The sequence below is a fragment of the Protopterus annectens genome, chromosome 2.part1, assembly GCF_019279795.1.
Source record: "Protopterus annectens isolate FY-2018-M chromosome 2.part1, PAN1.0, whole genome shotgun sequence".
Classification (NCBI taxonomy): Eukaryota; Metazoa; Chordata; order Ceratodontiformes; family Protopteridae; genus Protopterus; species Protopterus annectens.
This window is the reverse complement of record NC_056729.1, coordinates 60,638,191-60,782,369: the sequence shown is the minus strand read 5'-3', so window position 1 is coordinate 60,782,369 and position 144,179 is coordinate 60,638,191.

Genomic DNA, 144,179 nt, shown 5'->3' with positions numbered 1-144,179 from the left:
AAGACAGGAAGAAGTGGCTCCTTGTGGTTATTCACCATTAGGACTGTCAACATTTCTAGTTTGTTATTCCCCTAAACTGTAGGTTTCACTATAAGGACTCAAATCCCAAATGCTTGAAACCACTAACCCAAAACCAGGGACTCAAGTACCTTGTCATTTAGCTATGCTGCTGCTCATTGTCATACTCAAACATGACCTAGAACAAGCAGCTGCAGGGAGGGAGGGAGGTTTTGGGATTAGGAAACAATATGGGAATTTAAGTCAAGGGAGGGGTTAATAATTTAGGTTTAGGGAGCTGGAAGAGAGTTTTAGGCTTAGGCAACAACTGGAGAATTTAGGTTTAGGGACGGGGAGTTGGAGTTTTAGGTTTAGGTTTAGGGAGCTATCTGGGAATTTAGAGTTAGGGAGGGGGAATGCGGGTTTAGAGTCAGGGACTGAGGAGTTGGGTTGTAAACATTTAGGGTTTAGGCTCTGCTAGGGCTATGTAGTTTATAGGATCAGATTTTGGGTTATGTAAAAACAGGAGATTGTGCTTGTGGGAGTTAGAGCACTTGCTTTTTCAATCAAGTGGTAGCTAGGACCTGCACTGCGTGCTACTAACCCATGAGCACCTTCACTAGACCCCACAAGAGTACATAGGTTCATAGGTTAGTACTAGGCTAACTGCCCTTGCGAGCCATTTTAAGCCTAGCCAATTATCCCTTGTGAGACTCAAATCCTGCACCTTATGTTTGTAAGGCAAACACCTTAACCATTAGGCCACCCTCCCAACCCCAAGCTGGTTCCTTCTTTTCCAGAGTCTGGCTTTAAGTGGAACAAAATGGAAAATTCTTCTAACAAAGCTTCAGTTCATGTAGTACAGTCTGACTCTGCATTTTTACCTATTCATTTGTCTAACATTTGCAGTTTGTCTAATTAGAGAACTATTACAGCTGTTTGAAAGCTTTCTAAAATTATGCCCTGTAAGCCTTCTACACCCAGGACTACCCACCCACCCCACCCCAGTCTGCCATCTCTGGGTGAGATATGGCAGGCTAGTAGCAGCTCTGTTGAGAGCTAAGGAAACATTCTCTACAGCTGTCCCCCATAACTATTCAGTTGGATATAGAGACCCCTTTCCTGTCTTATCATCTCAACTTCACATTGTAAAATTTATTCAGCAGTGCCAGTTGTAAGGATGTTGGTATTGATCATGTCTGTGGTAATGTCAGTGCTGGATCCTGTGTGAATGCCCAGGGCATTATATCAACTCCTGTGTTGTGTGCCTTAGTGTCTGTGGCTCCACCATTGAGTGTTCTGTTTGTGTTGATGTTCTTGACACTGCCACAAAAGGTTCTTATGATACCCACAGCCTGATGACACGGCCCGAGATTATGGTGCTAATGCTGCTGTCGGAACCTTTGGTATTAGTTTTGGTCCCACTGTACTTGGCTCTGCAGTACTCAGCTTTGGGGGTTTCTTGCATGGCATTTGATTCCAAATCTGCAGTCATTTTGCAGTGTTATCCCATACACCCAGTTCAACTCTGACACCTATATCACTTCCACGAGGCAGTCTTTTTATCAAATCTCAGTACTGCCACCAGCCATGTAGGAGGGGAGAGAGAGAGAGAGAGAGAGAGAGAGAGAGAGAGAGAGATGCTCAAGGCCTTTTGCATCCACCCCCATGACTTCAACATCCAAGTGTGTGTCTTTCTTGTCCTTGGACTCTCTCCCTCCAAACTGGTGAGAAGTGTGTTGCACAAGACAAAATACTTGGAATCCTCTATGGAGTCTTCCATTCCCAATACAGGATAAAGAGTTCCCTGAATCTCCCCTGAAGGTCCATAATTTAGGCAGTACCTTGAGATAATTAAACAAAGAAGAGGATGACTTACTGATTTCATATCCTTCCTGCAGAGGACACTGCAAAAAATCTTTTAGTCTATCCAGTGGTCCTCCTCAGTAATCCTTCCACTGGTGGATTTTCTCAACATTGGTTGGGAAAACTGTCACAGTCACTGTAGTACCTCAGAATGCTGTTCATACACTCTATTCTCCTAGAAGTGGATTTTCTGATTGGAGAATGCCAAGCCATTCACTCTAGCTCTCACAGCTGCCCTTAAAATTGCTCCAAGTCCCCAGGGCTCTGCATTCTACCCCAGACAAGTACAGAGTAATGTACCAGCTATAGAATCAGATTTATGCAGCCTCTGTATTTTCTCTGAGGGTATTAAATTACATTGTACACATGGAGGATTTTCAATGGGATTTGTGCACCAATCACTAGATAAATTGCTGATGGACCTATTAAGAAAAAATATATTTTTATGATTCTGCCTTCTGCTTTTTTTGACCATCAAGCTGCTGATCTTCCACCGAAAAGCCTCCCCCAATGGATGTGAGCCCAGTTGTTCCCTAATGGTGATCCATTAGGGTGAGAGCCATGTATCAGGTTTGTCATTTAGGCAGACATTGGAGAGTGCTTTCAATGACAACCAGGATGTGAAAGCATTTTTATATTTAGGGCCTAAGTTCATCCCAGTGTGTTGTGATGGTATACCCTGTCACTTTGGGGACTAATGCTGCCCTTCCCCCATGAATACATGCTCCCATGAACTTGCTAATGAGGATTACCACCAGCAGGTGGCTTGGTGAGTTGTAAGTACACCCTCAGCAAACCTAATGTATCACCATCTCTCCTCCAAGGGATTGTGGCTAATATGCATTTTACTCTGCTCTACTGTCCTCCATCGGACAGACTCACCTATCCTATCTACCAGTGCTGTGAAATGCCTGAGCCACTGATTGGAGTTATATTGCCTGGTCTGTGGTCTGGAATTTATCCCTGTACTCCACCATTGCTGACTTACTACAGAAAAGCAATTGTCCTAATTCTGAAATGTATCCAGCATGATGAAACTCATGATGTAAATCATATATAATGCCATTGAAGTTCTGCTAGAGCTGTATGATCTGATATTGGTGTGAGCTGCTAGCATATGTGGCTTAGGCTGATAGATTTTTGTTGAGGGCACTAAAATAGCATTTATAAATTCTCCCTTCTAGCACCCATGCGTGTTTGTCTTGAAGAATGTGCCTGACGTACAAGGCCATGTCCAATCCGGAATTAATGGACATGCTCCACCTCAGAAAATCCAAATCCATCAGAGCCACGAGAGCAAGAGATGTAAACCTCAACACAGAAATAAATAGGATGTGCTGGAGGGACAGATTCATAACCCAGAGGCTCCCTACACTCTGGAACAGAATCCCAATCCATGTTAGGCAGAGCCCCTCACTAACTCTATTCAAGAGAAATCTTGACGAGTGGATGGGAGATCATAGGTTTACCCCGGGGGTCATCTCTGTGTCACTACTAGACAGAGGCACAGTAAACTAAACCCTAAAAGGGCGTAGTATTCTCATCCTAAGGGGTGGTGAAAGCCACACACACTCTGGCTAGGCTTATAAATGCCCTAGGGCAGATAGCCTAGTACGAATCTATGAACCTATGAACCTATAATATGGAAAAGGGGGACAGGACCATCACTGCAGTTTATTTCATGTCAGTGCTCCCTTTCTGAGATGCAGAACAGCAAATGCAAGCTTTGGTTTGGGTGTAGTGCGTAGCTGGAAAATAAAATTGAAAGAAACTAACAATCTGAGTAACATGGAGAAAGACTGGGTAGCTGTGGCCCACCTATGGGTAGTCAGCAGAAACCTTGTATAACTGATCCTCTTTGAAGGTAGTCTGGAGTCATCATTCCCTCCACCTGCTGACATAAAAATCCATCACTATGGACAAGTGGATATAGACAATAATACCCAAAGGACATAAAATTCCCTTCCACACATGGCCTCTACTTCAGTCACTACCTTTTCCTAGTTTACACTCCATCAGAAACAAGCTTCAGGATCCCTGAGGATCAAGGGTTGCAACAGAAATAGTGTTCCATAAACTGCTGGCACCATGACTGGCATTCATAGTCAGTTACATGTATGCAGCAATACTTGCCCAAGTTGCAGAAACACTTAGTGTGATACAGAGTACATTGTTGTGCATGTGTGCAAGCCTCCAAAAGTCGCAGGAAATGTATATATAAATGGGTGTATAATGACATTTAAATTTGGAATGTATGCAAATGATGCAATTATGATATGCTAACTGAGTGCCTCTCCTGCCTTTTGTGATTCAGAGTGGCCGAATGCTACACAAGTATGTTATAAAAAGGCAAGCACCACCATTTCTAGTTACGTTGCAGTCAGTGAAGATGCCCTGGATAGCCACTAGATTTGCAATTTCTCACTCTAAAACTCTTATTGTTGTGATACTGCAACCTGGTGTGCTTGGTGGCATTCAGCACCCAAAGCATGGCAATTATTTATTTTATATTTGTTAACTGGGAAATTCCGATTGGACCAGGTCCATTTTCAGCTGAGTCCCGGGGAGAAAAACTCTGGCATCAAGTTATACAAATACAGTACATCCAGCATAATACACAAAACAGGTCACATCATGTATGCTGAGCATAGTAATATAACAAGGAATTAATAAAACACTCCAGGTAAAAGAAGATATAGAACATAAGTAAAACACAATGTCAGTTACAGTACATCCAGCATCGTACACAAAACCAGTTTCATCAAGCATGCTGAGCATAGTAGTATAACAAGAAATTAATAAAACACTCCAGGTAAAAGAAGATATAGAACATAGGTAAAAAGACAATGTCAGTTATACATTGGCAAGAGAAGAAAATATATCACACAAGATTCTACAGTTAAAAGTACCCTTTCAGATGACCAAGCCTACAGGGGATCAGAGATCCAGCATGTGATCAGAGAGGAGTTTGGGGAGTTAATAGTTTCAGACATTTTTAATTTCTCCAAGTCTTTTGGGTTTCTAATACCACTATGGGAATGGACCCCATTCCTAAGTCAAAGTACGATTAAAGTTCATGAAAGTAGTATTGTTTCATTCTTTGATGTTAGCCAAAAGTGGTCTTCGCAGCCCCAGCAATGTGCCCAGTAATGACTCCTGCAATTCATATGGTGTTATGCGAATTGGTAACATATTTAAAAAGATTGTAAATTCTTTTTTATAAGACCAGTTGCTCCTACTACTATTAGAACTGTCTGGGTATCTTTCTGGCTCTCGTTTCTGCCTGCAGATCGAGGTATTTTATGACTTTGTGTCTCTCTGTTCACAAAACACTGTAGTCACTAGGTTTGGCGATTTCAATGATTAATGCTACTTTTGTCTTATTTTCTTGGACCACTATATCCAGTTTTCTAGCATCTATGTTTTGGACTGTTGGTATTGGATGATCCCATGTGATATAAACTTTATCATTTTCTATGATTCTCTGTGGCTCATGTTTCCAGTGTTTTTCAGCCACTTCCGATACCATAATGTTTGCATAATCTCCAGTGTAACAATCTCGCCACATTATTATGCCTTTCAGTATACAGTCCCTCTGCCATTAGAGAGTCGCAATCAGCAATAAGGTGTGTAACTGTTTCCAATTCGGTTCCACAAAACCTACATATGTCTATTTCTCCCACATGTTCAATGGACTTAGTAAACCAGTGTGTACATAGCCCACTATCTTGGGCTGGCAATATTAACCTTTCATTTCTTGATGTAAATTCACCTCTCCTTAACCATTCCTATGTTCATTCTTGATCAACATGAGGCTCTTCCAGAAGTTTTCTATACTTGCAACTATATTTATGTTTTTTCCACATTTCTTGCCTTCTCATCTGGTCCTTCACCTTATATTCCTTCTTTTATTTTTTAACACATTCAGTTGCTACCTGGTTTTTATCCACTTCTGGTTTGATTTCCATTCCTGCTTGATGTCGATATGCTTCTGCTAAATTAAGCAGAGATGTCATCTTAGATTTATTCTCCTCATCTTTCAAAACTTTCACCACATTTGGATCTTATGAGGTCAGTAGATATGTGTGGAGTCCCACAATTGCAGATCTATGCATGTAATCAATTTCAAGGAAGCCCATCCCTCCTTCAGAATGGGGGATATATCATCTTGGTATACACTGATTTTTATAAATCATTTGGTGAGCATGAAGCATACTCCTTGTTTTAATATCCAATCTATCCAACACTTTTTGGAGTCAGTCAGTCACTCCAAAACTATATGTTAGGACAGGAAGAGCAAACTGATTTATAGCTTGGATCTTGTCCCTAGGTGTCAATGCTGTTTTCAGGATTAATTTAAGTCTTCTAAAGTACTCCTTGCTAAGCTTTATTTGTATTTGTTCATGTTTTATTGCTGATCCTTCATCAATTCCCAAGTATTTATACACCCCCCTCTTGCTCAAGTTCTTTTATATCACATTCTTGTCCCAAACTGATGTTTTTGTTTTGGTGCTGCAATTTTCCTTTTTTAAAGGTTGCTTTTGCACATTTATCAAGACTGAATGACATTCCAATATCATCTGAAAAAGTTTTGACAACCTGCAACTGTGCTTTCAGTTCCTCATCTGATGAGCTATACAATTTTAAATCATCGACAAACAGAAGATGAGAATTCATTAGTCTTTGTTGTTTTTTGAAAGCCAAATTGTAGCCATGACCTAAGCTGTTAAGTAAACAGCTTAATGGTTTAATGGCAAGACAAAATAACAACCGTGACAGGGAATCACCCTGGAATATCCCCCTTTGGATTTTTATCCCTGGGATAATAATCTGTCCTTTATCATGGCTTAATTGCAAAGTGGTCTGTCACTGTTTCATGGTTACTGTAATGTAATCAATCAGTGTAGGATGTACCTTATACATTTTTAAGCACTCTTTTATCCATGAATGTGGGATACTATCAAATGCTTTTTTATAGTTAATCCATGCCATACTTAGATTCTTCCCTTTCTTACAGTTCTCCACTATAACTTTATTTAACAACAAATGATCCTTTGTTCCATATGACTTTTTATTGCCTTTTGTTCTACTGACATAATTGAGTTTTCTTCTAAATGACTATAAACTCTGTCAGAGTCAATGCCCGTGTATAGTTTATATGTCGTCAGAAGACAAGTTATTGGTTTATAATTTTTAGGGTAGTTTGCAGGTTCACTCTTAAATAAGAGCATTGTTTTTCCTGTTGTTAACCAGTGAGGGTTAATAGCAGTGTGGGTAGGGTTATGTGATACAAGGGCATAACTAGGTACTAAGAAGATGTGATATGAGGGAGATTTTGAATATGGATGTGGAGGGGGCAGTGAACACAGATAGGGGAAGAGAGAGTTCCAATTTCTGGCAATGGTGTGGGAGTAGAGTGCTTTCCCTGCATTATTGTTAGCCTTGGTGATGGAGAGGAGAGATTTTTCACTAGATCTTAAGTACCGGTTTCCAGTATAGACAGTAAGTAGGTTGGATAATGAAGGGTTTTTTTCAGGATATTTGAGAATATTGTAGGCTGTGCCCAGTGGTGATAGTTAAGTAGCTGTGGTATCTCAAGCCATTTTAGTTCTTTTAGTGCAGTACAGTGATGGGTTCTATAGGCTGAATTAGTAGTAAACTTGGCTATTTTATTGTAGCATGATTCTAGTTTGTCTAGGTCACATTGTCTGATTTGGGTAAAGATTGGTGCTGCGTATAATAAAGCTGAGAAGAGGTGGGTTTGTGCAAGAGTGACTCTTGCTTTTTGTGAGAGAAAGGACTTATGCCTGTATAGGGAGCCTAGTTTTTTGTGTACTAGTTTTATGATATGTGAGATATGAACATCAAAGTGGAGATTATTGCCTATTTCGATGCCCAGAAGTTTGGTGTGGTTAGAAGGGGAGATGGTGGTGCCGTCCTGAGTTGTTATGGTAAAGGAGAGGGGGGGGGGTTGATCTATTAGGGGCAAATAGTAGCAATTTTGTCTTTTTGGGATTTAGAATTAGTTGGATACCTGATATCCATTTTTCTACTGAGTTAAAGGTATCTTGAGTAAGTGTATGTAGGGTGGTGGGAGATGAGGCGGAGCAGATCAAGGTTGAATCATCCACATATTGTATGAGTGTGGCATTTTGTGTAGAGCATTTGAGGTTATTTGTGAAAATAGAGAACAACAGTGGGCCCAGTATAGAGTCCTGTGGGACACCTATGGTGGTTGGAAGTTGTGTAGACAGAGTTCCTTTCCACTGGACTGATTGTTGCCTGTCAGACAAGTAGCTTCTGAACCAGGCTATAGTAGAGGAGGTGAAGGATAATGATGTTAGTGAGTCTAGTAGAATGGAGTGGGAGACCATATCAAATGCTTTTGAGAGGTCTAGGAAAATGGCTGATACATATTTGTTATCATTCCAGTGAAGGTTTATATGATTAGTGAAGTATAGAAGGGCGGTGGTAGTGTTGTGATGTAGACGGAAACTGTGTTGTGTGGTAGCTAGGAGATTGTGTGTGTTAAGAAATGTCATCACTTGCAAGTGGATGCATTTCTCAAGTATTTTGGCTAGGGGGCAAAGGATGGCAATGAGTTGGTAGTTGGAGAATTCATAGGAGTTACCTCCTTTATTGAGATGAATGATGTGAGATACTTTCCAGAGTTTGGGTATGTAGGATTCTAGTATGGAGTGGTTGATTGGGATGGAGACAGGATATGATGGGGAATCACTAGCCATTTTGGGGTATGCAGCAGGTATGTTATCAGCTGCCAATGTGGTTGGCTTTAGTTTTAGGAGGAGTTTTCTGATAGTTGAGGTGGGCACTGGTGCTAGGCTGAAAGAGGGGGTGATGTGGGATAGGTTGGGTTGTGATTGAGGTGGACTGTTTTTGGTTATTTGACTGGAAAGGGCTAAGATGGATTTAGTAAAATGGTTATTAAATTGAGAAGCTACGCCTAGGGTATTGTTAATAGAGCTGGGTGCTGGAGTAGTGGTTTTGCCTGGCTTTAGTAGGAAGTTAATGGCATGCCATAATTTTTGTGGATTATTTGAATATTTGTTTTGGGCGCTAAGAAAATAATTTTGGTTGTTTATTTTGGATTCAGCCTTGGCCTTGTTTCTAAGCTAGCCAGGGTGCATAGTTGGCTTTAACTCTGATCTTTCTGCTGGGAGCTAGACTGTTAAGGATGTTAGAGAAGGTAGTATTGGTTAACTTATGTCAGCAGAAGGTTATATAATGCTTTTATATGTACAGGGATGTAATACAGACTTTGGTGAACTTGTATGGCCCAGAAACTGGCACTTAGGGAATGCACACCCTGTCCATCCCTGTGGATACAAGGTATGTATAAAGATCTCAATATACTTGCTATGACAGACCTTCCAGAGACAGACTGGGTGAGTTTGGGTTCATAGATTCATAGGTTCATACTGTAGGTTCATAGGTGTTTATTAGACTAATGACCACAAGGGCCTTTTTAAGCATAGCCATGCATCCCAAATCTCTGACAAGTTCTGGTACCCTTGAAAAGTGTAAGCAAGGGCTTGGGAGATGAAACATTTATAAGCAGAGGCCTGGGAGATGAACCATTTACAGGCTGCCTGTGTCCATTAGAGACATAAGCGACAAACCAGGGATGACTTTCCTGTTCCTCATCCAATTGTCCAAGTTGCACTTGAATTGGGTTAGGGATGAACTCTGCTTCACATGGATGGGGAGCCTGTTCCAGAGAAGGAGTAGTCTCTGGGATATATCACAGGCAAGGCTTAAGTCTTTAGAATGTGTAATTCTGGTGCTGTTTTCTTGTGGATATGCAGGAGGTCCATCAACGTAAGGTCTGACAATGCCTTGTATGCCAGGCATAGATCTCTCCTCAACAACCTGTAAGAGACAGACTACAGAGATAGGGCCTTGAGGTGGTCTATATAGAACATGTTACTTACACCCTGTATTCTTTTAGTGAAGAACCTCAGCAGGAATTCCATTTGTTGGATATGCCTGGTTGGGTACATACCAAAAGGGGCATTGTACTCAGTGATAGGTCTGATGAATGCTGAATACAGTGGAACAAATGATTACTTGGACCTAGATGCCATACCTTTGTTTACAAGTTGCACAACATAGAAGGATTTCCTCACTACTGAAGACACATAAGGCATGTGATGGTCAAAGGCTAGATTACTGTCTATGTGTCCCCCCACTTCCTTGACTACTGGGTCAACTGTTAGTTGTGTGTTACAATATGACTGTTACCAAGGGTGGATAACTTCCTGAAGGATACTATTATGCATTATTGGCTTTTAGTTTTAGTCCATGGCTTTGACACCAGTTGTTTGTCTGTGTCAGCTCTTCCTGGAGATCATTTGTGTTAGTGTGGGATTCAATGGCAGCTCCTAATTTGCAATCATCTACAGATTTAGTCAGCCAGAGACCACTGACATTGGCCTTGACTTCAGAAACATCAGTGCCAAAAAGGAATGGTCTGAGGACTGATCTCTGAGGGACTCCGCTTGTTACTGGCCTCTTTGTAGAGGTAGACTCCCCAATTCTAACATCCTGGGTCCTGTCTGTGAGCCAGCTGGCAATCAACCGGGTGACATAAGGGTTTGCATCTAACTTCTAAAGTTTGTCAACAATGCTCAAGTGGGGTATTGTGCCAAATGCCTTGGCCAGGTCAAGGTAGGCAGTGTGAACCATTTTGTCCTCATTTATTGCTTTGGTGAACTTCTCAAATATGTTCACCAGGTTGAGTAGGCATTACCTGCCCTCGATGAAACCAAATTGGGTTGGATCTAGTGTCTGGAGGTTTCCTATGTCATCATTAACCATGCCCATAATAACTCTTTCCATGACTTTGTATATGAAACTAGTGGGACTTATGGGTCTGCAGTTTCCAGGGTCTGTATCTCACAGGCTTCTACTTTGAGGATACTGTAACAGTTCCTCAGTATTATTGTAGTCCATGTGGAAGGGAATATCTGTTTCTTACAGACACCACAAGAGAGAACTGCCACTATGCATGTTTTTTGGGATCTGCTACATACTGAAGTGCTTTATGTGATGGGCTGTTCTTATGTAGCCATCAAGGCCCTATTTGGTTCATGGGAGAAGGCCCTGCTGCAAGAATGGCTGCCATTCCTTCAACTGTAAGGTAGTATATGATACACATGGCTGTATCACCAACTTTTTGGCCCAGCATCTTGGTATTGCCCATGATTCCCACATTTGGAACACAAGTTCACTCTACAGAGACTTCCTGCATGAACAGATACCACATGGTCGCCTACTAGTTAAATACAACATAACTCACCCCCCATAGAGAGTTGTATAAGAATGAGAAAGGTGCAATGCATAAGCACCCTGTTTCTATGTGCCCACCCCTCCTTCTTATGTTCTTCATTAACTGTAGGCTATGTACATGAACCCTGATTTTTGACACCAGTTCAGAAGCCTCAAGGTTCTGGTGATAAGCTTTACAAACTGCCATGCCACAGTGCAGGCAATGGAAACAGGCTTAAAGCTTATTTCCATTGCTTGGATGTGTCTGGAGGGTCACTTCAGTGTGACCCTTCTTCTGTGTGCAGAATATTTAATGCTTTTGTGTTCTACAACAATAAGACTCTTCTTTACACTGCTCTACCAGTGTCACCAAACCACCAGCAGGACACTCAGCCCATCATGCAGCTCCCTCCCATGTGGCACCTGGAACTTGCTGCAGCAAGGACAGGGATGACAGCCAACCAATGGCAGCAGCAGTGCAGCTCTCCCTTAGACAGGCTCATACATTGTATACAGCAGTACTGGTGAAGTGGCAGCAACTAGTCTACTGCTGTGGGCCTCGACAAACACTGTGTGACAGTATTAAGTCACACAGATAAATCCTGGTATAGCAGGCAGTGTAAACCACAGGCTGTGCTGATCAGTGCATGGTTGACTTACAATGAGCCTCAAGCATTCCTCTACACAGCTTACACAAACGTATAGTTAATATGGTCACAGGTGTCATCATTTGCACAGTGGTCCCTGGACAAAGACACAAATGTTGGGCATACCAGTAGAGGGACATGAACTGTAGATGTCTCTGTGAACCACGACATGTTTGGTGATATTTAATTAACCTTACATTCAGAAGCACCAACTTCAAACAAGTGCATATGTGCTGCTTTGTTTATTTTGTGGTCCTACCTTGCACCTGAATGGATTGTACATTTCAGTCTGATTTTACTCTTGCTTACTGGAATATACATGCTGTAATGACATACAGTATGTAAGTATATTTTCTATTATTTTTTTTTGTTTTTATTGTCTACTTCATTGAGAAGTGGATTTTCTTTTGTCTTTTATTGTCTTCAGCATGATTTTGTTGATCTTTCATGTTTTTCTTTCATACCCTGTACAAATGCTCTGCTTCACTGCTGGCACTACTGATATGGGGTAGGGGATGTAGCATGTAGGATGTGAGGTATACAGCTTACATCTGGACTGTGGCATACACAATGTTCCCTAATGAGAAGGGTGGGGAGGGTCTGTGGGAAGGGGTGCTGCTGTCACAGGAGCTTGACATTGAATTGCTATGGTGGCATCTCCTCTGTGATGTTGATGAGACCCTTTATAGTGACCAGACTGTGAGGGGCTTCCATGTGATGTGGAAGTCCAATGATGTCTGACACTCTGATTCAAGGAAGTTTCCAGATCCATAGATTGTGCATCTGACTGGGTCACCTGTACTGCACATCTAACACAGGTTTCACATATGAGGACCTTACCTCTGCCTTTCTCAGCTATGTCTACTATGTATGTCTGGTAAGTCATCACAATTATGCAGTCAGAGGCTGACACAGATGCTGGGTGAGCAACCATGCTCCTCAGTAGAATCATCATTGCACTGGCCTTGGCCTTCACCATTTATATAAACTGATGAAGATCCTAACTTATACCTTGCAGCACTCACGCCATATCTCATCTCAACTAATAGCTTATTCTTGGACTATGTTCCATCAGATTTGCTACTGTGCAAACAATGCCTTATGTGTACCAGAAGGCAGCTGAGGTAATTCAAAATCACCATCAAAATCATTACCATAAAGGGAAATCCTCATTAGGGGCCAGGTCTTGTCTTCTGGAAATACTCCCACCAGTGGCATTATGAGCAATGGCATTGTGCCAGGCTTTACTCCTGGTAAAGGGCACCATGTCATTTGATCTATTTCTAAACTGAGTCAATGTTTGATTCTGTCCTCCAGTGACATTTACATCTGCCCAAGCTTGTTTTCATACTTTAGCATGCTCTGCCTGATTAGTGTCAAATCTTCTAAATAGATGTTTGCTGTAGGTCCTTGGTGCCTCCATGAGGATTCAGCTTTCTTCACGTTTAAAGTTATCAGGCCTGTGCCTTGTCAATAAGTGGGTGGTACTAGTTGTGGGAGTGCCCTATACCAGCTGGAACATGATCTGTATTCCTCTCTGCTTTTCTGTGCCTACTATGCCCATCAGTACTATGTGACTGTGTCCAGCTTTTCCTACTGACAGTAGTGTGCGTTTGTGTGTGTCTTTCTGTGTGTGAGCAATGCAGTGTGCCTTATCTACTCAAAGTGCAGTACAGACAGTACAGTACCTTAGAACTGCATGGCATGTGTCAGTTGACATTATGTTTGGTAGTACTGGTGGGGTTTTGTGGCCTGCAAGGTGTCAGCTGGTGTGGGCCATTATAAGCCATCATGTCAGTACACAATGCTCCAGTGCATTTCTATTTCTAGGTGCTGAAGACATTGGCAGACATAAAAATATGACACTGATGTCAAGTATTCCCCTGGTACTTCCTTCTCCAGTTAAATCTGATCACCAACTGGTAACATTTTCCATTCAAAATCTCCAAATAATTAGATGCAGATATCACAAAGTTCAGAAACATCAAACATACAAACCTACAATTCTGTAATGAAGTCTCAAAATTCAAATTTAACTGAATCACCCGAGATACTCACACAGCAAGTAATTATGTAGACAAACTCTATGTGCACCTAGATAAATGCTTTAACTGGATTCAAACAAAATGGGGAAGTTTAAAAGTAAACCAGCCTGGTGGTCAACCTAATTAAATCAAAAATACAATGAAAGAAAAAAAAAATGATTCTTAAACTTTATAGTAAAACAAAAAAAAACCCTCAACCTAAAGTTAACATTAAAAATCTATTGCAGGAACTGAAAAACACCATCGGGAACCTGAGGGCATCCCATGAACTGAGATTAACATTCAGAGCTAAAAACAATTACACATCCTTCTTTACTTACATTACAAAACTAAGGAATAATACGCTACACTGCTCAGAACTTATCCAAAATGGCACTACCTACTCAGACCCAATAGCTAACATGCTAGCAAACAAATTAATTGAAATTTTACTCCCAAAAACAATTATACAAAGCCCACATCTCCACAGAATCTCAACCCTCCAATCATAACTAAAGAACACCTGGTAAAAATACTCTCTAAAATAAAAAAAATGCATCATCCATGGCTCTTCATAATGTACTCGGCTGCTTGATAAATAGTATGAAACATGCCTTTGTGGACATGGTCCTACAGCTATTCAGCCTGAGCTTAGCCACTGGTTATGTCTCTGAAGTATGGTGCACAGATGTTGTGAATCCACTTCACAAAGTTGGACCTGCCACTGACCCCAGAAACTACAGACCCATTAGCCTTACTAGTCTCATTTGCAAAGCCAGGGAGCATATTATAACTGACCTTATTAATGATAATCTCAGAAATGCTAAAAGGCCTGATCCCCCAGCAGTTCAGTTTTGTTAAGGGTAGATCTAATGAATCTGGTCAACTTCTTTGAGAGAAACACAAGCCTTGGACAGTATACATGCTGTCCATACAGTGTACCTCAACCTGGCTAAGGCTTTTGACACCATAATACATGCTGACATAATAAGCAAGCTTAATGAGCTTGAAATTGGCCCCTAAATAGTTAAGGTTGTAGCAAATTGGTTGAGAGATAGAACCATTGTAGTGAGGGTGGCAAATGTGTCTTCTGTAAACATGAAGGTGACCAGAGGTGTTTCTCAAGTCCTCATGCTAGGATTCTTACTACTAAGCATCTAATTTGTAGATTACAAGTTACAAATGGGATCTGTAACTAACAAAGTTTGTGGATGACTACAAACTTGGTGTCATCCTCAGGTCTTCCTCTGATACATAGAAGCGTCACCTGAAACTTATTATTTATTTATTTATTTATTTATTTTACATTTGTTTACCGGGCTAATCCAACTGGATATAAATCCATTTTCAGCAGAGGCCCGGGGAGAAAAGCTCCACAATGATCAAACAGACATTGAGTTTCATAATAAAATACAATTTTGTAGGAGGACAAAAACATGTAAGGCAAAAGTATACATACAATTAAATTGGCTAATTAGAAGGAATGCAAATAATAGAAAAGATAGTAAATTATGAGAGGTATAAAAGGTAGGATCTGGATATATAGGAAAAAGGAATAGGTTAGTGGGCCAACCAAGAAGGAAGGCAGTGATCAAAGATTTAGTCTGGTTTAGCGCAAGGACATAACCAATGAGAGCTAAGGAATAGTTTAAGGTTAGTTTTGAATTGGTTGAGAGAGGTAGCTAGTCTTAGGTTATTTGGTAGGGAATTCCATTGTTTACCTATGGAATAGGCATAGAAACATCGCCCCTGAGTTATTAGATTTAGTTGTTTGTACCATGAGACTATGAGAGGAACGAAGACTAGTTAGATTGGAATAGGGGTTAAAAGTTTTGACAATGAGGGGGTTTTTTCTGGTTCTTTGATCATTTTAAATGCTTCATTAAGTTGGTTAAACTTAAGAAGATTGGGGAGTTCTAACCAGCCTAGTTTTCTTAGGTTAAGGCAATGGTGAGTACGATACGGTTCACCAGTTACGAATCTGGCAATGTGGTTGTAAGCTACAGAGAGTTTGTTGAGCTCAGTTTTTTTGAGAAAGGAAAGTACTGGAGAGGCATAAAGTAGGGTGGAGAGAAGGTGAGTACGTGCGATAGTTAGTTTAGTATGGGGCGTAAGAAAGTTCTTAATTCTATACAAGGAACCAAGTTTCTTGTTAACTGTTTTTATAGTTTGGCTGATGTGGGTATCAAATTTGAGCTTATGGTCAATTGTGACACCTAGTAATTTGGTGTTGGTGACAGGCTCAATGATGGTCCCATTAGTGGACTGAACATGGAAGGTCATATTGTTAGGGAGTGGAGGGTATAGCCCTAAAGAAGAGGCTAAGGTGGGGAGAATTAGTAGTAGGTTAGTTTTTTAAGGGTTTAGGATAAGTTTCCGTTCAGTAAACCATTTTTCAACTTCAGTAAAGCAGCGTTGGGTGGTTTTCTGGAGGTTACTGAGAGAGAGATCTGAGCAAATCAACGTAGAGTCGTCTGCGTATTGAATGCAGGTGGCTTTAGGGATGACTGAATGGAGGTCGTTTATGAATACAGAGAAAAGAAGGGGGCCAAGTATGGAACCTTGGGGAACTCCTATTGTGTTAGGTAGTAAGTGAGATAGTTTACTTTGCCACTGGACAGCCTGTTGTCTACCAGAGAGGTAAGCATTAAACCAGTTTAGGGCTGGTTTATCAAGGTGAAGGTTTTCAAGGGTTTGTAGTAAGAGGTGATGATTGACCATGTCAAAGGCTTTTGACAGATCAAGAAATAGAGCAGAAGTAATTAGTTTGTTGTTACGGTTGCTGTTGATTGTGTCAACAAAGGATAGGAGAGCAGTGGTAGTACTATGATGGGGGCGGAAACCATGTTGGGTTTTGGACAAAAGATTATTTAGTGTGAGATAATGTAGAAGTTGTTTGTGAGCACATCTTTCCATTAATTTTGCAATAGGTGACAGTATTGCTATCGGTCAATAGTTAGAGGTTTCTGTGGAGGAACCCCCCTTGTGAAGAGGGATGACATAGGAAATTTTCCAAAGAGAGGGGATTATGCCTTCCGTAATAGTCCTGTTAATTAAGATAGAAATGGGGTAAGCTATAACATCTGATGCTATTTGTAGGTATTCAGCTGGGAGACGATCAGCCGATAGAGTGGATGGTTTGAGTTTTTTCAATAGGGTTCTGATATAGGAGGTGGGTATTGGTTGGAGGTTAAAGGAAGGTGGGTCTTTGGCAGTAGTAGTAGTAATGGAGGGGGAAGAAGTAGGTAGCTGACTGGCTAGTGACTGGACGGTCTCAGTGAAAAAAGTGTTGAAAGTGTTGGCTATTCAACTTACGTGTGAACAACTTGTGCTCAAAAAATGGGTTCAGACTAAATGCTAAAACTTGCAATATTTTTGCTTTTGGTAAACAGCCCCTTCATCCGTCTTGTTGTTTAAGCAACACCACTTCAGAATGAAAGTGTGTTAAAAGACCTTGCAACATTGGTATGTAATTCTCATGCCTTTGACCACTATTTTGCAACAGTGGTTAGGAAGTCATTTTACATGGTGCATATGATTGCAAAAGGTATTTCATCTAGATCTAAGGAAGTTCTAACCCCAGAGGTTCCTAACTGAAAAGATCACAAGCTTGAAAGACAAGAGCTATCATGAGAGGCTGGAAGCATGTATTCAGTGTTCTATAGATGCCTTAGGGGTGATCCATGTCTTGCCTTTTGGGCCATTACAGATCCAGTAGTCCAAGACCTATATGTCCATAAATCAAACAGACACACTAATACTAGAATCAGATATCTAAATCTGTTCCAGCAAATAAGCTAACCATGGTGGAAAGACAGATTTGTCACATAATGCTTACCCCTTCTATGGAACAAATTTTCAATCCAAACTAAGCAACGTGACACACTATCTTCTTTCATGAAGAAGCTGGACAGCTGGATGGTTATCCATAAATTCACCCATGGTATGACTGGCCTGTTCCTTCCCTGAAAAAGGAAGTAAGGGCTAAAGGAGCAACCGGCAGTGCATAAATGGGAAAGTCCCCAATTGCCTTGCCTTTTCTTGCTTATGCTTTTGGAAAATATTATAGAAAATCCTTACGTGTATAGGTTCACAATGCTGAATGAATGACAGATCATAGCAGTCTTAACAACCAGTGCTGTACATGCACTTTAACATATTGTCTGTGCCATAACTGTTCTGAATATGTTCATCCTTAAACTGCTGTAACTGCACTTTCAAAACATTTGTTGCTTTTACTTTGGCTTTCCTATGATCTCTGCAGAAACATAGTAAACAGGTGTACAAAAATGGTGATGTGTCTGACATTTCAGCTGATTTAGGTAATCTTACAAAGTTTGTGTTCAAATATTGCTTTCTGGTATAAACCTCTTTGAATTGCTGTATTGCCCAAATGTGCACAACTCTTCATCATTGCAGACTACTTTGCACATGCATGAATGAGCATAATCAACTTTGAACACATGCTTCTTTCTGACTTATGTGCATATCTGTCCTTTGCACAACAATGTGCAGCGTTATCACATTGCAGTAGTTGTGGATCACACCCGATCAGTCTCACTTTCAGAAAAATGTCACTATTTTGATTCTTGACTGTGGACTAAGAGGATGGCTTTTGTTAAAGCCCAAGGCAGAGCTCTAAGCTGGCGCAGTAAGGAATTTAAAAATGTTCCTGTTTCTCGACACTACCAGGTACAGAGAGAGGTCCCATTCCAGAAAATAGATACGTGGACTGAACTGGAAGATGACCCAAGCCACGTAACAGGCATCCCTATTTCAAGGTAGTAGTGCAGTCATAGAGCTGACATTCTAGAGATAAAGCAGCTGTATCAGCTTGTCCATTGGGAGGCAGAAGTACAAAAGGAACATCCCTAATTCTTCAATAAGTATCTTTTCCTTATTAGTTGGTGCTGCACTTTCATGCTTATAATATGGCAATCTCTGCTGCAGTTATCTTCTCAACTTTATACTATGTAACTCAGTAGTCTATATTATTGCTACAGTTTCATACACTTGCTGTTTATATAGATTATACTGAAGTTATATTTAAACCTGATTTTTTTTCTTTTTTACTTTATTTTTTTAAACCTGGCCATTACTATATTCAGCATATTTCTGTACTGTACCTATCTGCATGGTAATGCATACACCAGGATACACTTTATTCCATGCTCCACTTTATGCCCACTTGACAAGTCAATGATGAACCATAAAATACATTTGCTGGGGAAGATGCACACACACCTGCAGATATACAGTGGCACAGCCATTGCTGTTCAGCAGATTTTAATCTTGTCTGTCAGGTTTTCATGAGTGGCAACGGTAGAGGTACAAGGTGTTTATGGACAAACAGTCAACGTTTATACTGCAGAAGGTGGTCATTACCATTACTTCCTTTGACAAACCTGTGGTTGTCACAGGACATTCATTTACAAGGTCAGCCTATTGTTCTTTTAATGTACTGACAATGCTTGTACTGTGCTAACAATGCCTTTTTTCTTTTCATTTTCTTTTTAATCATAAGATGAGACCAAACTGAACAGGCATATATACCACAGGAGGCTGGAGCTCATTGTTCCTTGACCTGGTAAGTGTTTGTCCTTTCATTCCTGAGATATCAGTTCACTTTTTATTATTTTTTTCATTTGCATTATATTCATGTTTACTGTCTTCCAATTTTGCACCCCTCTGCAAGTCCAGAGCACTCTGGCACACTTTAGCTGTAGCTGTCTACTACTGTAAGAGACAGATCATCACCTGCTGTGCACCCAGGGACTGTCTTGTTGAGGAGAGGCAGTGACTCCTCTCCAGTGGGCAGCCTGGCATGTGTACAGTTGCCTGATCAGTCCTAGCTACAGGTAGTAACAGAGGCTGCAGAACAGAGAAGCAATGGGGCCCGTATCAACATCTCCTCCCATGAGTGCAAAACTCACTGAACCAGCAGGCCTCATATACCAAGCAACTAGAGACTATATCCCTCTCATCATCAAGTGCTGTCTGCCTCACACCCCAAGCAGGGTTAAGATTAGTCTTTCGGCCAGTTTGGCAATGTGCCTGTCCCATGTCTCCATCTTATCCCCCATTATGTGTGCATTCATCCTAATGTGCCTTAAGCACCTGCTGTGCATTGCCTACATCCTCACCCATCACCAGTTGTCCATCCTCTGTCTCTCTGACTTTCCCTCCCTTTGTGAGCCTCCCTATTGCATGGTCACTCACTCCTTCCTATCTTGTCTGGTTATATGTTGTATCATAACCTTTAAGTCATCCCTAACTGACATCCCTAGCTTTGCTCCTCTATACCTTTACTCATGTTCCTGAGCAGACACATTCATATTAAGGCTGCTGGTTCAATGAGTTTATCTGCATGCCAGTACCACTGTGTCAAGATGAGTGTAACACCTCACAGTGAAGTCTTGCAGTATTAGAGAAATGCCTCTTTTCTTTTGTTTTTTTTTTCAGACACCTTTGTTGAATTATCACTTGTGACATAGGCAAATTTACATTTGTTTAAAAGTCATCAAACTATATTATCATAACAAACATTATACTTCCCATATATTTAGTAATCTTACAAAGTTACAGCTGATGTTCACGTGTGCACATTTTATGTATCTGTGTAGGACCTCACATGCACACTTTCTTTACCTTGCATAGATATAGTGTTTCACAGTTTGGTTTGTGGTTCTTCATAATATGCCCACTCTCAAGAATGAGCACCACTTTGTTAGAACACACCATATCTGCACTCTGTGTAGTGTTGACGTTCACTTATTTTACTTGCAAATGTATTTAGCCCATGGCTATGAATATTACCTCAATCCTGACCTTTGAGCACAAATTTTATGTGCTTAACTATAGATATATGTAATTTATAAAGCCAGATTCAAACTAAAGTATCATAACCAATATTCTGTCTTCAAAGGTCAGTAGAGCAACATTTGTTTATACAAGCATAACCATTTATATATATATATATATATATATATATATATATATATCCTTTCTTACACCCAGTGATGTATTATAACTCATTGTCCAGGGCCCACAGCTCCAAGTGGCCCATTACCAGCTAACAAAATAATTTTATTTTAAATAGTGTTTTATGCAAAGCAGTCCTAACTCATTTTAGTTAGCTTATGTACTGAGCATAACAATAGTTAAGAAAACATATTTATTTTTAGTTTTAATAAAAAAGATGTAATGATAGACACCATGAGTATTTACCTCTCTGTACTCACAAAGCCTATTATTTACAGATGCACAACACTGACTAGTGGTACTCTTCACCTCAGGGTGCTTTATTTATTTAATAAAAAAAATTATTTACTTAAGTAAGTAAATAAATAAATAATTGGCTCTTGTTGATCTCATGTAAAACACTACAGCTTTCTGTATTTTGCCTTCCCATGATTCACTGGGATGGCAACAAAGAGAAAGCCCATTTCTATAATAATAATAATAATAGTATAATGGAGAGTTGTGGACTACTGGTTTGAGAGTGCAGCAGTGGGTCACAGTAATGTGAGGCAAGTAAGTTTTTTGTTTAATCCTAGCAGGCAATCTGATTTGCCATTTTGGACTGCAATCACTATGTTAGGAAGAGGGATGACTGTGGATGCAAGTATTTGTTCAGTTTAAAGTCTGACTTTAAGAACTAGCATGCATTTGTGTGAAATAATTTGGAATATTTACTGTCTAACTACTGATTGTGTGAAAGTTGGAAAATTATTATTCTAGCAACTTTCTGAGTATATAACAGCAGTATTTTAAATCTGTCCCTGATTTTGGGCCTTTATCCCTCATTCTCTTTGGATGTGTTCTTGATTATTGGGCAAGGAGGTAAAGAGATAATATTTTTATTATAGTCAGATGAGGTGCACATGGCAAAGTGGCTATAATTGCTGGGGACAGGTGAGTGGGGGCATTTTAATCTCATCTGTGAATGAAATTAAGTTATCTTCTAGTCATTTGCTCAATTACCCATCTGGCTTTGCATGCCTAATGGTCATTTGCGTGAAATAAGTTGAAACACTTAGGACAACTGTTTATGTGAAGCAAAGTTGAAATTACATAGCTGTCAACAGTCCATGGTTTCACATAATGCCACTGATGTTGCCTCCTACTTTTTGTATATTACTCATAAAAGGTATGTTTTTCTAATTGCAAATCATTGAAGATTGCAGTTACTAAATAAATGGTAGACATTTGAGCTTCAGACTTAATATTTTTTTTGAAAATTAGTGCTAATGCAACAAATGTTATTCTAGCAACTTTCTAAGTACATAACAGCAATATTTAAAAACTGCCTCAGTTCTGGGTCTTTGTACCTTATTATGTTTTAGCTTTGTCCCTGACTCTTGTGTTAAGAGATTGAGAGGTACTATTTTAACACAATTAGTTGAAGTGTAGACAGCAAAGTAGCTATAAGTGCTGGATGTGGGAGGGGGTTGCCAGTGGATGAAAGTCACTTATGCTCTTATTAGTTTAAACAGCCTGGATTTGTGGACTAGTTTCCCTTTGTGAAATAAATTGAAATACTAGTAGTTACAATTACTTATTTATTTTTACCATGCTCAGACAGTTGCCTTCTGATTATTTACTCAAGTAACCATCTGGCTTTGCATGTCTAATGTTCATTTGTATGAAACAAATGTACGCAGTCAACAATGGAATTTAATTTTTGGGTATGGGGCTATCTGTAAATGAGAATGGCTGACATCTAATTAAGCAGTCGATAGTTTAGCTTTGTAGGATTATTGTGCATTTGTATAAAGCAAGTTGGAATACTTTATGGAGTTCATTTTTAATTAACAATATTGGATATTTGGTGTGTACAGTTAAGTGGCTGTAACTGATGAGTATGAACATTGGTGGATTATAATGACAGCAGTCTGAATCATCTCAAATCTGGAAGGTGAATTCAAAAGAACACGGACATTTATGTGTGGTCCAAAAATAAAAATAAAAGTGTTTACGAGTGGGGGAGGGGCAAGAAGCCCATGGTTTGACCTGGCAAGAGATCAAGTCAAATTCATTCAAATGTTATCCATGTCAGTGCGAGCTTTAAATGTCTTCATTCTAGAGTATGCTGCCTCAGTATGTACCCCGCAGTTTCTGTACATTGCATGCCATCTCCTGATATATATATATATATATATATATATATATATATATATATAGACACACACATACACACACACACAGACACACACACAGTTTTTTTCCATATAGTTCACTGCAAAAAGCATTTATTTTTCAAATCATTGTTTAAAACAATATTTTATAGCTAATTCTCTACGTTTTACATTTCTTAACTTTAACTTACCAGCTGCCATTCCATCTGCCGTCATTCTGAAGTATTTCAGGCTTAAGCAGGGTACCTTAAAGGTGCTTAGGAGCATTCGCAGCTTCTCGTTTACCATAAATATCAATTTTCTTCCCACTTTTCCAAGTCTAATAAGACTTCCATGACAGCAGCCATGACATGAATTCCTCTCTAATTGAGAGTGTCAGCTGCTAAAATAAGGTAATTATAAACTGGCTTCTTAAACCAGCAATAGACACTCATTCTTAGTTCATCTAAAAGCATCACCTTAACTTTATGTAGTTGTTAATGTTGTAAATGACCATGAAGGCAAAGAATTACAATTTTTAAAACATAGCTGCTGCACTATAGTCAATTTACAATGCAGAGACAATCCAGTTACACTCTAAACTTTTTGTGTATGAACAAAATCATTTCCTATAGTCAGAGCTTTAGCTAACTATTTTGATGCCCTGTGCCATCCCCTGATCTGCAGTAGCCCTGTCTACAAAAACAACATCTTTCAAAGCTTACTGACAACTTAGATAAGGCATCTTTTGCTGAAAGGAAGGTGACCAGATCTCCTTGGACAGCATAAGGCATTAGATGATAAAAGGATGGTGGACTTGTCCTGTATAGACTTTGACAAGGTATTTGACACCTTTTCACATAAAGCAATAGTGAAAAAAATTAGACAGATTCAGAATGAGACATTGTAAGGTGGCAAAATGATGACAAATAGGTAGATAAGAAAACTCAGAGGGATACAGTAATTTAGGTTCATGTTTTGATGAATGAATAATAACTATTTTGGTAGCATAAGTATTATTAATGAGACAGTCACTCAAAATATATTTCAAAGTAACTATGCAATAGGTGGAGAAATGAAGGTTTGCATTTTTCTCTGAAAATGCGAAGTTATGAAGCAGGAATGAACATAAGAGATGTAGAATAAGTAAAGAGACAGCAAAGCTAGAGTATTGGTATAAAATATGGAACTCAAATTAATTAAAAAAATGCAAACTAATGCTGCTCAGAATCAGAAATGCAGGAAAGGAGCATATAACTGAGTGTAAGCAGAAACAACAACGTAAGGTGAAGGGACCTAGGCAGTGATTTCAAATGATTTATATATAGGAACGTAGTTTGAGAAAGAGGCAAGAAAGGCTGGTGGAATACTACAAAACACAAGAAGCATCATAACTGAAAAATCAGAAATTGACACTATTCTAATTTATTAGTAGTTGTGAATAGCGCATCTTGCAAAGAATGCATGTTTCTGCAGACCTCAGCAGTATAATGACATAAGCAGGGCAGTGACGGTTCAGGGGGGAACAATAAAATAGTCATGAACTGTTTTTAGAAGCAATAAAAAGACAGAGGAAATGAGATTAACGTGTATATCCTTAAGGATAGAATATGTGTGTGCGCGTTGGGGGGGGGTTGACAGAATCTTTTAAATAACTGAAGGGAATCCACAGAGTCAAAGTGAGCATCATTATAAAAACAGAAGCATGGGAACAGCAGGATTCTTCTTTATTACAAGGCAGCCATCTTACTCTACCTCCCAATAAGAACTATTCAGCAAAATGGGTGCTGCATGACTACAGATACTGAAGACCAATGAGAGTTAAAAATAGTGCTAAATTCCAACAGTGCGGAAGGCAGGCATTATGTTCAGCCTTAAAAAATTCTGGGGAGATAAGAATTTTGATAAGTTAGATTATCATCTGATACAATAAATGATGGACAAAACTGAGGAAATGTGATGGCATTGTCAGCTATTACTGCTTCTGTTTCTGACAGGTGTTTTCACTGTGATTATACAAACCAGCTCTGCTGTAGATCTTGAGGTGTGTCAGGGAAAGAGCTTGTTTACAGTGGAATAGAAGTTAGTTTTACAAGTTAAATGTACCTACTTATGACTTTCACATTTGTTAATTGTTTACTTGCCTTTTTCAGTACTGTATTCACAGGGTCTACTTCATGAGTACACCAATGTCTTTTATGCAGTTTTATGCTCAATGATTAGTTGTCATTGTCTGAAATCCCCTCTTGAACTTAAACTGTAAAAAGACTCTCGTATTTATTTATTTAGGTTATCGGCAGGTAAGTGGATTGGACCACAGGGACTCTTTTTTTCAACTACAGCTTACTCACATTAACACATGCATTTTACTTCCATGTAAACATCATCCATGTAAACATAATGTTATAGTCATAAACTGTAATAACCAAATAAATATATTGAATTGGGAAAGTTCTCACCTCCACTTATAGCTATCTGTTTCAGGAGTGAAAATATAATTAATGGTAAACAAAATGGTATTGCAATATTGAAAAAAACAAAATAGGTGTGAGGATCATGTCCCATGTGAAATGTTTCAAGTGGATGGAGAACATGGATAACTATGTTTTTCTTTCATGATTATGTTCAGGTCAGTCACTAGTAGGCTACATACATACATACATACCAATGCCCCAATGTGAGTATTCACAAAGAAGGATTCAATATGCCATGTTTCAGAGGCAAACAAAAATATATACAATAAAACTGAGTGAGCCGTGATGGATTTTTATAATCTCAGGATACAAAAGGTCTTTTTTAGATGGAGCTGGGGTACTTGTGTGGGCTTTAATGTTCCAATAATCATCAGTTTCTCTATACCTATATATGTACAGCAGTAGGTATAACTTTATTTCTTGCTTGTGCTCTCTCTCTCTATATCTATATGTGATTTTTTGTGTGTGTGTGTGTGTGTGTGTGTGTGTGTGTGTGTGTGTGTGTGTCTACATGTACACATGCATTACATTTATGGATCTATGTCTACCACTCTCTTTTATATATATCTATATCTTTATCTATATCTATATAGGTATCTTTATGTATGTTTTTGCTGCTATGTCTTACATCATGACATGAACTAACAGCATGAACATGGGTCCTGCAGGGAGGCAAGTGTGTTTTTCTGTACTTCAAGGTGCTATTATTGTTAGATTAATGAGTGTGTGTGTGAATATATATATATATATATATATATATATATATATATATATATATATATATATATAAACACATATATTATATTATATTATATTGTATTATATTATATTATATTATGTTATTTATTTAACAACTGTTTACTGGGTGAATAGGCTGGTCTGTAGACCCTTTTAAGTCATGACCTGAGTATAAAAGTACATGAAATTCAGATTATATATAATACAAAATTGAATAATACTTAGTGCAAAATTAAATAATGCAATTTGCATAGTTGAAAAATAAGTAGGTTAACATGTAATTACAATTGAAAAGAAAAAGGTCTTAAAATTCAACATATATAAAGTATTTACAAGTGGGATGAAATTCATTTTGCTAAAAGTTTTAAGAATAGTTATTATATTATATAATATAATATTATATTATCTTATATTAATACATGTGTGTGTGTGTGTGTGTGTGTGTGTTGCACATAATTCCCCTATAAATGCTTTTAACATAACTGATCACTCACAACTGATCAAGAATGTGATTCATCTAAATTAACACTAAACTACTTAAAACATCACTTTTACAGTGGGGGCAACTCCCCTGTACCCCTCATGTAAAGGACTTTGCCTCCCACCCTCCTTACTTATGTATAATGGTAGCACTACAGTGTGGAAATGAGGAACTCTATTACAGCACACTGTAGTCTCACACAGTGATACTGTGGTCCCTACATTATAATAAAATGACCTACAAGCAAGTGGAAATTCAAATAAATGTGACTGAATAGTTAAAAAAACAACCAAATGTCCCAATTTAGAATGCAATACTTCCATGCACTTGTGTATACATTTTCTTTACTCACTTTATTCAGTTCATGGTCACAAAGGGCTAGTGACATTTGCATTTACCAATGAGCATAGGGCAGAAACTAGGTTCTTATGGGATGCACAGGGCACACTAATACTTGCTCATACACTCTCATATGTACACTGGACGATTTTGTCATCACCATTCCACCTGCTGCTATGCCTTTCAAATGTGGGAGAAATACTGAAACCTGGGTAAAGCCCACACAAACAAAAGGAAGTCATGTAAACTCCATAGAGATGTCACCCCACTTAAGAATCAAATGATTGAAAAAACAATGGTGGACACTAACCATAATATGCAAAATAGTAAGAAAATACCTATACCATACAAAATAACCAAAGCATTTGAAAAGAAAACAGATTCCTGATGGAGAGAAATCACATATAGCAATATTTCTCTTTATGGTGAGAGGTCAGGCTAGATAGTGTTATATTTGGCATCAAGAAATACATCAGTTTTAGTTTGTGATTTTTTTTTTTTAATTAATATGTAAGCTTTTTGGACACGTGTCCTTTTTCTGGGGTGACACGAGAACACTGTGTGGTCAAGAGTCACACAATTGGCAACTGAAGATGTAAGGAATCAAACCCTGCACACTGGACTATAGGAAGCAACACATTAGCAGCTCAGAACCTTAACCTTCAGTGTTAACTGCTAGACATTGGTGACTAGAAATCATAATTTCAGAGAATTTCATATAATTACTAATATTGTGAAGGGGATGAGGGATGACAGTATTACTAAAAAGAATGACATAATCCTCAAGATAATACTTTTAGTACTGAGCATGTGCGTATGCATGAGCATGCTTATTAATTTTAAAATGGAATACTGAAAATGCATGTGATGTAAGTTGTCACATAGGAACAGTTAAGTATGCAGATTTTCCTGTCATCTGGGTCATGGTCTATGAGCTGCTTTATTCATCACATGATCATCTTGGATCATCTTGGCCATCATAAGCTAGAGTAGCAGATGACCATGTCTAAGCAGCTGTAAGTACAGTGTAGTGGTTGCTACAACAAATATACAAATTAATATTGCAGGGAGAGAATGTAACTGAAAAGAACAAAGGGCAGTCAGAAATCTAGAGCAAGTATTTTTGTTTGGTGTTCTTTATAAGAAAACACTGGTGAAGTAATATATACAATTGGCATGAGTTTCAAAGGAAGGGAAACACCCACCCATCTGGATATATGCAATGTCTCAGGAAGAATGCAAGAAGTTGGTGAATATTGCTGCTTCTACTCTATAGCTTGTTGATGGTTTCATATACTTTCTTCTCACACCTTGTGTTTCCCCTGAAAAGAGGCTACTAGCCTAGTGGGACTAAGCTGGTCAACAAAGGATAAATAAATAACTAAATAAATAAATAAATATATAAACAAACATTAGTCCCCTTTTCTGTTGCGTGGTGCAGGCTTTATGTTAACATTCATAACAGTGCCTGGCATGGAATCACGTCTTAGATGAAAGCCATGCTGTACTCCACCCTTTGCTTGGAAATCTTCATCATTTGTAGTCAATATATCTGCCAAACTATCAAAAGCAAATAAAGCCTCTGTACATAGTAGGCAAACGCCACTGCATGGGGGCTAGCCACTCAACAGTGTAAACATTGACTCTAGGTGATTTGGGCACATTGGCTCATGCTGATGTGACACCTCAACCCCAAGTCAAAGTGAGAAAAAAGCGGTTAATGATGACAGCGATAATGACTAGACAGAGATAAAAAACAGTCCCACAAAAATAAAGCATGCCCTCTGAGAGCTTACTAGTTTATGTGGAACCAGCTTCTAGTCCTGGCTTTCAGGAGAAACAAGTGTGTTATGCTCTATTGTGCACCACCTCCCTCTATTTCAGTTAATCCTACAAATGGTAATTACCGCCCTGGTAATTACCGCCCCATAAGCTTAACAAGTCTAGTCTGCAAAGCTATGGAGAGGATCATAATGGAGCTCATAAACAAAGATATAGGGGACTTGCAGACATTGGACCCGACCCAGTTTGGCTTTGTCAAGGGAAGATCATGCCTTTTGAACTTGGTCGACTTCTTCGAAACAGTCACCAAGGCCATTGATGAGGGAAAGGCAGTCCATACAGCCTACCTTGACCTTGCAAAGGCTTTCGACACAATACCCCACTCGGGTATTGTAGAAAAACTTACCAGCTTAAATGTAAACCCATATGTCACAAGATGGGTTGCAAACTGGCTTAAGGACAGAACCCACAGGGTTAGAGTTGCTGGCGCTGTGTCAGACTCCAAGCCGGTCACAAGTGGTGTCCCACAGGGCTCAGTCCTTGGCCCCTATTGTTTGGCATCTACTTCTCAGAAGTACAGGCCAACATGGGAGGACTTTGGCTGACAAAGTTTGCAGGCGACTGCAAACTGGGCCATAGTGGAAAGTGCATCAGACACGGATATCCTTCAGAAGGGACTCACGGAAACAGATAGCTGGTGCCAGAGCCATGGCCTGAAGTTAAACGCCAAAAATGTATAGTCATACCCTTCGGGAAAAACAAGGTAACCCCAAGCTACCATATAGGTGGCAATCCACTAAGCAGAGAAGAGGTTATCAGGGACCTGGGGACCCAGGTTGACAGTGGCCTTTCTTTTGACACTCACATTGCTAAAGTGGTTAGAAAGACCTTCTACATTGCCCACCTGATCATGAAGGGATTCACATCCAGATCTAGTGAGGTCATTGTTCACCTGTACTCTTCACTTATCAGACCAATGATCGAGTACAATACCCCATTCGGGATGTATCTCACCCGACATCTGCAGCAATTGGAGAGACCCCAAAAGTTCCTCACCAAAAGGATAAAGGGACTCCAAAATCTGTCATATGCTGCCAGATTGAAGAAACTCCAGCTCTATTCAGTCGCATACCGTCTGCTCAGAGGTGACATGTGCCTGACATACAAGGCCATGTCCAACCCGGAATTAATGGACATGCTCCACCTCAAAAAATCCAAATCCACCAAAACCACTAGAGCAAGTGACTTAAACCTTAGCACGGCTATAAATAGGACGTGCTGGAGGGATAGATTTATCACTCAGAGACTCCCTATGCTGTGGAATAAAATCCCGGTCCATGTGAGGCAGAGCACCTCGCTGACTCTGTTCAAGAGAAATCTAGACCTGTGGATGGGAGATCGTAGGTTTACCCCGGGAATCATATCTGTGTCACTGCTGGACAGAGGCACAACAAACTAATGGGCACAGTATTTTTTCATATAAGGGGTGGCGTAAGCCACAAAAATTTGGCCTAGGCTTATAAATATCTTAGGGCAGATAGCCTAGTATAAACCTATGAACCTATGAACCTATGAAATACAATAACTTGGGTAAACCTCCCCCAGTGAAGACAACATTTAACTTAGGCAGCAAGCTACCTCTGACCTAAGTTACATTATTGGTCCTCCTACAGAATGGCAATAATTTCAATTATTTCCTCAAAAAGTGCTAATAATTGGGGGAAAAAAGCAACTGCCTCACGATAAAACCACTGTGTTATACCAAATCAATCAGCAGTACTGGTACTAATGATTTGTGCCTTTGCTGCTGTAAACATCTCTTGCAGTCACCATTCCTGTATATTGTTATGAGTACATTCTGCATCTGCAGACTATTGCTACCTAGTTTGTTGATATTCATGTCTGCTTGACTCCACATCTCTACTAAATGAATCATAAAGTTGATGTCTGAGGTAAGTATTCTCCAGCAATGCTCACTGCAAAGGTTCTATAACTTGTACAAATTAATTGTACCAGGATTATGTCTGAAAAGGGTCCAAGGATCATTCCACCTACAGAAATGAAAAAATACATAAATCCTTATACAGTAATTAATTTTATATCTAGTTGAAGTCATTGTATGCATGCACCTGTAATTTTGTTTATTGAATTATTGACACATAACTTTTATGAATTTATTTATCCTACCTTTATGCTCAGGGACAGGTGAAAGCATTTACACAATAGCCAGGTGTATCAATAAGTAAACACCTGAATAAATGAATGACAAATTAAGATTCTTCTGTGCAAATCCTTCATGGCCCCTCATATTTATTGTCATAGCTTGGGAGATATAGTGACAAAATAAAGGTAAAATTCTAATTGAAAATAAAATAAAATAACATAAAACATTTCAGAGACAACTAATTTCCCAAATCCATAGGAAGACTTAATGTATATAATAGAAAAGGAAAACACTAATTTCTATGTCCTAAATGTTGCCAGCAGTATTCTGCAGGTGTAAGTATTGGGCCCCCTCCTTTTCAGCACTTATTTCACTGATATCTAATCTAATGTTCTAGGCATGTTTTATCTAAGCTTGTTGTTAGCTACAAACTGGGCGCATTTGTTAGCTCAGTCTCTGATATGTACTCACTTCAGTAAGGGCTCCACTCTGCAAACTCTTAGTTTAATAATGGCTATAAACTAAATGCTATGAAATGTAATGTGGTTCTGTTTGGTTAATAAAAATTTCCCTCGTCCTTTCATATAAATGACACACCCCTACAAACTTATACTGTCATCAGGGACTTGGACATTTATGTTAGCAAATCCATCACCTGATCATCATATCGCCTCAGTAATGTGGGAAACTTTCTACCCTATGGCCCAACTATTTTCTTAAAAGCATTTCCACTAACACTATCCAAGTCTTAGTTCCCATATACTCATCCCTCGTGAGGCCCTTCTCCGAATATAATGCTCCTTTTGTCATGTGCCTTTGTAAGCATAGTGTTCTATCTGACATCCCTTAGAGATTATTAACAAAAAGGATCGCTGCTCTGAAGCCCCATAGTTCCCCAGATGGATTAACATCCTTCTCCTTCTATGCACTCTCTTATTGAGTCTTTCAGAGTGGCCTTTGTCTTGCTTTTTGAGCCATGAAAGACCCTGCCCTATTCAATTTCCTGCACCACTGATGATCCAATGGCACCCCAAACACCCACACCAAGGATCTCAGCCTACAACAACAAATAAGTAAGACTTGTTGGCAAGATAGATACCTAACTCAATGCATTTCATGCCCATGGATCAAGTCCCACCCCCTCCCCAACATGTGCACAAGTCAAACAAAGAATTACTCTGGTTTCAAAGTTAAGCTCAATATTTATACGGATAGTCATAAATTCTTACATGTTATCCTGTGTAGCACTTTTAGACAGTGGGGTAAACACTATTAACTTACATAGCAATTCAAAGGGTTTATTTTTATTTCATTTTATCCTTTGTTGACTCGGTTAGTCCAACTAGGCTAGTGGCCTATTTTCAGGGTAGACCCAAAGTGGTATTCATACTATTTGGCTAAGCTGCTCGTGGTCTTAGTGACTGCTTCCCAGACCACTCTATGAACCTATAAAGATGATGAATCTTGAAATTGGCTAGACCCAAGAAGTGTGCAGAAAAATATAAAACAGTGTTCAGAATATGCAATGACCTCAGACTGGAGCTGATAAAAATATGGTGATGGCATAGGAAATGGTGGTGGAAGGATCTTAAGGAACCTTAGTAAAGCTAATAGTCATTGTAAAGCTGGATTTGTAGTAGGTGAGCCACAAACTATGGTCTACTTGAATGTTCTCCTTCTGTCAAGATTTTCTGTATCAGTATGTATCAGTTATTTACCTGATAGAATAAGAAATGCAGAAACATAATAAATACCAGACAACATTACAGATTTCTTATGTTGAGGTTCTGATATCATAATGTATATGTCCCATACATACCTCTCAACCTCTTAGCACAACTAAATCTGGATGAAGCCTAAAATAACAGAGTGAGGGCAAAATCCCCAAACCAGGGACAGCTTTTAAATATAGATACTGTAAACTCAGAAAATTTCTAGAATAACAGGATTTTTGTTAACATGCATTTTCAGAAGGATATTAAAGTCTGAAACTCAACTGTATGTTATTGTTTAGTGACTTCAATCCTCAGTGATTTGCCAGAAAACCACAAATTTTATGAAGAACAGACCAAAAATGTGAGGCAAAAATTTGGACATTCGGAGAAAATCTGGGTGGTTGAGTGCTATGGTCCACACATTGCATTAATTGTAGATATTTGGCAGATTATTGGTGTAATAACAGTAATGGATATGCTCTAAACTAAGAATAGAAATTCAACTTCATGTTCTTATGTAACTAAATGGCCTGAATCTTTGAACTTCTGAAACTAAGGCCAAGGCATTTTCCAAATGGCTGCAGTTTTAGTTCTTCAAAGTTCAGTTTATAAAGTAAAAATAGAAACTAAGAGCCTGAGAATTTCTTTGGATTCTTGGCAGGCAGTAAATATGATTAATCGTTGCTTATGCATACAGGTGCTTAATGTAATATATTAGTTATGTATAGTAGTAACTAAGCACAATGATAAAAAAATGTTTAGTTTATATGAATTTAGGATTTCTTCCAATTAATCAAGAATAAGTTTAAAAATGTTCTCCATAAAAAATAAATAGTGCAGTTTTTTGAATAGATTAATTTCATAAACCTTTATGGCAGAGTTGCAGTTAGTAAAAAAATTGAAAATATTTATTCATTTACTCTAAGATTGGTATTTTTCTGAATATAAACATGTTCTAAGCCATCTGTCAGTGTAGTGCCCCTGCAGGGATAGGGATTCCATCCAACCCATTACAAATAATAATTAGTGATCTACTGCTCGAATAAGGCTGGGAAATGGGGACGGGGTAGGCAGAGGGCCAAGTCTGACTGTACATGTGAAGCACGCATCTGGTACACAACCGAGCAATTAAATGACATTCCTTACCTTTCCTCTGTCAAGCCACTGTATTTATTTATTTGCCATTTGTTGACCGGGTTAGTCTGGCTGGGCAGGTGCCGTTTCTTTCAGCAAAGACCCAAGGAGAAACGCTCCAGATTACAGTATTTAGAAATAGAATAAAAAGTGAATTACAAAATGCATACCAAAAAATGAAAAAAAAAATACAGGTATAAACAAGGTCGTAAAATAAGCATGTGCATGGCAGTAAACATTCTTTCAAGGTGCAGTTAATAATCCTATGATAATATGTCGACGAGTCAAGTTGGAAGGTAAGAAAATAATGAAAAACATAGAAAAGTAAAAGGTTCGATGGTAGGAGAAAAGGGAAAGAGGAAGGGAGGGAGGGACTAGAGGTAAGGCACATCGAACTAAGCACAAAAAATATATTTAACAACTGGTTATATTGTTTACTAAGAATGGAAGTAGAAAGCGTATTAGCAGGGGAGTGAAGGGTAGGGAAAAAGAAGGCGGTAGTAGCTTTGGCTGGAGGAGAGGGCAAGGAGGGAAAAACTAGGTTCAAGTGGGATCATTACAGGGGCAGGACCAGGAGTTACATAGGTAGTCCTTTATGGCAAGTTTAAATGAGGGAGAATTTTGGAGAGATCTAATGGAGGGGGTGGAGCTTGTTCCAAGATGTGGATACTGCATAGCTATAAAAACTTTTACCTATGGTTTTGTTAGGTTTTGAGACTTGGAGTAGGTTTTGGTCAGAGCTGCAAAGTTCACAGTTAGGGATGTAGTGGGATATGAGAGTTGTTAATGAGGGACAAGCTAGGGGTTGTAGTAGAATGGAATGTGTCATGTGAAGCTGAGGCAGAGGGAATTGGTTATGGAACTCTAGCCAGTTTAGTTTTTTTAGTGAGAGGCAGTGGTGTGGCGATTTTATTGTAGGTTAGTTCAAGTTTTTTAAGAGATTTTTTTTGGAGGTTGGTGAAAATAGGGGCAGTGTTTAGCAGAGTGGGAAGGAGGTACGCTTGGCAAGGGATACTTTGGATTTGTGAGTTGTTGTTGTTGTGTCTTTCGGTTTTTCCCGGTTAGGGGTCGCCACAGCGGAACTCCAGTCCGCTAATGATTGGCAGTTGATTTTTACATGCTGAGTTGCCAGCCTTGACGCACAACCTTCCACGAAGGTACGCCCATTCACGCATGTCTCCACGCAGAAGACGCTCTAGCTGAGAGTCGAACCGGACAGCATCTTACTGTGAGGCGACAATGCTACCACAGCACCACCACGGAATTTTTTCTTTATTTCTCTATAGCAATCCAAGTTTCTGGTGGGCCTTTTTGATACAATGGTTGATGTATGTGTCAAATTTTAGTTCGTCATCTATGTGTATACAAAGTAGTTTAGTGTGTGAATCTGCCAGAATAGTTGTGTGGTTTAGAGATGAGATAGAGAATGAAGGTTTGAGATGATGGAGCGGTTTGGGAATGAAAATAAGAAGTTTTGTTTTGTTAGGGTTAAGTAGGAGTCAGTTAGTAGTGAGGCATTTTTCGACAGAGTGTGATGTGTCATGGGTGAGGGAATGGAGGTGGGTTAGATTGTCAGAGGTGGAGATAATTGTAGTGTCATCTGCATATTGAATAAATTTAGATTGGGTCAGGATTGGAAGAGATCATTAGTAAAAATGTTAAATAGTAGGGGTCCCAGGATGGAGCCTTGGGGGACTCCAGTAAGAATGGGAAGGAAAGGAGAGATGGCTGACATCCATTTAACAGATTGAGTTCTATTAGATAGGTAAGACGAGAACCAGTTAAGGGTGGACGTAGGCAGCTTGAAGTAGGAAAGCTTGGAGAGCAAGAGGTTATGTGAAATTATGTCAAATGCCTCAGAGTGGTCCAGGAAGAGGGAGGATACTAGTTTGTTGTTATTGAGAGAAGTGGAGATGGAGTTAGTGAAGGACAGTAGAACGGTAGTTGTGCTATGGTGTGGGTGGAGGCCATGTTGGGTTGTGGTCAGGAGGTTTTCTTGAGTTATATATGCCATGAGTTGTTTGTTAATGCACTTTTCTAAGATTTTTGAGCTAGGGGATAAGATGGCGATAGGTCTGAAATTTGAGGGGTCGGTGGAGTTGCCACTTTTATTCAAGGAAATGATGTATGATTTTTTCCATAATTGTGGGTCTAGGTTTTCCTGAATAGCCCAATTAATAAGTATGGAGATTGGATAGGCTATGGAGGGGGCTGCTATTTTGAGGGATGGGGGCAGGTTGTCTGCTGATGGGGAACAGGGTTTATGTTTAGAGAGTAGGGATCTGATACGAGTTGTGGGGATAGGTTTGATGGTGAAGGTGGTGTGGTTGGAGGGGGGGATGTCATGATTAATGTTAGGGTTAGGTTTGATTAGGTTTTGTATGGAGTTTATGAAGAAGGAGTTGAGTGGTGAAGCAGTATCTAGGTGTGAGCAGTTTGGGGAGGGGTTGGGAGGGGAAGGGCTACCTGGATGTAAAAGCTTATTAATGGTACTCCAGAATATTTGTTACACACCTTTCACAAATATGAAAGCTACTTTTGTTTGAAGCCTAATAGCAATATACACTTGCAATGCATTTTCATGCATATATGCTAGTAAATGGCACTGCACAATATCCTGAGCCATGAATAATCTAATAGAAAAGGAAATCCATGTCTCTATATCTGTTTTCCTCTGTCCATGCATACATGCAATGTACGCATGCAGTTCAAGGCAGATCACCTACTAGGGGTATTATTACAAATGGCCTCCAAAACAAGAAGACATGGTAATATATATTTATTTTATTCTATTTATATTTGTTTACTGGGACAGCACACTGATCATAAATGACCAATTGTAGGCTCATCCCAGGTTACATGAACAATAACAGAAAATTGTAGATCAGTGTGGTGTCAACGTATAAAATACATGAATACAGGAAATTGTGCATATACATAGAGGGTTACATATTTGTTGCAGGCAAACAAATGTTTCAAAAGCAAAATATATTTACATAAGGAGAAGTATGAAAAGACAAAAGGAAAGGTGGGGGAAGAAGAAGATGTGAAGGAGGAAGACCGGGAGTCGCTGACTAAACTCAAATGTAGATTCTCCAAACGTATATAGGCAGGATATCAGCTAAAAATTAATAAGCCATCAGCTGAGTGTGTGAAGGCTTGGATTCTGTGGACTTGTACTAGAACAATTAGGCAATTATCTACCAGGTGGATTAGCAGATACAAAGATGGTGAGAGGGGTCTCTTGTTAGAGACTTAGAGGGAGATGCAGAGTCATGTGATATGCCTTATATCCTTTTTAGAAAGTTCATAAATTGAAGACTGAAAAATGAGTAGTTAATGAGTTCAGCTAGGCCACAAGGAAATGGCTGCCATACTTTTGGGGCAAGGACTGAGAAGCTATGACTAGTAGAATGCAGCCTGAAAGAAGGTTTTGTAGAGCTGCACTGTCATGGCTTCTGAAGTTATAGGTTTTAAATGCAACAAGCACATTTGAGGTAAGAAGGGAAGGGTGGTCTTTATGAAGGGCTTTGAAAAGAAGGGAGACAAGAAGAAGGTTGACTTCGGCTTACACTGGCAGCCACTTAGCCTTAAAAAGAGTGAAGAAATTATATTCATTCTGAAGGGAGCTTGATATGAAGCAGCAGATTTTATTTGAGAGGGTCTAAAGGGTGGTTAAGTTTTTGGCAGGGGCAAACAAGGAAAGTCCTTACTCAAGTTGTGTGAGAAAGATACCCTTGCTTATAGCTTCTCTTGGAGGACTAGAAAGGAATGAATAAATCTTGTTGGCCCAGAAAAGTAGGTAGTTGATTTTGGTTCATAGTGCCTCACTGTGTTCTTGGATGTTGAGAGACTAGTCTGGTCAGGTACCCAGAGTTCTAAAGGAAGTGGTAGTAGATTCAGTGGAATTATTGCCACAATCTGTGATGTGAACAGGTGGGGAGGGGCTTTGCTAGTCTTTTTCTGGGTGCCAGACAGCATAAATTTTGATTTTCTAGTGTCAGGTAACAGATTTTTGAATGTGAGCCCATTGTGCAGGTGAAGTAGGTCTGTTTGGAGTTGTGTTTCAATGGATTTTTGAGATATGTCAGACCTATAGACGAGCATATCAGCAGCATATAGAGGTAGTAGAAATTTACATAAATCAAATGGGGAGTTTATTAATGATGATTGAAAACAGAATTTGGGCAACAATGGAGCCTTGTAGGACACCTGAGTGAGTGTGGCCAGTGTCAGAAAGACTAGACCCTATCTTTATCCTGAAGTATCTCTTAGGAAATCTTTGAACCAAGTGGTGGATTCAGGGTTAAGGCTGATATTTTGAAGATGGGTAAGTAGGACTGAGTTATTGATTATATCAAAGGTATGCAACAGGTCAATAAACACAACTCAGATCAGATTCCTGTTATTCATATGGGGTAAAATGTCATCAGTCAAGAGTCCAGTGTGCTGTCAGAGTGCTTCTCCCAGCCTAAAAGCCATGTTGTTTCCTAGAAAGCAACTAATATTTTTGTTGGTAAGAGGTAAGTTGATTACAGATGACTTTTTCTTGAAGCTTGCCTAGGGTAGACAGGATGGAAATGAGGTTGAAATGTTGGAGGTTCATTTTGTGTGTATTTTTTAGGTACAGGTCTGACTAAAGAGGATTTCTAGATGGTTGGCATATTATGGGTTGTGAGGCAGAGGTTATAGACAGTGGCGGCTGGTGACTTCAAATCAAAGGGGGGCTGCAGGAGACAGCTGAATGGGTGGGGTCAATGGGAAGGGGTGTGACCAACTAGAAAGGGGAGGAGCTATGCTCAAAACCACAAAAACTAAATATACTGCCCTGGGTGCCAAACCGTCATTATGAGAGTCCAATCAAGACAAAATGAAGTGTAGAAGAATAAAAATATTTCAATGCATTGGCTGCATGACAGCTTAATATCTAGATGGAAACAAAAAAGGTTGTGAGGCATGAAAGAATAAATTACTTTTTTTTAAATGCATTAATGGAATGCCAGTCAAAATCAAGTATAAGAAAAACAAGCAGCACTCAACTCAAACCACTTCTTGCACTGCAGTTCTAATTATAATTTATATTCAGCTTTATTAAAGTACCAAGTAACATGCTGAAAGTAGAAATCTCTGATGCCCCACTTGTAAAAATGTTCCTTATCCAAAAAAGACCTGCTGCCTGACATCTACTTGTTTCATGGGGAAAACATGATCAAAGTAAAAAATGAAAAGCAAACAAGAAATAAGCTCAAGATACATTGCTTAAAAGGATTACTGTACAGGTTATGGACCACACGATTGGCATTCTGTTTACGGGTAAAGCCTGCAGAGATGACTGGAAGTCTCCAAGTGTAATGAGACTCTTAAAATATGTAATCCTGTCCTTTATTACAAATACTGGCATATTCATTTCAATACCCAAGGCTTATACATTATCTAGTTAAGTATTCTCTACATGGCAACATAAAGGCTTTCAATGTTGGCAATTCTTTAACAGTATGCTTATTAAAGCTTACTTACATCTTGCAATCTCAGCCAAGCTTACCTAATGGTCATTAAAGTATTGCTACTTAAACACAGAGCAACAGGCACTTTGAGTAATAAGCATAAATCAACAGTACAAAAAATATGACAGAAACCAGACCATTCTGTAAAAATCAAGGACAGATGAAAAGCCACTCTAGTACTTGTGTCTACCTTGGATGGGGGGGATACTCTGCACATTTACACTGCATAACTACTCCTTGCCTTGCTTCGGCACATCCAGAGTCACTACATGGGGGAGTGGGGTGCAACAAGTATGTCACAGTTTGAAATTTCTCTGGCTGACTTGTGATGGCCCTGACACATTTGTCATACCTCTCAACCTTAAAGCAAGAAATCTGGACAAAGCCATACAAAGAAATGGGACAAAGGCCCAAAAATAAGGACAATTTTTAAAATATTGCTCTCATAAACTTAGAAAGATAATAGAGGTCTTGCATTAGTATGAATTTTCTGAATGGTATGAAATCTGAAACTCAAATGTCTGTCATTATTTTCTAACATCAGTCTTTAATGGTTTGTCACTAATTTGCCAAAAAAACACAATTTTATGAAAAATGGACCAAAAATGTGATGTAAAAATATAAAATAGCAACACAATACAGCTGGGAACATGTCAAAGAAGGGATACTTTAATATTAGTACTGCTAACTTGAGCAGCTGACAAAATAAAAGAATCTACATGCATTTCTGAAATAAAAGTAATCTAACTGATTATTACAGTTATTTCTTAATTATAAACCCTCCCTGTTTTCTTCCAAAATTGCTATTTTGCGGAGGGATCATTAGGGGAAGAGCAACATTTTGAGCCAAAATAAGGGACAGTTGAGAGGTTTGGCTATGCCTAATTCTATAAAGCAATTTATTTGCATGTACCTCTCAACTTGTTAATGCAATAAATCTGGACAAGGCCAAATATATTGGGAGAACATATAAACAGTACTAAAAATTGCTCTTGTATAAACTGAGACAGTTGATAGAACAGGTCTTACTTTAGCATGCATTTTTCTGAAGGTTATGAAGTCTGAAACTCAGTGTGTCATTATTTAGTGACTTAATTCCTAAATGATTTGCCAGAAAACCACAAATTTTATGAGGAACAAACCAAAAATAAGAAGCAAAAAATCTATTCATTCTTTGAAAATCTGGACAGTTGGGAGGTATGGTTCAGCTGGGGCTGCCTAAGTTTGCCACCCTTCCCCCTCACAATACCATGGTCGAATGGAGCCTCCCCCTGCAGCCATTCCAATGATCCATTACTTGGCGATTTCACTCCATTTACCATAAACACTAATGTGCATACTGATTTACTTCTATGATGATTTGAACTTTATTTGAAAGTTTTATTTTGCATTTTACAGCACAAACACTAAGACATCTGCTAAACAAACTTGGCATTAAAGCTTCTCTGCCATTGGAACTCACATACATTGAAACAACGTTGAAACCCACATTCAAAGAAAATACATTTTACCCGTGGCAGATAAAGATTAATTCTGGGCTGTTTTCAAATCATAGGCCCCTTGCATATGAAACATACATGTGCTCTTTGATACACCTTCCTATTGCTTTGAACATTTTTCCAGTAAACAATGAAACAAAACGCATGCACCAATGACACAACTGCCCAATTCAGAACATTTCCGTCATAAAAGTCTACTCAAACATCTACAGTCCACTATTATCAGTAAATATGCACAATTCTACAGTCCACCATTATCAGTAAATATGCACAATCTCTGAAGTAGTAAAAAAGTCATCTAAATAATTCCACTTTAAATAAATCTGTAATGAAGAGGTTGCTGCTAGCAATCACCTTTATATTTCATGGTTTCATCGAAAAATAAAGTGTCTGATGCTCCTGAGGAATAAATTGCCTAAATTACATTAAAAATAAGCTAGTAATATTGCAATAGGAAATGGATGGCAAACTGATAACAGGCTCATAGTTAGTATCTTAACTTTCAGTACGGCAGCATTCACCCCTTATGAGAGTAGAACCAACAACCTTCTGCATCAAAAGCAAGTACACAACCTGTTGTGCTGTTAGCAATGCAAGCTGACTTAGCATAATTAGCACTAAACTTCTCTTCCCCTGCAGCTCTCAGCTCCTTGTAAAATCTACTCAATACTCAACTGCATCTCAACTTCGCAGCACAAGAAATCTGGAAAAAGCCAAATTTATTGGGGTGGGTCAAAAGGGCAAAAACCAGGGACACATTAAACATTGCTTGTATAATCTTGGAAAGCTGCTAGAATAAAATGCTGTGTTACCACCATACATTTTACTGCCAAGGTCCCTGTGCAAAAGAGTCAGAACAACATAGCACTATGCCAAATCACCTGCTTTGTGAAAGAAAAATGCTGTGTTGCCACCATACATTTTACTGCCAAGGTCCCTGTGCAAAACAGTCAGAGCAACATACCACTACACCAAATCAGCTGCTTTGTGAAAGAGAGGAATACTGAAACTTAAACGGCTATCATTTAATGAATTCAGTTCTCACCATAGCAGTCAACCTCTTAGCACAAAACACCTGGACAAACCAGTAATGAGGGAATACAGCCCTCAAACATATTCAGTGAATTCAGTTCTTGCCATAGCTGTCAACCTTAGCACAAAAAACCTGGACAAAGCCAATAACAGGGTAATACAGTCCCAAAAATAATGAAAATTTTCAAATAGTCATCTTATAAACTTAGAAAATTGCTATAATAATAGGTTGTGTTACTATATATTTATTGCTAGAATAAAAAGTTGTTTTACTATGTATTTTCTGAAGAATATGAAGTCTGAAATTCAAATGCCTGTCAATTTTACTTCTGACTGAACAAAAACAATTTTCAGCAGAGGCCCAGGGAGAAATACTGTAGACACATGTCTTTGTAAAATGGCAGGACACCAGAGCAAATCCACACAAACACAGGGATAAGATGCAGACTCCACACAGAAGGCACCCCAGCCAAGAATCAAACCAGAAAACCTATAGTCCTGAGGCAACAATACTGCCACTGCACCATCAAATATGTAAGGAATTAAACATTCAGAAACCTGAAGTCTGAAATTCAAATGCCTGTCAATTTTATTTAACATTTGTTAATCAGGACAGTCTGACTTGGAACAAAAAACAATTTTCAGCAGAGGCCCAGGAAGAAAGAATGCAGACATGTCTTTGTAACATGGGAGGACACAAAAGCAAACCCACACAAACACAGGGAGAAGATACAGACCCCACAAAGACAGCACCCCAGCCAAGAATCAAACCTAAGAACCTGCAGCTGTGAGGCAACAGTGCTACCACTGCACCATCAGATATCAAGCATTGCAACATTTACAAAACACAGATATTATGAGGAACAGATCAGATCAAATATGAGGCAAAAATCTGCATTTTTTTTACAAATGGTGGTGGGTAGGGAATTCAGGTCTTTAACACCTGCATACAAGGTACAGGGTTCAAGCCTGAGGTATTCCCTACCACACCACCATGAGTCTAACCACCAGTATATTATACCTGGAGCATTTACACATACACACACACACACACACACACACACACACACACACACACACACACACACACACACAGATCTTGTAGCAAACCACCATACATCCAAATCCCTGTCCACACACTTAGCTGTTGTAGATCTTGTAGCAAACCACCATAAATCCAAATCCCATACATCCAAGTAAGCTACGAAAATCCATGCAAATCCACACCAGACCCCGCCCATTGTGAGATCTTCCCCTGATGCATTTTCCCACGAATTCCAGGACAGTCTATGCAGTTTAAAACTGCATAGACTTCTGGGAGCTCCGTTCTTCATGTTTCCCAGTCAGGACTGCTGCTGAGACAATCTGCGCATGCTCCAGACTGTCTCAGCAGCAGTCCGGACTAGTGCTCATGCGCAAAAGTCTGCGATTTTTTAAATTTTTCTTTTCTTTTTATTTGTTTACTTTTTTTTTATTTTACAGTTGAGGGGGCTGCAGTCCAATAGCACGGGCCGCCCCTGGTTATAGATGTGTTTTGAAGTGACAGGAGAAGTTTTGAGAATTTGTTGACAGTTGTGTTAGCATTAGGAAAGGAAAGTACTGGGGACCAATCGAGACAGGAAAATGTGCTTGCAGAAAGGGGGAGTTTGTGTAAAGGCTTAGGGCTGAAGGAAATTATTCCTGGAGAGTATTTGATTTTAAGATTTTGTAAGATGAGGGTAGTGGTGAATGAAGGTGGGAGGATGAATGGCGATGAAGTAGACATTGGCAGGGTGGGAAGTAATTATGATATCAAGTAATGAGTGGTAATTTGATATGAGGTTCAGTCTAGTGGGCTTGTCCACTAACTGGAAAAGCTTGTGGTCGACAAGAAATTCAGTTAGCTCATGCTTTATAGGTCCTAGAAGGTTTATATTAAAATTCCAAAGAGATGATACATTTACTGGGTTTGATGTGAGAAGGTATAGACAATAGTAGATTTTTAAATTTGAGGAGTGATGCTCTGGGTGGCAGGTAGGCAATGGCTAGTAAAGTTGCTGTGATGATTTAATAAGGAAATTGGTTAGGAGCCAGTTGTGGTCAATGGAAGAAATGTCTTGGATGACTAGTGAAATGCTGAGTGCGTCAACACATCTCCTAGTCTTTTACCTAGCCAAGCATCAAAATTATACTTGTAACTGGAGAAGAAGTGGCTTATGTGGTACTGATTCTTTTTAAGCCATGACTCAGTAACAGCTAACAAGTCGGGTGGGGTGGGGGGGGCTGGGAGCCCAGGCAGGCGCTGATACTATCAATATTGTTCCGGATGATTTTGCATTGATTAGGGCATTGGATAGAGAGATAGAGCTAGAAAGGTATATGGAGAGACATGTGTATGGATGTTAGACAGAGAAAATGTCATTGTTGTGAGCATAAAGGGGTATAGATGAGGAAGTGATTGCTTTGTGGCAACAGTAGTAACATTTTGGTTGCTCTAAGAATTAGCAGTGGAAGTGTCTGCTGTTCGGTGATTAAACAGTAATATAAATGGGATTTTTTTATTATATAAAGATTGTACAAACCATTTCACGTGCCCTAATGCATTTTTAGGTACATAGATTTGGTCTCCAAAGCCATTGCTTGTAGCAGAGTAGCATTAACTGGTACAGTAGGGCTGCTCCCCTTTTGGGATGGTTTAATACAACAAGAAAGGTGGGCACAGGTACTGCAGTTCTAACTGCTCTGAGCTGAGGAAAGATACTCCTTGGGATTCAGAAGGGCTTATCATGAATGGAAAGACTTAGCACAGGTGTTTTCCTACTCACAGCTTCCCAGTCTTTAGGCTATTCTATCCCTGAGGTTTCCTGCAAGTGGGAGTAGCGGCAGCAAGGATGGCGTTCCTGCTGGCAGAGCTGCATGCTAATGTAGCAACATGAGGGAGTGGCTAATGCTAATTACCCATGTGTTGTCTCCCAGAAATGCCAGCAGCTCCCAATTTATGCAGGTAAGAAATTCAGAGAATCATTCAGATGTGTAAACTTCCATTGATGGAGGAAAAAGTAAATGCCATCAGAAGGAAGAGGTTATCCATTCACTCCTATGAAAATAGTTGTGGTACAGGTAAGGTCAGTGAAGACATGGAGGTGGGTTTGGTGTGTTTGTGTGTGTGTGTGTGTGTGTGTGTGTGTGTGTGTGTGTGTGTGTGTGTGTGTGTGTGTGTGTGTGGACATCCATATCCATGTGTGTATAAGTGTGTGTGAGTGCCAGTGCAATGCACTGGATGGCTGTGAAAACACTACCACTGTCACATATGACAGTGCTAGTGTTAGAAAATGACAATTCAGATGTATGACAATGAGCTGATAATGAAGTATTTATCATTGCAGACAAAGCTGTTTCTGATTTGTATTTCCTCTCCATAGTAATTTGACCTACTTGTGTAGGCAATTCACATGAGTGGAGAGGATCTTTCTTAATACTAGGGTCTGTATCCATAGGTTCATAGGTGAATACTAGGCTAACTGCTCTGAGGGACCATTTTAAGCCTAGCCAATAATCTGATGTCAGAATCATACCCTGTACCTGATGTCTGTGAGGTGAAGACCTTAACTATTATGCCAGTCTAATCCCAAAACAGTCATAGGTAAGTACTAGGCTAGCTGCACTTGAGGACCATTTTAAGCAGTTTTAATTGGTGAGATTCCAGCTCTGTACCTCTTGTCTGTGAGGTAAGCACCTTAACCACTATGCCATCCCCCAACTTCAGATATTGTTTTATACAATAATTAGTCAAGATTGTACATAAACACATTCCTTGAAATTTGGATTTGACATTCCACAACTTATTTGAAAAAAAAAAACACTACAAAATTATGCAGTCCTTTTAGTCAGCCACTAAGTTCAGAAATATATTTTTGGATAAAATGTACTTTGACTAAATATTGTCTGACCAGATGTTATTCTGTAAATAACATTATTTCTAGTTCTGACATACTGAAATAACTGATTTTAGCAATGAGTCACATACATTCTAATGCAGTGATACATCTATTTGACATTATGAGAAATTATTTAGCATTATTTCTAAGCTAGATATATCTGGTTGTGAAATTACTTCAAATAAATGCCAGCTGTATAAATGATTACGAATTTCACATGGAATTGCTCTAGACAGATGTGCTTTCATGTTAAGAATACATCTGGTTCTTTAGCTTCTGCTGTATGAAAAATCTGAATGAACAGGTCACTTTTATTCCTATTTCTGCATAATTCTCACATTCTTAGAAATCTGTACTTCATAGCGTTTTTCACATTATTCTGAAAGAATATACTTTCTACTAGAAAAAAAAAACATCAGAGCCTAACACCCAATATCTTGTCCTTTTGATCATACTCAGTAAAATAACACATGCTAGATTAAATGATATTTATAAAGTAAGCATAACAAAGATTCTTAAGAACAAAATATGTCACTAGCATGTGATTTGTTTCACTAAAAGTTTCTTAATGCATCCACAGGGCAAACTGACACATAATCTGAAAAACTCATGCCTGATAATATCAGGCATAGTACATACATTAAAGTGGGTTGATAATATCAAGAGTAAACACATAGAAGGTGGGTTGATAATACCCAGAAAAACACACACAAAAGGTGGGCAGATAATATTCAGAATAGCAGTCCCAGAAGGTGGGCAGATAATATCTGAATAACAAACACAGATGGAGGGCTGATAATATTAAGAATAACAGCCACAGGCTAAGCTGATAATATGCAAAGTAACACACCATAAAAGATGGACTAATACTATCAAGAATAAGATACAAAGAAGGTGAGATTATACTATCCAAAATATCAAAATATCAGGTGGGTGCCACCTGTCCTTATTAGCTGCAGCAAATAACGCAAGATCTCAAGAAAGATCAAATGAAAGTGCAGAAGGAAGATACAATTTATACAAAACTGAATATCAATGTCAGATAGAGAAACAGCACATTGTGATGGAGGAGGAGAAGAAATATGAAGGGATGGTACTTCATTTACGATGCTCATGTTGGTCATTTCTTTGTAATGAAACTTTACAAAGCTGTTCTATCCTCAGTGGGGTTATCTCTGACAGCTGGTCATATGTGCTGACAGTCTGAGTAAGAGAAGAGCATACACATTTTAATTTCATCTAGCCCCTATCCAAAAATTTAGAGATATCAAGGAATGCCATAGTAATAGCTCTCTAACCTTAGCAATAACTATGTATAGAATCTGCAATAATGTGATTACTACACAGAAAGGGTAGCAATTGTGTGTAGATCACAGTTTTTAGAACTGTGGTCAAGTATAAATGTACAAATCAGTGACTGTTGTGGCCAACATGCAGTAGAACAACTGTTGTGAAATGTAATAACAACAACATTACTTCTTTCCATTTGCTACATCGTCTCTGGTACTGTGATATATCAGGAAAGTAACTGGTAACGTGAAGTCTTCTAATGGAAATTAGATGAATTTTTTGGTAGAAGGTCAGTAGATAAAAGTACAGCCATATGAAGTGGCCTGAGACTCACTTCTAAAGTTGGAAGCATAGTAGGGGTTATAACATGACACTTTCAGAAAGGACATCACAAAACCATTTTATGTCAAGGATGGAATACTGAAAAGATGTCTGAACTTTTCTTCAATTGCCCAGTTGCTTAATTCAGAAAAGGATGAAGGTGTTTGGCTTTTATTCTGCAATAAGGAATAGAGTAACACTGTTTCAGAAATCCGACATAGTCTTCTTATTGGCTTATTTTCTGAGAAACAAATGTCCTCTTGCCTTATTTCAGCCATATTTTATAATCACCCTGATTTTCCATGTGTGTACTATGGCTAGATATAAGTTTGCTCTTTAGGTATTGGCTCCACAGTTTTCTCTTATGATAGCATCCTTTTAAGTTAGATTGTCATCCAGAACTGTAAGATATGTTTTACCTAAACATTTTATGAGCAGCAAGACTGCTTATTACAACAGAAGAGGTAAAGCTAAAGAATTGAACTGAACTAGCTAAAGAAGATAAATGAGGAAGTGTCCTTCAATCTACACTGGTAAAGAACTGAGTGTACTGCACTTAGATATACATTAATAATGAACTGAGTGTACTGCACTTGGATATACATTAATAGTGAACTGAGTGTACTGCACTTAGAAATACATTAATAATGAAATGAGTGTACTGCACTTGGATATACATTAATAGTGAACTGAGTGTACTGCACTTAGATATACATTAATAATGAACTGAGTGTACTGCACTTGGATATACATTAACAGTGAACTGAGTGTACTGCACTTAGATATACATTAATAATGAACTGAGTGTACTGCACTTAGATATAAATTAATAATGAACTGAGTGTACTGCACTTGGATATGCATTAATAGTGAACTGAGTGTACTGCACTTAGATATACATTAATAATGAAATGAGTGTACTGCACTTGGATATACATTAATAGTGAACTGAGTGTACTGTACTTAGATATACATTAATAATGAACTGAGTGTACTGCACTTAGATATACATTAATAATGAACTGAGTGTACTGCACTTGGATATACATTAATAGTGAACTGAGTGTACTGCACTTAGATATACATTAATAATGAACTGAGTGTACTGCACTTGGATATACATTAATAATGAACTGAGTGTACTGCACTTGGATATACATTAATAATGAACTGAGTGTACTACACTTGGATATACATTATTAATGAACTGAGTGTACTGCACTTGGATATACATTAATAATGAACCGAGTGTACAGCACTTGTATATACATTAGTAACGAACTGAGTGTACTGCACTTGGATATACATTAATAATGAACTGAGTGTACTGCACTTGGATATACATTAATAATGAACTGAGTGTACTGCACTTGTATATACATTAGTAATGAACTGAGTGTACTGCACTTGGATATACATTAATAATGAACTGAGTGTACTGCACTTGGATATACATTAATAGTGAACTGAGTGTACTGCATTTAGATATACATTAATAATGAACTGAGTGTACTGCACTTGGATATACATTAATAGTGAACTGAGTGTACTGCACTTAGATATACATTAATAATGAACTGAGTGTACTGCACTTAGATACACATTAATAATGAACTGAGTGTACTGCACTTGGATATACATTAATAGTGAAATGAGTGTACTGCACTTAGATATACATTAATAATGAACTGAGTGTACTGCACTTGGATATACATTAATAATGAACTGAGTGTACGGCACTTGGATATACATTAATAGTGAACTGAGTGTACTGCACTTGTATATACATTAGTAACAAACTGAGTGCACTGCACTTGGATACACATTAATAATGAACTGAGTGTACTGCACTTGAATATACATTAATAATGAACTGAGTGTACTACACTTGGATATATATTAATAATGAACTGAGTGTACTGCACTTAGATATACATTAATAATGAACTGATTGTACTGCACTTGGATATACATTAATAATGAACTGAGTGTACTGCACTTGGATATACAATAATAGTGAACTGAGTGTACTGCACTTGTATATACATTAGTAAAAAACTGAGGGTACTGCACTTGAAAATACATTAATAATGAACTGAGTGTACTGCACTTGGATATACATTAATAATGAACTGAGTGTACTACACTTGGATATACATTATTAATGAACTGAGTGTACTGCACTTGGATATACATTAATAATGAACTGAGTGTACTGCACTTGGATATACATTAATAGTGAACTGAGTGTACTGCACTTAGATATACATTAATAATGAACAGAGTGAACTGCACTTGGATATACATTAATAATGAACTGAGTGTACGGCACTTGGATATACATTAATAGTGAACTGAGTGTACTGCATTTGTATATACATTAGTAACAAACTGAGTGTACTGCACTTGGATACACATTAATAATGAACAGAGTGTACTGCACTTGAATATACCTTAATAATGAACTGAGTGTACTACACTTGGATATACATTAATAATGAACTGAGTGTACTGCACTTGGATATACATTAATAGTGAACTGAGTGTACTGCACTTAGATATCCATTAATAATGAACTGAGTGTACTGCACTTGGATATACATTAATAATGAACTGAGTGTTCTGCACTTGGATATACATTATTAGTGAACTGAGTGTACTGCACTTGTATATACATTAGTAACAAACTGAGTGTACTGCACTTGAATATACATTAATAATGAACTGAGTGTACTGCACTTGGATATAGATTAATAATGAACTGAGTGTACTACACTTGGATATACATTATTAATGAACTGAGTGTACTGCACTTGGATATACATTAATAATGAACTGAGTGTACTGCACTTGTATATACATTAGTAACGAACTGAGTGTACTGCACTTGGATATACATTAATAATGAACTGAGTGTATTGCACTTGGATATACATTAATAATGAACTGAGTGTACTGCACTTAGATATACATTAATAAAGAACTGAGTGTACTGCACTTAGATATACATTAATAACGAACTGAGTGTACTGCACTTGGATATACATTAATAATGAACTGAGTGTACTGCACTTGGATATACATTAATAATGAACTGAGTGTACTGCACTTGGATATACATTAATAATGAACTGAGTGTACTGCACTTGGATATACATTAGTAATGAACTGAGTGTACTGCACTGGGATACACATTAATAGTGAACTGAGTGTACTGCACTTGGATATACATTAGTAACGAACTGAGTGTACTGCACTTGGATATGCATTAGTAATGAAGTGAGTGTACTGCACTTGGATATACATTATTAGTGAACTGAGTGTACTGCACTTGGATATAAATAATAATGAACTGAGTGTACTGCACTTATATATACATTAGTAACGAACTGAGTGTACTGCACTTGGATATACATTAATAATGAACTGAGTGTACTGCACTTGGATATACATTAGTAATGAACTGAGAGTACTGCACTTGGATATACATTAATAATGAACTGAGTGTACTGCACTTGGATATAGATTAATAATGAACTGAGTGTACTGCACTTAGATATACATTAATAATGAACTGAGTGTACTGCACTTGGATATACATTAATAATGAACTGAGTGTACTGCACTTGGATATACATTAATAATGAACTGAGTTTACTGCACTTGGATATACATTAATAATGAACTGAGTGTACTGCACTTGGATATACATTAATAATGAACTGAGTGTACTGCACTTGGATATACATTAATAATTAACTGAGTGTACTGCACTTGTATATACATTAGTAATGAACTGAGTGTACTGCAATTGGATATACATTAATAATGAACTGAGTGTACAGCACTTGGATATACATTAATAGTGAACTGAGCGTACTGCACTTAGATATACACTAATAATGAACTGAGTGTACTGCACTTGGATATACATTAATAGTGAACTGAGTGTACTGCACTTAGATATACATTAATAATGAACTGAGTGTACTGCACTTAGATATACATTAATAATGAACTGAGTGTACTGCACTTGGGTATACATTAATAGTGAACTGAGTGTACTGCACTTATATATACATTAATAATGAACTGAGTGTACTGCACTTGGATATACATTAATAATGAACTGAGTGTACGGCACTTGGATATACATTAATAGTGAACTGAGTGTACTGCACTTGTATATACATTAGTAACAAACTGAGTGTACTGCACTTGGATACACATTAATAATGAACTGAGTGTACTGCACTTGAATATACATTAATAATGAACTGAGTGTACTACACTTGGATATACATTAATAATGAACTGAGTGTACTGCACTTAGATATACATTAATAATGAACTGAGTGTACTGCACTTGGATATACATTAATAGTGAACTGAGTGTACTGCACTTAGATATACATTAATAATGAACTGAGTGTACTGCACTTAGATATACATTAATAATGAACTGAGTGTACTGCATTTGGATATACATTAATAATGAACTGAGTGCACTGCACTTGGATATACATTAATAATGAACTGAGTGTACTGCACTTGGATATACATTAATAATGAACTGAGTGTACTGCACTTGGATACACATTAATAATGAACTGAGTGTACTGCACTTGTATATACATTAGTAATGAACTGAGTGTACTGCACTGGGATATACATTAATAATGAACTGAGTGTACTGCACTTCGATATACATTAATAATGAACTGAGTGTACTGCACTTAGATATACATTAATAAAGAACTGAGTGTACTGCACTTAGATATACATTAATAATGAACTGAGTGTACTGCACTTGGATATACATTAATAATGAACTGAGTGTACTGCACTTGGATATACATTAATAATGAACTGAGTGTACTGCACTTGGATATACATTAATAATGAACTGAGTGTACTGCACTTGGATATACATTAATAATGAACTGAGGGTACTGCACTTGTATATACATTAGTAATGAACTGAGTGAACTGCACTTGGATATTCATTAATAATGAACTGAGTGTACTGCACTTGGATATACATTAATAATGAACTGAGTGTACTGCCCTTGGATATACATTAATAATGAACTGAGTGTACTGCACTTGGATATACATTAATAATGAACTGAGTGTACTGCACTTGGATATACAGTAATAATGAACTGAGTGTACTGCACTTGGATATACATTAATAATGAACTGAGTGTACTGCACTTGGATATACATTAATAATGAACTGAGTGTACTGCACTTAGATATACATTAATAATGAACTGAGTGTACTGCACTTAGATATACATTAATAATGAACTGAGTGTACTGCACTTAGATATACATTAATAATGAACTGAGTGTACTGCACTTGGATATATATATTAGTAATGAACCCAGTGTGCTGCACTTGGATATACATTAATAATGAACTGAGGGAACTGCACTTGGATATAGATTAGTAATGAACCGAGTGTGCTGCACTTGGATATACATTAATAATGAACTGAGTGTACTGCACTTAGTTATACATTAATAATGAACTGAGTGTATTGCACTTGGATATACATTAGTAATGAACTGAGTGTACTGCACTTGGATATACATTAATAATGAACTGAGTGTACTGCACTTGGATATACATTAATAATGAACTGAGTGTACTGCACTTATATATACATTAATAATGAACTGAGTGTACTGCACTTGGGTATACATTAATAGTGAACTGAGTGTACTGCACTTAGATATACATTAATAATGAACTGAGTGTACTGCACTTGGGTATACATTAATAGTGAACTGAGTGTACTGCACTTATATATACATTAATAATGAACTGAGTGTACTGCACTTGGATATACATTAATAATGAACTGAGTGTACGGCACTTGGATATACATTAATAGTGAACTGAGTGTACTGCACTTGTATATACATTAGTAGCAAACTGAGTGTACTGCACTTGGATACACATTAATAATGAACTGAGTGTACTGCACTTGAATATACATTAATAATGAACTGAGTGTACTACACTTGGATATACATTAATAATGAACTGAGTGTACTGCACTTAGATATACATTAATAATGAACTGAGTGTACTGCACTTGGATATACATTAATAGTGAACTGAGTGTACTGCACTTAGATATACATTAATAATGAACTGAGTGTACTGCACTTAGATATACATTAATAATGAACTGAGTGTACTGCATTTGGATATACATTAATAATGAACTGAGTGCACTGCACTTGGATATACATTAATAATGAACTGAGTGTACTGCACTTGGATATACATTAATAATGAACTGAGTGTACTGCACTTGGATACACATTAATAATGAACTGAGTGTACTGCACTTGTATATACATTAGTAATGAACTGAGTGTACTGCACTGGGATATACATTAATAATGAACTGAGTGTACTGCACTTGATATACATTAATAATGAACTGAGTGTACTGCACTTAGATATACATTAATAAAGAACTGAGTGTACTGCACTTAGATATACATTAATAATGAACTGAGTGTACTGCACTTGGATATACATTAATAATGAACTGAGTGTACTGCACTTGGATATACATTAATAATGAACTGAGTGTACTGCACTTGGATATACATTAATAATGAACTGAGTGTACTGCACTTGGATATACATTAATAATGAACTGAGGGTACTGCACTTGTATATACATTAGTAATGAACTGAGTGAACTGCACTTGGATATTCATTAATAATGAACTGAGTGTACTGCACTTGGATATACATTAATAATGAACTGAGTGTACTGCCCTTGGATATACATTAATAATGAACTGAGTGTACTGCACTTGGATATACATTAATAATGAACTGAGTGTACTGCACTTGAATATACAGTAATAATGAACTGAGTGTACTGCACTTGGATATACATTAATAATGAACTGAGTGTACTGCACTTGGATATACATTAATAATGAACTGAGTGTACTGCACTTAGATATACATTAATAATGAACTGAGTGTACTGCACTTAGATATACATTAATAATGAACTGAGTGTACTGCACTTAGATATACATTAATAATGAACTGAGTGTACTGCACTTGGATATATATATTAGTAATGAACCCAGTGTGCTGCACTTGGATATACATTAATAATGAACTGAGGGAACTGCACTTGGATATAGATTAGTAATGAACCGAGTGTGCTGCACTTGGATATACATTAATAATGAACTGAGTGTACTGCACTTAGTTATACATTAATAATGAACTGAGTGTATTGCACTTGGATATACATTAGTAATGAACTGAGTGTACTGCACTTGGATATACATTAATAATGAACTGAGTGTACTGCACTTGGATATACATTAATAATGAACTGAGTGTACTGCACTTATATATACATTAATAATGAACTGAGTGTACTGCACTTGGATATACATTAACAGTGAACTGAGTGTACTGCACGTAGATATACATTAATAATGAACTGAGTGTACTGCACTTAGATATAAATTAATAATTAACTGAGTGTACTGCACTTGGATATGCATTAATAGTGAACTGAGTGTACTGCACTTAGATATACATTAATAATGAACTGAGTGCACTGCACTTGGATATACATTAATAGTGAACTGAGTGTACTGTACTTAGATATACATTAATAATGAACTGAGTGTACTGCACTTAGATATACATTAATAATGAACTGAGTGTACTGCACTTGGATATACATTAATAGTGAACTGAGTGTACTGCACTTAGATATACATTAATAATGAACTGAGTGTACTGCACTTGGATATACATTAATAATGAACTGAGTGTACTGCACTTGGATATACATTAATAATGAACTGAGTGTACTGCACTTGGATATACATTATTAATGAACTGAGTGTACTGCACTTGGATATACATTAATAATGAACCGAGTGTACAGCACTTGTATATACATTAATGTGAACTGAGTGTACTGCACTTGGATGTACATTAATAATGAACTGAGTGTACTGCACTTGGATATACATTAATAATGAACTGAGTGTACTGCACTTGTATATACATTAGTAATGAACTGAGTGTACTGCACTTGGATATACATTAATAATGAACTGAGTGTACTGCACTTGGATATACATTAATAGTGAACTGAGTGTACTGCATTTAGATATACATTAATAATGAACTGAGTGTACTGCACTTGGATATACATTAGTAGTGAACTGAGTGTACTGCACTTAGATATACATTAATAATGAACTGAGTGTACTGCACTTAGATACACATTAATAATGAACTGAGTGTACTGCACTTGGATATACATTAATAGTGAAATGAGTGTACTGCACTTAGATATACATTAATAATGAACTGAGTGTACTGCACTTGGATATACATTAATAATGAACTGAGTGTACGGCACTTGGATATACATTAATAGTGAACTGAGTGTACTGCACTTGTATATACATTAGTAACAAACTGAGTGCACTGCACTTGGGTACACATTAATAATGAACTGAGTGTACTGCACTTGAATATACATTAATAATGAACTGAGTGTACTACACTTGGATATATATTAATAATGAACTGAGTGTACTGCACTTAGATATACATTAATAATGAACTGATTGTACTGCACTTGGATATACATTAATAATGAACTGAGTGTACTGCACTTGGATATACAATAATAGTGAACTGAGTGTACTGCACTTGTATATACATTAGTAAAAAACTGAGGGTACTGCACTTGAATATACATTAATAATGAACTGAGTGTACTGCACTTGGATATACATTAATAATGAACTGAGTGTACTACACTTGGATATACATTATTAATGAACTGAGTGTACTGCACTTGGATATACATTAATAATGAACTGAGTGTACTGCACTTGGATATACATTAATAGTGAACTGAGTGTACTGCACTTAGATATACATTAATAATGAACAGAGTGAACTGCACTTGGATATACATTAATAATGAACTGAGTGTACGGCACTTGGATATACATTAATAGTGAACTGAGTGTACTGCACTTGTATATACATTAGTAACAAACTGAGTGTACTGCACTTGGATACACATTAATAATGAACTGAGTGTACTGCACTTGAATATACCTTAATAATGAACTGAGTGTACTACACTTGGATATACATTAATAGTGAACTGAGTGTACTGCACTTGGATATACATTAATAGTGAACTGAGTGTACTGCACTTAGATATCCATTAATAATGAACTGAGTGTACTGCACTTGGATATACATTAATAATGAACTGAGTGTTCTGCACTTGGATATACATTATTAGTGAACTGAGTGTACTGCACTTGTATATACATTAGTAACAAACTGAGAGTACTGCACTTGAATATACATTAATAATGAACTGAGTGTACTGCACTTGGATATACATTAATAATGAACTGAGTGTACTACACTTGGATATACATTGTTAATGAACTGAGTGTACTGCACTTGGATATACATTAATAATGAACTGAGTGTACTGCACTTGTATATACATTAGTAACGAACTGAGTGTACTGCACTTGGATATACATTAATGATGAACTGAGTGTATTGCACTTGGATATACATTAATAATGAACTGAGTGTACTGCACTTAGATATACATTAATAAAGAACTGAGTGTACTGCACTTAGATATACATTAATAACGAACTGAGTGTACTGCACTTGGATATACATTAATAATGAACTGAGTGTACTGCACTTGGATATACATTAATAATGAACTGAGTGTACTGCACTTGGATATACATTAATAATGAACTGAGTGTACTGCACTTGGATATACATTAGTAATGAACTGAGTGTACTGCACTGGGATACACATTAATAATGAACTGAGTGTACTGCACTTGGATATACATTAATAATGAACTGAGTGTACTGCACTTAGATATACATTAATAATGAACTGAGTGTACTGCACTTGGATATACATTAATAGTGAACTGAGTGTACTGCACTTGGATATACATTAGTAACGAACTGAGTGTACTGCACTTGGATATGCATTAGTAATGAAGTGAGTGTACTGCACTTGGATATACATTATTAATGAACTGAGTGTACTGCACTTGGATATAAATAATAATGAACTGAGTGTACTGCACTTGTATATACATTAGTAACGAACTGAGTGTGCTGCACTTGGATATACATTAATAATGAACTGAGTGTACTGCACTTGGATATACATTAGTAATGAACTGAGAGTACTGCACTTGGATATACATTAATAATGAACTGAGTGTACTGCACTTGGATATAGATTAATAATGAACTGAGTGTACTGCACTTAGATATACATTAATAATGAACTGAGTGTACTGCACTTGGATATACATTAATAATGAACTGAGTGTACTGCACTTGGATATACATTAATAATGAACTGAGTCTACTGCACTTGGATATACATTAATAATGAACTGAGTGTACTGCACTTGGATATACATTAATAATGAACTGAGTGTACTGCACTTGGATATACATTAATAATTAACTGAGTGTACTGCACTTGTATATACATTAGTAATGAACTGAGTGTACTGCAATTGGATATACATTAATAATGAACTGAGTGTACAGCACTTGGATATACATTAATAGTGAACTGAGTGTACTGCACTTAGATATACACTAATAATGAACTGAGTGTACTGCACTTGGATATACATTAATAGTGAACTGAGTGTACTGCACTTAGATATACATTAATAATGAACTGAGTGTACTGCACTTAGATATACATTAATAATGAACTGAGTGTACTGCACTTGGGTATACATTAATAGTGAACTGAGTGTACTGCACTTATATATACATTAATAATGAACTGAGTGTACTGCACTTGGATATACATTAATAATGAACTGAGTGTACGGCACTTGGATATACATTAATAGTGAACTGAGTGTACTGCACTTGTATATACATTAGTAACAAACTGAGTGTACTGCACTTGGATACACATTAATAATGAACTGAGTGTACTGCACTTGAATATACATTAATAATGAACTGAGTGTACTACACTTGGATATACATTAATAATGAACTGAGTGTACTGCACTTAGATATACATTAATAATGAACTGAGTGTACTGCACTTGGATATACATTAATAGTGAACTGAGTGTACTGCACTTAGATATACATTAATAATGAACTGAGTGTACTGCACTTAGATATACATTAATAATGAACTGAGTGTACTGCATTTGGATATACATTAATAATGAACTGAGTGCACTGCACTTGGATATACATTAATAATGAACTGAGTGTACTGCACTTGGATATACATTAATAATGAACTGAGTGTACTGCACTTGGATATACATTAATAATGAACTGAGTGTACTGCACTTGGATATACATTAATAATGAACTGAGGGTACTGCACTTGTATATACATTAGTAATGAACTGAGTGTACTGCACTTGGATATATATTAATAATGAACTGAGTGTACTGCACTTGGATATACATTAATAATGAACTGAGGGTACTGCACTTGTATATACATTAGTAATGAACTGAGTGAACTGCACTTGGATATTCATTAATAATGAACTGAGTGTACTGCACTTGGATATACATTAATAATGAACTGAGTGTACTGCCCTTGGATATACATTAATAATGAACTGAGTGTACTGCACTTGGATATACATTAATAATGAACTGAGTGTACTGCACTTGGATATACATTAATAATGAACTGAGTGTACTGCACTTGGATATACATTAATAATGAACTGAGTGTACTGCACTTGGATATACATTAATAATGAACTGAGGGTACTGCACTTGTATATACATTAGTAATGAACTGAGTGTACTGCACTTGGATATACATTAATAATGAACTGAGTGTACTGCACTTGGATATACATTAATAATGAACTGAGGGTACTGCACTTGTATATACATTAGTAATGAACTGAGTGAACTGCACTTGGATATTCATTAATAATGAACTGAGTGTACTGCACTTGGATATACATTAATAATGAACTGAGTGTACTGCCCTTGGATATACATTAATAATGAACTGAGTGTACTGCACTTGGATATACATTAATAATGAACTGAGTGTACTGCACTTGGATATGCAGTAATAATGAACTGAGTGTACTATACTTGGATATACATTAATAATGAACTGAGTGTACTGCACTTGGATATACATTAATAATGAACTGAGTGTACTGCACTTAGATATACATTAATAATGAACTGAGTGTACTGCACTTAGATATACATTAATAATGAACTGAGTGTACTGCACTTAGATGTACATTAATAATGAACTGAGTGTACTGCACTTGGATATATATATTAGTAATGAACCCAGTGTGCTGCACTTGGATATACATTAATAATGAACTGAGGGAACTGCACTTGGATATAGATTAGTAATGAACCGAGTGTGCTGCACTTGGATATACATTAATAATGAACTGAGTGTACTGCACTTAGATATACATTAATAATGAACTGAGTGTATTGCACTTGGATATACATTAGTAATGAACTGAGTGTACTGCACTTGGATATATATTAATAATGAACTGAGTGTACTGCACTTGGATATACATTAATAATGAACTGAGTGTACTGCACTTATATATACATTAATAATGAACTGAGTGTACTGCACTTAGATATACATTAATAATGAACTGAGTGTACTGCACTTGGATATACATTAATAATGAACTGAGTGTACTGCACTTAGATATACATTAATAATGAACTGAGTGTATGGCACTTGGATATACATTAATAATGAACTGAGTGTACTGCACTTGGATATACATTAATAATGAACTGAGTGTACTGCACTTGGATATACATTAATAATGAACTGAGTGTACTGCACTTAGATATACATTAATAATGAACTGTGTATAATGCACTTGGATATACATTAATAATGAACTGAGTGTACTGCACTTAGATATACATTAATAATGAACTGAGTGTACTGCACTTGGATATACATTAATAATGAACTGAGTGTATGGCACTTGGATATACATTAATAGTGAACTGAGTGTACTGCACTTGTATATACATTAGTAACAAACTGAGTGTACTGCACTTGGATGCACATTAATAATGAACTGAGTGTACTGCACTTGAATATACATTAATAATGAACTGATTGTAATACACTTGGATATACATTAATAATGAACTGAGTGTACTGCACTTAGATATACATTAATAATGAACTGAGTGTACTGCACTTGGATATACATTAATAGTGAACTGAGTGTACTGCGCTTAGATATACATTAATAATGAACTGAGTGTACTGCACTTGGATATACATTAATAATGAACTGAGTGTACTGCACTTGGATATACATTATAGTGAACTGAGTGTACTGCACTTGTATATACATTAATAACGAACTGAGTGTACTGCACTTGGATATACATTAATAATGAACTGAGTGTACTGCACTTGGATATACATTAATAATGAACTGAGTGTACTGCACTTAGATATACATTAATAAAGAACTGAGTGTACTGCACTTAGATATACATTAATAATGAACTGAGTGTACTGCACTTGGATATACATTAATAATGAACTGAGTGTACTGCACTTGGATATACATTAATAATGAACTGAGTGTACTGCACTTGGATATACATTAATAATGAACTGAGTGTACTGCACTTGGATATACATTAATAATTAACTGAGGGTACTGCACTTGTATATACATTAGTAATGAACTGAGTGAACTGCACTTGGATATTCATTAATAATGAACTGAGTGTACTGCACTTGGATATACATTAATAATGAACTGAGTGTACTGCCCTTGGATATACATTAATAATGAACTGAGTGCACTGCACTTGGATATACATTAATAATGAACTGAGTGTACTGCACTTGGATATACATTAATAATGAACTGAGTGTACTGCACTTGGATATACATTAATAATGAACTGAGTGTACTGCACTTGGATATACATTAATAATGAACTTAGTGTTCTGCACTTGGGTATACATTAGTAACGAACTGAGTGTACTGCACTTGGATATGCATTAGTAATGAACTGAGTGTACTGCACTTGGATATACATTAATAATGAACTGAGTGTACTGCACTTAGATATACATTAATAATGAACTGAGTGTACTGCACTTAGATATACATTAATAATGAACTAAGTGTACTGCACTTGGATATATATATTAGTAATGAACCCAGTGTGCTGCACTTGGATATACATTAACAATGAACTGAGGGAACTGCACTTGGATATACATTAGTAATGAACCGAGTGTGCTGCACTTGGATATAGATTAATAATGAACTGAGTGTACTGCACTTAGATATACATTAATAATGAACTGAGTGTATTGCACTTGGATATACATTAGTAATGAACTGAGTGTACTGCACTTGGATATACATTAATAATGAACTGAGTGTACTGCACTTGGATATACATTAATAATGAACTGAGTGTACTGCACTTATATGTACATTAATAATGAACTGAGTGTACTGCACTTAGATATACATTAATAATGAACTGAGTGTACTGCACTTGGATATACATTAATAATGAACTGAGTGTACTGCACTTAGATATACATTAATAATAAATTGAGTGTACTGCACTTGGATATACATTAATAATGAACTGAGTGTACTGCACTTGGATATACATTAATAATGAACTGAGTGTACTGCACTTGGATATACATTAATAATGAACTGAGTGTACTGCACTTAGATATACATTAATAATGAACTGAGTATAATCCACTTGGATATACATTAATAATGAACTGAGTGTACTGCACTTAGATATATATTAATAATGAACTGAGTGTACTGCACTTGGATATACATTAATAGTGAACTGAGTGTACTGCACTTAGATATACATTAATAATGAACTGAGTGTACTGCATTTGTATATACATTAGTAATGAACTGAGTGTACTGCACTTGGATATACATTAATAGTGAACTGAGTGTACTGCACTTGGATATACATTAATAATGAACTGAGTGTACTGCACTTGGATATACATTAGTAATGAACTGAGTGTACTGCACTTGGATATACATCAATAATGAACTGAGTGTACTGCACTTGGATATACATTAATAATGAACCGAGTGTACTGCACTTGGATATACATTAGTAATGAACCGAGTGTGCTGCACTTGGATATACATTAATAACGAATTGAGTGTACTGCACTTAGATATACATTAATAATGAACTGAGTGTATTGCACTTGGATATACATTAGTAATGAACCGAGTGTACTGCACTTCGATATACACTAATAATGAACTGAGTGTACTGCACTTAGATATACATTAATAATGAACTGAGTGTACTGCACTTGGATATACATTAATAATGAACTGAGTGTACTACACTTGGATATACATTAATAATGAACTGAGTGTACTGCACTTAGATATACATTAATATTGAACTGAGTGTACTGCACTTGGATATACATTAATAGTGAACTGAGTGTACTGCACTTAGATATACATTAATAATGAACTGACTGTACTGCACTTGGATATACATTAATAATGAATTGAGTGTACTGCACTTGGATATACATTAATAGTGAACTGAATGTACTGCACTTGTATATACATTAGTAACAAACTGTGTGTACTACACTTGGATATACATTAATAATGAACTGAGTGTACTGCACTTGTATATACATTAGTAACGAACTGAGTGTACTGCACTTGGATATACATTAATAATGAACTGAGTGTGCTGCACTTGGATATAAATTAATAATGAACTGAGTGTACTGCACTTAGATATACATTAATAATGAACTGAGTGTATTGCACTTGGATATACATTAATAATGAACTGAGTGTACTGCACTTGGATATACATTAATAATGAACCTAGTGTACTGCACTTAGATATACATTAATAATGAACTGAGTGTACTGCACTTGGATATACATTAATAATGAACTGAGTGTACTGCACTTGGATATACATTAATAATGAACTGAGTGTACTGCACTTGGATATACATTGGTAATGAATTGAGTGTACTGCACTTGGATATACATTAATAATGAACTCAGTGTACTGCACTTGGATATACATTGGTAATGAATTGAATGTACTGCACTTAGATATACAACTTAACTTTCTGGAATCTTATGTGCCTACATGTTTTGTGAATTGTGCACTGCTTACAAGCTACAAAACTGGATAGTGAACATGTATGGACCTGCTTAACAGAATGGTCACTGTAATACTTTTGTGGAAACAAAAATATCCCATTCTTCTCTTTGTCAACTCTGTGGTGCAGAGGCATGGAGCCATGAATACAGCTCTAAACACCCATGTTTGACCAGTGGCCAGGTTGCTGGTGGAACTAACACAGCAGATATGAATGATGAGGCAATACCCTACTTACCCCTCTCTTAGGGGTTGGGCAGGAAAGGGAGGGGTTGTTCTATAGAAACTTGCTGTTACCTGCTCCTGGTTGAGACTGAAACAACAGGAGATCAGGAATAGTTAAGTGTAAGGGCCAGGGTTAGGAAATGTGTATGCTCTCAGGGAGGCAGGGTTTTCTTCATGAAATGTTCCATTTTATGCCCACATGCAGTGCATGTAAACCAGCACATCTGGAGAGCAAGGCTTATTCCATAGCCTTTTTAAACCACAGTGTGCTGATTCTCCCACTTGTCCACTCCACTCCTTAATTGTAGTGTACCAGTGTAAAAATATCTAAGAAGCTTGTTCCACCTAGAGATATGGAATTCATCTAATAAAGGGCTATGCTGGGGTATGCTCGAATTTCAGTAGCCATGGGGTAAGGATAGAATGCTAGGATAGGATAAGGACCTGAAGTCAGAGGTAGCTGTTGGAGAAAAGTCAGGATAGCAAGCTAAGATGGACTACATGAACAGCACACAAAGCAAGCTTTCTTTCTTTCATTCTGTTCCTGAGACTGCATCAGCTCTGTTTATTGCCTGTCCCATTTAATTTAGATACACTGGTTTATGACTTTACATTTCAAAATTCAAGCCCCATTAATAATTAATGTTACCTAGTATAAAAAACTTGAATTTAATGTTGCCAGTAATCACCCAAATAGCATCTCCAACAACTATGAAATGGTTGGGGTAATGATGTAGGTAAAGGTGGAGTTAATAGATTTTTGTCCACTAGTAAAGACATTTTTATTACCCTACCCCAACAGGACTGAGACTGTTCACCTACCTATACTTAATGCCCCATTCATTCAGCAGCAGGAGTAGGCGCCAGGAATCTGTACAAGATGAGAGGCCTACAGCCAATTAATTCATGCCGAACAATCCCCATCAGCTTGTCTACTCCATGACGAGAGTAGAGTTGTAGCATGTTGGCTTGTCTGGTGGTGTGGCCTATCCTTTCTCTCAGTGGAGCACCACACTCCACTGCAGCAACTTTTCTGAACTCCACTATAGTTGCCCTCCAAAGGGAAGGAAACCTCCATATACCAAATTTCCCATGGCTTACTGTGCAACTTTCAGATGGCAGTGCTGGCTTCCTAGACATGAGCTGCATGGGGTGAACACCTAATGGTTCTACTGGGTGTCACCCATGGTGAGAACCAGAGCCACTTCCCTCCTCCCAGAATGGATGAGCTGGCAAGGGCTTTTCACTCCCATCCTCCTAGGCCAGTTCTTACAGGCACCCGAGCCAGTATTTGTTATCAGTCTCCTCTCTCTTGCAATTTTGTCAGAGTTTTATCCCATGAAGCTGACTACTAGTAAGAACATTTGCTATAACAGAGTTCCTTCAAACCACAAATAGGCTGCTGGGAAGAGCTCGGGGTACAGTTTATGTTATTTAGGGAGTGAAAGGTCCGCCCACTTATTCCTTTTTGTGTCCTGCCTTAAAATGCTGTGTCCAGGTAGTTTGTACTACATGGCTAGTTCTTGTTTTATCCATGTCTTAGTATTGTATAAGATATCAATCTGACACAGTTTCACCAGAACATAAAACCTGCTTTAGTTTGTTATGAAAGTTCATAGAATTAATTTGGTAGATCTTGAGTTCATGAGTGTTAGATCACATGAGGTCTATGGTTAACAAGATGACCATATTCTGAGAACAACAGCCTAAGTCTGAGTTAATGCCAGCAGACAGCAATAATTCATCTTTAGCTCAGTTTATGTTTGAGGTCACAGCAAGCCAGTTATGAGTTCACAAAAATCCAGTACTTTGTCCTTTTTGTGTTGTGAATGAACCCATCTGTTCAACAAGACTTAGTTATCATGTGACTGAAAATGAAGTCACAAACTGACAAGTCAATGATTTCCAGTGTTGGTGTAGTTGAGTTATTCTGGAGAAGCCAGTGGGATGTGAACTCCACCAATAGGTTAAACATATTACAGCAAACGGCACAGTAGATATAAAGTCAAAAGGGACTTAATGGTTAAGAGAAGTCATAAGATCAAAATATGCTAGTTTATCCATGCTTAGTATATACTAAGCAGGCTAATCTCACCTTTGTGTAGAACGTTTCACCCCATATAAAAAATCAGTCAGAAGTATTATGCAGTTATTAAAACAATCAACAAGCAGTTAGCCTGTTGCTATCTTAATACATTTTACACTGTACTGAATGTTGAATTTTATCATGCAGACAGACAGAACATGAATTAAACTGGTAGAAATATTGATTAGCATCAGCATAATTCATAGGTGTACCTTTACATGTGTGTATTGCACAAAGGCGAACAGCAATTTTCCGAAAGGCAGTCTGCAAAGTTTGCAAACACTGAACGGAAAAAGGTTTGAATGTGCAATGAGCGAATGCACAGTGGGATTCGCTCATCGCACATTCGACATTCTGGGGTGGATTGCACTATAGTGGGGATCGGGAAATGGTTTCTTTCCCCACTGTACTACGATCTCGGAGTTAGAATAATAAAGTAGGGGGGTGTGGTGATGCAGGGGGGCCTGCCCCCCTGCTTTACACTTCGTTTTTTTTTTTACATTAATGTTCAAAAAACAGAGTTTCTGCTTTTTGATTTGCTGTTTTTCGAACATTAAGGACTGTCGACATTTTTACTTTTGTGGTTTTGAGTCGCTCATATGAGCACTTAAACCACTGTGATTTGAGTTTTTAAGGGTAAGCCTTATTCATAGGCTAATAGGAAACAGTGAAAACTTAAAGCAAGTAACCTACTTTAGCACTGTGGCATGACAGAAGGTAATAATCTGAAGAAAGAAATCCCAAAATCAGTCATGAGAGTAAAATGAAATAGTATGCATTAGTGCATTAAAGGAATCCTTGAAGTAATGTCTTAAAGCTAATAGGCTATTAATTGAGTGATCCTAAACCTAGGCAAAAGTGAGAACAGTATCCCAGGAAGAAGGAGATTAGAATTCTTTATTCTACATTTATTCCTCCTGTATGAAGAGAAGTATCCTAGGAAGAGTGAGATTATAATTGCTTATTCCACACGTATTCTTCCTGTACAAAGAGGCAACACTATCACTTCCTTCCATCTGTCTGGGGCACCTTCCCCTCCCTGGGGACATCTTTTTATAAAAATGGTGATAGACAATACCAAGAAATCAGTTCCCAGCTAAATAAAGTTTGAGGGTATACCCTCTTACCAAAATGGAACACGTGCCCTCTATTTTTCTAAGCTTTCCCATCCCAATCCCACAGATGGCACTTGGTTTGAAGACTGTCAGGGTATCTCATTGGGGGAATATTGACAGGTGCCAAAATTCATTGTGTAGCTGAGATTTGTCTTCTGAAAATGCATCCTAAATGTTTCTTTTACAGCAGTCTTATAGCAACCTGGACTGACTTTAGGATTAAGGAGATTGCTTGGATTTAGAAGTGTATCGATTATGGTCTAGCAGTCTATAGAGGAGGTATTGCTACCAGGATGTACAAGCTGGTTGCCACAGATACTTCACATTTTCTTTTCTCTTTCTTTCTTGTAGATGTCTTGTATTGCTCAAAAAGCTTTAAGAATAGGTGACTGACTTTTCATGTACTTTTTCCAGATTTCTTCATTTGAAACTACACTGATTTTGAGACAGTGTTTCATCCAAAAAAAAAATTTTTTTCTAAGCTTGTTTCCTTCCTTTCCTGTAAGTAGTCTAGTCCAGATACAGATTTGCTGTATCCAGGTCGGTTTGTAAGCTTCTGAGCCCCCCAATGCTTAGCTAGGGTTAAACTATTCCCAGCGTCATAAAGTCTGCTCTTCAAATTTTCCCTTAGAACTAGCCAGTTTTTTAGTTTTAGCACTCAAATCTGTTTCTTTGAGCTCAGCACTTTTTCAGAACTCGTTGTAAGCACTAAATAAGCTATAAATTACTACAGCCCTCAACTTTCCTCACTTGTCTAGAGGAAAACAGGTTTTAGTACTTAATGAATAAGCATCTATCCAGGCATGTCTAAGGGTCAGCTCCCGGTGTTTTCTCCTGTCTACCTGATGAATCTGGGCATCTTGGGGAAATGCAGCAATTGCCTCATGCACACAGACAACCCTCTTCTCCTACCACCCAACACTACAACCTGTAAGAGATGCACTTATATAGCCAAACTGGAAGCAAAGCTCTCTTCACCTAAGACTGGACTAGACAGTCAAGAGGAGAGGGTAAACACTTGCACCACACCACACTCATCACATAGTCCCTCAAAACCTACACCACCAAAACACACACATAGAAACACAAAACACACATCTACATTCGTGGGTACCAACTCTTTTGCTCAATGTTTTCTGGAATTCATAAATTCCAACACCTTGGATCAACTTATCCACACCCCTACCAGGGGCAGCAATATCCTAGACCTGGTCATTACCAACATGGGCAACCGGTGTTCCACACCAGAGGTCAATTCCTCATTGGTCAGATCTGACCACAAGCTAATTACCCTAGACATCCACATCCTGCCCCCACCCCCCCATTAGGGAAACCACCATAAAAAATTTCTCCAACGCCAACTTCATGCTTTTTAAGACAGAAGTGGCAAACTTCACGACACCCATGCAGACGGACAATAGAGGTATGACTGCCGAATCCTACACAAATGCACTTTATAAGCACTTACACGAGTGCATGGATCGTGCAATCCCTAACAGAACCAAGATGCTATCCTCCAAAAAAAGGAAGCTAATCTGGTGATACCCTCCCATAAACAAACTCTACAACAGAGGAAAGAAACTGTTGCAAAAAAGAGTAAAATCCCATGACTATAGCTATGTCAAGAATCTCAATGGCAACACTCAGATCTGCTCTGAGATACAGCACAATAGCACTAAATATACTGAACCAACTGATATAGCCAACATCCTGGCAGATAGATTCAGTGCTAACTTTACCTTCCTCTAACCCCCTAAAGGGCCCATCTCTATACCGGAAGAATACAAAGTTCCTGTAATCACGGCTACACAGGTGAAAACCACACTCTCCAAAGCCAAGAACACAGCATCCATGGGACCTGACAACATCCCAGGCTGCGTTCTACATGAACTACAGAATGAACTGGTACCATGGTCAATCACAGCCTCACACAGTGAAACTAAAGAGCTAAGGTATATGCAGGAAATAGTGACAGAAAAGGTGAGCACTATTTGGTAAATAACAGATTGTCCAGTGGTTTTGTGAGGCCCAGCACTGCAGGTGGATTACCTCTCCACGCTTGGAAGGTCCATTATTTCCTCTGTAATGCCCACCCCAAAGGGTGTTATGGTCTCCAAACATTTACTTTCTGTGGTTCTAAAAACATCCTTGAATAAAAACCTTTTCTCACCTGGGAAGGAGGAACTAGTTCTATCACTCCCTGTGACACTGTGTAATGACAGACAGGTGAAAATAAATCTGTCTGGTGGATTTTGTGATTAATCCCAGGAGAGGAGGAGGTTCTCCCACTTCCATCAGTAACCTTGATGAATGATCTTCAGAATCCATTTGTCTGAAACTATCTGTTGACAAAGAGAAAAGTGGAGATTCAGACCTTCTTGAAGGGAAACATGGCTACAAGTGTGGGAGGGGGAAAAGGTCTCTTAAATAGTTATTGAGACTTGTTGAACTGTTCTAGGTTTTGGGGTATTCCTGAATGTTTTTGGCACCACCCCCCCACCACTTCTTCTTAAATGTCTGTTTACCTGCATTTTGTTGAGACTGTTTATTTATTTATTTAATTATTTCTGTATTTATTTATTTTTGCCAAAACTGTATGAGGGATTAGAGAATCTCTTAGAAAATTTGAAAAAGGAGGGCTGAAAAATCTTACCAATTCTCTATATCAGCTTACCCGTCTTATCACTCTTTTTTGATCACCTCAGCAGCACAGGGGCCAAAGACTAAATCTCCACCCAAAGGAGAATTTAAAATCGTAATATAAGGTATGCAAGTTAAAATAAGATGCACTATCACATCACCACAGGTCTATTAGTCATAAAAAAGTATGTAGGATAATTAAAGCACTAGAGTGAACAAAGAAATGAAATAAGTGTTGCTATAGAATAAATGAAGGATATATGAAATTAAGACTGATATACTGCTGAATGCAGATCACAAGTTTCGTTCCTAACTGCACTTTAACAGCTTTTAGGTTCTTGGTCCAGGAGCATTCGTGTCTTGTGAACAAAGGGCAGAAAAATTCCATTTCTGGGTTCACTTGTCTCCTTATACATGTTTTTTCCTTTTAATTTTATTTATTTATACATTTATTTATTTATTTACTCCTTGTTGACTGTTTTAGTCCCACTAGACCAGTGTGCCCTTTTCAGGAGAGACCAAAATGGTATTCATACTTACTAAGGGACATTTGAACAGGGGACTAGGGAGTCTGATATAAAGTGCAAGTATAACGAGTGTGTAAATGACAGAAAGATGGAAAAGTGTTAACATAATACAACCCATACTCATGGGATCTTTTATACTCACCTGAGCTACCAACAACTCATAAGGACAGCACCTTGATTTAATGTATTCTGAGAAGGATGAATTTCACATTTTATACTCTATGTATAATTGATGTATTTTCCAGCAGAGTACAGTTACAATCTTCAGTTACAAACGTAATATACTTTTTCTATAAAGTTCACAGAAAAAGATAACGTTCACACATCTTTTCATGACACTGAAAAACAAAAAAATATAACTGATTAAACTGAATACTTCTAGTTTTCCTGCTGCAGGCTTTATACATGTAACTCACAAAACAGTGACACGTTTATTCTTACAACATACTATACCATTATTTAAATCAAAAACTGGTAGCTTAAAAGAGTTTGGGAAATACTCTCAGTCATAATGTAAATGAGCAGTGGAACACCACATGGCTTCAGCTTTGGATCGTTCCTACTGACATCTTCTTTTCACAGGTAAAAGTGAGCAACCAGATTTAGGTAAGAAAATATGCAGATGAGCACAAGGTTGGTGGTAAGTATTGTTACCCCCATCACAGACCAGTACTGCTGCAGGGCATCAGGTACTGTGTAGTCTGTGAAAATAATCACATCTTCATTATGGAAAATATACCTTCAAAAGGAAACTGTCAGCTTTCATTCTCAATGGATGTTTACAGTTTCAAAAACAGACTGCTTTGGGGGACATTACTATACCTACAGGCACCACTCTTTGCTTTGAGCAAAGTGTCTCTACAATGGTTAGAAAGGCATTTTGAAAACTTCATCTAATACAAAAGAGTATATCAGAATGATCCAGAAAAAAAATCGTGCCATTAAAAAAAATCAGACTTAACCAAATCGGAAACTTGTTACAACAAAATAGCCCTCTTCGCAGCCAACCTTCTCCACCAAACCCACCATTGTATTGCTCTACATAAATTAAGTTGGTTCGAGCTACCTAACCTTCTCCAGCTCTACCAACTTAAATTCACACACAATATCATCTTCCATCCTGACAGTTGCCCATCCCTCGAGGAAGTTGTTGTTCCCTACTCATGCTGACGAAGTCTAAGATCTGCAGACAGAAACTTTCTCAAGGTAAACAAAGCTAACAACACGCACGGTGAAGCCCTATTCTCAAATCAAATAGCCAAATTATGGAACTCTCTACCCCACACCTTCCAAAACACACCTGAATCTACCAGTTTTAAACAACTACTATCTGAACATCTATCCAAGAACTGGCATTGCTCCTGTGCCAAACCTGACTGACAAGATATCTATAACTCTCTTAACATACTGTCCACTCCTTACCTCATTTTCTCCCTCTCCTCAGTGTTATTACTACTCAAAAATAAATATATATAAAGGAAATCTCATTTGGTCATAACTATTGTTTAATACATACACACTGCTAACTTTATTTTTTTTCACAGTGATCTTCACTGAAATGCTTGTGTTTTTTTTTTGAACCTGTATCTACTAGAAAACTGTATTGAATACTACTTTGTATAGACAAACTAGAAGATATGTATTCTGCATCTTACTGTACATATACTATTGTACTCGCTAATTATTGTATATTGCTTGTATTTCTGTGGAGCTTTTCTCCCCGGGCCTCCGCTTCTGGCCCAGTTGGACTTTCTTGGTAAACAAATGTAAACAAATAAGTAAATAATTAAATAATTAAATGTGGCACAGACTTGGGCAATTATTGGGGATGATGTAATCGTTGAGTATTTCCATAATGCAACATAATGCAATACCTTGTACAACTAGAGAAAGTTCAAAGGTTTTTCCATAAACAAAATCATAGGACTACACAATTTAAGCTTTATGGATAGATTAAGAAAGTTCACAGTACTTACCATCATACAGATGTGTCTGGTATTCAATGTACTTTTGGGCCCGATTTTTGAAATGCCATGTCTGGAGCACATAGCCCGTGTTGCTCATACCATATAAGGTAAAATATTACTAAAACTAAGTACAAACAACAGAAGAAGAGGAACTATTTTGTGGCAAAATGTAGTATTCCTAAATTATGGAGCAAGTTAATACCTACAATTAAATAATTTGCATCTTGTATATAAGAAATCCTTAGATGACGTTATGGCCAGTAAGAAATATACACACAGCAGATACAGGGTTCAGTAATTCAAGTATATATATATATATATATATATACATATACATAGGTGTAGTGAGAAACACAGAATGCACCAACCTTAACACTCTAAACAGCAGTGTCTTTACATAAAAAATGCCAATGTCGACAGGCAACAATGCATGCACTGAGAAACAGCCTCGACCCATGCAAAATTCAAAAACAGAAAACAAATTAAAACATTATATATATATATATATATATATATATATATATATATATATATATATAGTATAGCTAGCTTGATATTCGGACCAGTGAGCCAATGACATGTGCCTCTCCTGTTATCACTATCAACCACATGATGTAATTTATTTGGCTGTCAAAGCATAACCTGGGATTCACAGAAAAATAGCATATAGCACAGTGCTAAGTACTAGCCATGCAAAGGATTCAGAGATTCAAAGAGAAGAGGTGCCCTTTAAAGCTAACTCTTAATTGCTGTGAATCGCAGCCTTAATTTTTTTGCTTCTATTTTCAGCTGTAGATATGGGTATCTTGTTATAGTGCATACTTATCTAGTTATACTCAGAAGCTAATTATTCCAAACCCATTAAGCTCATAAGGTTAGTTAAACCTCAGTGCAATAGAATTCTCTGCCCTCACTCCCCATCTCACACAAACACACACACACACACACACACACACACACACACACACACACACACACACACACACACACACACACACACACACACACACATGTTTGTAACAAAACCAAAGCAAAAAATACACACTGGAACAGTACAGCTGTAAAAGACTTCCTAGTTGTGTAAGCCAAACTGAGTGAAAGCTCAATGGACCTTAGAAATCAGTTAGTCAAGCGCTTTTGTCTCAAAAAACAATTGGGACTTCTTCAGAACTAATTAAAAAACAAGCCAACATTACTTAAATACTTTTTTTACATAACTGAATGAAATCATATGACAAAAAAATCATTCAATCAATAGTACAGAGCCAATTAGAAAGTGTGATCAGGTATTAAAAGAAACAGAAACCCAAAAAAAGACATTGTCATGAATGATCAAACATGATCATAGGTTCTTAAAATAGAATCTCAACTCAATCAGCAAAATATGTTTTAATGTATATACAAAGACTGACACATTAAAAACTGACTAAAAATAAATAAATATATATATATATATATATATATATATATATATATATATATATATAAAACACAATTCCATGATCCTACACTATAGATCTTGAGCCCTAATATTTAAAACAGGAAGAATGAACAAGTTTTCATTTAAACCTGGGGGTATAGTGGAATTTTATTTTAACTGCCACTGTAATTCACATCTTTCAATATCCAGCTCCCACCAACTTGCCCTTGGGTTCTTAGGAATAATATCAAGAATACCAAAATGAAATTTTGTACACCCCTTACAAACCAAGGTATGCTTAAAAAGAACATTATTCAGTTCCCTTTAGAAATCGCATAAAGATATTCGTAAATTCTCTTTCACAGCTGTCTTCCTGTCTTTCCCAAATAAAAAATTCACATTTGTTACAAATAGCAATGAAAGCGATCCCCCTAGAAACACAATTACCTTTTTTCAAAAATATTTTGAATGGAAAATTCTGTAGGGAAACAGTAGGCCCTTCTAAAATACAGGGACATTGTTTGCATGTTCCACAGCAGAAGGTTCCTTTACCATTAGAATTTATAGGGACCCTTACTTGTTCAAAATAATATTTGAGGTTTCTACCACTTTTAAAAACAAAATTTGGCCTACTCCCTAAAGTGTCAAAAATTTCAGGGTTCCCTTTAAAAAGTAACCAATTTTTGGAAATAATGTCATTTATCTCCTTGGAACCAAACCCAACGGGAACTACCATACTGTTGTTAAAGATTTGCTTCTCACCATCTTTTCTATTGTCTTTTATGCTACCTTGAAACCAAAGGTGTTATCCCATAAAAGTGGTTTGAACCTAGTACCCCAACATTTAAGGACTTCCTGGCCTATTTTACATAGCAGTTTATGGGGGTACGCCCTTTCAAGAAACATCTGAAAAATTTTACTAAGCTGGACCTTAAAATTTGTTAAGTTCGAGCACATTCTCACAGCTCAAACTAACTTCCCCTTAAAAAATGTTCCTTTTAGTGTACTGGTGTGGTTACTATAACAGTCCAAACAGCTGTTAGAGAAGGTATCCTATGTAAAAATTTTTGAGGCAAATGTACCATTTGGAATATACTTGTACAACAGGTAGTCTATACTCATATTGGCAAAGGTAGAAGTAAATTTGAAATAGGAACAAACACTGTTTAAAAAACCCAACAAAGCCCTCTGTTTCCTGTGATGACATTTTCCACAAAATGTCATCCAGGTAACATAAACAGATATGTCATACTTCCTTAAATTTTGAAGTGAAAACAAAATTCTTTTCCCAAGTGTCTAAGACCAAGTTGGCATAAATGGGTACACAGCTTGCCCCATTGCTACACCCTTGGTCTACTTAAAGAATTCCCCTTCAAAGGTGAAAAAATTGTTGACCAAAATAATCTCCATAACTTCCATTACGAAGTTCACCAAGGTATTGTTCAATGTGGTAAGTTCTTTAACTGCATCAATAAAAAAAAAAACAAAGCTTCTTGATGTAGTATGGATATGAAAAGATCTACCACGTCTATAGTGTTAACAGCAATTATAATTATACCACTCTTTTCTGATTTTGGAAAGAAACTTCCAAGAGTACCTTAGGAGGTAATCAGTGTCTGATAGCATTTTTTAATAGTCTGTCAATGAAAACATCTGCGGGGTAGGTAGAGCTGTGGTGTGCAGCAATGATAACTCTGCATGGTGGTTGATAAATATTAAACTTGTGTGCCTTTGGGATTCTGAATGCTACACAGATAAGGGGATGTTCATTACTCAAGAAATTAAACAATTCTTCTGAGATAGTTCCCCTGTAAGAGGGCGTCTTCCAAAAAGTTGAATTCCCTTATAAGCCATATGAGTCTCATTTTTAGAGACCTCCTGGTATTTAACTGTGTCATGAAAAAATTTCAATAATTGACACACATAATCAACTTTGTCTACTAGGACAACCCCCCCCCCCTCTTATCAGGCTTTATAATCCTAATATTATCATTGCATCTAAGTGCCATCATCGACTTAGATTCTTGTTCTGTCAAGTTGTACTATAACTTGGTGGGAGGTGGATATTGAAAGATGTGAATTACAGAGGCAGTTAAAATTAAATTCCACTATACCCCCAGGTTTAAATGAAAACTTGTCCATTCTTCCCATTTTAAAGATTAGGGCTCAGCTAGTAGTAGTGGTAGTAATAGTGCAGGATCATGGAACTGTGTTTTATATATATATATATATATATATATATATATATATATATATATATATATATATATATATATATATATATATCTTATAAGTAATTTTTTTAATGTATTGGGCTTTGTATATGCATTAAAGCATTGTTTGAGTTGAAACTGTATTTTAAGAACCTTTGATCATGTTTGATTATTCATGACAATGTCTTTTTTTGGGTTTCTGTTTCTTTTAATACCTGATCACACTTTCTAATTGGATCCGTACTATTTATTGAAAGATTTTTGTCATATGATTTCATTCAGTTATGTAAAAGAAGTATTTAAGTAGTGTTGGTTTGGTTTTTAATGAGTTCTGAAGTTGAGCTTTCACTCAGTTTGGTTTACCCAACTAGGAAGTCTTTTGCAGCTGTACTGTTCCATTGTGTCTTTTTTGCTTTGGTTTTGTTACAAGCGTTTGTGGTGGAAGACACATTTTCGACTCTTTTTTGTTTTTACACACATATGCTTCCAAACTGCAAATCTGTAGTATCACAATTTGTAGCAACAAAAGCATTTTTTTCCTGTTCTAGCAACCTTGACATCATCAGAAAATACAGGTCTCCATGCATTTATGAAACTCAGTGCAAGCCAGTAGAGAAGACAATAACAAATTCCAAGGCCCTTGGACTTTTTTCTTCATCCTTAAAATCATGATCATAGAATAGTCAGACTGGCTTTTATGTTGATGTGGTCAAAAATGTAGTTTTTAAGTTTGTATAAAATAAAATTTGCAACTAAAACAGACTAAGCACTGATAAACTAAAGAGAGTAACCTCTTCATTTCTGTGAGTTTCAGTGCACAGTTGGTCTGGCTGTTACAGCAGATGTATTTTGTTATTTTTATTTTTTTTTTCAAATCTTTTAAATTTGTTTCAGATGAAAACAAAAGCTAAACGTCACAAAGTGTTCTGGCAGTTACAGACATTAATCTAATCATACACTTTGCAGGTGTTATTTTTAACTCACTGTGATGTGATGGAAGGGAGGTTATATCTTTTAGGTGTGAGGCTGATCCTTCCCAAAGTTTTAGTCATAGATTCAGAAGCAGAACTTGGGGCTTTGGAGTTTGGTTGATGGAGTTTCCATCTGAGGACCACCATTGTGGTCTTGGCTTCTTAGGCTTTAGGCTAAATCTTTGGGACAGGTTTAGCAGCTACAGGAGAATGCAGTAGTTTGAACAGTTGGAAGGCAAGCGACAGGTCAGCCCTCTGCTGAGCAAGAAGCCATTTAAATTTGATTAAAGTTGTATAATGCTGTTGGTGAATAGGGGAGAGAGAGGGATGAATCTACAAATCTTATTTGAACAAGTTTTTTTTTTTTTTTTTTTTTTTTTTTTTGTGGCAACTATAATAAGTAGAAGGCTGTGTATTCTAGTTGAGAAAGGCATAGTCCTTTACGCATTGTTGCTCTAGCAGAAAAGGACATAAAGTGGATATTATTGTCACTTATTGTCACTCATAACAGCAGGTTTATTCTTGGTCTGTTTTTATCAGGAAATGTGAGGGCAGGGTTTAACTATAATCCTAGGTAGTAAAAGAAGTAACATTTTAATGTGCATCTCTGTGATTTTGATATGGAGGGTAGTGCTGAGTTTTGTATTGTTGATTTGGTCCCAAAGTCGATACATTTGGTTTATTGGTTAAGCATAATGTTTTTGCTAGTTAGCCAGGGTGAGAGTGAGTTAAAGTAGGATTACAGGTGGTGTTCCAGGCTTTGGACTGAGTTTTTTGAGTGGTAGGGGACAATAATATCTGCATATAACAGGACTGGAAGTTGCAGCAGGTCATAGGTGGATTTGTTAATGTAGTTAGCAAAAAAAGTAAGGGGGCTAGTATTGAAGCCTGTGGACAAGGTCAGAAGGTACAGAAACTATCAGAAAATGATATGACCAAAAAAAAACATATAACTTGGGACTAGACAAATGGTCTCAAGTATACTGCCTGAATGCTTTGGTATCAGATATGTAAGCAGCAGTGAGATGGTTACAGAAATGCTCATGTGTAATTGATTTAAGGATTAGTGGCAGCACATCTTACATCCTTTATTCCATACCCTCACTATTAATCCCAAATTTCTATCAGTGCATTAACTAAGCAGCCTTGAACACTGTGAGAAATGCAATGTGGTTCTCCAAGGTCAGGAATACATTTGCTTCTTATTGTGCAGAATAATTCACTTCATATTGTTTATACTTCCACATTACATTAACAATGTATCTATAAGGTAAGGCATTATCTGTCAAGAGTAACTCATCTCTTCAGTCACTTACCCCATCCATCCCTGCTTCTAGGGAAGTTGCCTGCATGTACGTCACAATTCCCACTCTATGAAGATATAGTAAATTTGTGTTACAGTCCCAGTTTTCTATGACCCTTAAGTTTCTTCAAAAAATGAGAAATCATTTTGTGATTTAAAACAACATGACCCAGTTAATCATTTCACCCTATTTGCAGTTGTATGGTATGAAAACCCTATTAATCAAAGCTTAGAGATGAAGGTGTGTGTGTGTGTGTGTGTGTGTGTGTGTGTGTGTGTGTGTGTGTGTGTGTGTGTCTAAGAGTGTGTGTCTGTGTGTGTGCGTGTCTAAGAGTGTGTGTGTGTCTGTGTATGTCTGTGTGTGTGCGTGTGTGTGCGTGTGTGTGCGTGTGTGTGTCTATGTGTGTGTGTGGGTGTGTGTGTCTAAGAGTGTGTGTGTTTTTGTGTGTGTGTGTGTGTGTGTGTGTGTGTGTGTGTCTAAGAGTCTGTGTGTGTGTGTGTGTTTGTGTGTGTGTGTGTGTGTGTGTGTGTGTGTGTGTGTGTGTGTGTGTGTGTGTGAGTGTGCATACTACTGCTAGCATGTGTTACTTATTACGGTATGCTATGCTGACAACTGATGATGTTTTCACTCATTACTATCATGAAGCCATCATTGATGTGAACATTCTGTATGGTGAAATATAAAGCCATAGGGAAACTGGATGTGTGGCCAATCAGTCACCATTAAGCTTTTAGTTAGCCTGAAGCTTGTAGGCAGGCAGTCATCATAACCTCTTTTCATATGACTAATTTCAGAAACATGTTATTGATTCCAGAGACATTTCCCCCCTGCAGTATTGTGGGGGAGACCTCTATTCATATAATGAATACCTAGCCACGTTATTGTTTACTGCCTATTGATTGTACTTGAATGCAGTCACTGCTAACCTAGACCTCTATTCCAGAGTGTGCTGTGTTCTTTCAAATTAGTACCCCTTTGGTAGTGGTATTCTTGCAATTGCATTTTCAGAAAACCCAAACAACAGTATTATAACACTTAAAGGTATGTAAAATGGCACCACATCAGAGTGCTTTTCTCCACCTCACTGTAATATGTATCTGTTCACACTACCCATAAGCTTGGCCATTCTATATTGCTTTAAGGCCATGGCTGAGCCAAGGACCAGACCTTCTAGGTCCATAATTAGCTGTTCATATATACAGGATTACAACACAGCCTCCAAAAAAGTTCAAGTTACCCATGGTCCACTAACCTATGGTGTAGAATTAAATCCCCTCACACTTGCAGTGAAATACAAAAACACAAAAGGTCCAAAGGTCCTTCCAAAGTAGGTGGGTCCACATCATGGTTGGTAGCGAATAATTTATTGCGTGATGGTGACATTTACTCAAACTCAAGCCACAGACTCCCAATATTCTACTAACTGACCCTAATCCCTTAATATAAACCTAGAACTATGCTTGTGAATTTCAGTTTCTCTGTGCAAAGACTGGGAACATTTGTGAAAGCAATGAAAGGAGCCATTCATTTGCCAACCTATATCAGACAGTTATTTTTGCTGTTAAAAAAACAAACAATATATATGTATATATATATATATATATATATATATATATATATATATATATATATATATATATGTATATATATATATATATATATATATATAAGTCATGCATATAGCATGGACTGAATAAACAAAGGTGATGGCAAGTCGCAGTTCAGTGCAAGGAGGAATATAATTACTTAGTTGATCCTGCACAAGTCCACTGCATGTTGAAGGCAGGTTATGATGACAATATGGTTCTTAATCTTGTCTATGAATTCATACCATAGTGAACTGTAGGTAAATGGCAAATGACTCCCTATAATGCTACTTTGACAACACTGAAAAAATTGTCTTTTGGGCAGATTTGAACATAGAGTGGTATGACCATCTTTACCCACCAGGTCAGACTGTATGGCTTTGTCTATGTGATTGAGTTAAACACTAGGACTGACCTGGCCTCCAGAATGTATGCCATACTTGATTAGATATTTTGCATCTCCCCTCTCAACTGCCCATGATACAAGAATAATGACTGACTATGTTAGCCATCTGTCAACACCCCTTGCAGTCTGAGGGTGTCAGATGATAAAGAGAGAAGACAAGTACCTCAGGATATTTCTATCTTGGCACTGGCAGCCAAGTTATTGTCCACAGAGACCGAACAATTGTGGAATCGTTGCCTATACTTGACACTGCTACACACTTTTATGATAATACTCTCTTGAGCATTATTCTGAAAGTAACTCAGGAAAGCATGCTGCAAAAGGATAGCATCCCATCATAGGTTCATAGGTAGGTACTAGACTATTGGCCCTAGGGCCTATATAAGCCTAGCGAAAAAGGTACACTGGCTTTCACCTCCTAAGAAAATTATTTTCCTGTGCCCCTGTTGAGCAGAGCCACAGAAGTGATCCTCAGGGTGTATTTCCTATCTTACATCCAGTCATCAAGATTTTTCTTGGAGTGCTAATGAGGAGCTTTGTTTGATATAGATAGGTAGTTTTTCCAGAGTATGGGAAGTCTCTGGGACAGGAATGTATCCCTCCAGCATGTTCTGTTTATTGTGGTGACAAGGTTTAGGTCCCTAAAGTGTGTAGCTCTGAGAGATTGGAATTTCTTTAAGTTGAGCATGTCCTACAGATCTGGGTTTGACATAGCTTTGTATGTTAGGCAGAGATCGCCTCTGAGTAGGTGATATGTGATGGAGTAAAGCTGGAGTTTTTTGAGACGGTCTGCGTAGAGTATCTGTTTGAGGCCAGTAATCCTCTTTGTGAGGTATTTCTGCAGCCTTTCTAGTTGTTGCAGATGTCTTGTGAGTTACATACCAAAAGGGGTGTTGTACTCTATAATGGGTCTAATGAGTGACGAGTAGAGGGGGAACAATGACCTCTTTTTTCCTGGATGAGAAACCTTTTGTGATGACGTGTGCCATGTAGAAGGATTTCCTGACTACTGTGGCAATGTGATTATCAAAGGAGAGACTACTGTCCACCTGTGTCCCAAGATCTCTTATCACACTTTCGATGTTAAGTAGACTACCGCCTATGTGGTAGTTCATGGGTACAGAGTTTTTACCAAAAGAGATGACAATGCACTTTTTGGCATTGAGCTTGAAGCTATGGCTTTGACACCAGGCATTTGTCTCAGTGAGGCCCTTTTGTAGGATGTCCACATCATTAGGAGTCTCGATTATGGCTCCTAGTTTGCAGTCATCTGTGAACTTCATTAGCCAAAGTCCTTCTGTGTTAGCCTGCACCTCTGAGAAGTAGATACCAAACAGGAGAGGACCCAGGACTGAACCCTGTGGTACTCCACTTGTCACTGGTCTGAAGTCAGATTTGGAGTTTCCTATTTTCACAGTGTGGGTTCTGTCACTGAGCCACTTCGCAACCCATCTTGTGACATAGGGTTTCATACCTTGTTTAGTGAGTTTATCTATAATTCCAGAGTGGGGGATGGTGTCAAAACCCTTGGCGAGATCTAGATAGGCTGTGTGAACCACCTTACCTTCATCTACGGCTTTGGTGACCATTTCAAAGAAGTCTATCAGGTTTAGGAGACATGATCTGCTTTTACAAACCCAAACTGGGTGGGGTCCAGAGTTTGGAGATTACCAATGTCATTGTTTATAATTTCCATGATGATACATTCCATAGCCCTGCAGACCAGGCTTGTCAGGCTAATCGGGCAGCAGATCCTGGGGTCCATGATGGCTCCACCTTTGTGAAGTGGGATATCCATCGCTGTGTACCATTCAGTGGGCACAAAACCTGAGGTGAGGCTATGATTGCAATCAAACACTGTGCTATGCACGTAGGTACTGTACGGCCGGAACGAACCAAAAAAACACTGTTGGCCAGCAGATTCGTGAATCAGTAAAAATAATACTAATACTCAAATAATTGCTGATTATACATGTCTTTAATAATCAGACCTGTTTCGGCAAAAAAATATACATGCCTTCATCAGTGATACACAGCAAAAACACAAAACATTGCTCAATGAATATTTATGAGAATGCCTAACCAATGAGAATGAAAATCCCTGAATAATTAATCATAGTTTGTTCCCACAGCAAAAAACAGGAGAAAAACTAGAATGAACAAATAAATAATAAACACATATGTGTCAGTGTAGCCATGAGTTCACATGTGTTATTGCGCTTAGAAAATGGGCTATCTGTTAAATTCTTTTGTATATGTTTTATTATTAGTATATGCATTTTTTAATATTTGTTATGCAAAATAGTTCTTCCAGCTAATGTTTCTTAGTTGTATGATATGTAATTGTTGTTGGAAGACATATTTTACATCTAGAATATATATATATATACATATATATATATATATATATATATATATATATATATATATATATATATATATACATTATGTAAGAGTTTAATGTCTGCACACACACACACGCACACACACACACACACACAAATGTGCACCGCAATTGCAGTCATTGTCTTTATTGTCTACAACTCTGATGTCACATTGCTATCAGAATGAAAAAAACAGATCCAGTTCAAACCGATGCGTATCCCCCCACCTCACATACCTCTCAAATGTCCCTGATTTTGCAGAATGTCCTTGACTTCATCTTTTGTTTTTTTCCCTGACCCCTGAAAAAATCTCTGAGGACTCCAGTTACTCTTAAATCCAGGCTGTGAAGTTACCTACTTATTATCGTTATGAAAAAAGCATGTTGGTACAAAAAAGTATGGTCATATTTAAAAGCTGTCCTAATTTTTGGTCTTTTACTCAATTATTGTTAGCTATGTCCAGAATTTTTTATTTTTTCCCCTCTTGATTCATCATGTGGCACTCCTACCCAGAGCCAGATCATGGTCAAATGGGACTTTAGGCAGTGTAATGGATCACCCTCTCCCTACACAGCCCTAGGAAGGGTAAAGGATCACCCCCCCATACATAACCCTAGGCAGGGTAATGGAATGGGGCCACCCCCACAGCCGCCATTCTGTGTGTCATTATTTGGCTATTTCTCCCTAGTTACTATAAACACTATTCAAACCTCTCAGCATTAAAAGCAAGTATGCTGCCTGTTGTGATACTAATAAAACTATTCAATTCTATAGCACAATAGTGAACAAAGCAGCTACATTTTGTAAACAGACTTAGCATGAGCAGCAGTAAACTTCTCTTCCCTTGAAGCTCACAATTCCTTGAGAAATGCACCTGAAACTCAATTTTTTGACAGTTTGGTGGTTTGGTAGAGGATTCAGGCTGTTGTTTCCTGTAGCTAAGGTATAGAGTTTGAGCATGTTACACACACACACACACACACACACACACACACACACACACACACACACACACACACACACACACACACGCACACACACACACGCACACACACACACCCCTTACTTTTCAGCTCAAGGATGTTACTTGCCTGTCCGTAGAAGCAATATACACTTGACAGATTGAGGACTTTACTTGTCTGTCCATAAGCAAATATCTTCTTTTTTGTATTTAAATTACGGGCATGTGGAATGCAGGAAGAAACAGGTCTGTGTGATGATGATGCACACTGAGATCGGTAGCAAAGGGTGTTCTTAAGAAAGAATGCCCTTAAAAATTATGTAATTTTTTTTTAATTATAAAAGTAAATATGACATCCCTCCAACCAGTATCTCCCCTCCAAACTAGTGGGGGGTCCCCCTCCCAGCCAGTGGGCCCTAGCCGACTGCCTTCATCACCTTGTGCTGAATCCGGCTCTGCTCCTACCCCAGTATCCCATATCCATTGCCTCACTTACCTACCTCTTCCATCACCAACAGACGTGACTTTATAAGCTGAGGTCACTGTTGATCTTGAGGGTGTCCTGGGGCGGGTCTTGGCCATCACTCGGGGGATTTTACATTACAACCATTTCTGGTCACTTTTCCCACCCCACTCCCTTGCACTTGTTGACTCAAGCGTCCAAAGGCTATTACCCACTTTGGACCATGCCTCCCCTCAGGGAGAATGCCTTAAACTTTCACATCAACTGCCAGGTCTTCTTTAATTGTATTTCTTGTTTTTTTTTTTTTAATCACTGAGGATTACAGTCTGTCAGTGTCAGTCATGCAGTTTCATATTTGTGATGGTCAGTGTCAGTAGTGCAACAGGAAGCATACTTGCTTTTGCTGCAGAAGGCTGTGGGTTCTCTTCCCAAATCAGGTAGACTGATTGCAGACACACACCAATTTTTCTAATGTAACATAAGCAATTTATTCTTCAAGGGTAGCAGACACTGAATTTGTAGATGAAACACTGAAATGCAAAGTTGTTTGCCAGTAGCCTCTTCACTAGTTACAGATCCCTTTAATGTGGTATTATTCAGATAATTTTTACTTCTTCAGAGATAGTGCATATTGACTAACATTGCTAGAGAGTAATGACAGAAGATTGACTGTTAAAAACATCACATTTAAAACACACACTAACAAGTGGTGCTGTATTAAACAAGGAATATAATTTAATACAAACAGGAAGGTAAATTAAAGAATGCATGCATTTATACACAGTCCTAAAAATATGTGCAGGGGGCCCATGGTTTGAAAACAGACTAAAGGCACATTTAATCCACATCTGACCAGATGAATTTTCTATGACTGTGGGTTTCATTGCAGTTTCAATGAATGTGAGTTTCAAGTGCAGAAAAGTCTGCTATTGCTCATGCTAAGTCTGCTTTTATTGTGAGACTGTGTTGTTTTGTTTAGCAAATGGCTATCAGTGTTTGTGCTAGAAAATTTAAAATAAAAGTTTTAAATTAAATCCAAATATCTGTAATCATTGTAGAAGTAATGAATAAAATAGTACGCACACTGATAGGTTTTATGGTAACTTGGGGAGAGATAGCCAAGAAATACTACTCTAGAATGGCTGCCAGGGGTGGGTAGGGGGCTCGCTGCAGGAGAGGGGTGGTGGTCCTGATCCATTACCCTGCCTAGGGCACCCACCATGATCTGGCTTTGATTACATTCCCTTTGAGGACTGGCACTGGCACCAGTATTCACTGGTAGGAGTGACAGCAAACCATAACACTATGCCTGCTTCTGTGTTGCCTGTGCCTAACTTCCCAGTACTCAACATCACCATGGACTTCCACACCATACTTTGCCTGTCATCCCACTTGTAAGTCAGGTGAATGAGCTAGAACTACATGAATGTGACCTCCTGACCTGTGAGATTTACCCAGAGAGAAAGCAGAGGAGCACTGACCACAATAGCACATGTCCTGTCCCATAGAGGCAGTGGAGGCAACTACGTGCCTGTCCAATATGTCAATGAGGTAGGCAATATATTGTAAGCCCTTATATACTTCATTATGCAGGGTGTTTAGTAGACTTATCAACTCTGCCATGGCAAGGATGGCATCTCTCTGACATTGGATGACTGTCCTCCACATCAGTTGAGTAGTGCTCATTGTTGCAGCCATCTCAGTCACTGACCAGGAGGCATGATGGTGATAGCCACAGATGCACCTCTGCTACCCTCAGTCTTTGCTCTCTCTCTGGCTGTACAGTTTACCACTCCAGGTGCATTCATATCACCTGAGTAGGTGTGCTTGGCATGATCTGTCCTTTCATGAGTTCGGGTGAGATGAGTTCCACATGGAACAAAGTTGGCGACTGGATATTAGTGGTAGTGTACCCTCCAGAGTCACCATTGCTGACAGTAACACTGTGTCCTCTGACTCTGCTACCATAAGGCCATCATCACTGTTAGTAACCAATGGTGTACTGCCACTTGACCACTACAGGACAAGCAAAATTGTACTTTCTCTGCCTTTAAGGCCAGTCTAAATGATTGGATGGATAAATACCAATATGTTCCAGGGTATCATGTAAGGTATCATGTAAGGCCCAACTTGATTTGGGAGGTGAGCATTATTAAATGCTCATAAAGCTAACTGTTTCTATGATAGTTAGCTTAGAGCAGGAAAACACACTCTCCTTAGCTGTACCTGTGTCTTTTATATGGAAATGTATAAACAAATAGCTGAATGAGCAATCAGCAGAAGAAGAAGAAGAAGAAGAAAAAGGGATTCATACAGAAAAAACTATATTGGCGATTGTGATTTTTATTTATTTATTATTTATTTTACATTTGTTGACTGGGCTAGTCTAACTGGATATATGTCCATTTTCAGTAGAGGCCCAGGGAGATAAGCTCCAATGGAATATTACATTGTTTATACAGAATAGACCATACAAGATTAGAATTAAAAAAAACAAAGTTAGACAATATATGCAATGTGGTCGTACTGTGTATATGAGATAACATTTCACTACATAGATATTAAGAAAAGGAAAGTTATGAGGGTGTAGGGTAAGAAAAAGAGACAGAGTAAGAGGGAAAGTTAATCTGGGTTGGTACAGGGGCAAAGCCATTGACTATTGAGATGCATAGTTAGTTGTCTTTTAAAAAGTAAGAGTGTAGACAAAGATGATATCAGAGGGTAGTTTGTTCCACATTTTTCCAACAGAGTTGGAAAAGAGGCAGTCCCCTGCTGAGTTATTAGGTTTGGGAGTATAAATCAGTAGTTTGTTTGAGGAGCGTAGCTGTTTCATGTTATTGTAAGGTGTAACAAGGTTAGAAAGTATTGGTATTTTAGTTGGTTGGTGTAGAATTTTGTGAGCTATTAAGAGCTGTTGAAGTATTAATTTGTTGGTAAATTCAAGCCAACCTAGTTGTCTTAGGTTCAGGCAGTGGTGAGTTCGAAACTGGGATCCTGTAGCGAATCTAGCAATATTATAGTAGGATGTAGCAAGTTTCTTCAGGTTGCTTTTGGAGAGATTAGTATAGATGGGGGAGGCATATAGAAGAGTAGAGATGATGTGAGATCTAGCTAAGATGGTTCTTGTTTGATGTGTAAGGAAGGGTTTGATTCTGTAGAGGGAACCAATTTTTTTGTTAACTACTTTTATTGTGTTGTTGATGTGTGAGTCAAAGCTTAGATTGTTGTCAACAGTTATTCCTAGTAATTTTGTTGTTGAGTCAGGAGAAATGAGAGTGCTATCAGTGGATGTGAGAGAGAAATTAAGTGGTGTACATTTACGGGTAGGTGGGAACAGTAACCGTTTGGTTTTCTTGGGGTTGAGGAGAAGGCAACGATCAGAGAACCATTTTTCAACAGAAGAAAAGGTTTTTTGGGTAAGAGACTGAAGTTCATTTTGAGAGGTGGCAGTGCAGATTATAGTAGAATCATCTGCATTTTGTATGCAAGTGGTGTTAGGGATAGCTGATTGGAGGTCATTAATAAAGATTGAAAATAAGAGGGGGCCTAGGATAGACCCTTGAGGTACGCCTAAAGAGATAGGTAGGAGATTAGATAGTGAATTCTTCCAGAGTACTGCCTGCTGACAGTTGTCAAGATAAGATGTGAACCAAGTTAAGGAAGGGGTGTCAAGTGAGAGAGATTTTAGTATGTGTAGGAGGAGTTTATGATTAACCATGTCGAAGGCTTTAGATAAGTCAATGAAGATTGAAGATGATAGATAATTGTTGTTGCGGTTGTGGATGATGGTGTTGGTAAAGGAGAGTAAGGCAGTGGTAGTACTGTGGGAAGGTCTGAATCCATGCTGGCTGTTAGCAAGTAGACTGTTTTGGAGAAGGTGGTTAAGAAGTTGTTTGTGGATACATTTCTCCATAATTTTGGCTAGAGGTGATAGTAGTGCTATTGGGCGATAGTTTGAAAGGTCATTACATTTTCCCCCTTTGTGTAGTGGGATAATGTGAGATATCTTCCAGATAGAAGGGAAGATTCCTTCATTAATAGATCTATTTATTAGAATAGAAATAGGGTAAGCAATGGCTTTGGCTCCAGTTTGCAAGAATTCAGCAGGAAGTTTGTCTGCAGAGGGGGTGGTAGGTTTAAGTTTTTGGAGCAGAGATGAGACAAAGGACATAGATATAGGTTGTAAGTGAAGAGTAGGAGGAGTATTTGTGGTAGGTAAGAGTAGTTTAGAGGTGTCAGGAGATAGGTGACTAGCAAGAGTTTGGATGGCATTAGTGAAGAAAGAATTGAAGTCATTGGCAATTTGTGTGGGATTGTCTGGGTTAGAGTCCTGAGGGTTGGGTGTTATAGACTGGCTTGGGGATAAGAGATTATTTATACTGGCCCAGAATTTTTTAGGTTCATTTTTGGAGGTTTGTTGTAATTGAAGGTAGTAGTTCTTTTTGTCTGTCAGTATGGCTTTTTTGTACTATTCCTAAGCTCTTTGAAGTATTGGTGGTCTGATAGGTTTTTTGTGGTATGCCATTTTGCCCAAGATTTGTTTCTGGGAATTATTTTTTGCCTAGTACTGTTGGTCAGCCAGGGTGCTGCTTTAGCTTTGGTTCTAATAGTACGACTTGGGGCATGGTGATCCAGGATAGACAAGAAAGTGGAATTGAAGTAATCTACTGCCTCGTTAAGTGGGAGATATTTTATTGGGGGCCAATTACATAATCTTAACTCAGTTAGAAAATGCTCAATGTTAAATTGCTTTTTGGAGCGTAAGGTTCTGTAGGTAGTAGGTAAGATTAGGTTGGTTTTATGTCTAATAATATATGTTAATGAGTGGTCACTTAGGTCTTCTGGTAGGGTACCTGCTTAGTAGTTCTGTTGGGGAGTATTAGTGAGGATCCAGTCTAAGGTGGTTTCATTATTGTTGGTTTTGTTAGTTCTAGTAGGACTATTGATGAGTTGTATGAAGCCATAGAGGTTTATATGGGAGGTAGGATTTGTATTGTTACAGGTAAACCAATCAATGTTAAAGTCACCTAAGACTAATGTTTCTTGTGGGAGGTTGGTGGAGAGTGAACTGAGGATACATTCAAGGGTATTAATGTTATTTCCTGGAGGGAGATAAGCACAAATGATATTTATAGCTTTGGAAGTGTTGACTTGAAGTTTGGAGCTGATTATTTCGGCATTATTTTCTACGGTAAGAGTCAGATTGAGATTACTAAGCTGGAATTTTGTTTTGTATACAATTGCTACCCCTCCACCCTTTTTGGCAGTGCAATCAAGTCTAATGATGCTATACCCAGGTGGAGTGATTTCATTGTCTTTAATGGTTGGCTTGAGCCATGTTTCAGTTAAACATAAAATGTCAAATTGATGGATTTCTAGGAGGGCATGGACTTGAGTGATTTTATTGCAAATACTTCATATGTTTAGATGGGCAATAGTGAGAGAGTTGCTAGATATGGAAGATAATAGAGAATGAAGTTTGTCTTGTTTTCTGTGGACATTGATATTGGTATGGTGTCGGCCAGGGTTAGGATGAATATCTCCGTCCAATAGTGAGTGGAGGAGTTTATAATATTTTGCTAGGGGAAGTTTGTAAATACAGTTAAATGTTTTCCTAGTTTTTAGTTTGCTTGATTTGAAGTGTGCTAGTCTGTGGTATTTAGCTAGTGGGTAGTTAGGCTGATAAGTGAGATTTAAGAAGGTGGGAGAGAAAGGAGATATAGATGTAGAGGTATATTTAGAGGAAAAAGGAAGAGAAGAGTTAAGTGGGTATTTGTAGGATGTAAAGAGGAAAGTAGTGACAAGAAAAGATAGAAGTGATAAGGAGATAAGTAATTTAAGTTGTGAAGGAAAGAAAGTTGTACACATTGTAATGATTGGGGTAGTGAACAAAGGGATGAGAAGTAGAGTATGGGTACAGATGGGGAGGGGTAGGAAGATTAGGTAAGAAGGGGAGGAGCTAGATATGTTAATTAGTGGGTGTGTGGTACACTTCAGAGGTTCAAAGTGGATTATTGAGTTAACAATTTGAGTGGATTGAAGAAGATAGGGGAGTGTCTACTAGATGAATAAGTGTAGGACCACTGGGGGTGGTTGGGAATTGGGGGCAGGGTAGGGGAGCGGAGTGAGCCCGCAGAGCGAACGGAGTGGGTTCAGACAGGTGAGCAAGAAGTTATCAAAAACCTAACAGTAAGCAGCTAACTGCTGCGTACCTTAGTAGGGAAAGAGTAGGTCTAGGAGGATAGGTGATAGTGGACGTGAAGGTAAGTGGTAGTAGAGAGCAAAGGCAAGAGAGAGTAGCAGGGAGATAGGGCAGGAAGCCAGTTCACCAGCAAGGGATAGAGCGTTGGCTTCTTTAGATACCAGGAAAGGGTGTAAGATTTAGGTGCTAACCTGGTTTTGAATGGTATCAAGTGGACAGAAAGAGTTACCAACAGAGGCAGGTGGGCAGAGAGAAATGTATCAAGGTTTGGGAAGACTCCTAGGGATAGTAGCAGGAGGAGGCACAAGAGTGACAAAATCTTCTAATCGCTAGGGGATAAAGAGGGAGGAATAGCTGCTAGGCATCCTGGCTGAGTTAGCATCTAGTACGTACTCTAGATATGTACAAGTGTTTATAAATTACCACTTTATTTGATATCACATACTTTCTTGCCTCCTTGTAAACAGGGTTCAATAAGCAGGATGACAAGTCTTTAAGGTATAGAGGAGTAGTAAGGATTTGGTTTGCAGGGAGTCCTTTCACCAGGTAGGTATGTTCACAAGATATTACTGTAGGTTAAAGGTTTCTAACCTAGGAACAGAGGGGACAAGAAAAAAGATAGTGAAGGGGTAGGAAATACATTTAAATAACAGGGTAATACACACAGTGCATGCAGTTCATAATAGGCAACAGGTATTTAAAATTACAGTCAGGGTAATACTCAGAGCAGCTTGAGTTCATACAGACAGTTGAAAAACAAACATTTCAAAGTAAGCAGATACAAAGCAAGGAATGGCAGCTTCTATTTAAACAAACATTTGAAAAGCATTCATGGCAATAATAGCAGACATAATGCTGGTGTCCCTGCACTTATTCAAACTAACAGTGGTACATAGTACTCATACAAGTAGACTATTGAAATGCAACAGTTCTATTGCTCAAGGGTCAAATTTAACTTTACAGTGTTACTTTACTTTTAGGTAACAAAACATCATATTCGAGCGTTCTCTGCATAGAGTGGATAGTTTACCTTATTGGTAGCACAGTAATAACTGTATTGTAATAGATATTTTACCACGAACACTTGTAAAACCAGAAAAACCAAAAAGCAGAGGTACCGTTGTCCCAAACAGCTTGGAGAAATAATCCACAACAGTTTTAGCGCTTTCAGTCACCAATTTATTATGCGACCTTCCTCAGAAACCATTGATTTACTCTGTTGCTTCATTTTATACATCTTAACAGGAAATTACCTCATAATTGCACATGTTAATTTAAAGTGCCACATCTTACCACTTCTATCTAACACATTATATTAAAATTCAACCTTCAATAAAAAATTCTTTATATAAAAAGCATCTTTTGGTAAAACTCATTTCTATGTTTTACAGTTGTTGACAAATGATATGTTATGTCACAATAAAATTCTTTTTATCTGTATTTTAAAAAGCATTTTAAATTTATTGTATCGTTTAATCCAGGGAACTTATCAGCTCCTAAAAGGAGCTGCCAATATGCTTCCTTGCATTCTAAGATGTTATTTAAATCACCATTTAAACTAATGTTTTCTACACTGTCTAAAACAAAGAATTCAAACTTTTTGAATTCTTCACAAATGATGGAATGTCTAAACAGAGCATTAAATTTGTCTTTCTTTTTTATAGCCAAATTGTGTTCATAGACACGTCTTTTTAGACTTCTTTTGGTTTTACCTATATAATATTGTCTACATGTCACACATGTTGCTACATAAACTAATAGTTCACTATTACAATTGAAATAATTCTTGGCCCAAAAAATTTCATTAGATAGACCTATTGTGATGAACGATGTATTTGAAATAAATCTACACTGTTTACAATTAGTACAACTGTATGTTCCTTTTTTAATTGTACATGCCCTAGAAGGTTTTGTCATTTCTCCATGGAATTCCAACATGCTTTTTATGTTGCAAACCTTTTTATAAGTAAATTTTGGACCTGAACCTACTTTGTCAGCTAGGTCTTTGTTTCCCACTATGATATTCCAATTTTGTATAATTATGTTTTTTATCTTCCATAATTCATCTACTATGGGAACTGGAAAAGCTATTCGAAAATTATCATTGTTTTCCTGTTCACCTCCATGTTCAAACAAATTACCAGCCTGCACCATGACTTCTGTAGAGTGTAAAATTGGTCTTGCCACATTTTTCCTTAATAACTGGACTTCTTTTTCTATTTCCTTGATCCACTTGTTTTTGTAACCTCTTTTTTCAAATAACCTGTTCAAAATTTTTCCTTCTTTCACAAAAATTTCATCATCTGATGTCAACCTACTCAGTCTTATATACTGTCCTTTGATGACCCCCTTCTTCATATGAACAGGGTGCAAGCTGTCATTATGTAAATATTGGTTTGCAAAATAAGGTTTTCTGTAAATTTGACTTGAGAATTTTTTATTCTCAACGTCAATCTTCATGTTGATGTCCAAAAAATTAATAGATTTTCCAAATTCACCAAACTTAAACTTCAAAAAAGAGGTAGTGTTATTTAAATCCTCGACTAATTCCGCAAATTCTAAATAATCTCCTGACCATAAAAAAATCAGGTCGTCTATAAATCTATAATATAACCTGACTTTTGAATAGTTTGGGTGCGTTTCTAGATGTTTTTGCTCCCAGTTTGCCATTACCATATTCGCAAATGCGGGAGCTACTCTAGCACCCATCGCTACTCCTGATGTTTGCTGATACATTTTTTTGTTAAATGTAAAGAAATTGTTTTCTAGTACAATTTCCATCAAGGCACAACAGGTATTTATTTTTGTGCTTGTGAGGGTAGAATTTTTACACAAATACTCTCTCATGTGTTCAATCCCTTCTTGTTGGTCTATAGAAGTGTAAAGGCTCCTCACATCTAATGTACCGAAATTTAAGTTGTTACTTTCAATCGGAAAATTCCTTAAAATTTCCAATAAATGCCAGGAATCCCTCAAATAATGTTTGGACTTCTGAACTATTGGATTTAATGTTTTGTCTAACCAGATGGATATGTTTTCTGTTTTTGACATCTTGGCTGATATAATAGGTCTAAATGGAATTTTTTCTGTGTTCTCTTGAATTTTTGGAATTCCAAATAGATTCGGCAATTTAGGTTCTTCAACTAACATGTATTCATAATTTTTAAAATCTATTTCTCCCTGACTTAACATGTCAAACAGTAAACTGTTTATTATGTTGTACTTTGTCTTAACTGTTTCCTTACCTATGTTCCTGTATGTGTTCTCATCTACCAAAGACTCTTCCATATTTTTAGTGTATTCGTCACTATTCATAATCACTATTTTGCCACCTTTGTCAGCTTTCATTACTCTAATACTTCTATCATTACTCAGGGAACGTAAAGCCTTTATCTCTAAATCTGACAAATTATTGTCATGAATGTTGTGTTTTATTTTTCTGAATTCTTTCTCACAACAGTTTTGAAAAACCTGTAAGGTATTGTGCAAAGGTGGATTGTAAGTGCTGGGCCTTGTGACTTTTGATCTTCCCCCACTGTTAATACTGACTATATCATGCATGATATAATTTAAATTCAATTTTCTTAAATATAGTCTAAAATCTATTAGCAGTTTCCTCATATTAAATTTGTTAGATGGAATGAATGAAAAGCCTTTTTGAGAACACTTTTTGCTTCATCAGACAAGCTTGTTTTAGACACATTTAAAATGTCCACTTCGTAATAGTCTATTTCAGCAGATTCTACCACCTTTTCTTGTTCTTTCCCTTCATTTTGTGTTTTTTCTGTGTGGCATTGTACCACCTTGTAGTTCTTTTGTGTGGATTGTTGTTCACTTGAAAAGGGGCCCCTGAAATATTGCTCGATGTACTAGCAACTTCAGCATAAGTGATATTATCGTTATTATTCACTCTATTGGAAGTCACTACTTGTTCAACGTTGTTGTTTGCCTCCAAACCCTGGATATTAGCGTTGTCATCTTTAGATTTAGACGCTTCCGATGGTAAAACTCGTTCACCCCTTGTTGTTGCTCTTTTGTCACTTGATTCGATATTACTTTGAATTATAGTATTGGGGTTTTCATTATTCCCTTCTTCATTAATGATGTATGCTCTGTTTGTATTGTAAGCCAAAAGATCCCTTTTCAATTTGTGCTGTTTCCTTGTCACTACTGTCGCTCTATGTCTTTCAGCTTTAGCTTCTACACCATTATACAAGGCTGCAAAATTATTGAAGGAGATATGTCCCTTAATTTTTTGATCTAAGGTCTTGATTATCTCCTTCAATTTGTTTAACTCAGCCTTGTAATGTTCTATTAGTATAGTCATCATCTTTACTCCTGTGTCATTGTATAATTTAATTAAGTCTAAACATAATTTATCCCCAGGTGAAACGCAATTTGGAAATTTTGCTGTGCGCAAGCCCTGCGGAACAACCTGACGCCTCACACACTCTTCCAAATATTGCACTTCCAAAAGTAAAGTTACGTGCTGTATAACAGCTTTTTCCATATCAAAAATACTTTTGCGACAATTTATGTAATCCATATTATCATTACTTACTCTGAAGGAAACCGTAATGTTCTCAACATCCGCAAAAGGATTTTCGTTCTCTCTGGATACATATTTCCAAACGTCGCAACCATTAGCCGCCAACGTTAAACCTCCTCCTTCACTATTGTTGTGTTGAAGTTCTACAACTTGCCCGCTATTCTCAGCTCGTTTGCTAGTTTGTAGAACAGACTCGCCATTAGCCGGAATGCTGCTGTTTTCTCCTTCCTTGACTGAGTTCACGTCTCCACGCCCAACTCCGTCATGTGACTTGCTGGCTACGCCTGAATTGAATGTCCGTTGGATGTTTAATTCTGCCAGGCACTCCCTGACAGCTCCAACTACGATATTTTGTATGTCCAAGTGAGAAACTGTCTTGTCTCTCTTTTTAGATACGATGTCTTCCCCTGTCGAATACACTGACAAATTGAGTAAATCATCCTGTGATGAACTCTCCGCTGCCATAAGGTATCACGCAACCTCAGTCAACAAACGTAAAACTACACCACGAACACTTGTGAAACCAGAAAAACCAAAAAGCAGAGGTACCGTTGTCCCAAACAGCTTGGAGAAATAATCCACAACAGTTTTAGCGCTTTCAGTCACCAATTTATTATGCGACCTTCCTCAGAAACCATTGATTTACTCTGTTGCTTCATTTTATACATCTTAACAGGAAATTACCTCATAATTGCACATGTTAATTTAAAGTGCCACATCTTACCACTTCTATCTAACACATTATATTAAATTAAAATTCAACCTTCAATAAAAAATTCTTTGTATAAAAAGCATCTTTTGGTAAAACTCATTTCTATATTTTACAATTGTTGACAAATGGTATGTTGTGTCACAATAAAATTCTTTTTATCTGTATTTTAAAAAGCATTTTAAATTTATTGTATCGTTTAATCCAGGGAACTTATCAGCTCCTAAAAGGAGCTGCCAATATGCTTCCTTGCATTCTAAGATGTTATTTAAATCACCATTTAAACTAATGTTTTCTACACTGTCTAAAACAAAGAATTCAAACTTTTTGAATTCTTCACAAATGATGGAATGTCTAAACAGAGCATTAAATTTGTCTTTCTTTTTTATAGCCAAATTGTGTTCATAGACACGTCTTTTTAGACTTCTATGAACACATAGAAATGAGTTTTACCAAAAGATGCTTTTTATATAAAGAATTTTTTATTGAAGGTTGACTGAGGTTTCGTGATACCTTATGGCAGCGGAGAGTTCATCACAGGATGATTTACTCAATTTATCGGTGTACTCGACAGGGGAAGACATCGTATCTAAAAAGAGAGACAAGACAGTTTCTCACTTGGACATACAAAATATCGTAGTTGGAGCTGTCAGGGAGTGCCTGGCAGAATTAAACATCCAACGGACATTTAATTCAGGCGTAGCCAGCAAGTCACATGATGGAGTTGGGCGTGGAGACGTGAACTCAGTCAAAGAAGGATAAAACAGCAGCGTTCCGGCTAATGGCGAGTCTGTTCTACAAACTAACAAACGAGCTGAGAATAGCGGGCAAGTTGTAGAACTTCAACACAACAATAGTGAAGGAGGAGGTTTAACGTTGGCAGCTAATGGTTGCGACGTTTGGAAATATGTATCCAGAGAGAACGAAAATCCTTTTGCGGATGTTGAGAACATTACGGTTTCCTTCAGAGTAAGTAATGATAATATGGATTACATAAATTGTCGCAAAAGTATTTTTGATATGGAAAAAGCTGTTATACAGCACGTAACTTTACTTTTGGAAGTGCAATATTTGGAAGAGTGTGTGGCGTCAGGTTGTTCCGCAGGGCTTGCGACAGCAAAATTTCCAAATTGCGTTTCACCTGGGGATAAATTATGTTTAGACTTAATTAAATTATACAATGACACAGGAGTAAAGATGATGACTATACTAATAGAACATTACAAGGCTGAGTTAAACAAATTGAAGGAGATAATCAAGACCTTAGATCAAAAAATTAAGGGACATATCTCCTTCAATAATTTTGCAGCCTTGTATAATGGTGTAGAAGCTAAAGCTGAAAGACATAGAGCGACAGTAGTGACAAGGAAACAGCACAAATTGAAAAGGGATCTTTTGGCTTATAATACAAACAGAGCATACATCATTAATGAAGAAGGGAACAATGAAAACCCTAACACTATAATTCAAAGTAATATTGAATTAAGTGACAAAAGAGCAACAACAAGGGGCGAACAAGTTTTACCATCAGAAGTGTCTAAATCTAAAGATGACAATGCTAACATCCAGGGTTTGGAGGCAAATGACAACGTTGAACAAGTAGTGACTTCCAATAGAGTGAATAACAACGATAATATCACTTATGCTGAAGTTGCTAGTACATCGAGCAATATTTCAGGGGCCCCTTTTCAAGTGAACAACAATCCACACAAAAGAACTACAAGGTGGTACAATGCCACACAGAAAAAACACAAAATGAAGGGAAAGAACAAGAAAAGGTGGTAGAATCTGCTGAAATAGACTATTACGAAGTGGACATTTTAAATGTGTCTAAAACAAGCTTGTCTGATGAAGCAAAAAGTGTTCTCAAAAAAGGCTTTTCATTCATTCCATCTAACAAATTTAATATGGGGAAACTGCTAATAGATTTTAGACTATATTTAAGAAAATTGAATTTAAATTACATCATGCATGATATAGTCAGTATTAACAGTGGGGGAACATCAAATGTCACAAGGCCCAGCACTTACAATCCACCTTTGCTCAATACCTTACAGGTTTTCCAAAACTGTTGTGAGAAAGAATTCAGAAAAATAAAACACAACATTCATGACAACAATTTGTCAGATTTAGAGATAAAGGCTTTACGTTCCCTGAGTAATGATAGAAGTATTAGAGTAATGAAAGCCGACAAAGGTGGCAAAATAGTGATTATGAATAGTGACGAATACACTAAAAACATGGAAGAGTCTTTGGTAGATGAGAACACATACAGGAACATAGGTAAGGAAACAGTTAAGACAAAGTACAACATAATAAACAGTTTACTGTTTGACATGTTAAGTCAGGGAGAAATAGATTTTAAAAATTATGAATACATGTTAGTTGAAGAACCTAAATTGCCGAATCTATTTGGAATTCCAAAAATTCAAGAGAACACAGAAAAGATTCCATTTAGACCTATTATATCAGCCAAGATGTCAAAAACAGAAAACATATCCATCTGGTTAGACAAAACATTAAATCCAATAGTTCAGAAGTCCAAACATTATTTGAGGGATTCCTGGCATTTATTGGAAATTTTAAGGAATTTTCCGATTGAAAGTAACAACTTAAATTTCGGTACATTAGATGTGAGGAGCCTTTACACTTCTATAGACCAACAAGAAGGGATTGAACACATGAGAGAGTATTTGTGTAAAAATTCTACCCTCACAAGCACAAAAATAAACACCTGTTGTGCCCTGATGGAAATTGTACTAGAAAACAATTTCTTTACATTTAACAAAAAAATGTATCAGCAAACATCAGGAGTAGCGATGGGTGCTAGAGTAGCTCCCGCATTTGCGAATATGGTAATGGCAAACTGGGAGCAAAAACATCTAGAAACGCACCCAAACTATTCAAAAGTCAGGTTATATTATAGATTTATAGACGACCTGATTTTTTTATGGTCAGGAGATTATTTAGAATTTGCGGAATTAGTTGAGGATTCAAATAACACTACCTCTTTTTTGAAGTTTAAGTTTGGTGAATTTGGAAAATCTATTAATTTTTTGGACATCAACATGAAGATTGACGTGGAGAACAAAAAATTCTCAAGTCAAATTTACAGAAAACCTTATTTTGCAAACCAATATTTACATAATGACAGCTTGCACCCTGTTCATATGAAGAAGGGGGTCATCAAAGGACAGTATATAAGACTGAGTAGGTTGACATCAGATGATGAAATTTTTGTGAAAGAAGGAAAAATTTTGAACAGGTTATTTGAAAAAAGAGGTTACAAAAACAAGTGGATCAAGGAAATAGAAAAAGAAGTCCAGTTATTAAGGAAAAATGTGGCAAGACCAATTTTACACTCTACAGAAGTCATGGTGCAGGCTGGTAATTTGTTTGAACATGGAGGTGAACAGGAAAACAATGATAATTTTCGAATAGCTTTTCCAGTTCCCATAGTAGATGAATTATGGAAGATAAAAAACATAATTATACAAAATTGGAATATCATAGTGGGAAACAAAGACCTAGCTGACAAAGTAGGTTCAGGTCCAAAATTTACTTATAAAAAGGTTTGCAACATAAAAAGCATGTTGGAATTCCATGGAGAAATGACAAAACCTTCTAGGGCATGTACAATTAAAAAAGGAACATACAGTTGTACTAATTGTAAACAGTGTAGATTTATTTCAAATACATTGTTCATCACAATAGGTCTATCTAATGAAATTTTTTGGGCCAAGAATTATTTCAATTGTAATAGTGAACTATTAGTTTATGTAGCAACATGTGTGACATGTAGACAATATTATATAGGTAAAACCAAAAGAAGTCTAAAAAGACGTGTCTATGAACACAATTTGGCTATAAAAAAGAAAGACAAATTTAATGCTCTGTTTAGACATTCCATCATTTGTGAAGAATTCAAAAAGTTTGAATTCTTTGTTTTAGACAGTGTAGAAAACATTAGTTTAAATGGTGATTTAAATAACATCTTAGAATGCAAGGAAGCATATTGGCAGCTCCTTTTAGGAGCTGATAAGTTCCCTGGATTAAACGATACAATAAATTTAAAATGCTTTTTAAAATACAGATAAAAAGAATTTTATTGTGACATAACATACCATTTGTCAACAACTGTAAAACATAGAAATGAGTTTTACCAAAAGATGCTTTTTATATAAAGAATTTTTTATTGAAGGTTGAATTTTAATATAATGTGTTAGATAGAAGTGGTAAGATGTGGCACTTTAAATTAACATGTGCAATTATGAGGTAATTTCCTGTCAAGATGTATAAAATGAAGCAACAGAGTAAATCAATGGTTTCTGAGGAAGGTCGCATAATAAATTGGTGACTGAAAGCGCTAAAACTGTTGTGGATTATTTCTCCAAGCTGTTTGGGACAACGGTACCTCTGCTTTTTGGTTTTTCTGGTAATAGATATTTTCCTACAATGCCTAGTTATCTTTAATAGAAAGCATGAGATGTACAAACTATCTCTTGTGTTATCAAATGCTTAGTTGTCTTTAATAGATGTTCAGACCTATGAGCTGTATCAGAACTTGTCTTTGCCTATGTTTTTGTTCTTCTTTCGGCTTTTCCCAGTTATGATATCTGGAAATTCAATCATTTTATATTAAAGCTCTGTAATTCCTTTCATTAAGAATATCTAGTAAAAGTCTAATTGTAGGTAGATTTTTTTTGTAATCTATTTGTTTAAAAGGATTATTTTCTGTTTCCCTGGGAAAGTTTGCATTTCTCTGTATCTGCAAATATTAAATGTACTTCTGATTTAATCCTTTCCTAAGTAAAGTACTTTTATTTATTTACTTTTAAAAACAGGTTATGACTATTTAGCTATTTTTAATTGATAAAAAAGATACTTTATTCAGCTGCTTATATTTTCTAATTTGTTTTTCTTCCTACTACTCTGTTACTTCATCTTGCTTTGCCTTTTCCTGCTACTTGCTGCCTGTTCTCTAAAGTGTTCAACTACATCTTTTCTGTTGCATTTATTACTGTTTGTTTACAGCCTGTCTAAATTGCTGTGTTATTCTTAAGTGTTATTCGAAGTTCTTAGTTTTGGTTTAAGCACTTAGGCTTTAGGCCCACCCATTAGCTCTCTCTGGCCTTTCTCCCTCAGATTCTGACAAATATGGATGGACAATTTCCTACAGTTTCTCTTGCCAGTCTGGTTGATATGGGCATCCTGAGACAGTGTAGCAACTGCCTCATGTACATGGGCAACCATCGACTACTACCACCTAGGAACACGATTTGTGAGAGATGCAATTACATTAGGAACCTAGAGTCTGAGCTCTCTCCCCCTCAAGCTAGTATATCTGGCACCGGTAAGGTTGTCAACACAATCACCGCACCCCAAACGCCACCCACACCTACACAACACACACCTACATATGTGAAGGTCCTCCACATAAACATACCCAAACAAAGGAGTCCTCTGAGGCAAAAACTCATGCGATCTCTACTGCCCTCCATACCACATACCATGCATAGTCCGCACACCTGTGCCTCACAGCCACTAAGGCTTCACCATAAACCCAACATATTAGTCATAGGAGACTCCATTGTGAGACACACAGATGTGCCTCTCACCAGGCTGGATAAGGAGAAAGTCACGGTTAGTTGTCTGTCAGGTGCCAGAATTCACCATATCACATATGCACTCAAGGCTCTCAACAACAGGTACTGTTATGACTCTGTCATAGTCCATATTGGTGTGAATGACTTGAAATGTACCTCTTTGGAGTATATGAAGAGAGACATGATTGAGCTCACTGATTATGTGTTCCAGGCAGATATGTACCTAGCCTTAAGCAGCATTCTGCCATCACCCAGAATGATGCCTCATAAACAGAAAATTATTGACTTTAACAATTGGCTTAGTTTCTGGTGTCATTCCAGGGGGATCCAGTACCTGACAGCCTGGGAAGATATGATCGACAGACCATGATGCTTTGCCAGAGATGGTCTGCATCTGTCTCACCTGGGCTTCAGGCTTCTGGCAAAGGCTCTTGTCTCCCCTATAGATCCTTTTTTTTAGGAAAAGTGATGAGGTTAAAACTACCACCATAAACATTTCAACAAAACACAAATTAAAGGTCATGCTGCTAAACGCTAGGAGTCTAAACATGAAACTGCACTCATTGCAAGCATTCCTAACCCTGGAAAATGCTGACATCTGTGCAGTCACAAAAACCTGGTTCAAAGCTGCAGAGAGCACCCCAGCCTTACCAGGTTACTCATCCTATCATACATTCAGACTCCAAACTGTGGGCAGTAAAGGCAATAGAGGTGAAGTTTCAATATACATTAAAGACATACACACCTCCAGAATGATCAAACAGTATGACGCACAGGAGACACTCTAAGTGCAGTTAACCACTAACAAGACCCCTATTCAAATCATAGCTATCTACCGGCCCCCAAATCTGACTCAATATGCCCAATCCATCTATTTGGACCTGTTCAAATGTATCAAGATTCAACCCTTTACCTTGATTCTGGGTGACTTTAACTTCCCAAACATAGACTGGAAGAACTACTCATGCCAGAACACAAATGCACAGAGATTCCTTGATTTTGTCAATGCAAATACCTTGGAACAGCTAGTCGATACCTCCACAAGAGGTGATAATATCTTGGACTTGGTATTAACCAACATGAGTAACCACTGCAGCCTCCCTATAATATTATCCTTCCCGATAAGATCCAACCACACATTGATCACTTTCAAAGTCACCATCTCCCCCAACCCTCTCTAGCTAGGATCAGATATAAAAACTTCTCCAAAGCTGATTACAACCTCCTGAGGGATGGTATAAACAGCTTCACAACCCCCTCTCCATCTGTAGGAACTGGCACCCATATCCAGAACTACACCAAAGCACTATACGAGCATTTATATAAATGCATGGAATCAGGAATACCTGACAGAACTAAATCATCCTCTGCAAGGAAGAGTAAATCTGTCTGGTGGACATCTGCAATAAATAAACTCTATAACAAAAGGAAAAAAATTGCTGTCCAAGACCAAGAAGGAGCAGGTGCCCAATTGGAAACAATGTCTCCTTAGCCTGAACTAGCAAATAAAAGTGCTAGTGAAATCCTCCAAAGCAAACTTCAAGTCCAAATTGGCCACATCTACTAGAAACAATCATAAGGCCTTCTTCACATATGTCTGCAACCTCAAAGGAAGAACCCAGATCTGTTCAGAACTGGTGTCAAGGACACCACATATACAAATGCAGTAGATATAGCAAACTTGCTGGCTGACATATTCAATGAAAACTTTACCCCTCTGTCCCCTCATCAATAAATCAGGGCATCCCCAGTACCTGCTCCCTTGCCCTTATATCCAGGGGACAGGTCATCACTGCTCTCTCAAAGGCAGAAAATACAGCCTCCATGGGACCAGATAACATCCCAGGCTGCATCCTACGTGAACTCAGGCATGAACTTGCAGCACCATTAGGCACCCTATTCAACCAAAGCCTGAGTACTGGCTTCATCACGGCTGAGTTGAGGACAGCCACATTCATCCCTCTACACAAAGGTGGAGCATCCACCAATCTGGAAATTATAGAACCACCAGCCTAACTAGCCTGATCTGCAAGGCCATGGAATGGATTATCATGGACATCATTAACAAGGACATTGGCAATCTCCAAACACTTGATCCCAGACAGTTTGGCTTTATCAAGGGGAGGTCATGTCTGCTAAATTTGGTCGAATTCTTTGAGACAGTCACCAAAGCCATGGATGAGGGGAAGATGGTACACATCGCCTACCTTAACCTGGCCAAAGCCTTTGATGCTATTACCCACTTGGGCATAATAGATAAACTCTCTCAACTAGGCATCAATCCATATGTTACCAGATGAGTAGCAAACTGGTTCACTGATAGAACCCATGTAGTCAAAATAGGGGAGGCCACCTCAAGCAGTAGACCGGTAACAAGAGGCGTACCCCAGGGTTTGGTCTTGGGGCCTCTGTTATTTGGGGTATACTTTTTTGAGGTGCAGGCCAAAACCAGTGGGCTATGGCTGACCAAGTTTGCAGATGACTGCAAGCTGAATGCTGTCATCAATTCCCCTAGTGATGTGAGCATCCCCCAAGAGGATATCACTTAGTCAAATAACTGGTACTAGAAACATGGCCTCAAGCTGAATACCAAAAAATGCATCATCATCCCCTTTGGGGTGAGTGACATCCCCACATATTATCACATTAATAACAACATCCTAAGCACGCAATCAGTTGTGAGGGATTTGGGCACCCAAGTTGATAGCAACCTGACGTTTGACCACAATAATGTACAGAAAGCCTTCTACATGGCCCACCTCATAAGTAAGGGTATCTCATCCAGGGACAAGGAGGTCATAACATCCCTGTATTCTTCCCTTATAAGGCCCATTATTGAGTACAACCCCTTTTGGCATGTACCTCGCAAAGCACATGCAGCAGCTGGAGAGACCACAGAGGTTCCTCACCGGGAGAATCCAGGGCCTCAAACATCTACCATACACAGATAGGCTAAAAGCCCTATCCCTCTACTCAGTTTCATATAGACTCTTCAGAGGTGATCTCTGGCATATAAGGTGACCACGGACCCCACCTTAATGGGACTGCTGCATATCCGCAAGTCAAGCTCCATTCGAGTAACCCACATGCGCGACCTCAACCTGGTCTGTGACATCAGCAAGACTTGTTGGTGGGACAGATTTGTGTCCCAGAGTCTCCCCCATCTATGGAATAGACTCCATCAACAAATCAAGCAGAGTACCCCTTTACCCCTTTTTAAGTGCAACTTGGTTAAATGGATGGGAAACAGAAAATATACCCTTGGGATTCCACCTGTGTACCTGCTGGACAGGGGCATTGGGTGCTGATTTGTCTAAACATGGACTAAACTCTTGACTAGGCTTATAAGGAGCTCAGGGCCAATACCCTAGTAACCTCCTATGATCCTATGATCCTGTGAAAGGGTATTTATTTCGAAATGGTGACAAGATCGTGTCATCCACCTCTAATCGGCCAGACTACTCTGCTACACCTATCATTTGTGTTTGTTATTATTTAGCTCATTAACAAGAATGAAACAGTAACTAGGAGGTCCCCATCCAGCTAATCTTGGGCCAAGGCAGAAGGCTGTAATATTGGAGAATATTACCAGCCTTCCATGGAGATTAATATGTGTGTGTGTGTGTGTGTGTGTGTGTGTGTGTGTGTGTGTGTGTGTGTGTGTGTGTGTGTAAATGTGAATGTAAGTGTTTCTTTAAAGTACAATTATTGTGGGCAAGTGAGCACCAGAAGGTACTGAAACCCTGACAGAGTGGTAAGAAAGGGTTCTGAGGATCTAGGCCAAAGACTCTGCTCAGTGGGGTATTGGATGTGAAGTGTACTGTTGGGTGTGGGTGATGTAGACCCATACCAAGGGGAATTGTGCATATTTTCTATGTGCTCTTGAGACCAAGCTGCTCTCAGTGTATAACTCAAAGATAAATATTTGTGTTCAGTTTTTATAATTTAATCTGTTGAGTATCAGTGGTATGACTCAAGAGAGCATACCCTGGGTGGCCCTCAAAGTTTACATTACAAATAATTTATTTAGGGGCAGTGGACCAGATCATATCGCTGTAGCTCCTGCTTACTGTACATTATAGATTGCTGGCAGTAGTGGGATTCAAGTCTCCATGACTGGCAGTGGTGGGATTCAAACTCCCATCTATTTGTCACCAATTGAATCCAGGGTATTTACATATAGAAGTGATTTTTTTTTTAATTGTTTTAGTTTACAATGTATACTACATGTAGAATAATGTCAGTTGCTTCTGATAAATCCAAATATTGTGTTTGACATATCAGACCTTCATCTATAGTAACAGCAATTTCTTCAATAAATGTTATGAAGTTTAGAAAGCAAGACTTTCCTTTCCATTATAAAAGTCTTTATCTTCTCTTCTACCAGCTTGAACATCAATTCCCCCTTCAAATACCCCTATTAACACATTTGTTCTCCCTGTATCGCCTAGTTATAGCATCCAACATCACTTCATGGGGTGGTGGTCACCTCTGTCCAGTGGGAAATATCTTTCAGTGACCTAAATGTAAGACTGAGCATGAATGTCAGCCAAGGATGGTCATTAAAATATATTGTTATCTGCTCAGACTTTTGTTCTGAGTCCTTAATTCCTTCCCTCATGATTGACGTACACGTACATTGAAATGGTGCGATTATACCCTCCCTTAGTGCTTATTCTGTGAGTACTGTATGCATGTATGGCTTGATTGATCCAGCTATGCATCTACTGTTCATTTGCTACCATGATAACTATGTTCACAAGATGTCAGTAGTGTTTTGGAATGAACCACCTCCCTCCCTCCCTTTGGGATAGGCAAGACAGCGTTGATCAATCTTTCTCATCCTCAGGTTTTGGTTCCTCCAGTGCTTTGGGTACTAATCAGTCCCAGTCCATCTGGGACACAGTCAGGGCTTTATCCCCCTGTGACATGCAGCTGAGTGTGACCCATGCTAATCTTCATCTATCAACCAGAGGTTTCCTTATCTTTCTGTAACAGACATAAATACAGCTTCCATTACTTTACAAAGTTTATGTTCATTTGAGAGGTCAGTAATTGTTTAGGTTAAAAGTTACTCCCTTTTATGACTACGAATCACCACTGATTTTCCCCATGTTTCCTTTATGAACCCATATACCAATAATCTGTTAATTATTATCATAAGAGGTCTGGCGTTATTATTTTTTTGATTTTGTGTAAGAAAACATACAATGTCAGTGCTTGATTTCTTGATTTTATTAAAAGCTATTTCTATACCATCTTATGTGGTAAGTGGTGTGTATAATCCTTGAACTATAACTGTTTCCTACCCATTTTGGTGCTTTAAAATTCTTCTGCAAAGGCTACTACCCTCTTTGGGTCATGTCTTCTCTCTGGAAGAATGCCTTAAACCTCCACACCAGCTGCAAGGTCACCTTTAATTTTCTTTCTTTTCTTTTTTTTTAAATCACTAAGTATTACAGTCTGTCAATATCAGTCATACAGTTTCATAGTTGTAATGTTCAGTTCCAGTAAGTGCAACAGGAAGCATACTTGCTTTTGCTACTGAAGGCTGTGGGTTCTCTTCCCACATCAGGTAGCTGATTGCAAAAACACCATTGTTTTAATGTAACACAAGCAGTTTATTCTGCAAGGGTAGCAGACACTGAATTTGTAGATGAAACACTGAAATGCAAAGTTGTTTGCCAGCAGCAACCTCCCCATTAATTACAGTTCCTTTTAATCTGATATTATTCAGATGACTTTTACTTCAGCAGAGATTGTGCATATTGACTGACATTGGTAGATTGTAATGACAGGATATTGACTGTTAATAACATCACATTTAAAACATACACTAACAAGTAGTGCTATATTAAACAAGGAATGTAATCTAATACAAGCAGGAAGGTAAATTAAAGAATGCATGCATTTATGCATGGTCCTAAAAATGTGTGCAGGGGGCCCATGGTTTGAAAACAGACAAAGGTACACTTAACCTGCCTCTGGCCAGATGCATTTTCTATGGCTATGGGTTTCATTGCAGTTTCAATGAATGTGAGTTTCAAGTGCAGAAAAGTGTAATGCTGCTCATTCTAATTCTGCTTTTATTGTGAGACTGTATTTTTTTTTTAGCAAATGGTTATCAGTATTTGTGCTAGAAAATTTGAAATAAAAGTTTTAAATTAAATCCAAATATCTGTAATCATTGTAGAAGTTAAGAAGAACATAGTATGGGGGGGGGGTTGATCCATTACCCTGACTAGGGTCCCATTTGACCATGGTCCGGCTTTGGTTACATCAATTTATTTCTATACCATCTTATGTGGTAACTGGTGTGTGTATAATCCTTAAACTACAGCTCTGTTGCCTACCCATTTTTGTTGCTTTAACATTCTTGTGAAATCTTGCATTGAGTACATTGGAGCTATCTTTAAGGTCTGAAACTAGTCTGCTCTTTTTTATCTGTGTATCATATTAATGATTTTTAGACTTTATTTTTCTGACATAGTAGAATAAAGTTTGATTGTCTTTGAATTTGGTAACTGGGTCATACTTCATTTTTGATATCCTAATTACCAAATTTGGAACTTTTGTTTTTTTCATAATTTAGTTTTAGTATTTGTCCAGTGGATTTTAGACAGAATGTGTCATGGTGTCTTTTTAGTTAAAAAATGTCTTGGTTCTATAGCTCCACCAAAGGAGTTTGTTTTTAAATTTTGCATTTTATTTGTATCTTACTGGAACGGATATGTCTCTGTAATATTCTTTATTGATTGAATTCATACACTACTAGGGCCGGGCCTGTTGCTTTAATATTCATGCACATTATAACTCAGCATGGTAATCATCTATTCCATAATTAATTCCATCTAAATTATACAAATGCAGTTTAAGAAATCATAAATCTCAGCCTCATTAGCAGTTATGAATTTTTTACAATAGCATCATGATCAGTGGCTGACATTAATTAAATATTTCTGAGAAAGAACAAGAAGATACCTTATTAGTAACTGCAGTGTTTCATGTACTGCTGCCTTTTGATGTGCCCCTTACTTTCTGTTCAAGGTTATTTTTATTAATAAACTATATCAATATTTGGATGGACATATTATCTGAACATTAACTCATTGACCCCATGTGCAAAATGGGAAAAGGGGTAGAGGATGGATGGATGGATGGATAGATGGATGAACTCATCCACTCTCTTAATGTATAGTTGAAGTTCTAGTGCAATTGGCTATGTTTGTGCCTTAGAATTTACTCTGTAACTCAGTTTATATATTGGGAGCTGTGAAAGGGGTGTCATAGCAAGCTGTAAAATTGACATCTTTATTATTAATATTCATTTTAACATAAATAAAGTCTATCATAATTTGTCTAGATTCGTGCCTTGATATTGGGTTATCTGTTATGCTGTGTGAAGGCTGCCAGCCTAGCCAGATAGAATTTTATAGATAATTCTATCATTTGTAAATATTAATGTAAGACACAGGCTTGTTGTCTTAAATGGAAAAAACTGCTGTTAGATGTGGAACTGAAAAAAATGTAACAACAGTACACTCTGCTGGCAGAAAGCTGACCAAGTAAAGCATGTTGTGACCCTTTTATCTAAAGTCGGCTCCAGCCTGGCTAGATGAAGACATTCTTTCTTTTGTTTTAACCAAGAGTTAATTTACTAGATTTAAACATGCAAATGTATTTTTATTGCTCTGCTTCCTGACCAGCTTCAAGATAACACAAGGAGATGTTAAAAATGTAAATGTAGTTTCTGTTAGCCTGGGAACCCAGGGAAGTGTGAAGAATGATGTAATGGGAACCAGGAATGTGATTTTTAAAAACCGAGAGAATCAGAGACCATTAAGCATTTTTGTCTTGACCATCCAACTCATAGCACTGTCTTGCTCTATAAGTAAGTTTATCTTAGATTTGTGTTTTCTCTTAGAAATAGCTAGAAACCAGAAATATTAGACTAAGTGTTTTTCTGTGATGTCAGAAATGTACTACTGAATTATTTTAAGTATTTCTCTGTGATCTCTGAACTCTTGACTAGCTCTGTGTAGTAAGAAGTATTGTCTTGTGGTTTTAGTATTTATTATGAAATATTTTTAAACCTTTCAACTGTGGCTGTTTTGTGTAGAGCTAATTTAAGCTCTAGAGTACATTGCATATTTGTAGTGATTACTGTACCAAGTCACTCTAATATGCCTTGACTGTTTAGTTATACTATCAATTGGATAATAATATTGCACAGTAATAATTGGACACCCTTTTAAGAGCCTTTGAGTAGCTGATAAATATTAGCTGGGTAGTGGCAGTGATTTCTACCATATAGTCTGGGTAAAAGAGGAACAGCTGGAGAATCTGTGCCAGCCTTCCCCAGAAGTGTTTGTGTGGTTGTATAAACTCTGATCTCAAAGTGTGTGTGTGTCAGCTACTTGGGCAGGGACACGAAGCACTGGTTGGACAAAGAGGATGCTGGAGGTTTTGGCTTGCCCAGCTGGCTGAGATCTGGACCCTATAGCTGTGCCAGTGGGGAGTCTTACTGGGGACCTGGAGAGCAAGGGAGCGACCTTCCCCTTCTGACTGTGATCTCTGTATGCTCTTAAGGGAAATTGCACTTTACTGTGTGTATTTCTTATCCTATCCTCCTATATGAGATGCCCCATACTGGTGTTAGTAGTGAGGATTGAGGCTCTTTGATTGCTGGGCCAGGGCACGAACGTCACGTATTAATTGTTTGGTAGTGCTGGGATATCCACACCATATATTAATTGTTGGCAAATACTAATTGGTTTGTAGTGGTGTGGGTAGAGTGAATTCCTGTAGCTTGTGTACAGTGAGCTTTGAAGGTGTTTTGTACTGTAAATCAGCCACGCAGTGAATACTCAGAGTTCAGATCACAATTGTTTTATTTCTTTTGTTAGCTTAGTTAGTCAGGGTGAGCAGGCAGCATGTCAGCAGAGGAATATGGAAAACTGACAAGGAGCCAGCTGGCGGAGATGTGCCAGGCTAGGGGACTGGTGCATGGAAACCTGACTAAGGCAGACCTGATTGCAGCCTTGGTTACAGCTGCATCAGAAAACAGCAGCCAGGAGGACAATCAGACTGGCAGTGGAGATATAATACCCTCAGAGAATGGACAGCTCAACCTTTCTGCAGAGGACTTAAAAATCCATCTGGAGCTAAAGAGACTTGAGTTGGAGGCCAGGCGTGTGGAAACAGAAGCCACTGAGAGACTGAGGTATCTAGAGAGTGAGGACAATGAGAGACTGCGACATTTGCAGGCTGAGAAGAATGAGAAACTGTTACGTCTGGAAGCTGAGGAAAAGGAGAGGCAGAGACAGCATGAGAAGGAGATGCTGACTCTTCACCAGAGTCATGGAGTTAATGGGGGAGGGAGTAGCTGGACCGCAGAAGCACAACAGATCAGTAAATTTCTTCCACAGTTTAAAGAGGGGGATCATTTTGATAGTTTCATTCATATGTTTGAGAGGGTATGCAAACAGTATGGTGTTGACCAAAGGCTCTGGGTACAGTACCTGACCCCCTTACTCCATGGTAAAGCTGTAACTGTTTTTTCAAAAATGTCTGATGTTTTGGTTATACTGCTGTTAAAGATCATTTGTTAGAATTGTTTAAGCTAACACCTGAAACGTATAGGAAAAAGTTTCGTGAGCATAGACGCAAGGCAGATAAATGTGTGTGTGAATATGTTGCTGAACTGAGCACTTATTTCCATAGGTGGGTGAATGGATGTCAAGTCACCACTTTTGAAGGGCTGGCAGACCTTTTGGTGAGGGAACAAGCCCTTAGCACTTTGCCTGAGGACATGAGGATCTGGTTAGCTGATAGACAATGTGATACTTCAGATGAGTTGGGGAAGAAGGGAGACCTATACCTGGCAAGCAGGGCAGCCCTGCACAGGAAAGGGACCCCCAGTACTACTTATGGGTCTAAAGGAACCCATGGTGGGCAGCACAGACTGCCCCAACAGAAACCACCAGTAGCAGGGGAAGCCACTAGTCCAGGTACACATCTAGGGTCTAGAGTTAAATGGTTTGAATGCAATCAGTGGGGCCATGTGGCATACAGATGTCCACAGAGGCAAGGTGGGGAACAAAAGGTGAGGGAGCAAGTAAGTGGGAAAGACAAAATGCCAATAATAGGTTGTCTTGAGACAACATGGGCACTGAACTACCATCCTGCAGATATCCTGATAGGGAAGGATTTGGATGAGGCAGTACCATGTGCTTATGCAGTTACACGCAGTCAGGCTAGGAGACAAACATGTAGGTTTGGTAGCCTGGGGAGACCCAGACAGACTGCATACTTGCAGCCAGGACTGGTGAGGTGGTTACTTCAGGGGAAGAGCTACTCTGTAGCAGTGAGACGGAATGTGAGCCACAGCTATTTGTGGGTACTGATGTTCCCTTGGACAGAGTGACTGCAAAGGTATAGGTGAGTAGTAGTACCCAGGCTGACAGTGAGACACCACTGTCAGAGGATGCCAGACTTCCTGTGGAAGGGGAGCTGAGAAGGGTTACAAGGAGAGAGTTGAGACAGGCTCAGCTTTCAGACCCTACATTGCAAGGCCTGAGGCAGGTAGCTAGGAAGCCACCTGATTCTCAAGGAAAGGGGAAATCTGTATACTGGGACAAAGGGTTACTATACAGAGAGTGGACCCCTGAGGGAGGGCTAGAAGGTGAGAGAGTACAGCAGTTGGTAGTGCCTAGAGCCTGCTGTCTGGCGCTTCTAGCCATAGCCCATGATATTCCCTTTGCAGGTCATATGGGCATAAAATGTACCAAGACACATATTATGCAGAACTTCTATTGACCTGGAATTTCCAGAGATGTAACAGGGTACTGCAGGACCTGTGAGCATTGCCAAAAGGTAGGCAAGGCAGGAGACAAGGTGAGAGCTCATTTGATGCCTTTGCCTGTGATTGAGGAGCCATTTAAGAGGGTAGCTATGTATATTGTGGGTCCTCTGAGTACTCCAAGTTCTGCAGGGAAAAAGTATATCCTAGTGGTAGTGGATTAGGCTACATAATACCCTGAGGCCGTGGCTTTGTCCTTCATTGAGGTAGAGAAGGTGGCAAATGCTTTGTTAGAGATTTTCAGCAGGGTAGGTTTCCCAAAAGAAATACTGACTGACAGAGGTGCCAATTTCATGTCAGATCTGCTGGCTTGTCTGTGGAAGTCCTGTGGGGTGAAGCACATGAAGACCACCCCCTACCATCCCCAAACTAATGGTCTTGTTGAGAGGTTAAACTCTACAATCAAGTCCATGCTACGGGTATTTGCAGATCAGTTTAGGAGAGAGTGGGAGAAATAGTTGCCCCATCTGTTGTTTGCTTACAGAGAGGTTCCCCAGGAATCCACAGGTTTTTCACCCTTTGAGTTGCTTTATGAGCATAGGGTGAGGGGACCTCTAGATTTAATTTGAGATGAGTGAGTGGGAAGGTGAATGCGAGTCTCACAAGGAGTCTGTTGTGGCATACATCCTAAACCTCAGGAAAAGGCTCAGGAAACTCATGGGCTTGGCCCAGGAGAACCTGGCACAAGTCCAACAACAGAAAAAGGTGTGGTATGACAGGAATGCTCAAACTAGAGAGTATGCTGTGGGGCAGCAGGTAATGGTTCTCATTCCTGTCAGACACAACAAACTGCAAGCAGCTTGGGAGAGACACTACAAGGTGGTACGGAAGGTAAGTGATGTTAACTACATGGTGGAACTGCTAGGCAGAAGGCAGAGGCACAAATTGTACTATGTTAACATGATGAAACCTTACCATGATAGTGAGGCCCTTGTGCATAGCATTTGCAGTGGACTGCAGGAGGAGTCTGAGGGAGATCTGTGGACTGATCTTCTCAGTGAGGGTCAGGCTGACACCTCAGTGGAAGGAGTAGCAATGTTCCAGCAGCTATCTCCTACCCAGGTTTGAGAAATCCGAGCAGTGTTGCAGGAATTTGGGGACATATTCACTGGGAAACCAGGGTGCACTCACCTGGGGCAGCACCAGGTGGATACAGGACCCCAAAAGCCTATTAGGCAGGTCCCTTATAGAGTGCCTGAGAGAGTCAAACAGACTCTGAGGGAGGAGGTACAGGAGATGTTGGAACTAGGGGTGATTCAGGAGTCCAACAGTCCCTGGGCCTCCCCAGTGGTGCTGGTGCCAAAGAAGGATGGCAACACCAGGTTTTGTGTGGACTACAGGAAATTAAATTGATACACAGAGTCAGATGCTTACCCCATGCCTAGGACGGATGAGGCCCTAGAGCAGCTGACTGGGGCTAAGTATCTTACAACCATTGATCTTACCAATGGTTACTGGCAGGTGCTCTTAACTTCCAGTGCTAGAGAGAAATCAGACTTTGTGACTCCTTTTGGCTTGTATGAGTTCACAAAGATTCCCTTTGGGATGAAGAATGCCCCAGCAACTTTCAGAGGCTGATAGATTGTATCCTAGCAGGAGCAGGAGGGTTTGCCCTTGCTTACTTAGATGATATTGCCATTTACAGCCATTCCTGGCCAGAGCACCTTCAGCATGTCAAGGAGGTGCTGGGCAGACTACAGAGGGCAGGGTTGACCATTAAGCCAAGCAAATATCAGGTGGGTATGGCAGAGGTCTCCTACCTAGGACATAGAGTGGGGAGTTGTAAGATAAGGCCAGAACCTGCCAAAGTGAAAGCCGTTCAGGCATGGCCTGCACCTATTACTGAAAAGCTGGTGAGTGTATTTTTAGGGACAGCAGGGTACTAGTGAAAGTTCATCCCCAGTTATAGTACCATAGCTGCTCCCCTCACAGACCTGACAAGAAGAACAGGCCAGATAAGGTAGTGTGGACCCCAGCATGTGAGCAGGCATTGCAGAAGCTTAAAGAAGCTTTGGGAGGATTCCCTGTGTTAGCCAGTCCAGATTACAGCAAAGAATTTGTTGTGCAGGTGGATGCTTCGAACCATGGGGTGGAGGCTGTACTTAGCTAGATTCTTCAGAGGCAGAAGAGCAACTAGTGGTTTATCTCTGTCATAGGCGCCACCCCAGGGAGGAATGCTATGTAGCTGTAGAAAAGAAATGTCTATCCATAGTGTGGGCACTGCAGAAACTTCAGCCTTATCTGTATGGAAGGAAATTCACTGTTATGACAGATCACAACCCCCTAACATGGTTAAACAGAGCCAGCCAGCAAAATGCCAAGTTGATAAGATGGAGCCTAGGGTTGCAAGCATATGATACATCAGTGCAGCACTGCAGTGGGACTAGCAGTGCCAGTGCAGATGGGCTCTCAAGGCAGGGGATGGGGTAAGGTATACTCAGCTAGACCTAACTCTCTCAAGCAGTGTTTCCTCAAGGGTCACTTTAAAAATTAGCTTGAGTTCTCGGGGGGGGGGGGGTGGGATGTTGAGGCTGCCAGCCTATCCAGATAGAATATTATAGATAATTCTATCATTTGTAAATATTAATGTAAGACACAGGCTTGTTGTCTTAAATGGAAAAAAAAACTGCTGTTAGATGTGACACTGAAAAAATGTAACAACAGTACACTCTGCTGGCAGAAAGCTGACCAAGTAAAGCATGTTGTGACCCTTTGATCTAAAGTCGGCTCCAGCCTGGCTAGATGAAGACATTCTTTCTATTGTTTTAACCAAGAGTTAAATTGCTACATTTAAACATGCAAATGTATTTTTATTGCTCTGTTTCCTGACCAGCTGCAAGATAACACAAGGAGATGTTAACAATGTAAATGTAGTTTCTGTTAGCCTGGGAACTCAGGGAAATGTGAAAAATGATGTAATGGGAACCAGGACTGTGATTTTGAAAACAGAGAGAATCAGAGACCATTAAGCATTTTTGTCTTGACCATCCAACTCACAGCACTGTCTTGCTCTATAAGTAAGTTTATCTTAGATTTTTGTTTTCTCTTAGAAATAGCTAGAAACTAGAAAGATTAGACAAAGTGTTTTTCTGTGATGTCAGAACTGTACTACTGAATTATTTTAAGTATTTCTCTGTGATCTCTGAACTTCCGACTAGCACTGTGTAGTAAGAAGTATTGTCTTGTGTTTTTAGTATTTATTATTAAATATTTTTAAACCTTTCAGCTGTGGCTGTTTTGTGTAGAGATAATTTAAGCTCTAGAATACATTGCATATTTATAGTGATTACTGTACCAAGTCCCTCTAATATGCCTTGACTGTTTAGTTATACTACCAATTGGATAATAATATTGCACAGTAATAATTGGACACCCTTTTAAGGGCCTTTGAGTAGCTGATAAAAATTAGCTGGGTGGTGGCAGTGATTTCTACCATATAGTCTGGGTAAAAGGGGCACAGCTGGAGAACTTGTGCCAGCCTTCCCCAGAAGTGTCTGTGTGGTTGTATAAACTCTTATCTCAAAGTGTGTGTGTGTCAGCTACTTGGGCAGGGAAACGAAGCACTGGTTGGACAGAGAGGGTGCTGGAGGTTTTAGCTTGCCCAGCTGGCTGAGATCTGGACCCTATAGCTGAGCCAGTGGGGAGTCTTATTGGGGACCTGGAGAGCAAGGGAGCGACCTTCCTCAGACTGACTGTGATCTCTGTGTGCTCTTAAGGGAAATTGCACTTTACTGTGTGTATTTGTTATCCTTTCCTCCTATATGAGACATCCCTCACTGGTGTTAGTAGTGAGGATTGCTGCTCCTTGATTGCTGGGCCAGGGCAAGGGCGTCACATATTAATTTACATGCAGGTATAGACTCTGCCACCTATTTGCCTGTGTGTACATAGATGATAACTCTGTGGCTCATAATCTGTAGACTAGTTTCTGTTGCACAGCAGATTTCATTTGTTATCAATGACAGTCAGAAAAATAAAACTCTCAAACTGCATTCACAGATTTTTCATTTTTGCTTCTTTCTTTACCCCCACAGCCTGGATGATTGCTCCATCTACATCTATGGGAATGATCTCCCAAATCAAAAGACAGCAAGTTTGAAGTTATTTTGTAAAACCTTAAGGACATAATCTAAAAGTTTAGTTAACACTGAGTGTATTCTTGGCAGAGAGTAACATGCAGACCTATGTTAGTTTGAAGCAGAAAGTAAAACTACTAGTACTGCTGTAGCATTATCTGTCTCCTAGATCACAGAGCTGAATCTACTAGACAACAGTACTGGATGTCTGCAGAACGTGGCCAATTACATTCAAATATTGTGAGTTAGAGAATGGGTGACACGTACATCAGCACCCTAATTACAGAATAAATGTTCTCCAGCAGGGTGTTAATCTATAGGTAATTGCTGAAAAATGAGTCTGCAGCTTCATGGCAGCATACTAAACAGCCACGGAGCTCCGACTGAAAGTAACCTAATGGCCGCCATTATTTTACACTCACTAAGCAGCGCTTTTGCTGTTTAGTGAGGGTAAAACAACAACAACAAAAATATAGAAAAGTGTGTATGTGTGTGTGTTTATGTGTGTGTGTGAGTGTATGCATGAATGAGAGTGTGAGCGAGATCAATCAAGCCATTATTTTACACTCACTAAGCATGGCTTTTGCTGTTTAGCATGTGTAAATGAAAAAGAAACAAAAAAAGAAAGAAATTTGTGTGTGTTTGCATATGTGTGTATGTGTGTGTGTGTGTGTGTGTGTGTGTGTGTGTGTGTGTGTGTGTGTGTGTGTGTGTGTGTGTGTGTGTGTGTGTGTGTGATTTTGTGTGTGTGTGTGTGTTTCTGTGTGTCTGTGTCTGTGTGTGTGAGTATGTGTGTGTGTGTGTGTGTGTGTGTGTGTGTGTGTGTGTGTGTGTGTGTGTGTGTGTGTGTGTGTGTGTGTGTGATTGTGTGTGTGTGTGTGTATGTGTGTGTGTGTGTGTGTGTGTGTGTGTGTGTGTGTGTGTGTGTGTGTGTGTGTGTGTGTGTGTGTGTGTGTGTGTGTGTGTGTGTGTGTGTGTGTGTGTGTGTGTGTGTGTGTGTGATTGTGTGTGTGTGCATGTATGTGCATGTGTGTGCATGTGTGTATGTGAAGAGTAAGAGAGATCCAGTAGTGGCAACAGCAGTTAAGAGGTTTCCATACCTCTCAACCTCTTAGCTCAAGAAGTCTGCATAAAGCCTAGAATAAAGGGGGCACAAAGGCTCAAAAATAGGAACATATTTTAAATATTGCATTTATAAAATTACAAAGTTGCTTGAATTACAGGATTTGTCTTAGCATGCATTTTCTGAATGTAATAAAGTCTGAAACTCAAATGTATGTCATTATTTAGTGACTTCAATCCCCAATGACTGGCAACAAACCACTCATTTTAGGAGTAATGGACCAAAAAAAAAAATGAAGTAAATATCTGGATATTTTTAGAAAATGCTATATTTTGGAAGCAAAATACTCCCTCCAACACCATTTACATATACTACAACAAGTTTGAAACATTAGGCGGAAGAACTATTTTACATCAAAAATAAATAAGAAAAATAATATAGTAATAAAAAAGAAGTAAGTAAAATGCAGCAATTTTAAATATTGGCTACCCTCTAAGCACAATAATGCCCTCCAGTGTGTGTGTTACTGTGTAAATAATGCTCTTCCAGGGGTATAGAGGCCCTCCGTCTGTAGTGTCGGGCCTCATATCACCCCTGGGTCAGTGTTATTTACATAGTAACACACACCTGGTTGGGCATTACTGCTAGCTTACTGAACACTCAGAGTAGGGTGTCATCAAGTGCTGAGTGACAGAGTGGCTCCAAGAACAAATATGTGTCCTCCTGCTGGAATGTAATATTACAGTGACTTGTTCACAGATGAAAGACCAAGTGCAAGTGCGATGTCTAAATGGTTAGGGAGTGCGTCATCTCACTTTACAGCTTACCATGTAGAAATTCACATTCTTGTCTTGTAGATATTCTTTTCCTCTGACATAGCATCCCACCACTTAAGAGAAATAAATTTGTTTGCTCTCACTAACAAAAATGAATATCTCTATGCATTCTCTTTACAGCAGCATAAAGTTTACATATTTACATATTTTGTTGCTGCTGTGAAATGGCTACAAAATATTGTAGCCCAGGTGAAAAAAACACATTTACAAGATGAAGGGGCTGAAATGATGGAAGTCAGGTTGGAAAACTAACTCATCTCATGGCAGCAGTCTGAATTAATAAGCATAGTTCTTCTGTGAGTATGATTTACTGGCATCTGTCTTTCAGTTTTAGACACTTAGCATTTGGGCTTTAAAATCTAGGGTATCTGTTTAAAAGCAATAGTGTGGTGTGGAATGTCACATGTCTATCAGCCTACACATATCACTGCATTTCAGAACATTTTCTGCAAAATCAGCTTAAGAAGCATAACATAAACAAATGTAAATATTCTGTGAACAATAAAAGCTATTAAAATGCATGAATAGAAATCTTATTGGGAAGAAGTGTTCTCTACAAAGATAATAGTCAGTGCATTCATAGTTTTTCCATAAATACTGTAATATATTATAATGCACACAAACCCAGAATTATATTTTTTGACTAAACTTTAAAAACAAAGTATCATATATTGGAAACTGTACAACCTAGACATATACTGTTAGAACAATTTGTTAAACAGACATAAACGTTTACACGATAGCAGTAAATTCCCCGATTGCATGTTTGAGATATTTACAGAAATATGAAAACATATGCTTAATTTTATAGCAATATAAATAGCACTGAATATCTCTCAAGATGTGCTACTTACAGGAAATGACTGTTTTATTCAACAGCTTCTGAGATTTCACCTGATACCATGGAATAGTTTGTAAGTTAATTTGTTTTTGAAGTAATAAGTAATATGGAAATATTGCTTATTTTCATAATTACCAACAAAGAAATAGCAATATCTCCTGTATAGTGTGATATAAACTGGCATTGACAATTAATTTTCATGTCTTGTGTCATGGCATTTCATATCATACCCTCAACAGCACGTAGATGTTACGAACATATGAACATAAATGTGAAAATATGAATAGTGCATGACAAACAATGATTAATTCATCCACTGCAGGGCATCGTAGACTAACAATCTTAATGTCATTTTGTTAATAAGTCATTGCCCTTTCTAATATGGCTATTGTTAGCTGCTAAGTCACTTAGTTAAGGAAGCCAGGTCCAAAAACAGCCTGGATGTCGTAATGAACTTTGGGTTTTAATTGGATGTATACAAAAGGTACAAAATGTGCTGTAGGCTTGAATGAGTTACAGAGAAAGGAAGTATCTTTTGCAAAGCTAAAATATAAGCTAAGCATTAAATAATCTTTAATTACTTGGAGCATTTGCCTGTGATAAACAACAAAGAATTACCAGTCTGTATTAGTCTAACAAGGGTGAGCATACTTTTTTTGTATTTTATATTATTGACTTTAATACTACAGCTCATGTAAAATAAATTAATTATAAAAAAAAAAAATAAGACATTTTCTGCCTGCCACAGTATAAATGGCATCTCTGATGTCTGATTTGACAGGAGAGATGGAAAACTGTCACACTGGGAATATAAGAAGGATTCATGATGTTTACCATCTTAAGACTGTAAGCCATGCCATAGTAGACACAGTGGGCCAGATTCAGGAAGGCTTACACGGAGTTCAAGAGTAGTGTAAGCCTCCGTGTAAGCCTCCTGATTCAGGAACAGCCCAAATCTCCGTGTAAGAGACAGCTAACACGTCTCTTACACGGACTGGGCGTGGAAATGCTCAATACCTCATTTGCAGCTCAAAGATATGCAAATGAGGTATCTGAGCGATCCACGAAGCAGAAACCAGTCCATGTAACGGACGTGTTAGCTGCAGAAATGTACTCAGCTGACAACTGAGTACATTTCTGCAAAATTAAAAACGGAGCTATGTCAGCTCCAAATAAAGGGTGCATATGTTGCATTATGCATGCCAATGGCCAAATATGTGGCCATTGGCATGAAAAACTGTTGCAAAAATAAGTTATATAACTTTTTTTTTTTTCACGGGATTTTTGGGTTTAACTGCAGCGCACACCCGCGCAAACGGGGTGCGCTACCTAAAACTGAAAACTGAAGCTTATAAGCCCACAATTGTGGGATTTATGTATTACATGAATGTCAATGGAGGGACTTGCAGACCAAAAACAATATGGCCTCCGTTTAGTGGTTGTCAAGGGGGGGAAGCTCCGTGTAAGACATGTAACTAGTCATTACTAGGCAATCCTATGTAAATGAGGGTTACAATACTGAATCACACTGTCACATAGGTAATGAGCACTGTCTGAGTAGTGTAAGAGTTAGAGACGGGGGAGGAACAGAGTAAGAGGTAGGTGACATCATGGGGGGGAATGATAGCAATAAATGTACTAGATTGGAGGGCAATGTAAGGTAACAGATAACAGACAGACATCAGGGAGGGAGGTGTGTCCCAACAGAACACTAGGAAAGTCAAGAAATTGAGGGTATACGCTATCCCTACACTCAAACTTTCTTGAAATACGTGCATGCGCGCGTGTAAGGCAGGTTCAACATGTGGGAGCGTGTTGCAAACCGTTTACAACGGTTTGCGTGGGCATGCACGTGTGGAAGGCAGTGTGCGCGCATTTTAGCATGAATCAGCCTAGTTCACACCGTGTAAGGATGTGTGCGCGCGTGTAACACCGTGTAGCGATGTGTGCGCGAGTTTAAGTGACTGTGAGCGTGTTTAAGCTGGTGTGCACATTGCTCCCCCTCAGGAAACAGAAAGGAAACAGGAAACAACTAAAATCCAGGGAAACTGCCAGAAGATACTACTGGAGTTAATTGGTGGAAACAATTAGAAGCAGGCAATTACACAGGCAGACTAGAAGCCCAACCCAGCACTTAAAACACTGCAAAGAGCAGTGCAGGCTGTTTCTCACAACACATACTGCCAGAAACTAAGCTATCAGAATTGAAAACTGAAAAAAGCTGAACTCAGAGCAGAAATGCTAGGGGCTGCCATAGCTCTTATAATCAGGCATAGGCGAATTGCTGAGGGTGGTGACAATGCAGATGCTGACAGACAACCCAGAGTGAGGAGAAGGAGAAGAGTATACAGGCCCAGGGTCATCTACCATGGGTTACATGAGCTGGAGATAGTAGAGCTCTATATAGTGGACAGAGAGCTCCTGCAGCAGATTGTTGAGCTGTGCAGGCCATGCCTCACACACAGAACCAACAGAGGGGAACCCATCCCAGTGGAAACCAAGGTATGTGTTGGCCTAAGAATACTAGCAACAGGTACCTTCCAGAGACCAACTGGCGATATGATGGGGATATCACAGGCATCAGCCTCCAGGGTACTACACCAGTTCCTGGATGCCATGTCAGCACATGTCGGTGATCATGTATATTTCCCCAATGCCCGTGAGGTAATGGCCAGCAATATGCGTCTCTTCCAGCAAATAGCAGAATACCCTGAGGTACTGGGTGCTATAGACTGCACGCACATATGCATCAAAGCACCAGCAGGAGAGCGGGGTAGAGCCTACATTAACCGCAAGGGATACCCCTCCATCAACTGCCAGGTCGTGTGTGATGCCCAGGGCATAATAATGAATGTGTGTGCTGGCTGCCCTGGGAGCTACCACGATTCCCATATCTGGCATCTGACGCAGCTGTACCAATCATTTGCCAATGGGGACTTCCCACACAGACACCTAGTGGGGGATGCAGGTTATGCACTTGAGCCGTGGCTGATGACACCAATCAGAAATGCACACACACCTGAACAGGAACGCCATAATGAGGCACACGCACAAACACGTAATATCATAGAGCGTGTGTTTGGGCTGCTCAAGTCACGGTTCCGGTGTCTGGACACATCTGGTGGAGCCTTGCAGTACACACCAACTACATGTACCCAAATGATCATGATATGTGCTATGCTACATAATATGATCCTGGAAACAGCTGCAGCAGGACCAGCACAGGGCTGGGCCAAACATCCCCCCACCATTGCCAAGGCCACCACAGGCAGGGGGTGACTCAGAGGAGGAACAACCTGACCTTGTCCCAGTAGGCAGAAGGAGGCGTGCCCAGTATGCCCTGGCCTTGGCAAAGAGGCAATGCATAGCACATATGCTTGGTCAGTAGGAACACTGGGACTGATAACCGCTCTGACTCACTCATACAGTAACAGGGATGCCTAACATGACACAACCTGCTGCCAAACATGTACAGGGAGTGTAGTATGTGTATCCGACAGAGGTGGCCCTGCAGCACCACCTGAGGCATGAATGCCATGTGTTAAGTAATGTAATATCATGTACCACATGCACACCTGAGGACCCCAACTAACATCCACCCTCAAGAATCATAAACCACAAAAACACAAACCCACCTCATGGGTACCACAATGGATAGGAACCTAGATGTAATGCTACCCAATGCCAGAAGTATAAACATCAAGATGTGTGCAGTGTAAACACACACAGTATAGAGAATGTAGATATCAGTGCTGTAATAGAAAACAGGGTCAAAGCCCACATCAGCACCCTGACACTACCAGGTCACACGTCATACAGTGATGTACATGTGCAAAAACATGAAACAAGATACAAAATGAGGGTGACTAGCAATAAATAGCATGGATAACCACACACCCATGTTTGTACCACAACAAGAAGCAACATGGAATAGCCATGGTCAAAAACCAATGGCTAAAACTCACTACTACTATATAGCTTGCTGCAGACCACTGTCCTAATAGCAGGAACTGCCCCAGGCCTATGTGCATAGGTTCATAGGTTCATACTAGGCTATCTGCCCTAGGGCATTAATAAGCCTAGCCCAGAGTTTTGTGGCTTCTGCCACCCCTTCACGTTGATGGGTAATATGCCCATTATTTTGTTGTGCCTCTGTCAAGCAGTGATACTGAGGTTATCCCTGGGGTATACCTGCAATCTCCCATCCATTGGTCAAGATCTCACTTGAACGAAGCCAGTGAGGTGCTCAGCCTCACATGTACCAGGATGTTGTTCCACAGCATAGGGACTCTCTGGGTGATGAATCTGTCCCTCCAGCACATCCTATTAATATCTGTGTTGAGGTTTAGGTCTCCTGCCCTTGTAGTTCTGATGGATGTAGAGGTCTTGAGGTGAAGCATGTTCAATAATTCTGGGTTGGACATAGCCTTGTATGTCAGGCACAGGTCACCTCTGAGCAGACGGTAAGTGACTGAATACAGCTGGAATCCCTTCAGTAGGGCAGCATAAGAAATATGTTTGAGACCCTTTCACCTCCTGTTGAGGAATTTGTGGGCCCATCCAATTGCCGCAGGTGTTGGGTCAGATACATTCTGAATGGGGCATTGTATGCAATCATTGGTCTGATGAGTGATGAGTACAGGGGAACAATGACCTCCCTTGATCTAGATGTGAATCCCTGCATGATGAGGTGGCCAATGTAGCAGGCCTTCCAAAGTACCCTGGCAATGTGAGTGTCAAACAAAAGGTTACTGTCAACCTGTGTGCCCAGGTCCCTGATAACCTCCTCTGTGCTTAGAGGATTGCCACCTAGATGGGAAGTAGTGGTAACCTTGTTCTTCCTGAAGGGTATGGCTATGCATTGTTTAGTGTTTAATGTAAGGTCATGGCTGTGGCACCAGTTATCCATGTCTATGAGACCCTTCTGAAGGATGTCTGTGTCAGATGGGTTTCCAACTATGCTTCCCAGTTTGCAGTCATCGTCAAACTTTGTCAGCCATAATCCTCCTGTGTTTGCTCGTACTTCTGAAAAGTAGATGCTGAACAAATGTTGGCCCAGGACTGAGCCCTGTGGGACACCACTTGTGACAGCTCTGGAGTGTGACATGGCACCAGCAACTTTAACCCTGTGTGTTCCGTCACTTAGCTAGTTTGCAACCCATGCTGTGATGTACGGGTACACAATTAAGCTGGTGATGTTTTCAATGATACCTGAGTGGGGTATTGTGTCGAAAGCCTTTGCCAGGTCAAGGTAGGCTGTGTGGACTGCCTTGCCCACGTCAATGGCCTGGGTGACTGTTTTGAAAAAGTCAACCAAATTTAAAAGGCATGATCTGCCCTTGACAAAGACAAACTGGATTGTATCCAATGTCTGCAAGTCCCCTATGTCTTCATTTATAATTCCCATTATGATCCTCTCCATAGCTTAGCAGACCAGGCTTGTCAAGCTGATGGGATGGTAGTTTCTGGGGTTGGTGGAGGCACCTCCTTTGTGAAGTGGGTCCACCATTGCCGTATGCCACTCCTTGGGCACATATCCTGAGGTGAGGCTAAGATTAAACAGCTGCCCTAACTGTGGGTGTAATTACTCATTGAGTTCATGGAGCACACAACTGGGGACACCATCTGGTCCCATGGATAAAGTGTTTTCTGCCTTGGATAGAGCAGTTCCCACCCCAGCATTGGAGATGTTTGGGGGGCTACAATCCTCTGGTGTAGATACCCCTCCACTTGGGGGGAGGGGGGGAGGAATCTGCAATGAACCTGTCAGCCAGTATGTTGGCAATGTCTGTAGGTGCAGTGATATCTACATCATTCCGAACTAATTCTGAGCATATCTGGGAGTTCACTCCCAGGTTTCAAACATAGGCAAAAAAGGCCTCATGATTGTCCCTTGAGTCCTGAGTGGGTTTTCTCTCAAAACTTGCCTCGGATGATTGTATGGGGGAACCCAGTGTTTTACTCACAATGAGCAGGGGTGTCTTCCTCCCACGGATTATGCTCTATCTTGTAGTAGCTCCTTCCTTGTGTTGTAGAGCTTGTTTATGGCTAGGGTCCACCAGACTGGATGCTTGCCTGTGGTACAAAGAGTCTTTGTTTTGTTTGGGATTGCCTGATCCATGCAGTCCTGGAGGTGCTGGTAGAAGGCATTTCTAAGTGATACAGTGGCTTGGGTAATGGTGTCCGCTGGCTTGGGGGCTTGAAAGAGACCACACCAGTCCTTAGAAATGTGAAGTCGGCATTTGAGAAGGTCTTCGCTGTTTGTTTTCCCATCTGGGGTGTGGGTGGGATGTGGACTCCCACTGAGAGTAGTCCATGATCTGATCTCACCAATGATGGGTATACTTCTGGTGTTGAACAGTGTGACCCCATGTTCGTGATGATGAGTTCTAGTATGTTGCCTCCACTTGAGGGGATTGGGACCAGTTGTTCCATGGCATTTCAGTGTATGAACTCATGGAACCTTTGTGTTAGAGTGTTGTGGCATGATTAGTGATCCCAGTCTATATGTGGATAGTTGGAATCACCCAGTAGGATGGTGTTTGGAGATACATTTATCCCCTTCAGTGTTTGCAGGATAGCTGTGTGAGGTACCTGAGTTTGAGAGGGTGGCATGTAACATGCTACAAACTGCAGAGCAGTCTTGCCTACGGTCACTGGCACCTGGATGGTCTCCGATGCATCATGTGTTGCCACCAACAATGAGGTGAGGGTGTCCTTGATGAATATGGACACCCACCATCCTTATTGGTGTTGTCTGGATGCTGGTGCCGGAATGCATGATATGAGGTAACACCCGATAGTGCCGGGGTGCTGTCAGAAGCTGTGAACCAGGTTTCAGGCACAGCACAGACATCAATGTGCTACATACTGAGAAGGGCATAGAGTGTGTGCAGCTTGAGGTTGAGACCTCTGGCATTGAGCAGCAGTACCCTTAGTGTCCTTCCTTTACTGTGTTCTAGGGTGGTAGGTGTAGAATCTGAATCTTGCATAAAAAGGCACAATGGGGGTGGCAAGAGCATCATCCGAAATCCGAAGCCCAGGGTGACAGGTGCAAGCCGTCCCTTGCAAATCACCGTGGCCTGTCCAGCATGTCGTCCCAGGCAGACAGACATTGGACCCCCTTTGAATGACACCATAGTCTAAGCAAAATAATACAGCTGATCATCTTGTCTCTGTTTATGTGGCATCATACTTGGTGAAGGTAGGATACTGCTGAAGGTCAGGGTCATACCTGTGTGGCCTACATAATCAGAGGGATCCTCTATGTCTCTTTCCATGTAGTCCAGGGAGGTACATCTCAGGTCGTTCACACCAGCATGGATAATGACTGGGTCAGACCTGTACTTGCAGTTGAATGACCTGAGTGCTTGCATTATGTGGTGGATTCCAGTGCCCGATAGGCAGCTTACTGTGACCTCCTCCATACCCGATCTGGTGAGCGGGACGTCAGTGTGTCTGACTATGGAGTAACCATAGACAAGTGTGTCTGGCATTGTTTTTGGCCTTAAGGGCTGTGACTGTTTGGCACACCGACTCTGTGGTCAATGTGTTGCATGTGCTGTGCCCTGTGGAGGCAGTTGTGTGAGTGTCTGCTGTGGTGGCCACTACCATTCCGGTAGAATCCTGATCAGAGCCTCCGAGAGTGTCTCTGTGTGTCTATGTGTATGATCTTAAGTTGTGATAGTGCCATGTGAGACTGGATTTGTGATGTGTGTGTGGTTACCTTCACCTTCTCTCTGGTCTTGCTAGTCCTATGTTGAGAGAGCTCAGCCTCCACTTTGGCTATATAGTTGCATCTCTCACATGTATGTGTGTTTTATGGCAGAAGGAGAGGGTTGTCAGTGTACATGAGGCAAGTGTAACATTGCCTCAATATTCCCAGGTTCACCAGCTGAGCAGGAGAGGACACTAGCAACTGATCTCTAGACATGCTAGAAGGAATAGACAAAACAATGTTGGAATACAGGGAGATATCAAGCCCCCCAAACCACATCATACTGTTTGATTGACAATAGCTACACATACACCGGTGTTTCATAGTGTCATAGTCTACTACTAGCCTATCTGCCCTAGTGCATGTATAAGCCTAGCCATAGTGATGTGGCTATTGCCACCCCTTATACTGGTAATAAGTGTACAGAATAGATTCTGATGATTGTGCCTCTGACTTAGTAGTGACACAGTATGACCCCCTTACGTAATTGAATAACATGACTGTGCCTCTGTCTAGTCTGTGCCTCCATCTCAAATGCAGTTGTCCAGATGTCTCCTGAAGAGAGTCAGTGAGGGACTCTGTCAAACATGGACTGGGATACTCTGCTAGAGTGTGAGATGCCTCTGAGTTATGACTCTGTCCCTCCAGCATGTCCTATACATGTATGTGCTGAGGTTCAAATCCTCAGCTCTCATGGCTCTGGTGGATTTGGATTGCTTGCAGTGGAGCATGTCCACCAAATCCTGATTGGACATGGTCTTGTATGTCAGGCATAGGACACCTGTACGTATGCGGTATGACACTGAACAAAGCTGGATTTCCTCTATTCTGGAAGCATCTGACATGTGTTGAAGAACCCTGATCTTCATGGTAGGTACCTTTGGGGTGTCTCCAGCTGTTGCAATTGCTGGGTGAGGTACATACCATATGGGGCGTTGTATTCAATCATGGGCCTGATAAGGGAGAAGGATAGTGAAACAATGACCTCCTATGATCTTGATGGAAAACCCTCCATGATAAGGTGGGCAAGATAGAAAGTCTTCCTAACCACTTTGGCAACAGGGGTGTCAAAAGAGATGTCACTATCTACATGTGTCCCCAGGTGTCTGATTTGTTGTCTGTGCTCAGTGGGTTGCTGTCTATGTATTGATCTGTGGGTACTTTGTTCCTCCCAAAGGGGATGAATACACATCAGTTGCATTCAGTTTCAGGCCATGTGTCTGGCACCAGCTATCTGCCTTTGTGACGGCATTCTGTAGTATTTGTGTGCAGGCTGATGTATTCACTATGGTGCCTAGGTTGCAGTCATCTGCAAACTTTGTCAGCCACAACCCCCCTATGTTTGCTTTCACATCTGAAAAGTAAATACCAATTAAGAGGGGTCCCAGGACACATCCTTGTGGGACACCACCTGTGACTGGCTTCGAATCTGACAAGGCACCTGCAATGTTGACTTTATGGGTTCTGTTTCTTAGCCATTTTGCAACCTATCCTGTGACATATGCCGTTATATGTCAGCTGTTGAGCTTGGCTATGATGCCTGAGTGTGGTATTGTGTCACAGGCCTTAGCCAAGTGCAGGTAGGCTGTGTGGACTGCGTAGCCCTCATCGATGGCCCTACTGACAGTTTCATAGTAGTCAACTAGGTGCAAAAGGCAGGATCTGCCCTGTACAAAGCTGAACTAGGTGGGAACAAGGGTCCGTAGGTCAGTAATGTGTCTGTGTAAGAGCTCCATAATGACTCTCCCCATATCTTTGCAGACAAGGCTGGTTAAGCTTGTGTGGTGGTAGTTGCCATGGTCTGTGGAGGCATCTCCTCTGTGGAGTGGGACCACTGTTGCCGTACGCCACTGTTCAGGTACATATCCTGTAGCAAGACTAAGGTTAAATAGCAGTTGTATCAACGGGTCCAGCCCCTTCTGGAGTTCACATAGCATGCAACTGGAGATACCAGCAGGTCCCATGGATGCTGTGTACTTGTCTTTGCTGAGTGTGGCTCTCACATGGACAGCCAAGATGACAGTGAGGTTACATACAGCAGTGATAACTATCTTCTTTTGGGGGTGAGGGAGGGGGTAAATCACACTGAAGCTGTCCTCCGGAATGTTGCCAATATCTGTCAGGTCACTGGAATATATGTTGTTGTGTACCAACTCTGAGCATATCCGAGGGTTCACAACCAGGTGTCTGACATAACTGGAGAAATCAGTGTGGTTACCTTCATTGTCTTTGGTGATTTATGTCCCCAAGTTGACCTTGCATGTCTTTATGAGATAATGTAGCTTTCTACTAGTGCTGATCGCAGCTGTCTTCCCTTTTGGAGATGTAGCTCTGTCTTGCATTAGTAACCGTCATCTGTCATACAGTCTGTTTATGGCTGGGGTCCACCAGACAGGACACTTTCCCTTTGCGGAGACGGTCCTGTTTTTATATGTGATTGCATGGTCCATGCTGTCTGACATCTAGCTAAGGGGAGGTCATTGTGGTTCTGCAGTTATCTTTCATCAGCATTAGAAATTACCACAACAGCCCCTGTGGGGTGTACCTCATGCAGACACATCCAGCACCTGTAAAGTCCACAACAGTACCTCACCAGGAGTATGACAGAGCTGGAACACATGTAATGTGTAGTCTGATTACACAGAGTGCAGCTCCACACACTGCCATGCTGTCCACCCAGATGCAAGCTGTGCCTGATGTAGAAAGCCATGTCCAAGCTGGAATCAATGCACATGCTGCACCTTGTACAATCTGAATGGCAGGGAGCTATGCACATGAGGGACCTGAACCCCAGCACTGACATATATAGGACAGGCTGTACTGCATTATCCAAAACACAGAAGCCACCCCACACATGAGTAAACTACCAGTACAGGTTGTCCAGAGACACTCGTTGAGTCCCCTCAACAGGAATCCTAATGAGTGCATGGGAGATGGGAGGTTTACCCTGGGTATCAATGTTATGTCACAGGTAGACAGAGGCACAGTATACTAAACAAGACATATGTCATGGCAAACATCACTTACAATGTGTTGATGGACAAACACACTCTCCGACTAGCATTAGAAATGGCCTAGGGCACATCGGTAGTGTTCGCCAATGTACACCCATGTTGTGGAATACACTACCGATGTTGGATGAGGCTGTTGTAAGTAGTTCACATCTGAACATAATGCAACATGGTCAGATAGGTTCATAGGTACATAGGTTTATACTAGGCTATCTTCCCTAAGGCAGGTATAAGCCTAGCACAGAGTTCATTGGCATACACCACCCCTTATATGGAAACAGTACTGTGCCCATTATTGTGTCATGCCTCTCTCCAGCAGTGACACCGTGACGATCCCCGGGTTAAACGTATGACCTTCCATCCACAGGTCAAGATACCTCTTGAACACAGCCAGCAAGGTGCTCTGCCTCACATGGACCGGGATTGTATTACACAGCATAGGGAGTCTCTGGGTGATAACTTCATCCCTCCAACATGTCCAACATACAACCCTGCTAAGGTGTAAGTCACCTGCACTAGTGGTTCAGGTGGATCTGCCGATTCTGAGGTGGAGCATGTCCATTAATCCCTGTTTGGACATGGCCTCGCATGTCAGGCACATGTCACCTCTAAGCAGACGGTATGTGAGTGAATAGAGTGGGAGTGTCTTCAATCTGGCAGCATATGACAGCTGTTGGGGTTCCTTGATCCTTTAGGTGGGGACATTCAGGGTGTCTGCAATTGCTGCAGATGTTGGGTGACATACAGCCAGAATAGGGCATTTGACTCGATCACCGGTCTGATAAGTGAAGAGTACAGGGGAACAATGACCCACTAGATCTGGATGTGAATCCCATCCTGAGCAGGTGGGCAATGTAGAAGGTCTTTCTAGCCACTTTAGCAATGTGAGTCTCAGAAGAACGGCGACTGTCAACCTGGGTCCCCAGGTCCATGATAACCTCCTCTGTGCTTAGAGGATTGCCACCTATATGGTAGCTTGGGGTCACCTTGCTTTTCCTGAAGGGTATGTCTACACATGTTGTGCACTTTGACTTCAGGCCATGGCCCTGGCACCAGCTATCAGTTACTGTGAGTCCCTTCTGAAGGATATCCGTGTGTGATGCACTGTCCACCATGGTGCCCAGTGTGCAGTCATCTGCAAACATTGTCAGCCAAAGTCCTCCCATGTTGGCCTGTACTTCTGGGAAGTACATGACAAACAATGGGGGCCAAGGACTGAGCCCTGTGTGACACCACCTGTGACCAGCCTGGAGTCTAAGATAGTGCCAGCAACTCTAACCCTGTGGGTCCCGTCCTTAAGCCAGTTTGCAACCCATCTTGTGACATATGGGTTTACATTTCAGTTGTTAGGGTTTTCCACAATACCTGAGTGGGGTATTGTGTTGAAAGTGTTTGCAAGGCCAAGGTAGGCTGTATGGACTGCCTTTCCCCAACAATGGCCTAAGTGACCAATTTGAAGATGTCAACCCAGTACAAAAGGCATGATCTGCCCCTGACCAAGCCAAAATGGGATGGGTACAATGTCTGCATGTCCCCTATATCTTTGTTTATGAGCTCAATTATGATCCTCTCCATAGATTTGCAGACTACACTTGTTAAGCTTATGGGGCAGTAATTACCAGGGTCTGTAGAGGCACTGCCTTTGTGCAGATGTGCACAACTGGACCCTAACCAGGCTGTTGTGCACACTATGGAAATGTAAAGCGGTGATAGGACTAAAGCCCAGGATACTGACCACCACAGTGAAAGTACTGAAACACTACACTATACAGTGCTACAGTGTTAGGTCAGTATGAACGGATGTTGACAATTGTGTGCAAAGTATCCCATGCAAAACCTGCAGGCACAGTATACTCCCTGTTTTGTTCACACAAAAAGCATTCGGACAGTAACTACACAACATGGCATAGAACACACAACCATAAACTGGAGGTATTTGTTGAAGGTCACACTCATCCACAAATGTGATGGGCTGCAGAGTTCAACATATGTAAAACCCACACTGGGCATGCTCACACACTTAGATAAATGAGACATCTTTCACACAACATGCCATGGGAAGGCTGAACTGGGCATGCTCACACACTTGGTCCAAATGTTACTCCTAGCAACTGTGAAAACACACCAGAGGATGCTCATTCCCCTTTCTAGACACTGATCATGTGAGCACCCTATAAGTATATCGGAGAAAAGAAATCTCTCCGTAATCCGAATAGCGCGCTCTGCAAATGCGTCCGTTTCTAGTGTCATAACATAGTTAGGTAGGGGTTTGAATCCAGCAGGTGGCAAGTGTGTGTGAAGGGGGGTAAGTGTGTATGAAAGAAGCATCCCTTTTGGCAACTGGGAAAATACACCACAGGATGATCATTCCACTTTCTAAACTCTGATGATGTCAGCACCCTATAAGTATATCAGGGGAAAAAAAAACTCCCAGTAATTCGAATAGCGCGCTCTGCTAATGCGTCTGTCTGTAGTGTCATAACATAGCTAGGTAGGGGTTTGAATCCAGCAGGTGGCAAGTGTGTGTGAAGGGGGGTAAGTGTGTATGAAAGAAATATCCCTTTTGGCAACTGGGAAAATACACCACAGGATGATCATTCCACTTTCTAAACTATGATGATGTCAGCACCCTATAAGTATATCAGGGGAAAGGAACCCTCCCAGTAATCTGAATAGCGCACTCTGCTAATGCGTCCATCTCTAGTGTCATAACATAGTTAGGTAGGGGTTTGAATCCAGCAGGTGGCAAGTGTGTGTGAAGGGGGGTAAGTGTGTGTGTATGAAAGAAACATCCCTTTTGGCAACTGGGAAAATACACCACAGGATGATCATTCCACTTTCTAAACTCTGATGATGTCAGCACCCTATAAGTATATCAGGGGAAAGGAAACCTCCCAGTAATCCGAATAGCATGCTCTGCTAATGCGTCCGTCTGTAGTGTCAGAACATAGTTAGGTAGGGGTTTGAATCCAGCAGGTGGCAAGTGTGTGTGAAGGGGGTAAGTGTGTGTGTATGAAAGAAACATCCCTTTTGGCAACTGGGAAAATACACCACAGGATGATCATTCCACTTTCTAAACTCTGATAGCACCCTATAAGTATATCAGGGGAAAGGAAACCTCCCAATAATCCGAATAGCGCGCTCTGCTAATGCGTCCGTCTCTAGTGTCATAACATAGTTAGGTAGGGGTTTGAATCCAGCAGGTGGCAAGTGTGTGTGTATGAAAGAAGCATCCCTTTTGGCAACTGGGAAAATACACCACAGGATGATCATTCCACTTTCTAAACTCTGATGATGTCAGCACCCTATAAGTATATCAGGGGAAAGGGAACCTCCCAGTAATGCGAATAGCGCGCTGTGTTAATGCGTCCGTCTCTAGTGTCATAACATAGTTAGGTAGGGGTTTGAATCCAGCAGGTGGCAAGTGTGTGTAAAGGGGGGGAAGTGTAAGTATGTATGAAAAAAACATCCCTTTTGGCAACTGGGAAAACACACCACAGGATGCACATACCCCTTTCTAAACGATATCACAATTATGTATGGCTTTTGATTACAGACATGCCACGTGTGTTTTGCACACACTGAATGCCCATGTGTGTGGGTTGTCACTCACAATAATGCAAGACGTTGATTAAACCAGTTATGGCAATGCACACATGATGTATGTGTGTACCAAATACACATATGTACCTGTGACCTTCAATAGTTACCATGTGTGATGCCTGCCGCATGCGCACTGGCAGTTAGCTTGTGGGAGCGCCGCGCAAATGGTGTGCGCTAGGGTAAACCTTAATTGGCTAGTGACACACATGTTCAGCTTAGCACAGCTGGTTGCAAACAGTTTCAGCCTGTTAAACCGGTGCTTAGCAACGGGCACGCAGTTTGCAGCTTTTTAAACACTACTCAGCTACGGGCAGTCTGTCTCACAGCAGCTTAGCTAAGAGTACATTTCTGACTATTTTTATTCTTGTGTTACTTCAAAATATATCCTCCATTTCATTGCATTTTACAAAAGGGAATACTTTTACATTTGTACAATACTGTCAGGGGGCGTTTTAGTGCTTATTTACAAAAAAAAAAAAGGTTGTTGTGGGGGCTCGAACCCTGCCTGCCTACTCTTAGGCCAGCAACTCTACCGCTAAGCTATTATTTCTTGGCTTGCTTTGCATATTTAGTTCTTATATCCTTTTCCACTGACTGCTAACTGTAATTGCGCTAGTAGCACACCCGCGCACACAAGCGCACACAGTAGCAAACATTTACGGGGTTTAAAAAAAAAAGGTTTTAAGTTAGTTTTATAACATCTCTTCACTTTATACACTGATGGTCTGTCGGGGCATGTGTTGTGTAGTGTGTTTATTCACATTTCCATGGCCTCTCTCGTGGCTGTTTACTTTCAGCCATTCTAGTCTTCTGGGGGCGTGTCCGCTTGCAGGGCTTAGCCTACAGACACGCTTCTACTCTCTTACACGGACCGTGTAAGAGTTACTAGTGTGATTCAGCATGCCTCATGCACCTCATGCATATGCATGACATGCTGACATCACACCATTTAACTGCAGCCTCCGTGTAAGAGTTATAACTCTTACACGGAGGCTTCCTGAATCTGGCCCAGTATTTTTCCTGTCCTACCTGTGTCACGGGCATGATGACTCAGGGGCTGTACATATATGTGGCACACCCCTTGGTATTGTCCACAGACATGTGACTTTTGTGTTGTTTACTCTGCTATATCCTGTATAATGGTATGTGTAGTTGTTACCATGGTATTGAAGAGAGCTATGTCATACATTATCATTGTTGCATGTGTACATACACCTACACCCCAGTAGGATGTTTGGTGAGATGCATCTAAGAATCTGCACACCCCAAATGAAAGGTTAGAGTAAAATATAGATGTACACCATGTGTTGTTGTTTGTCCTTGTGCATGTATAATGTTCTGGATGAGTCCCGGTACTTCTAGAAGAATCTGTATGCAGGGTTGTCATAATAATACTCCATTACAAGGTCTCAGTGGCGATTCTATACTAAATACACATTATCAAGTTCATAATGAAGACAATATGCAGTTTTGTGCACACTTTGCACATCTGACAGCCTGAGGAGTATTGCACAGCTTTCTATTTGGTAATTGTGTTGTGTTGTGTTGTGTTGATTTCTAGAAAAGGAAATACTGTATTGTTTTCCCCCTCAGGTACAGTATAAGTTTTAAGTAATGAGCTCACAGCTTTGTACTTCCTGAACATGTAGTGAATTTTCTCTTGCATTTAGATTTAAATTCAAGCAAATGTTTTATTGATTACATCAGTTTTATTCTGCTTCCTTCCAGTGCTTTAAAATCATTTCAGCTAAGCGTATCTGAGAAACAGACCTGCAGATGCCCACATTTATTTTTATTATTTACATCATTTGTTTAGCAGGAAAGTCCAACTGGGTAAAAAAAAAAAATTCAGTGGAAGCACAGGGAGAAAAGCATCATAGAGACTACAAATACAACCTGAAACAATAATGCATTTCTAATCTGACAGTGGAGAACTTGTTTCTGTTTGTGTGTGGTTCTAGTGACAGGTACGTAAAACCTCAACAACAGATATGCTGTGTCCACTTCCACTCGGAAGGCAACTTTAAGGAGTTATGGGTTGGTATAATGGTTAAGGTTTTTACTTCAGATTTACAAGGTGCAGGGTTGGATTCTCACCTTTGAAAGGGAAATTGGCTAGGCTTAAAATGTCCCACAAGGTAGTTAGCCTAGTACATACCTATGCACCTATTTTATACAGGTTGGGGGTTGGTATAATCATGGGTTGGGGGCTTGGTATAACGGTCAAGACATTTACCTCACAGACACAAAGTACATAGTCTGATTTTCATCTTTGGAAGAGAAATTGGATAGTCTTAAAATGGCGTACAAGGGGAAATTAAATTAATACTTACCCATGAAGTGATTAAGACTAGATTAATAATGTTTAAGGGGTTGGGAGCTGGCATAGTAGTTAAGGTGTTTACCTCACAGACACAGGGTACAGGATGTGATTCTCATTTTTGAGGGAAGTTTGCTAGACTTATAATGGCCTACAAGGGCAGCTAGCCCAGTACTTACTTATGAACCTATAAACCTATAATGAATGGCATTAAATGCACAGTTATTTACAAATTATTTTTGTATTATTGCTTTCATGCTTATTATAGTGGTGGAAATGTCAAGAATTTTTCAGGTGGACAGAGATTAAAAAATGAACGCTGAATTTATTAATACATTCTATTACGTGTAGTTAGGGAGGTTTGTGGCCATATACACACAACAGGAAGGAAGTGAATAATTTAGTATTCATTACATATTGTGCTTGTATGAAAAAAGTGACACTACAATAGATAGTAGTGTAATACTGTTATTCTACTAGTGCAAGAGAAGAACTGAGGTGAAGCAGAGTGTCAAAGACAGATAAAAATTAAGGGTGTAAAGAACTGGAAAATGAATGACCTGGTAAGGAAAAGGTTTTAAGATAGGGAATACTGAGGAACAAAAGTTTTTAAATTAGTGAGAAAAGTAGCTTTGTACAGAGATATTAGAGATGGGGTATGGATAGTTACAATATTTGCAGGTAGTTTAGTAGAATCATATAAATTGAAAACATATGCTCCAGTTTAGTTAACAGGCGTCAGTCAGAAATAATATTTATGTTGTTAGAGATTACCCAGGGGATGAGCAAGAGCAAAGCCAAGAATCTCGCAGGTGTTTCTTGAGATCAGTTTTGAGGGCTCACCCATAATGTTCTCAAATTATTACTGATCAAGGACTCAGATGTGCTTTGTGCACCCTTTTAAATTTCTTATGGTCTCAAAATCTAAATACCTCAAATCCCAATGCCCTTATCACTCTTGTAAATATCATTTGGTCTCAAACCTCAAATAGCTTACATACCAATGCCCTTACACCTTTGTCCTTTATTGCTCAACTGTCCATGCTAAGGAAAATATCCAGAATCATTTACTTGTGAGAAAGATGATATTTCTATTACCAGCTTACTCTACCCATATTTCTAGATGAATTAATTTGTTATAATGGAGTGAGCTGATTTGCCTTTCTTGCCTTTACATAAAAAAGATAATTATCATAGTGTATGAATGTCTACATAAAAATGATAAGGACTTTCCTTACTGGACCAGTAGAAATCATTAGAGTAAAAATATACAAAGCGTCTAAAGGGTATAAACTGAGAAATATGTCTCTAAGACTAGATTTATGAGGCTAACAAATAGACAATATTTAATGGAAAACTGTCAGGAATGCACTCAAACCATGAGGGTAATTTTATAAAAAAGAGACAGTGTTAAAGAAAAAGCTTGGTCACAGTAGTGGCAGATGTTAGTGTAAGAGGGCTAAAGGGAGCAGAACAAGCAACTTAGGAGTTATTGTAATTACATGCACACAGGCTGATGGAGAAAAATACAAAAAATGTTTGTAATGTTTCTATGGTGTTATTCTTTAAATAAAATAATGCTGCATGTTATTTAAGGATCAACTGAAATAATTGTGACTGACTGAATACTGGTTATCAACTTACATACAATTGCTAGAAACCTCACATTCCAAGTGATGTTGACATTATAGGCATTCACTCTTTTGTGATTTTAAAAAAGATTTTACTGAAGGAAGTACTTATTGCAGGAAATTACTGAAACATACAGTTAACCAGAATGACCCAATGTTCTTTACTATAGAATATGACACTGGGGATGGATTCATTGGTGACAAAAGCTTTATTCCATTTTAACAATACAGCTGTGGTTTAAGAGTTTTCTTGTCTGCAATGGTGACTTAAAGGGATAAAGTCCTGGCTAAGGCCCAGGTGACCTGACATTTTATAGACTTTCAGGTGCTTGACAGAGCATGCAGGGAGGATGTGTGTGTTCATCCTGAAGGAGAGGGAGAAGAGAGGTGCACATGTTTGGAGCACACTAGTGTGGTTTGATTTCTTAGGTGAATATAGAGAAAGAAAAACAAGGTGCTGCCTGATGGGATGTGCGGGGCATCCTGCTGACCTCAGCCCCTTGTAGAAGTGAGGGGCGGTTCATCTCTGACTCCCATTCATGTTCCGTTCTCAGGGTATTACATGGTCTGTGCAGGAGTGTGGAATTAGTAAGAAAAAGGTTTACTATTGTTTTGGCAATTGCTACAATGTTGAATCACTAAGTAAAACAACCAGGTCACAAGATGAGAATGCCAAGGCTACTTCTTTGAACAATGTTGAACATTGAATATCCTGACCTACCCAGACACAGGAACAAGTGCTAACATTTGTCCAGAATGGGGGCAAGTCTGGATGTTCAAACAAGTAGTTCTCTGTATTCTCATCTTGTGACCTTCTGGTCAAGTTATTTAGTGATTCCACATTGTGGCAATCACTAAAACAATAGTAAACCTAAGATAAACCCTCCGCAACAACAGTTTGTTGCTGTTGCAGGATCCTGAAGTCACTTCACCTACTCCAGACAGGAGATGAAGTCTACATCACATGGGATCACCCATTACCAACAGTCTAAAAGATAAATGCTAGAAAACCAGATATAGTGGTCCATAAAAAGAAGACAAAAGTAACATTGATCATTAAAATCTCCACACCCAGTGACTACAGTGTCTTGCATACAGAGAGACACAAAGTCATAAAATATCAGGATTTGCAGGCAAAAATAAGAGCAATGTGGAAGAAAGATACCCAGACACTTCCAATAGTAGTATGAGCAATGGGTCTTATAAAAAAGAATCTATAGTTGTATTTAGATATGTTGCCAATATGTGTAACCCCATACGGATTGGAGAAGGAGTCATTACTGGGCACATTGTGGGTGCTGCGAAGAGCACTTTTGGCTGACATCAAGGATTGAAACAATGCTAATTTCATGAACTTTATTCATACTTTGACTTAGGAATAGGGTCCATTCCCATCATGGTATTAGAAACCCAAAAGATATGGAGAAATTAAAATGGGATTGGGGTTAGCCTGGGTGAGACAAAGGCAGGTCTAGTAGATCCATTGAACAAAGAGACAAACTGGGAGCAAGTGATGGTACATTGTAGTGAGTCAAAAAGAAACAAAAACATGATGTCCTTATTTGTATTTCTCAACTGCGGTGGTGGTGTTGCGGTAGCGTTGTCGCCTCATAGCAAGATGTTGTCCTGTTTGATTCTCAGCTAGAGCGTCTTCTGTGTGGAGGCATACATGAATGGGGCATGCCTTCGTTGAAGGTTGTGCATCAGGGCTGGTAACCCGGTATGTAAAAATCCACTACCAATCATTAGCGGACTGTAGTTCCGCTGTGGCGACCCCTACCCAGGAAAAGCCGAAAGACATAAACATTTACAGACCTGAAGAACACTTTAAAACATTAAAAAAGAATCCCCTTAGACAATACTATACTTATATACAGATAAATAAATTGCATGATTGATTTATTTCACTGAATGCAATAAAATCATAAGATGATAGGATCATAGGATTTACTAGGCTGATGGTCCTGGGGGCCTTACAAGCCTAGCTAGGAGTTTATCCCCAGAAAAGAACCCCCAGTCAGCACCTGTCACCCCTGTCAATAAGGGACAAAGGTGGAGCCCATGGGGCAAATTTGTGGTTTCCCATCCACTCATCAAGAGTGCGCTCGAAGAGGGTCAGCGAGGTACTCTGTTTGACATGTATGGAAAGTCTATTCTAGATAGGGGCAGCCTCTGGGAGAAAAAGCTGTCTCTCCGGCAGGTTTTGTTGATGTCACATATTAGACTTAGGCATATTAAGCGGGTAATGCGTGAGAAGTTAGACTTACGGATATGGAGCATCTCTAGTAGGGCAGGGTCTGATATTGCCTTGTAGGCGAGACACAGCTCACCTCTGAGCAATCTTTATGATACTGTGTAGAGTGATAGTGATTTGAGCCTGTCCACATAGGACATATGTTGGAGGCCATGGATTCTCTTGGTGAAGTATTTCTGTGGCCTTTCCAGTTGATGCCGATGTTTGGAAAGGTACATACCAAACGGGGCGCTGTACTCAATTACTGGTCTAATGAGGGAGGAGTATAGAGAGGTAATAACCTCCTTTTTCTGGATGCAATCCCTTTACTTATGAGATGAACCAAGTAAAAGGCTTTTCTGGCCACTGCTGCCACATGATGGTAAAACGTGAGATTGTTGTCAACCTGAGTACCCAGGTCTCTCACCACAGGTTGTGTGCTTAGGGGGTTGCCGTTGATGTGGTTATCAGTAGGGGGCCATGTTTTTGCCGAATGGTGTGATAATGCATTTTTTTTTTAACCTAAGGCCATAACTTTGGCACCAGTTATTTGTAGCTGTGAGACCCTCTTGCAATATGTTACCATCATTTGAGGAGTCAATGACAGCACCCAACTTACAGTCATCCGCAAACTTGGTCAGCCACAGGCCCTTTGTCTTTGCCTGGTCTTCTGAGAAGTAGATGCCAAACAGTAGGGGTCTGCTGTCAGAGGTGGTGGCACCTATTTTGACCTTGAGGGTCCTATCAGTGAGCCAGTTGGCCACCCACCTGATGAGATAGGGATTTATGCCAAGTTGTGTTAGCTTTCCGATGATGCCTGTGTAGCGGATTGTGTCAAAGGTCTTGGCCAAGTCATGGTAAGCTGTGTGTACTGACTTTCCCCTCATCCAGGGCCTTGGTGACAGTCTCAAAGAAGTCAACCAGGTTCACTAGGCAAGATCTGTCTCTGACAAATCCAAACTGGGTAGGGTCAAGTGGTTGGTGATTTCCCATGTCTTTGATTATGAGATCCATAATAATATGCTCCATGGCTTTACAGCTCAGACTTGTCAAGCTAATGGGGCGATAATTTCCCGAGTCAGTAGTGGCACCATCTTCATACAAGGGGATGACAATGGCAGTTCTCCACGCTGCTGGAATGAAGCCTGTAATTAGGCTGTGATTGAATAGGGTACCCAATGGTGAAGCTAGTTCTTGCTGGAGATGGTGCAGAATACAGCCTGGGATACTATCAGGTCCCATGGAAGCTGTGTTCTTTGCCTTGGATAGGGCCTTTAACACTTGATCTACAGAGATATGAGTTGTGGAACAAGTATCGAGGATGTCGAATGTTAATAATGTTAAGTTATATATTGAATGTACTCTTTTGAACTGTTTTACAAGTATTTTAAACATGCACTCCTTTAACGTTATATGCAGTCATAAAGCTAAACTATAATAAAATGACAACTTTCTGTGAAAATAAAGAAATGTTCAGATTCCAATATATATTATTTTCTTTTCATGTATTCTGTAGTATGGTGTTATGGAATAGAATTAGCCTTCCAGTGGGAAAAGCATAATTAGAGGATATATGGTTCCAAGGGTTGCCTTAGGTTCCAGTGAATAAGATGGGCTCCATCTCTAAACCTGCATGATTACTAGTTTACACACACAATACATTAAATGTTTTGCAGATTTCTTTTGCCAGTATCTCTGTCTATGAATTTATATTTCAGTGTATTCCCCTTTGCTCTATCATTATATTTCTAAAATTTGTGCTGTTCAGTCTTACATTGTACCTTGTACTGCAAATGCATTTGACATAGTATGTTTGATGATAACTGGATTTACTGTAACATTTTTCTCTTTCTTTCACCTAATGATAGCTATCTATAGAAATAAGCTAAAACAATTTCTTCAGTTATACCAATATTTTGTATTGCAGTTACTGTCTGATATTTTGATTATTTTAACAATAATAATAATAATATAATGTGGTATAGTATTATAATCTATGTGATATATGGTGACATTTCATATAAGATGTATCGTTATAATTTTCAATCTGTCTCATGCCAGACCAACTCTGAAAAATGTCCTTCTTGGATCAGGACACCAATTCAGTTATAAAACTAAAAGAAAAGGAAAGAAAAGAAATAAGGGAAAACATTTTCATGTATTAAACTATTGTATGAATTAAACAAGTGTATTTAAATTACAGAAGTCAACTTGGCATGACAGAACCTTCCAGAAGAGGGGCAACTTTTGTACCACCTCACATGCAATGTAGTATTACTGTGACTGTGATAACTTTAACTGTCCAGTCAGAGGGTTAATGCTTTGACATGTGAAGATTACTGATTTTTTTCATCCTCTGGTACCACTATGTAATATATTTCTTAGACTGCTGTAAATGTATGAATGAACTGTTATTACAATGTATGATGTTTGCTCCACTGGCTTCATTTGGCCAAAAAAGGATTAATAATACTTAATATTTTTTTTATCAGATTAGCAGAAATCAGATTCAGATGTCTGCGGGGCATATTTTTCACACAGACCAGATGAAGCAATGTAATTAGCTTGTCAGAGGCTAATACACTGACCCCAGCTCAGAAGCATGAAAATCCCTGCAGGATGTAAGAAATCGAGAAAAACGTGCCTCTTCTGAAAGCTGAGTGTGCAAATGTCAAGCATGCTCATTTTATTTTCTAAAAGCTGTTACAACACAATGTCAGATATTAATAGCTTAGAGTTGTGAACTTTTCTAATCTGTTTGCCAGATGCAAGTCCACTGTAACTTTCACTTGAATTTGACAGTTTTAACTGAATTACTATTAATCTGTGATGATGTGTGTGTGTTGTACCCTTTGTAAATCAGTGAATGCCAAAAGGCTATAACTGATTCAAAAAGTCACTGGTAATATTAAAGGATAGCTCTGCTAAGTGCTGTTATCTCACAGAGGTGCTGGGATGTTCTAAGAAATATTTATAGTGACTATGGTGCTACTAAACATGGACCAGCTTCTCTGTATTAAAAACGTATTATGTATACTTTTTAACACAGCAGCCATTTTACAAAGACATACTGGTGAGAACAGATGTCACACCAATGAAGGCTTTACACCTATTACATGTTTTTATCTTCCTTGTAAGATGCACTTGTCTCTTGCCATATACTGGAGAACAGCATGTCAGGTACATACTAATGTACAGCAGGCTTTCTCACCTCAGTGTGGGTGTTATTTCCACAGCCTAGACCAGACTGCACTTAACTTAAAGAGTTACAGCTGATGGAAATTGTTTCTTATAACTGATGTCATACTGTCATATTCTATTACAATCTGATCACAAAATATCAGATTCAGAGCATAACTACAGTACTTTAATATCACTATACATAATATGGGTATAACTCATACTGCACTGACATGGAGAGTGAGCAGACACTAGACATAACTGTCCCTTAATGTCTTATTGCAAATGTGGAATGAAGGGCATATGGCTACCAGTCTGACTTTCTAATGTAAATCTATTGTGCAGACAACTGCTTTAGGTGATTCCTGAGATGTGTGTGTGTGTGTGTGTGTGTGTGTGTGTGTGTGTGTGTGTGTGTCCGAGCCCATTTTGCCTAGTGGTAATATTACAGAAAGGCTTATTTAAGGTATGATGCAGGGTTAGGGTTAGGGGCAGGGGCAGAGGTAGGGTTAGGGTTAGCACACATCAGTAAGGCAGTGCAGGGAGTAAAGAAGGTACAACTGGATACTTGTATTTTTGCCAAGTTTTAGAGAAGTTAAGCCTTGACAAGTGCACTCAGTATTAATTTCTGTGACTTCTGACTCTTCTTTTAGCTGATGTCTGGGGAATTTCCTATGGACAGATTGTGTAAATGGTGCATTGTGATGGGGTAGCACAATGGTGCAGTAGTTAACATTGTCACCTCACAGCAAGAGGTTCTCTGGTTCGATTCTTGGCTGGGGTGCCTTCTGTGTGGAGTTTGCATGTTCTCCCTGTGTTTGCGTGGGTTTCCTCCGGGTACTCCGGTTTCCTCCCACATTCCAAAGACATGCATCTGGAGCATTTCTCCCCGGGCCCCTGCTGAAAACAGGCTCTATGGAACCTAGTCAGACTTTCCTGGTCAACAAATGTTAAATAAATAAATAAATAAATATTGTATGCATGAGATGCATAAGTTTAATGTTATGTAAGGATATTAGTGTAGTCAAGTTTGATTGCAGTAGTACAGTAAGTAAGCAGGAACTAGGAGAGAAAAGGACATCTCAGTGTCCAAAGCTCCAGAGAACTGATAATCTAATTATAGTACCCTGTGTCAGCTTTGGAATAGGCAGAAACAGTTTCAGAAGGCAGACTCTTAGAGCTGACAGAGGAATCAGCTTGTAGGTTGAAGTCAGTCAAGCTCTTCTGATTGTTTCTGCTGCAGCACAATAAATCAGAGGGCTACACAACAACTGAGGAGGTTAAGAAAGGGATGTGACAAACAGAATTATAGTTATGAAGAAACTGAGACTGCATGTATTGAAAGAATCTAGGCATTAGAACTAGAGTTAAACAGAATAAACGTGAGAGTGGACCAGGCTGAAAATCATTCCAGGCATGGTAATGTGATAAAAATGGGCATTCCCAAGAATGTGTCAGACAAGACTAATGGACTTCTTTAAGGATAAAATACTGAAAAGTCTTCACCCTCTACCATGGTTAGGTACTCAACTAGAGTGCATTCACAGCACATGGACAGTCGAGGAGACAGAATCACAGTTATGCCATGTCTAACCTACACTCCTCCAAAGAAAATGCAATAAAAACACTTAAAAGAAGGAATATGTCTCCAGATGTGGATACTGCAAGAAAATGTCCCCAAAACATTTTAACTGACCAGAATTTTACATGAATGGTTTTAAAAGTATTTGTGTTGTACTCAAATACAGAGAAGTCTCCTATTATTACCCCACTGGCCTTCTGTTGGAGGTAGAGGAGAATTTTAAATCGATCAACAAAAGAGGTAAGGCTTCTCTGTACAGGAAC